Here is a 144,179-nt window from a genome sequence, read left to right on the forward strand (position 1 = left end):
TTAATTCAATCTCGTGAAGCCCCAGGATCACACATTGATTTGAAAAGATGTTATTTACACCCTTTTTTAAACAAAATCTTTATTGTAGCTGCTAAGCTAGCGCACACCCTGTCTGAAGTGGGTGTAAATAGACTTTATACCGGACACTTGCATTATGCCGAACAAGCTGTATGGGGCTGTTTTATGTTTTTTTGGTTGTTTTATTTTCTCTCTTTTTTTTTCATTTTAGGGTGAACTGTTCCTTTAATATGTAATAATGCGTCATGTACTAGGAGTTCATGATATGTTCTGTAATGTAATTAGTAACTATAACTGTTAAATAAATGTAGTGAAATGAAAACATACACAGTGTTCCTTTGAAATATAAAGATATAAAAACTACAGTTAAGTAAATGTACTCTGTTACTCTCCACTACAAGTACTGTCAGGTATTCATTCATTCAGTCTGTTTCTCTTAGTTGTGGACAGACTCGTCTGTAATAAATGAGGATGCTGAAATGTCGCTCGCTTAGCCCCATGATGAACTTGGCCCCGAGTCAATTTTTAAATAGTTTTTTTTTGCGACATTTAATCACTCAATTAATTTGGCACAATGAAGACTTCCCTGTGTATCTCTCACAAACACTCCGACGCTGTTTCATGTCCTGATTTCATTCAAAACCACGAGCAGGCGGCGCGGGTCACCTTGTTGTCGAGAGTGGCCCACATAGGTTATCAGGTTATTTGTCAGTGTTTTGCTCTGATAGGAAATGGTGAACCCTCAATCCTTTCTCTCCTATTTGAATTCCCGATGCTTGTTTTAGCTTTGAAGACAGGCCGGCGGTGTTAAATCCTGCACAGAAAGCACAAGAAAACCCCTTGAAAAAATTCCCACAGGGATATCAAGTGTGGTCCTGGAAACATGGAATATGCTTCAACTGGCTTCCGAGTCAGTCTGCATTTAGATGAAAACACGGCACAGCTGCAAACAATACATCTGAAGTCTTGTTCCGAAAAGAAAAAAAAGAAAAAGAAAGATACGCCGACTCGAACCGTGATTCAACTCCAGTCTTTACTTGTACACGTAGAGATTGGATTGAATTTTATAGCTGGACTCTGCGGTGCTGAAGAAAAAGGAACAGAGGCACATATAGGGCTCTTAATGGGGGAGTATGTTGCATTAATGTGTAGTGAGCTAACCCAGTGGTGAGTATCAGGAGACCTCCTACCTGCATGGAGACAGAGCCAAAAACAGAGCCATGGACTCGAGGGGGGAACGACTCTGAAGCCTGAGATTGATGATAGTTGGGGTGTGCGTGTGCATGAGAGTGTGTGTGGAATCCGGCAAACTTATTAAAAATAGTCTTAGATATCTGTTTATGTGTGTTAGGAGTGTATGTTTACAGTAAATGCGCGTGAATCAGTGATGAGGGTCTCGCAAATGTGTATTCCTACGTGAGTTTATCTGTGTGTGTGTGCGTTATCCGTGGTAGATGCTTGCATGAGCGTACACACACTCAAAAAATCTGTGTATGAATGTGCGCTCCCATTCCCCTGATCCTACACCTTCTTTCTGTTTTTTGTCATTTAATTTCCCCTCGCTCGTTACCTCGGGATCCCCACTGATTCCCCCTGGTTCCTCAGCTGGCCCCTGGCCTCGAGGTTCCCTAACTGAATCCTGTGTTGTTCAGCCTCGGAGCTGTCTAGGGGCCCGCCTGGTGTAACGTAAATAATTCATTGAATTCCTATGCTTTGGCAGAAAGGTGATAATGCCTTTCTGGGTCTGTCTCATTCCCCCAGGGGCGAAGCAGCCCATCGCGGAGAGTATCAAGCGACGGCAGCATGTGAGGGATGTTTGCATAACCTCTTGATAAGCAGATACAACGGTAAACACATGGACATGTGTATGTGTGTTCATACCTGTGCAAGTCTGACACACAGTCTCCACTTCTTCTGCTTTTAGAAATGTGCTGATACAGTGCAGAGAATGTACTGTAGATGTAGGCAAAAAGCATTATCCACAGTATCTACTTTTGTGTACGTGTCCATGACTTTCCTCAGGAGACTACTGGACGATTATGGGTGGAACTTCCGGTGCTCAGCAGTACTAGCGTAGATAACAACGCATCATTATAACTGAGGCACCGGCTGCAATTTCAACGCTTTGAAGCGTTAGCTAAGCGGGCAATAATTACAGTGTTACTAGTATTCACTCGATAAAGACGATAACCTTGATCTTCATGAATGAATGGTGTCAAAACGAGGGTTAGCGTTCAAGGGTTTGCACAACGTATCACGGGGCTAAGACATGTAGTGTTCATTATCTTAGCTTTGCACGTTGGCATGCTAACATTTGCTAATTACCTTTTGAGGTAGTTTACGGAGTGACCTTGTTGTTTGCCGTATTTGAGAGATTGAAGAAAGAGTTTCAATGTTACAAGTTATAAACACAAAGTAAATTTGAGGCTGACGGAAATGTCATTGCAGGTTTATACAGAAGTCTTTCCTGCTGTTAGCGCTACGTTACTAGCTAGCAGAGTACACCACTGATTAAGTATCGAGCTCGTTTAATGTTGTTGGACTCAACATTAATGAAGCAGAACCACATATCAAGTCTTTTTTTATTTCAAAAATACTTGTGTGTGGCCTACATTACCCACAATGTACAGTGACTGTGGATGGTTCAGTCAAAGATTAAGATTTGGGTGCGTGATGCTAGTTGTGACTAATGTAGCCTCGAGCTGTTAGCCTCGGGCAGAGATGAGGAGCAGACTACAGAGGTGTGGTAAACTCACTTCTTTTTAACTCCACAGCCGCAGATGTTTTTCATTTGTGCCAATCCATCTTGTTGATGTAAAGGAATTGAGCTGGATAAGCCAAAATGTTGACCCGCTGGTGGCCCTGCAGGGAAAGTCAGATGATCACTGAGATTCATTCTTGACAAAATTTCACAGCAAGTGATCCAATAGTCCAAAATATTGTAGTTTGGAGCAGTGGTGGACAAACCAACTGAGTGACTGCCTTCTCTAGAGCCAAGCTGCTGCAACTGATAGCATAGATAAAGATAGTATCTCGAACATAATATTCTGCATTTCACGTTTACCAATCAGACATGTTTTCTGGTAGTCTGTCCTGAGCCCAGGTATGTGTGTGTGTCTAACAGATAAACTGTGAATCCCCTCAGTAATAAGCACTTCATAGAATATCATCTAGCTTCTCTGCCTCAGTTTTTGTCAATATGTCCTTTTTGGGGAATCTAGGACCAAGAAGTCAGAGGTTTTTGAATAAGTGGGCCTGTTACTGCAGATGGAACAAAGTCAGTGGGTTTCTCTGGAGCTGAAAGATGCAGATCTCTGTGTAACAATGACAAAATCTGTAACGTCTGCAAAAATTATGCCTGTTTAAAGGCCACGTAAATTCTACAGTGAAAGAAGTCGCCGACTTTGCTGACTTCACATCCTATTTTGATGATTTTGCAACAGAGTTTCACTGTGGAAGAAAATATACTGTATGTCAAAGAAAAAACAAACACATGGCTGTATAGGCAAGACACACAGAGGGATGATGAGAAAATGTGAGAGTAGAAGATACATTTTTGAAAAATGATGAGGGGGATATTTCACATTGAGTACATCCCCTACTTTGGGCATTTAACTGACTGTTTACTAAAAACCTTTTATGTATAGATGTAAAAAAGATAAATCAAAAGAGACACTCAACATTAAAGGGTTTGGAAGGTGTTATATTTCGTTAAGACCTTTAAAAAACAACAACCAGAAGAGCAGAACTGTGGAATAGCTTCAACAGTGCTCAAACACATGAGCAATCGTTAGCGTGTCCGGCTAACTAGTTTTCTACCTAAATGAGCATGACTTCATAGGCCAAGGAGTAAGTCATTAGCTGACTAGCTTACAGTAGATTTAAGAGTATGTTTAACTGCTTAAATGTAAGCTGCAATTGTTAGCATATCTGGCTAACTAGCTTATTGTATCGAGGCCTTGATTTACTACATTGAGCGCTCAAAATGTTATTGTGTGCGCACCAGATATAAGTCATTCCAAGGTAGGAGCAATTGTTAGCATGTTAAGCTAACTAGTTTACTACCTTCATTCCAAGGCAGGAGCAATAGTTAGCATGTCCAGCTAACTGGCTAACAACCTTCTGTAGTAAAAGCTTTATATTGATTTTAACGGTAGGGGTGAAACATTCTGTTTGATTAGCATTTGAGCCAATTGGTTAAACAGGATGTTTGAACAAAATGACAGCATTAGCGCACATTTTCCTTATCATACATACATACATACAAAAACAAGATGCTAACTTTGCCTGCCAACATATAGCTTTAGCCTCCTCGGCCTTATAGCATTATATCATGTATATAGCCACCAAGTGTAGAATTTAAAACTCCTTTTACAGAGACAGCGATTTTTCAATCAACTTATGGATGTTTGAGTAGCTAGCTCGCTAAAGCTGGTGAGCAACAGCTGTCATTTCACCCACAAAAAGCATGGGTCCCTGGTTAGAAACAAGGCGCCTGCTTTAGTCTACCTCTGAAATCAAGGACCAAATGTTTCAAAAACTGTTGAGGATTATGACTAATATATTTAATACCCTTGAGTGGGTGTATCAAGGCCAGTTGGCTTTGATACACCCATCCACGATATGGGTTACTAAAGGTTACATCATAAGACATTGTAGCTTTATGCATTGATACAATAGCATGACACAAGCTGATTTGAAAGAGCAACAAGTCACATCAAAATGAATAAAAAAAAAATTAAATCTGCCACAGGGCTGATGATCAGAGCTGCTCTCTATTCTCGTCTCGGCTTACATGAAAGATTTTCTGCATGTACCCGGCCAACTACATACCGACTGTACATCCTTTGTGGTTACAGAGAAATTAATGTGCACATGCTTACACGGGTACAAACACACACACACACAGGCATCAGTAGCCTCTGATGAATGAATCACAGCATCAAAGACGACAGAAGGTAGAGTCCCACCAAGTTTTTTTTTTCTTTTTTTTGTATTTTAACCTAATCAATGTTTGATCGTGAAGCCGTGTGTGTGTGTGTGTTTTACATCCAGATATGAAGCTCAGCAGGAAGCCTGTGTTAATAGAGCAAGAAAAAACAGATGGGGAGAGGAAGAAAAGAGACGGAAACAAAGATTGGTGTTGATATGAAAGGAACAAGATGCAACTCAACCCAAATACCAGTGATCAATCAGTTTCTAGAGTGCACGCTGGGAAACGTGGCGGTGCGCTCGCTTGTGGCACGTCCTTGCTTCACCAAAGTCCAACAGGCGCAGGGAAGCTAAGTCACTGCTTTCTTCTTTCCCTCCCTCCATCGCTCTCTTCTTCTCTTCTTTGCTCCTGTACACTCGAAGCTCCCTAATCCTCTCTTTGCAAATTTACCCTCCAGTATTTTCATTAGTTATTAAAAGCTGTCAGGCCGAGGCTGGCCTTCACTCCATCATCCCCAGGAGTTCCCACATTTGGTGCAGTCCTGAGGAGAGTGGGCATAACACACACCATCTATTAAGCGCAAAGTATGTGGGGGAATTCTGCAGAATATTCACTCAGTCTCACTCTGTGCCTTTTATAAATTATCATATTACTAAAGAGGCACATTTGCTATGTATGGTTTGTTGCCTGGGAGCTCGTTCTAATAGTCTTCTATAAAGCAGGAGGGGGGCTTTGGACTCTGATGTATGCTGGCCAGAGCCCAGTGTCAGTGGTGGGCCCGGCCATCATTTATCAGGTTTTTTAAGAGATCTCCAGATGGGGAATATTAACAAGGATATTTGGCGGAGCTAAAGTCTATAAGAATCTTAGCGCCGTGCTTTACTGACAGTATACGGAGAGGCAGGGATGACGGGGGTGGGTGGGTGAAGGGTTTTGGGGTGTGGGGGTTAAGTCTGGGATTGGTTATTCAAGATCTTGAGTGGACGAGTGGAGGAAAATATCCACACAATATGCCTCAGTCAATTAGCGTGTGCCATGTTGCCGCGCCGCATTCATACATCATCTGAGAGGGTTTAAATCGAAAAACTGACGTTGCCAAAGTGATGACATTTTCAAGCGGCCGGGAAATGCATTCCCACTCACATTCATTCCCCTCGAATAAATCCTCTGCATTGTCAAGATATAAAGCGACTCCATTAATGCATTATTCTAACATATGCATATTCTTGTCGTGATGTTATTCCTGCTAGCTACTTGCACTGAGTGCTATATAACGCCATACAGACCATTAACAACAACATCAAGATGGAGTTTTACAGCTCAATACTGTATGTGGCATTCAGTGCAATAATGTTAAGCATTTTTATTTCTCTATCAAAAATTGAAAAAAGTTACATTCTAGAGACTTTATAACCAATAATGTTAGCGGGTACTGACAGGCCCCACTTTTTCTTCTTTTCTATGACTGAAATGAGCAAGCTTAATTTACAAGTGAGACTATTTCTCATGCAAAAGGACGGACAATTCTTAAAATTAGATAAGCTCTTGTTATACTGTGCAGAAGCCAGTTTGAGTTTTGTTTAAAGATTATGTGAGGCCACAAAACAAACCTGTTTTAAAATGAGTACATTCAATTTTAGAGATAGTTATTAACCCTCAATAATTTAATCTCTAACTGGTCCACAAAGATGATGATACACAGTCAACAATGTTTAAAGTAGGGATGCATGATATGGATTTTTTTTGAAAAGCTGATAATGATAACCAATAATTACCTGCTTCTCATGGCTGATACCAACTGCGAGCGCACGAGATACAATTCGTTACCACTTTCTGATTAATTCGTTTCCACGTTTTGATAAATTTGATTAAAAAGAATAAAAGCTTTATATTTTATTAAATGTTAAAGTCAAGCTGGAATGAAAAATGCCTTTTTAACCATTTTAGATTACATTCACAGTCACATTGTGCACCGACTAATATTATATGCCAAAGAAATGACAACAAAATAAATGTATGTGTGTTTTAACACCAAAATCGGTCATGATTTCTTCCTGTAACACTCATATAGCTGCATAGCTATCGGCTGCAATCACTAGTCCCTCCCTACCTGACTGTTTTTACAATAAACACGTAAAATATGCCGAAGCACATATCACTCCACCTTCCATTCCAGCTTGACTTTAAAAGCGAAACATACTGGTTGAAAATATTAACAAGCATTTGAGCTAATCACTGGAACAGGATATGATAACTGATATTTCCTTCCTCACCTGTAGTTTAGACATGCTCAGATGTTGGAATATTGTGAGATTATTATAGCAGTTTCTTCACAACATAACAGCACCATGAGAGTAATGTGATACTGAAAATACCCACCAAATACTGGCCTACAGTATATGTGTACACAGAGATTAGAAATGTAAGAGTAATAATAACAGTGAAATACCAGTTAATGCCAGTAGATGCATTCAAGGGCAACAGATAAGACAAAGAAAGACAAGATCCAACAGATGAGCTGAGAGACTAGAGGGATGATTGCTATATAATTGGAGCAAATAAGCGTTTCAGTGCCAGCACCTTGCCCCCTTTTTCATTCTCAAAGAAACATACAATTCAGTGTCATTTCAAAATGGGTGTGCCCTGTTCTGGTGCCGTGCCCGGTGTCATTGAACACGAATGTTTGGCAAGCTGAAGTCTACTCAGACAACAATCGGCCGGGCTCAAATTAAAAAGAGAACACTAGCGAGGCCAAGTGTGAGGCGGCGGTGGCTCCCACAACTGTAGGAACCTGTTCTGGATTTATTGGTTTCAATTTCACACCTCTTCTCTTTTAATGCCCGCTGTTTCGCTCCGCTCCTCCTCTCCTGCGCTCCCCGTGTTCCTCTCGGCTTCTCGGCTCCTCTGCAACCTGCTGCTGAGCTCCTTCCAAACTCCTCTAATTCCTGCTGCTTCTGGACTCATTTTCTCCTCCACCTCTTCTCTGTACAGTTATCCCTGTTCTTTGTAATAATTCTTCTTCTACTACTTTTTTCATCCTGAAGTACCATCTTAAGTTTATCCTGGCTCTTTTCTGTTTGTTATTCTCAGGAGCGACCAGTGTTTTCATGTTTTTGAACCTTTTCCAGCAGGGCACAGAAAGCTGAAGAAACCCTGAACTACAACAGCTTCAGTTGAAGTTAGAGAGCGTATGAAAATTATTAGAGGCGGGGTGGGGGGTTATCTTTTTTTTTACATGAGGGGACGTGGTCTGACTGTGCAGACAGCTTTAGTTAAAGTTAAGGAGTGTATGAAAATGGTTTCGATCGTGAGGGTTTTCTTTTTAATGAAGGGACGTAGTCTTGCTTTTTTGGGACAGCAGGGAGGGTTTTATATTTTTAATTTCCAACTTCCTTTTTGTGAGATGAAAAACAAAATGTCGCTGCTATTCACAATTATGATGATTATTATCCATAATGTATTATTTCGAGGTATATTAGGGAGTGTAACGCAGTTTTTCTTCCAGTCGAAATGAGAATCCAGCAAAAATATTAAAAATGCTAAGGGCTGCCATGCTTTCTGATAAAATTAAATACAATATTCAGCATCCTGATCAAATCATTTTCATACAGTCCCACTGGTGTCAAAAATGTATGTAATGTTAGTGTAATGTTTTATTTCTATGGAGGACTGAACCTGCCAAAATAAAAAAATAAATGAATAAATATATAAATGGCTCAATAATAAATTGATATGCCCCCAAAAATTTAATTGAAAATAAATGCAGGCATGAATTTATAAAGCGTGTCATGAATATATATTTCTGCTTTAATTTGCCTAGTAATTTATTTAATGAGCCATTTATAAATTCATTTTTTATTTCTGATTCCGACACGTTCAGTCCTCCATACTGTTCATCGTTAAACAAAATAAAAACCACTCGCTGCAAATTAAAATTTGCTCACAATCCCAAACTTTCTCATATATTAGCGACTGAATCTGGGTCATCCAAATTAATACAAATGCATCCCATTTTCTCTCCACTTCATTATTTCAATGTCAAACTACCACCTGTTTCAGCCATGTGACTCTACCTTCTGTTTCATTCTAACACGCAGAATTTGTCCACCTTCATTTTTTAGAAACTATGATTAAGAATTTCTGGCTGCGTTTTCTTCCATTGCAATTTTTGCCCTCCCTCTCTCCTCCCAGTCTCCTCTCGTCGCCAGGGTTTGTACTTGCCCTTCCTCCGTGGCGGTGTCTGTCGTCCCACCGCAGAGGCAGAATGACCCGCAGGCTGTGAATTTAAACGAGGCTGAGAGCTGGGCAGGCGCGGGCCGCACCCGGCCATATGGCTCTGTCTCTGATAGAGGGATGAGGGGGGTAGGAAGGAGACACGAGTGGAAGGGGGCAAGGATGAAGGGGTAGGACAGAACAAGGGAGAGGATGAGGAAAGCTTACTTGGCAGAATGAAAGAGAACAAAAGTGGGGTTACAAACTGAGAACAGAGCAACTCAAGTGGCTGGGAAAAAAAAAGAGTAAACGTGACTCTCTCACCTGGAGGAGGGAGGAGGAGGAACACAGAGGTGCACCGCGAGGAGCAAATTACCTGGCATTAATCTGGAGGTAACAGCGAGGAGGATGGAGTGCAGAGGAGGGAAGGAAGGCTGGTCGCAGGTGCCGATGAGGCGCTGGTTCACCTGGCAGAAGAGTGGAGCTTGAAAAACAAGGGGAAGGAGAGTGGGTTGAAAGAAGAAAGAGGAGAGAGAGGGATCGATGCCAGAGATCTTGACCAACACCTGGCATTAATCTGGAGAAGAAGGGAAGAGGGTATACACTGAAAAGAAGTTTAACCTTGACTCGAAAAATTGAGTTAGCTACCCGAATATCTCGTGTCTTTTTAAGTATTCGCACCGCACTATTGAGAAATTGGCTTTTAATTTTATTTTTTGCTTCGTGGAAGTGGAATATTTAGCAGAAATGTGCAAAATTAGATGGGATAGTCCCTTTTGACACTTTTGCCTTGCAGTGTGAATGTATACATGTTAAGTATGTATTGCAAATGTATGTTTGGTGTTACATTTCTATGTTTCATATGCATTTCACTCAGGGTGACCTTGAAAAAGAGAGCCTCCTCTCAATGGCCCTTCCCTTTTTAAATAAAGGTTTCATTCCATTTAACTGACTGAAACTTAACTTTTTAATTGGGGTCGATGAATTGATCCCTAAATGCTAAAAAATCTTGTTTTGAGTATCCATATTAAAGAAAATGGTTACAACCATCATTAATAAATGGTAAATTTATAGTTAATTAAACTTTAGTTAATAGTAATTTTACTGTTAACAATGCAATGCTTTATAAGCATAATCATAAAGTTGCAAATGATATTAATAAACCTTTACAATTGCTTAACAACAATTAATGTTTTTAAAAAAATGTCACTGTTTAATAGTGAAACATCTATTAACTAAAGATTTAACGATAAACTTACCATTAATTAATGATGGTTCTGATGAGGTGTTCACATACGAACAGTGAGTCAATAACTCATTATTACAGAGAATTCAGAAAATAAACATTTGTTATTTATCATTATAAACTGTCACATGTTTAACGATGGATGTGGTCAAGTAATTAACAGAAATAGTTAAAAGAAATGTCTAATGTCTGACATTTCTTCTGTGTATTCTGTTAAAATGGTCGTTGGAACCGCTTGATATCAGATCAAAACCAAATGTTCTTGTAAAGAGCCTACTGTTAATGTCAAAACCATTTTACAACAGTGGGGTAAACAATTTATTCAAACTGTAATAAGTTACATTAACATGCTTTGCAAGGTCTGGCCTTTTAATCAAAAGCAATCTGAGGTTTAGTGTCCTCACTGGCAAGGATAATTGGAATGATGGCCAATAAACTTTTGAATCCGAGGCACTCAACGTTATGCAGCCACACTGGGGAGATTGTCTCTTATTATGAAAACAGCACACGCAGTCTAACCACATTTATTCTTAATAACTTATCACATATTTTTTAAAAACACAATGCAGGAACGCATATGAAATTAGACTCCTTTTGGATGCTACTATATAAATTTGCACATGAATCCCAAAAGAAATCTGAGTGTTCACCAACTTAATTGAAGCAAAATAAGGAAAAACTCTCTGATGAAACTTTATAATTAAACCTTTTAGACCACAAGAGTAAACACTGTACTCACAGTATCCTGTTTTGGAATTAAAAAATATACATTGAATGAACGTCAACCCTTTTTCTGTGTGTCGAGGTGAAAGTGGTTTAGAGACAGAGGGTTCAGATATCAGTGCTATAAGATGAAGGGAATGGGCAGAGAGGAGAAAAGTGGAAAAAGCAATTTTTTAGGAAGAAGAGAGCAGAAACTGAAAGATGAAAAGGTAGACAATACTAGAGAGGAAAGGATACATAGAGTACAGAGGGCCAGATGGGAGGAGGGAGGGAGGGAGGGAGGAGGGGAAGGAGAATATACGAGAGGACAGGAGGGAGGGAGGGCGGGAGACAAGACATACTGGCCTGGTGCGGAGCCGGCTGTGGAGGCTGGGTGTCGGGCTAGTCTCTGAGGGCCCAAGGGTCCAGACGGACAGAGGGAGGGAGAAGAGGAAACAGAGATCAATTCTGTCAGAACTGGGTTCATACCCCCGGGGCCATAGAACTGGGCTGGCCCGGGAGAGAGTCAGAGGAGGAGGAGGAGGAGAGTGGTGGGGTGGGGGGAGAGCAACGGTGCTATTTATATCATTTTATTCTGGACTTAAGGAGATATCACCAGACACAGATATTTGTGCATGTTTGAACATCTGTGCATGTGGAAGGACTGCATACGCATATTTGCACTCATAAATCAGTCAATAAGGGGTTGTTGTCTGTAGAAGGACACACAGACGGAGAGCTTAACATCCTTTTGTCATTGCAGTGGAGAGGTATACATCGGAGAGAGCAATGGAGGCAAGACGGAGACAAAGACGGAGAGAAAGAGTGAGGTAACCCTGCCTTGTCCCCACCACCGGGGGAAATCTCCAACTCCAAGGTTAATTAAGCACTGGAAATGAGATCAAGAAGCTTTCCCTTTCCGACTCATTAACCAATCACAACGCTTCTTCAAAACAGTTCAGCACTCATCTCTGAGTGCAGAATAATTGTCTGTCAATGCAGATCAAAAATCAAATCACGCGATAGATCAGGACTAGCTTCGGCAACAGCCTGAGGCACAAATTACTGTTCAGCATGCTAGAATATGATATGGTATCATTGTGGAAGTACTTGTTATTGTACAGAGTGGTATCTTTGAATCAAGTGGGATTGTTTAACAATGCAGACAACGGTTTTAGTTTCTGATTAAATTAGAGTGCAAGTGAAATCAAGAGCACAAGATGTTGTAAGGATGCATTTCAACAAAGGCGATCAATACCACTTGAAGGTTTTGATAACTGGATAAGAGACTGAAAACTTGTGAGAGCTGAAGTCTCAAGTTGTCTTCTTCGAACATTTTTTGAACACGTTTTCTAATTTAACCATTTGAGAGTCTTTATCTCTCCTTTTTCAGATCAAATTACCAAATACTCTAAAACTGAAAATCAAATCTATGTTCTCATTCTCACCATGTATTGGGGGGGGGGTTTAATCAAGATCAATGCATTATTCCCTGTAAAATGAAGGAAAATGTAGAAAAATGCTGTATTTTGCAATGTTAAAGAAAGTGAGAGAAAAATCCCTTGATCCGTCCCTTTATCTGACGCTGCACCAAAGGTTAATGCGGTCTATTCTGGGTCCTCCATCCAAGTTTCATGGAAATCCGTTCAGTAGTTTTTATGTAATCCTGCTGACAAACCAACCAACAAACCAACTAACTAACCAACAGAACAACTAACCAATTGACCAACCAAAAAATCAACCAAACAACTAACCGACAGAACAACTAACCAACTAATCAACCAAGCACCTAACAAACAGATCAATCAACCAACCAACCAATGGACACATGGAAAACATGCTTGGCGGTGATCATCAGTAACAACTGCAAAGTTCTTGCAAAAAAAACCCCCAACAGTTTCAAGACTCCTCCAGTGCTGAAACCAGCACGCTCCTAAACCTGCATCCCAATGTAGCCACCAGGAAACAAACTAAGATCTTGTCTAGAACTTCCTTATAATTTACCACAGACCCGTAGGGCGCTGCTAAAGTCAAAACCATTAAACATTAAATCTGATAGTAAAGCCCTTCAAGAGTGATTTCCTCACAGTAGTTTGATTCTGTTGTTCTAAAAGAGAGTCCAGTGGCACACTATGTCACCAGGGTAATTTAAGGTCCATGTCTGCAGCTTTTGACCCTGGATCAGTCGTTCTATCACAGTCACACAGCCACAGGGCAGTTTAGCAACATGTTACTGACAAGGTCACTATACAAAATTATGTTATAGAGGAGCAGAGATCAAGACATCATAGCCTGAAGATCACTGAACTGTACCAGCATGTTACACGTACTGAACATGGCTGTAAAAGAAAAACAAAAAAGGTGAGGAGGATCGCTTGGGCATCAGATCTGTGTCATGCTAGTTGTTATGTTGTAAAATGAAAGTGTTGCTGGAGGAGAATCCATTCCTCTTATTTATTCCCTGAAACAGAGTACATCTCTTTTAAATGCAAGCAAAATGTTACCTCTAAACATGTAATTCCAAGCCTTTTTTGTCTACTGTACCTCTACAGTCCGAGAATAATTGAGGTACCCCTTCATTGAGACCAACCATCATTTGATACAGTTGAAATGTTAATGTTTAGGTCTATTCAATCAAGTTTGAAGTCTTACTACTACCACTTACCATTCAGAATGGCAGATGCTACACGTTTCAACCATTTATCCAGCATTTTTGCTATTAAGTGTTTATTCAATACTTTCAAACAAAGGGGAAAAGGGTGCTCAGGGAAGGTGAAAAGGGTAGTGGCAAGGGGCCCTGCATTGATCCGTACCTCTTAAGAAATCAATCAAATCAGTCGAATGAAGTCCAGCCACAAGCTAGTAACCAAAGTTCCTAGTATATCAGCATCCATGCCTTCCCTGAAGAGGAAGCAGGAAGTATCCCTGCATGGCAGGGCCAAGGGAAATGGTGAGAGTACACAGCCAAGGGAAGAGAGGAGTGATGGGTAGATGCCAAAAGTGACTTGGCCTGGGGCTTGTAACTGAGGACACATGGGCACTTGAAGGGCTGGAAGGGGCAGTCAAGGTAGAAGTTAAAAAAGATGAAGAGTTTAGGTGTTGTGAGAGTGGCAAAAAGTTAGCTTTAGAGGTGTTAATGTCAAGGCATTAACAGGAGATTGATAGGCTCATCAAGAAGCGAAGGTAACTTCGAAAACAATGGAGGAAGAAAGGTTATTTAGAAGATGACAATGCCTAGTGATGCTGTAGGTCGAAAACATCCTTCAGTATAAGTACTTGGCTTTCAAAGCTCACTTAACTTTTGGTGCATCCATTGTGTATTAATATTCTATTTAAACCATTTATCCAATACTTTAAGCTAACTATATCAGGCATTTATCCAAAAGCTTCCATTACTTTTAGCTATCTATTTCAACAACTTACCAATACCTTTGGCCATTTCAATGATTTATCCAATACTTTAACTAACTCCTACATCAATCATTCTCCATTACTTTTAGCTAACTAAATAAATATGCACCCATTTTTCCATTAGCTAACAATTGCAACCATTTATCCTTTACTATTTGTGGACTATTTCAACTATTTATTCAATTCTAGTCAACCATTCCATCCATTTTTACATTTCTTTAACGTTACTTTTAGCTAATATTTATTAGAATATATATATTTTTAAAAGTCCTTATATAAAGGGCCATGACCAGTCTGAATTCTGTTGCAGTAGGTGGAGAATATCTCATTGTGGAGCCAAACTGTGCTTGCTTGGCTCCTGCAGTATTTTTGCTCCATCCACAAGCGTCAGTGTTTAGAAGAAAAATCAATTTTTGCATTAATCACAATGTCAGAAATTACAAGGAATGGGTTTTTAACTACTTGGCTGAGAGACACTGAGTTTTTTTTTGAGAATAAACTAATTTTGTTTGCACTGTATAATACTTAGACAGAAGTCCCTGTAGTATTAGAGTGTGACATGCAGAATAAATGGAAGAAGCGAGAATTTCACAATGACTTCTATTGTATAACCTCATTTAACAATGAGGTTTGCCATACATGATTTATAGATTCTAAATGTATGAGAAAAGGGAGATGGGATGTGCTGTGCTCTATATTGTTATTCAGACTAAAAAAGATATGCATGAGTAAAACAAGGATGTGGATTTAAACAAAAAAGAGAAAAAACAGTGAGGTACTGTAAAAGGGCAAAAGATGGACTAGATAAATCCACTGTCGTCTCTCTTACACACCTCTGTGCTGTTGTTCATTTGTCTCAATTAGTGAGCATCCATTCAGGTTGTACAGTCTGTAAATTCATCCCGCCCAGCCTTCTATTCGCTTTACCATTTCTATTTTTCCTCACTCTGCCTCTTTCGTCATTCATTTAGTTTTAATTTTCAAGTTGAGTGGCACAAATGTCTTGTATTGCCTAAACACAATTACTGAGAGAATCACAGCAGTGAAAATAGGCTAAATATGATGATTACTGAATGAAAGTCAAAACATATCCTGCATATTCTGATTTAATTAATAAAGAACTCATCGAGGGGCCAGTATCAGACATCACAGGGCTGCGGCTGAATAAATGTACCTCAGAAGATGGCAGTCTGCCACACTCTGCAGCTAAAATAAGAATCACCTTAATCCTCAAGTATAATAACTGCAGCAATTTTACTTGGTGACATTGATGCAGAAACATATTGACACAGTTCACTACAAATGGACTCGCATGGAAGCAGGGCACCAAGTCCTCACATAAAGTGCAAAAGGGACACAGCCTTTAATGTTCCACTGATATTTGCATTTCATTGTGAATCGTCACTGTAAAAAGTAATGGTACATCTGAGCTGCGTGGTGCACTGAATGACTGCAGCTGTGGTGCAGGGAGTGGCCATTAAACCGAAAAACCAGTTACTCTCCTGAAAAGGTATTAGATCTTAGAGCATTAGATTTTATTCATTTTTACTTTTTTATGAAATTCATCATGCGTTTGCTGGTGATGGTTTTAAATTGGGTGCCCGAGCAATCACAGAAAAATGTTCCGCTGCTCGTTCCCTCTCCTGCTCTTTCTCTCTGTAATGAAAAACAGAAGCAGCGGCAGCTGGGTGGTCAACTGTTGTCCTTCACATCCCAGTGACCAGCTCACACCGATCACCAGGTATTACTTTATCAAGGTTTGACACAAGCACACACACGCAGAAGGAGACACAGTTTTGAACGCCTGTACAATACAACAGCATTATAGATGATTGAAAAATATATACCACTATAATATAACACTACATGCATCAGAGTGGTAGTATTTGCTGCCGTTTCCTTCCCCTGTACGAAAAAAACATGTAATGCCTCCACAACTCTGCTAAACAAGTCTTGACCTCACATCAACATCCAACCCTATAGATCTTTTTCACAGTAGACATTTTGGCCTGTCAAAGCAGGAAAAGTGCAGGTGTAATTGATAACACTGACGATGGCTGTATTCCATTAAGGTGAGCCAGTTCGAGGGTTTGGTATTGAACATGCTGACTCACTAGTTTTTGAAATTCTTGCTTTCTGCAATAAAAAAATGAACCGAGGTTAAAGCTGCTCTTATCGATATTTTTACATTAACAGTGGATTAAAAGAATGTCTAATGTGAAAGGAGAACAGAAAATATCATTTTGCCTAAATTATTATATTTTCCGTCTATTTTTATAACACAAGTTAAAAGTGTCATATATAATGCAAAGTATTTCTATTCTGTTGAGACAATGTTTACAAATCTAATAACTTTAATTAAATTAAATTAATGCAGACTTATACATAAACCTTGTGTGTTTGTTCGGTTATAACATATAAAGTTAAAGTGGAACTTCTTCATAAACATGGTTTCAACTGTTTATTATTCAAGTACTAAACATTAAAGTATAATTTATATTTAATTGAAGTTAGTGTTTTAGGCTCTACAGGGCATTTTAGCATCTTTCAGCTCAATGTTTTGGTTTTACATCCAAACCTTCACCCTCATCATTCCCATCAATGTAATTCCCTGTCGCAGCTGTTTTTACCAAAAGCTAAAAAAAAAGAACAACAACTCTACAGCACCTTCCCAACTGAGTTAGCGACTTACTGGTGAACATGATGAAGCATTTAGCCGCTAAATAGTCACATACTTGTCTAAATAGTTGCTAGAGACTTGAAGGAGACAACTCAAAGCTTAAGCTGAAAAGGAAAGTGGATATTGGAGATATACTCATCAGATAGCAAGAAATGCAACTCCAAATGAAGCTAATGTTGGTCTGTGATTGCTAGATGTGTAAAACAGCAACTGTTTGCCAAAAATTTCACAATGTCAGCCTTACCATGTCAACTTTTTAAAGTAACAATATGTCAGTGTGTTTACAGCTTGTTTCTGCTGCCCCCAAGTGGCCAAAAATATTACACAACGAGGGAAACACTGCAGTTATAGCAAAACGACTATGCTGAAGGTATGGAGGGCATATAAACCTAGGCTGAGGTGGACAAAGGATTGACATAATATGGCAGGTCTTTGATGGGCCGCAAACTAAAATATCTGTTTTCAGATGACGAGCAACATTTATTTGTTATCATTAAAAAATCAACCTCAACCTGTCTTCTCAAATTCAGTCAACTTAAAGTTTTGAGACAGCCCAGACACTAACTTCTTTTAAATTAAACAAATTATTTGATTTTACAGAGTGCAAATTCATCCACCTGCCTAACCTTCACAGTCTTCCTTCCAGGCTGTAAATCAGAAGGTGATCAAATGTCAAATACAAACTTACAGTAATTCTTTTGAATACTGTTTGGAAAACGGGAAGGAAAGATACAAACATCCACATCAATCATCTTCATCAATACACCCATCTCTTCAGCCAGATTGACGATAAAATAAGCTGGCAGAAAGAAACATGGAATGTGTTGAATTCACCCTTGTCATTGAAATAAATCAAGCAGTGGAGCTAATTATAAGGATAAAACACTCACCAACAGTAGCCCTCTTTCTGTCTTTTGTTTCATAAACCACAGGCCAGTTGCAAAATCAACCTTGCTTCATGCTGCCTGATATCTGGGTATAAATGTGGACAGATCTGCAGTCATTTCTCAAAGCTATTTGGAATGATCAATGTGTGACTTTGCCCAGTGTAACTGATTCCAACAGGTGTCACTGCCTTTCATTTTTCTGGCCATGATATAATTGTAAATGAGATAAACATAATTGTCCCTCCAGGCTCACAGTGAAGCTGAATGTCTATTAATGTCCTATGGGGAAAGGAGAGTGTTTATGTATAGGGGCCTGTTCCCCCCCGCAGATTATTCACATTCCTCTCAGCCCATTTCTCCCCTCGACACACCACAAGGCCATTTTTATTGTTTGTGTGTGTGTAAAGTGTGATATTGGTCATTAATATTTCATGCTCTCTGTCTGGGTGACTCCCTCCATGTACACAGAAGGCTTCGTGTGTGTTTGTGGTGTGAAACTGACGTCTTGGTCGCTTGTCACATCATTTGAGTTCCAACCTGACCTTTCACGTCCCCATTGGACGAAGCCCTCCAGGGATTAACCAATCATGGAGCCCCCGCTGAGCGCAGATTAAATCAGCCTCCCTGAGCTGCCAAGTGATCAGAGGCTATCCATCTCACACACAAACACACACGCATGTTGTGATCAAGCTGTTTGAACCGACTGCATGTGTACGTGTGAGCGTGTAAGAACCGAGGAGGACAAAAGAGCCCATAAAGACAACAAGTGACATCCCCTGCAGAACATAATGTCACACTTTACCACTCATTCTTTCCCTGTCGAGATATATTGGCTCTGTCTTCCCATGTGTCCTCTTTCTCAGTCCTTCTGAAAGCTTTTTTTATAATCGCAGTTTTGATTTGTGCTTTTATAAATTGTAACTTGGCAACACCTGAAATTCAGGAAAAAAGGCTCAAAGTATCAGAAAAGAGTTTTAACTCTTGGTTGAGGTCTAAAAGTATGGAGGTCTAATACTGTTAAAACCAAAAATAAATAAATTAATAAGTTAATATGCCATCAAATGCACCACAAATAAAACAAAAAATATATTAAGGCATTAATTAATTTATAAAATGTGACATAAATTGATATTTCAGCTTTAAATTGCAATTATTTACATTCATATTAATTCAAGAATCTATTTACTTTCACTTCCAGTAATTTCCCATTGTATTTATTCACTTATTCATTTTTAAATGTTTTTAGGGTTACCTATTTATTCCTGTATGTATTTCTCTATTGTTTTCCTTTTGCATTTTACCCCTATTAATTCCCACAAACTGATTTATTTCTTTTGATATACATTTATTTTCAATTAATAACACATTTTTGATTATTTATTTTGTGTGCATTTAATGGCATATTATTGAATTATTTGAGTCATTTCTTTCCTTCTTGATTTTGGCAGCCTCCATATAAACATTGATGCACTGATAAAATAATATGACAAAGTGCAATGGGAACAGACTTAAATGATGACATACATGAAGCATGTGAGCCTCAAGCTATTGCTCCACTGAACAGATCAAAATGTAAAAGTATCAGATTTGCGTGGTCTTAATTTAAAACGTGAAACAGACAGAAAATTCATGTTTTCATCATGTTTTCTACATGGTCTCCTCTGTTTGAGATTGAGACTATCATTTTTTTTAATCACATCCTACTGGACCCCTTTCTTCTGCAATAATTAAATGTCACCCAACTGGAGTATTTGCGCCACCAACTGTTCATCTTGATGCACCCAACTCCTAATATTTGCATAACAAAAGTGAATGGAAATGTGCATTTATGTGAATGTTCTGTTGGCAGTTTTCTGGAGATTTGGTTCAAATTGTTTCTGCAGTTGGACAGAAACCTAACTACAGTGATGGTAGAAGCAGAAAACAACTGGAGCTGGGCGTCAACTCATGTTTTGAGCATCGACCAAGATGTGTCTGTAGATTGGATGCTGCTCCCCACTCTGTGAAAGGGCCAATCACTGAATCAGCCAATTGACCAATACAAGCACGACTTCAGCACTCCGCCTGAACTATTGCAATGCTTCATTATTTAAAATGATCTAGACAAAGAATGATATTGTAAATCTTGCATTTAATTGTTTGATATGCTGTGTTTTTGTGGATACAGATTATGGAGAATATGAGTTTGACTTGGCACTAAAGGAAATCAAGACGTCAAACATTAGATATTTCAATTACTAAGTGAGCTTTCAGTAATCAAAACACAAAGCTAAAGTAATACTGTAAAGCTTATAGTATTAAAGCGATACTACTGTAATAGACATTCATGTAATTTTGACAGAAATCAAAAGAAAACAAATAGCATTTCTTTTTCATTTCTCCCTCACAGCTCGAAGATTTTAAGTCGCAATCCTGCTGGGTAATGTTAAAATAAGTAAAATGTCTGCAAACGCATAGTGCTTTGATTCAGTGATCTGTATTTTCTGAACTATTAGATTTAGTGTTTTGCTTTTTGTATATAATGACAACATAGCAGCTTCGCCTTTCTGCAAACTGCTCAGTGGGGGTTCCCAACACGTCATGCACATGAACCATGGAGTGACAATCACCGCACAAACCTGCAGCATTTTGCCGCACCCCCTGACTTTGGTCTGAATGTACTCTAAGAAGATGCATTTATTTGTAAGCCTAACGATACTTGATGAAATCTAACGGGCACACTCTTCCAGGAAATAACAGTAAAGCCATTTAAAAAGAAAAATCGCAAGGGTATTTAACAGCATTGCGTTTGTTGTTAAAAAGGTACACAAGATAAAATTGAGCCTCCGGCAGCCACCTCTCCTCTGGCTCATTTTGTTGCTTTCTCTTCCTCTCCTATCCTCCCAGTTCTAATCCCTGTTATCTATTTGATTGACCAAACCCTTTAATCACATAGCTATCTCGAGGATGGAAATGGCAGTGGCTAGATAATTAGCTGCTAGATAATGGATGCCTTTTTTTCTTTCCAACAGCCATCCTCTCCTCCCTCGTTCGCTGGTCATTCCTGGAACAAGTTTATAGTTAATTGACTATTCATCACGAGCCATCTGATGCTTGCCGAGAGTTGCTTTCGCCAACATTCTCCACTTTTACCTCCCTGCATACAGATACCCGAGCACAAAATGGGAGGGAATGAGCAAGAACACTCACAGTGAGCTTTACACACACACAAACACAAACACTCACAACACACATGCACAATTACATGATTGTGCACATAAGTACAAACCCCGAAAGTGACATGCATGTGCATCAGCATAAACAGTCACATACAGGATGGCTCATCTAGATTCAGGTAAGCATGCCGAATGCAATTTAGTCAGGTTAGAGCTTGATTATGTGGTAAACAATGCAAAATTAACCAAAGACAAGGCAGCGCTACATGGAACGTGTGAGGGTGTTTAACCTTTGACAAACAGACAAAGCACAGATTGTGTGACCTTTGTCTAAGACACCAACTCAGAAAACATACAGTGAAAGTTAATGTGAAGGTTTACTTGCCTTTTGCATATGGGCACCAGTTGAGTTGAACATTATCTTAAAATCAGCTCTGTACTGATTATTTGTAACCTGCTTGTGTTTCTGACCACCTGTATATACTTTATCTTTGATATTTTTAACAATGGACTGCCTGCTGAATTTTCTTTCTGCCTGAAGAAACAAGAAGGAAAAATGTACCATCTACCAAACACTTTTCATAATGAGCATTAGACATATGTCTAAGTTAAATTTCAGTCATTGATCTTCTTTTAGTCATGCTGACCAGCTATCAGTTACCTGCCCTGAAAGGCAGCCTGCTCTTATGTTCTTTTCCACATATTGTTGTAGCCTTCCCCCCCTTATTAGAAAGTTTATTTGAAGTTCTCCTTGCCTACATGAGGTGAATGACTGGTTTTGTGTTTGTTTTGTGTCGGTATATTCATTTTTATATTGGTTTTGTGCTGATATGGTTGGTTTTGTTCTGCTCTTATGTTGGTATGATTGGTTTTATGTTTGTATTTGTGTTGGGTTGTTCCATTTCATGTTGGCTTTGGGCACTTAAGGTTGGTTTTGTTCTGCTTTTATGTTGGCAGGGTAGGTTTTATGTCAGTATGGTCCATTTTGTGTTACTTCTTTGTTGAATGATTGATTTTATTTTCGTTTTTGTGTTGGTATGTTCAGTTTCATGTTGGTTTTATGCTACTTTTGTGTTGATTTTGCGCTCTTGTGATTGTTGTTTTTTTGCTGGTATATTTGGTATCATGGTATATTTGGTATGTTGGTGTGATTGGTTTTTATAGCACTTCTGCGTTGGTGTGGTCAGTTTTATGTTAGTTTGGGGTTGGTTTTGTGCTCTCATGGTTGGTTTTGAGTTGATATGGTTGGTTTTTATTTTGGTTGTTTGAAAAGTGTTTAAATGTATTTAAAAGGTGTTATAAATGTCCGTCTTCATCAAAAGTTTTCCATCTGCTTCTTGTTCAGCTGCAGTCCACCACATACAGCAAAGTATTGGTGGGCCATTACAGAAAAACAAGTACCCAGCATTTTCCACCATCCTGGGGATAAAATTTAACACATTTCGCTGCACATTGGGTCTGTTGGGTCCTTACGCATGCACTTATCACATTTGTGGAGTGATTCTGGAGTCTATATTATGGGCTTGCATTATAAATCAGTCAGAGGAGAGAAAATGAATTATTTAGGGACATACCATAAATTTACTCAGGTAAAGACCCCTAAAATAGTTCTGGTGATGCCACTGGGTTGCAGGAAGTCTTTTTCTAATCAGGGGACCAAAGCATTACCCAGTGATCCTTCATCAGAAACCTGCATTTCCCGCCATCAGGCAAACAGAATGACATTCGCATTTTTCCTCCAATTAAAGTACGAGAGTCCGTGGATAGCTACAGGATAAATTACCTCCTAATCGGGCAGGTGGGCTGCGAGGACTCTGGGCGTCAGAAGGCTTTAGATCATTCCATTTATTACCAAGTTGATTTAATCAGCGCTGCCCGCTGATTTGATGAATTGCTCTAATAAGCCGCTTGGTGAATTGTTCATCTTGGGGGAAAGAACCGGCGTTCAAAACGTCTTTGAAATACTGCCAAAACGGATAAATAAATATATGTAAGTAACAGTGGGTATTCCATGTGAAAGCAACATACGGAAATAAGTGCTGAAAAAGGTGTGATTATAAAAGAGAAAAAAGGTGTGAACATGTGAGAGATTGAAATAAGGAGAGCGGAAAGTGAGAAGTGGACCTCCTCGCAAAAACTTTCTTTTGTTAAGAACTGGAGTTAAAATAATTGGTGATTATCAACTGAAAATGCAAGTGAACAATACTCTGATCCGTCATCTTATTGTAAAGCTATTCAGGTGTGTTCAGACTTCACATACCTCGCTATTTTATTTACATTCATTCAACACTACGCGGCAAAAACAATATATTTTGCATTTGAGAAACACGGTGATTGCATTTTCTATTCTCGAAGTTGAAACTGACAAGAACAAACAGAAAACACAGAACCTACATACAGTGTGTGCACTGGTGTCAATTAAACTTTACTAAGGTTGTGATCAAAAACACACCGGTATGGCAGCTCGTTAACTTCACTCCATCATCCAATTTATTACCACAGAACACAGCAAAGGACAGTATGGCCAAGGTTTCATGCTCCAAATACTCTTTTTTCATGCCTAATTTACACATACAGTTGATTAATGAAACAGTAGTTGTTGTTGTCACATGAGCTCCACAGTGTGTGTGTGTGTGTGTGTGTGTGTGTGATGCTCTGGCACTAAAACAACCCCACACAGTGCAGTGAGAACTCATGCAGAGAGAAAGTAGTGTGGTGTGGTGGAGGTCTGTCCCATCTGCCTTTCACACAGATGTACACACACACACACTCAGACACACACACACACACACACACACACACACACACACAACACACATAAATGAGTCATTTATTCAATAGTAAGCTTTGTTTTGCAGTTAGCTCCTGTATTTATCTAATCCAATATTTCTTTTGAGCCAACTGTTTGACAAGTTGACAAAATTAATTTTCTATTTGATCTATTTTTTTTATAGCAAATATAATTAAAGTCGCAGCCTTTATTTACAGTAATTAATTATGCATGTGCTCTTTCTCTTTGAAAGAATGCATTCTGTCCATGTTTGTTCACATGGGGAGTTTAGATTTGCTATTTGTCCTCGTTAATCAGACTAATGTGACTCTTTGCAGGGTTATTGTTACCTTGGAATAAACTGACATTGTGTGCTTGTGTGTGTATTATTAAGAACCTTTCAACAATGCTGAAAACCTGTGTTTATCTCATCTAATCATAATTAAACGTTGCATTAAAACATGTTAGCCTCCAGTAAAACTAGAATCTTAACCTGTTACAACCAGTTTGATTTTGATTTGATTGGTCATCTGTGTAGTGACGATGCTGCAGCCACTGAAAGCCCCTCTCAAGTTGTTAGGTACTCGTAGGTGGTTGTAACACCTAACCGAAAAAATGCAGCAAAAGTACTCTCTTGAATGCCCCTTTTGTATTTTGGTAGATAAAAACATGACAAAGTGCCCTCTAGGGATCCGATCCAGTGGAGAAAATTACTTTCTATCAGGACTTTCTGCGCACTGGTGCCCCACCGCATACAAATGGTGCCCGTTTTATTTCTTCGCCCCTGTCCCTCAAACGTCCTGAGTCCGCCACTGTTGAGGAGTCACTATAGCCAGATGGACCTTCAAAAAGAAGAGGAAGGATGGAATGATGCAGGACTACAGTCCTGCAAAGCGGAGGCAAGAAGATGAGCAAGTGAGGAAGGGGGCAAGTAAAGGGGGAAGTCTTGTATCAAGTTGAGTGAAAGTTGGAAGCGTATTTCTTCTTCTTGGGACTTGTTTCATCTATTTGGGTTTGAGCAAGTGTAGGGACAAGTGACAAATGTCAGGCAGGGTCGTTTGCGCTCGCTCGCGCTTAGGTTTCCACTGGTTTGGGTTGCCAGGTGCCACAACACACATCCCCCGAGAAACAGAGACACTCCTATTTGATTTGTATCACTATGAAATTGTGAGAAATAACCAATCAAGGGTACAGCGGGAGAAAAGGTTAAAAATAGGGAGAGTACTGCGAAAACCAGGAGCGTTGTCAGATATGGACATGCATGTATTAGGAGGTGATGCTTCCCCTCACCAATACGGTGGCTGCATTGATGCATCGCTCCAATGAAGAGCAGAGGCCAATGCGCTATTTAATATACAGTATGTTCTCCTCTGACTATATCCCACACTGTCTACACTCTCTCTCAGTCCTGTGTTGCATTTGCTAAACAGCCTCAGAGAGAAGTTCCTTGCAGAATTTGAAAAGTTCCCTTCAATACAGTCAGGGTGCCATATTTTCCATTCAGAACAGCAATTTCACCAAAAGATGACATGTTTGCAGCTATGATTTTAATTGGGCTTCTACATTAACTGTCAGCCTCGTTGTGCATAAAAATGCTGGAAAATACGCTGCAGACCGGGCTAGTATTTCACAGCACAATGAACACGATTGCTGCTGGGTTCCTTTGTATTTTCACACTGTGTAATTTTATCACTGTGGAAAAGAAAATGTGTCATCGCTTCAATTGTATTTGACTTTGTTTTAAAATGCTGTGTAGAGATAACTGATGTAAACAGCATGGTGAATGTATATTCTTTTGGTAACGAGATAAGAAACAATGACTGAGTGTATGCACAGGCGCTGCCAACGCGTGATGGAGATAATGTGCTCTGTGTAACAGATTCAGCCTTTGTTCCTCATTAGAGGGAGCACAATCAAAAAAAAACAAAAAAAACATTCATTATCATTGAGTCTCAGTCAGAATGAACATAAAACTGGTTTAAACAGGGAGATGGATTTTGATGCCATCTCGAATGTTGTTTTGATACCATTTTCACAAAGCACAGAATGTCCTGGGGGTAAGGTTTTTTTGTGAGCTATGTTGAAGCCAGTATTGCCTGGGAGGGGGTAAAATGGACCCAGTAGAAGGGGGTCAATTCTTCCTCCAAGGGCGAGAAAGAACAATGCTGTGAAAACTGTGAGTGCCACAGAACAAACTTTAAAGAGATGTGAGAAATGATATTTGCTTTATAGGCTTTGTCTGTTAATACGGATCAAGAATAGGGTGATCAAGGGTGATGTGAACCTTGTGATCAATATTTTATTCATCAACTTCAAAGATCTTGATAATTCATCGGCATCCAGAAATCCATACCAATTAACGTTAGCTAACATTAGCTGAAACTGATTGATCATAGCTATGTTACTGTGATAATTCTTATCATTACATTAAAAAGTGAAGTTATATTTAGTGGTAACTGCTATAAAGATTTTTACTCGTGCTAAGACTGATATACATCCAGCATATATGGATTCCGTCTCCCTTTTGTTTGCTAAACTGAATGTTGGCTAGTGAGTGCAATTTCTAATCACTTACAACAAATGTCCAAAAGTCCTTAGTGAAGTGACTAAAATATTAATTTGATCTTCTCAAAAGCATAGCTGAGGAATTCTAACCATTTGCTTTTAGCTAGTGTTAGCGTCGGTAAAGCATTTTAGTTCCATCTAGTCCTACCCCACTGTTCTGTGATTGACTAGTACTTGTTATCTCCACTCATCCTTCTGAATGCAAGAAAGCCTTTGTAACATTTGTATAACGTTGTGAAAGAAAACTGGGATTTTTTTTTTTTTTTGAGGAAGTCCAACATCCAATTGCAGAGTGTTAGAGTGTTATAGTTTTCCAATCAGCTTCATGGGTGAGATTGTGTTGAGTGCTGAGCTGAAGTCAACAAACAGCATTCTGATGTAGCTGTTCTTATCCTCCAGGTATGTGAAGACTGAGTGGATGGTAGTGGATATGACATCATTCTGTGGATCTGTTGGATTTGAATGAAGACACTGCAGACAGGTACGATGGTGGCTGTCTGGGAATAGTCAGATATATTATCTGGACCAGCAGCTTTATTCATATTTACTCTCAGTGGCATATTTCCTCTCTAAGAAGCCATCTTTGGCAGAGCATACATACATCAGTTTACAATGCACATTTACCAGCCAACAATTCATTTTGTAGTTTGGGTAAGTCATAAAATAAATGTTGATACAGCGTGTAAAATCTAAAAATAAGCAGCCTGTTAACAGCTTTGGTTCTGCCCTTGACTTTATTGGGGTCAGGTGGGCACGGGGTGGTTGCAGCGACAGGATGGATCATGTTTTAAGGGGGACATTGTGATAATGGCGTGCTCTGGTTCAAACCGTGTGTGGGGCTGACAGTGTAGCCAAAAGTCTATAAAAATACATGGCTGATGTGCTGACTGTGACACCATGACCCTGTTGAATAAATAACCACCCCGTGAATGTAAATGTCGGCGTCTGACCTTGTCTCCGAGACGTAAGGAGACAGCAACTTCCTGTTTTAAGTGCATGGAGCCAATGCACTCAATTGATAATGTCACAGATGTTGCTGACCTTTCTAGTCAAACATGCTCGCTCTCACATGTCCACAGGTGGATGTGGAGGCATGCAGTCACATCCCCGCATGGATATGTACAGACATGGAAACAAATACACATGTGGGCGTCTGTCCTGCGGTTTCATTGTCTCTCCCTTTCTTTGTTCAGTGCAGCACGAGGCCTGGTGTCACCTGAACTCTCCCTAGCCTCTGACTGACACTGTACACAGACAGACACACACCTTCGGGTACGTGAACACACTCTCACAGTGTGAAGTGACCTGAGTCACACTGAGAAGGCGGCATCGACATCAGAGTGTTGTGATGGGGGTTCTTGTCAGAGAGCCTGTTCTCACATCTGTCTCTGTTTTGACCTCTCCCTATGCTCTGAACTCTTCCCTGGCCACGCATGCACACACACACACACACACACACACACACACACACACACACACACACACACACACACATAGCTGGCAGCAGAACCCATTAGAAATGACTGGACATGTCAGGAACAGTTCTGGCAGAGTCATAAAGAAATACGACACTGCCCCGCACACAGCCCCATGCACATGAACATACGCACGATTCGTCTTCTTTGGACAATTTCAAGAGCAATTAGTCCGTCCATGCCACCAGGGTTAGGCAGCACATCCGAATGTGCCCCAGAACCAGAGTAGAAACACTGCTAGCTAATGATGTGGAGCTGGCGGTAGGGTCGTCCATGACTTTGGTCAAGACTCGCTTAACATGCTTCCTCTCTCCTTTTATTCAAATGCAGGCTGAAGGTTTGTATTCACACCTAATTGACTCAACTCTTCCCGCTGGCTGTGTCGTGTCCACTGTCATGTGTCATGGACGGTACAAAAAAGTCGAGCCTTTTGTTTCGCTCATTATATGGAAAACAAGCGTAAAACACATTCTTGGAAAAGCTAATAAGGCATACATTGACATAAAATATCTTGTATAAAGTAAAATAAATAAATAAATGAAGCATAAAATGTACCTTCAGAGAATCCTACAGGTTCCAGTTAGTGTGGCCTATTAACGTTAATGGCTGGTAGTCATTGTCGACTTCACTGACAACAGGAACAGGCAAAGTTCAGGTACATCATTATAGCATCAGAGACGTATGACAGCAAACCTGGAAATTAAACTTAGTGGGAAAAAAGACTGCCAATACATCTTTGGGACTTAAGAGGAAACTGTTTTGAAAAAAGAAGCAAGGTCCTGGTTTTAATCAATTAATTTATAGAAGACCATCATGCCTGCTCGGCCTGAGACACCAACTGTATGTCAAAGATTTCACATTTATAACAAATTGGTGAACAGTTAAAATTTTTTGGAGCTCTCAAAGAATCCAAGCATCAACAAGGATTCTGCCTCGACACACTTATTTAACACATGACACCTGGATTTTAGTCAAATCAACAATACCAAATAATTAGACCTTAAATTGGAGGTTAAGCATGAGGGTATTATTACCACATTAATATTGTAAATACTAAAATTCTGTGTTTGAATTTCTTCTCCAAAACTGCATAGTGCCCCTTTAAAATCAGCTATCATGAAGTTAGCATTGCCATTTTAAGATTCTTAGCATGCTGACATTAGTATTGAGCTCCAGGCGAAGCTTTACCTGAGTAGTGCCTCACGGAGCCACTACCATGGCTGTAGACTCTCACTCTTGTTTATCAGACATTGTTTTAAAAAGGGTAAAATGTTGCTTTCCACTGAGTTTCACTCAGGTCAGGAACTGTAGCTGCATCTCCCCCAGCACTCCTCGTTCTGCCCCAGTGCACACTAGTCATTGAAAAATACATGTTTTGATAATATTGACGATAAATAATTAATCTTCAATAAATATTCTAATAGTTATCTAAATTATCTAAAATATTAACCAAACGTTAATTATAAATGTAATGAGGTTATACATATAATTATGTTCTAATATGATTGATGCTCCAGTGGAGAGCAGGCATGAAGGGATTCACGAGGGACCTGAAGCTCAACACTTTCAATTACTTTATGTTTTATACACTTTCCTCAATCCAGCCTGTTTATTTGCAGTCTGGCAAAGGCACCAGACGTTTATTTGGCACCACCTGAGAAATCCCGCCAAGCAAAAAAAACCCCACAATTTTATTAAAAAATTTACATACTAATTGAAGCGACATAAAAGGGTTGACAGACACCTCAGCCCTTAGCGGCGCATTGGAGATTAAGACCTCAGGAAGCGAGCTGTGGAAAAGTCTGCTCTTCCCTCTCCCCGATGTGCGCGCCGCATCCTTCAAGATGAACGGCGAGAGCGGTTACCGCTTGTTGTGTCACATAAGTCACATACCGGCTACACGTGTCAAAAACCTTGGCACATACAGGGCAACATGGCCGCGGTCTGAAATACGAGCTGACGAGGACGGGAGAGATGAAAAGCTCGGAGGGGGAAGAGAAAAGGCTCGGCGCTCAACATGTGGCGAGCTGAAAAATGAAAAAGTGAGTGGCACAACAGCGTGAACCCAGAGGAAGTTATGGGAGCGGCAAGGCAGATCAGTGGCTTTCCCCCCGTGGCAGATTACACAGAATACACACAATGAGAGACAGGAATATGGCAGCCGCTCACTTTTTCTCCCCTAATTATCAGACGCCATATTGGCTCTCTTCAGGAAGAGAGGAGGTAATTTTGTTTCTGAGTCCTTTTGGGAAATTAATTCATTTTACTAAAGTGACTTGGTAATTACAGTGACATCAAGGTTAATTGCCAAATCTGTATTGCTTTGGTGCTGTCAACGTCAAAGAAATCTGTTCTCTAAACACTCACCAGTAGACAACAGACCACACATGCACACACACACGCACGTACTCCCCACTTGGGTTGTGTGTGCTTTTTGTCTGAACAAAAGCCTCCAGTCGTGCACAAGCAAACAACACACATACACAAAAACACACCATTACGAAGGCTTTAAAGATGCTAGTGCTTCATGACGGGAAGGAAACGGTAAACAAAGCAAAAGGTCAAAAGACTGAAAAACACCACAGAGGAAGAGAGAGGGCAACAAATAAGCTCGCCGATACCCATTTTTAGAAATGTACAGGGCCACAAAAGTGATGACCCAAAAAAGGCGTTCACTTTAGTAATGAAGTCTTTTATCAGCTGATGACAATCCGCTCTTCCTCTGATGATCGGCTTTTATCCGCGGCTTACTGTTCGCCGAGGTTGGCCGTGAATTCACACGGAAAAGTTTTCGTAACGGAAAACAAGGCAAAGTCACAGGGGTGAAAAACTTGGTAATCATTATTACAAAACAGAACGCATTCGATCTCCGGGGACCGAATCAACAATAAAAAGACATCGTCCTCATTAACGGATCAGAATAAGGTGCCAGCTGCAGTTGTTATGAAATATGTTTATTGAAAAAGTTGTGTGCGAGTACAGCATGCTCCACAAATATAACTGCTGATTTGCAATCCTCCTTCTTACCCTTTTATCCTTGAATAATTTTAATTCAATTATTTTTGCCTAATGTTGGTGCCCCTGTGCTGCTGCACCCTAATCAACGTACACTTTGATGTCTTCTTTAATGTGCGGGGTTTTTTTGGTTCGTTTCTTCCCCCACGCCGGTCGGACAGTTTCCTCTAGACAATATTGCCCGTTCTGACATCAGTGGATAAATAAGGGATGCAACAAAAGTAAAAACAAAAACATTGCTTTTAAAGTCCATTTCCTCTCTCCTGTGCACCAGAAAAACGCTGCACCGTGACTGGCACTCCCAACGCTTTCATGTCTGGCAAGACATCTGTATAAAAAAGGCAAAAGCATCAAATACAATTAAAGGTAATTCAACAATCCCTGACAACTTCCCAAACAACGTGTCTTGCCATGACATGATTTTTTAGGGACTCTTCAAAGAGCGTATCTCGAGCAGAGCACAAGAGAGGTGCCAAGAAATATCTTAAATGTGCTGAATTGAATGGAAACCCAGTGCATCCAAAATTTTAGATCCCAAAGCCAACATCCATCCGACGTTACCGCCGCACGTGTTTGTGCATATGCCTTTCTCCGTCCTGACAACAGGTGCTGCATCAGCCCGACAGGATGTTCCTGGATGTTTTGGGGATCCCTCAGGCCTCAGTCTCCTGCTGCCTGGTGCAGCTGCCAACAAGCGGACTTACAAAAGAATACATTGACCAACCGAAGACACACAAGAATCTACTGTGTGTATTTGCAAAAAAAAGACAAAGACAGCAGTGCCATGAAAAATACGAGCGAACCAGAAGTAGTTCTAACAGTCCGTTTGTATAAATGTATCAAGGCTTTGTGTGCCACACATACGATTTTACACCAGAAATACTTTTTGTAATAAACAGCGTCTGTGTTAGAACTGCTTTCCACCTCGCATGCTAACAGAGCTGCTCAGAGTCACATCTGGCAGGGATCGGGAGACTTCCCAACTGGATTCAACTTTGATATTTGACACACACAGTCACAACGCATTCATTATTAGTTGCTAAGTTGATAAAGTTTGGTGTGTATCATAATGTGTGTAGTGTTTTAAGGCGCCACTACCAACAGATCTTTAAACGTAATCTTTATTTACATATGGCTACGCCTCCCGACGTCCCCGATGTCAAAATGATTGAATCTGATGTTGATGAAGGTTCAGTCATCCACGTCATGGTTATTTTAAGTGCTGTATCGTAGGCAACTGGACGCGTTTAAGTTTCTTGAAGACGTTTTACCTCCAGCACACGTCCAGCTGCCTACGATGTAGCACTTGGATTTAATCTGATCTTTACCACACTACGAAAAATGAGAATAGGGTGACCTTCAAAAGGTAGGCGACCATATGGACGGCCATCGTGGCAAGAATAATGACAGTTAAAATGGCAATACTCCAAAATTAATTGTCCCAGTTCAACCCACTGTTGCGTAGTGCAAATCTTCACATTCAATAATTTCAATAAAATCCTTTGTTTCATTTTTTTCTACATTCATGGTTATGTCATAAAAATTAAGAGATTATTTATTGGATGCGGAATCAGTACAAAGCCCAAAACAACTTGTTTGCCATTGTTATAGTATTCTGAATTTCCCATTAGCAGTTCCTGTTTGCAGTTTACCCATTGTTGCACATCATCATGGATTACTTTGATACTGAAGAAAAAAGTTAAGTTTAAAGTTATTGTTGTCGCTGTTTTTACAATGAGACACAACGCGCTCGACTCATGTATATAACTTAAACACAGGGGGCTGAATCCCTCTTGTAGTGAATGAGCAAAAAGAAAAATCAAGGACAGCACTCCCATTAAACTGTTTATTGTTTATTCTATTCTCGCCACAGAGACGTTTTGGGCAAGACGCTTTTCTTCAGTGTGCGTTTCTGGCAAATTCAGTTGGTGTGGTAAGAATAGAACAAACAGTTTAATGGGAGTGCTGTCCTTGATTTTTCTTTGTCTTGTCATTGTTTTTCTATGACTTCATCCTGAAGTACGGCACTGAGAATGAACAACTTCATAATGTAACTCAAAATCTAATTACTTTGATTCTATTGTTTACATTTTTTTTTATCTGAATTGTTTTGCCTGTCCTCACCAGAAAAACAACCATATAAGTCGAGCTCGTTACGACCCACGTTGACCTTTTTTGCCAGGCGGCTGTAGTAGTTATCACAGCTGCAGAGGAGCGAGTGAAGAGAAGTTAGATCAAGAGTGGAAAAGGCAGTCAGACAAGCGCAGGGCTTTCAATCAGGAGACGGTTGTTTGTGTCCAGAACCGGTGAGTTCTTCAACTTAGTAAGCGAAGTAATGCCACGTACATAATGTAACGTTAGTTACTCAGGTAACGTAGGTAGGTTTGTAACGGAAGTTGCAGATGTGACATAGTGATTTTAACCCAAACCACGATGATGTTGTCCTAAAAAAGTATTTTTCTCACCCTAACCCTAACAAAACCATGACCGTACAATGAAGGTCCAGTACTTGTGTCATGTTTTTGGGAATGGTGATATATGCAGTTTTGGGAGATGCTGACATCTACATACAACAGTTGTTTAGGTTTGAGGATCGGTTGTTTGTTTTTTTTGTATTTAGCACAACTTCGAGTGCACCACGTTGCATTTAAATCCATATATTACTTTCAGATATGACAAATAAACCTTTGAATCCTTGAATCCTTTTATTGAAAGACCTAATAAAACAGAATATTGATATTGACAACGTACCATCATGATACAGCACAGTATTTCACATTGTCTCATATTAGCCCAGACATAGGGCACATTTACAGCAAATGAATCAAATTTGCAGTAAATCTGTCAAACTTCGGCGCCTTGCTTTAGTGTTTCAACACTTTACATGATTACACCATGTTCCCTTTATTTAAGCAAAGCTGTCCTCTGTGTTCTTATTCACACTTAAGTTATAACATGGAAATATAGGGCACTATTACAGGCAATAAAGATGGTGATGTATTATCTCGTTATCACTAACAGATCCATAATATATACAGTTATCATGTAGATTTATATTGAGCCCTTTAAATAAATGATCGGTTGTTTCTTACAATACTGAACCCAGGAGTTCACAGCGCTTGTGTAACTCTCAGCCAATCAGAAATCAGCTCAAGGCCAGTTGATCCGTGATCAATGATGGGTCTTGATTTGCTCATTAGGCCCAGATGTGAAGTCTAATTAGGCTCACCAGTCTCAATTGGTGTTGTATCGAAACACACACACACACACACACACACACACACACACACACACACACACACACAAACAGCCCAGCCCCCCAGCCACCCCCGGACAACCTGAGCTTCCGGAGTGATCAATGTCTCTGTCATCCAGGGCTGTGTCCAGGGCGCCAGGCAGGGCCGGTGAGCCGCTGCGGCCAGGCTCGGGGCTGACATTAGCGGACGCGGGGTGAGTGATGTCAGCCTGCTGCTCCCGGGGGGCGGCAGAGGCAGGGGATCTGGCTCGGCCCAAAGCAGTGGGCTCGGAGAAAGGTCACTGCTCAGCCTGGTGTGATTAATAAGACAAGAAGCTGAGTGTCCCCAATGCCATTATCAATATCCGTGGCCACCAGCCGCCCAAACTGCATATGCAATAGCAAAAAAAAACCAAAAAAAAAAAACAGAAACGCGGACGCAACGATTCGGATAGTTAAGTCTCAGTGGCGCGCGTTGGTTTTGGTCCCATTTGCTCGTTAATGCAAGAGGTCAGCTATCAATTAGATCATATTTATTCACAACAACAGCTCTGACTCAACCTGATTCTGGTAATGACTCACAGCGAACAAATCCGAGAGGTGAAAGTCTGGGACTAAAATGTCAGCGCAGCCTCGGCGACAAACATGACATTTAAACAGACATCTGTTTCGCTGCTCCGTTTCCCCACCAACCAAAAATATTTACCCTTACCACCGTTATCCCATGTAAATCAGGGGGAAGAAAAAAAGAAAATTCCCACTTGTATCGGAGAGACAGCAAGCCATTAAAGGGGCACTGTGTAGTTTTGGACTAGTAGTTTTTTGGATTAATGAGGTAATTAAACAAACTCAAGAATAGTCATTTTTCCCATAACTGAATAAACAAGCTGTTCTCAGGGGAAAATAAGGTCTCCAGAACACTGTGGCAGGGTCCGCCACTTATAAACAAGTAAAACAGTATGAAATTGTGTTGTCCTTTAAGGTCAGTTTGTTTATTCAGTTTATTAAGTTGTGAAAACAAAGACAGTTTGTGCATTTAGTTTGTTTAGACCTTAGACCTTTAGATCTTTCTCTAAAATTTCTTCCCCAAAACTACATACTGCTCCTTTAAAATAGCTCTGAATCCTTATTTCCATGCAGCGTTGTCGAAACAAACTGATTTGGACATCAAAGCATGCAAAAGAAGTTTATAAAGATGCCAGAACGAGCGTTTGATTTCACTCCCATCCATCCGTTCCTCCTCTCCTCTGATATTAGCTTTTCGTTAAACCCATCAGCACCAACCAACAAGCAAATCTCGCTTCCTTAAATCAATTAGCCTCTGCATGTTGAGTGTAACTAATAGCCCTGCTGAATCCCAGATTAAATATGCTAGATACAAGCCGAGTATGAAGCGGGATAGTTAAGATAATTAAGAGTGATAAATCCTTGAGAGGGGGAGGAGGAGCAGGAGGGGGGAGAATGTGAGAGCCAAGTGTAAGTGAGAAGAGGAAAGACAGCTTGAGAAAAAGGCAGGAGGTCAAGATGGGACGGTTTAATGGGATGAGAGGCCAAAAGAGCAAGAAAAAGAGGAAGAGGGAAATAAAAACGATGTGTGAATGTGAGCTGGAGAGCCAGTGATGGAGCGGGAGTTGTTTTCAGCCTCGCCTCGAGCGGCCCAGATGGCAAGGGCTCGTCTTCGTCTAGCCCTCGGTGCATTTGGCAGCAGCTACTCTTCACTGCTGGCTACTGTACATCTCGTTCCGTCTCTTTCCTCCCCTCACTCTCTCGCGTCGGAAGGCTGCATTAGCGCTGGCTGTGAAAGATTACCCCACATTTTCACACTCCACAAAGTCTTCTGTTTTAACACTCTGACCTCTGTCTCACACTACTCCTGCATCCAGATGTACTGTACAGTACGGCACACTGCGCTGATGTCTCCTTCAGTGCTTTTCTGTTCCACTGTGATGCAAATCAACCCTTTCATTTATAGATACGTTCATGCACTGGAAGTCGCAGAAAGCATCTCTCAAAACGTATGTCTCCAAAGCCTTGAGACAATATGCCGAGTGCTTGAAACACTCAGAAGTGTTTCCTTAAGTGAAGTGAAGTGAATTTTTAACAGCAGGGAAAGTAATATATACTTTCCCGAGCTCTTTCTCTGCATCCCTGTGTTAAATGCTCTGCTCTCTCTTATTATGCCGAATATATGTCATGGAAAAAAGCATTTTTGTATTTCTTTTCTTTTCTGGTAAAATATTCATTCAATCCTGCACTCAGGCGTACACATACATTTATCTGATGACACTTTGTGCATTTGCAAATTCATATTAATTTCCTAATATGAAGTTTCTTGCAGAGAACCATGTAATTTGGCACTAATTATAGGTACAATGGAGACAGTGATCAACTGTTACAACTCCAATCAGTTAATTCCAATTTAATGCTAGCTTAGTGATTCAGTGGAGAGATCAGCTGAACAGGCAAGATAAAAAAAAAGGTGAAATTTGTCTGCAACATACAATTCAGCATCTACAAAGAACGAATATCCAATAAGAAAGTGATGAACTTCTGTGTCGTGCTGGAAGCCGGTTGTTTTGTTTATAATGGCGGACTCCATTTGTAAACTAACATTAGCTACTGGTGTTCCCTGTAGGGGAAGGTCTAATTTTTTCACGCGACGTTACAATCCGCTCACATATAGCTAATGAGAAAGTGATTATTACATGTAAATTGCTACAAATTGTTACACAGAGCCTGTTTAAATTCATAATTGCAAGCTTTTTCTTGAGAAATTTAGAGTAAACAAAGGGGAGTTATTGGGAAAAACTGAAATAATATAAATGATTTATAAAATCAATTGTGATTTGGCTAATCCCTATTATTTTATTTATTCATTTAACCTTTGATTAACCAGGAACATTCACATTGAAATTCAAAATCCTGGCTAAGACAGCAGCATGAATAAGTTTCCCAAAAACGGAACAAACAACAACTTAGATTAAATTTTCACATTAAAAGGAACAAGCAACACAGTTAAAGCAATCAAAACAATGAATTTTATCATCTCGGCCTACTTATCAAATACTCAAGTACATACATACTGCAATTGACCCTTAGCTTGTTAGTTGTAGTAGCTAGCAAAACCCTAACACGGGTCACGTCCTCTACAACTAAGATGGCAGCTAGCTAGCTTCAAAATGGCCGTGGCTCTAAAGACTCTATATCAAAGGTTAAATGTGTTTGTTTGAATGAATCATTAAAAACTTTAACATGTTCAGTTATATAATTGATATAACCCTCCTAGCTTATAAAACATATTTAGCGCGCTCTGTTAGCTTGTCAGTTCCAGTAGTGTAGTGTGGGTCAGAGGGGTGAGTTTGGATATCACTTGGCAAAATCTTGGTTTACATTTCAGATAGCGTGTGGTTGTTGTCATTTTTATTCCATTTCTACTTGGTCCTACACTTCCTCATGCGACAATGTGGGATTTGCAAAATGAGGGAAGTGTAGGTGGAGGCTAACAGTCACACAGCGGGTGGTAGCTACTTGCTAGCTTCGAATTGCTGTGGTGCCACAGCAAATAAGTTAAGCTAGGCCATGTTGGACAATCAGATCCAAAGTTTGTTTCAAAGTCACAATACAAAGGATGAAAATATGCTAACTGGGACTTTAATGGTTGTAGTTATAAAGCAATCAACATGCCTTTTTACAAAATCTCATTTCACAATATGAAATCATCGTTCATCTGAAATGTTAATCTGTTACTGATTATTTGTTTGAAGTATTAAATTGACTTAATGGCCAAGAGTGCCAGAAACAGATTGTATTACAGCTTCACGCACAGTTGGATTCATACACCAGAACCTTATGAGGTCTGTCTTTCCCACCAGGCTAATAAAAACCCTCCCGAGCGCTCCATCACTGTGAGGGACGCTTTATATTTTCCTCTGTCATCCCCGACAGAAGCAGGCCCCTGATTTAGAGCGAGGCACACAACAATGACTTTTATTAGGGAGGTAAATATTAGTGTAGGGAGGGCGAGATGCGTTGAGCGTGTGTAGGCAGTGCTGGGATCATTTGAGGGATGCTGAACTTCAGTCTGTTGTCACTTCCCAGAGTCTAATCAATTGTTCTCATCAATAGCTTTGTTCTGTTGGACTGTGTCCTCGATTTAATGAGATAACAGGGAATAAAGGCATACTCTGACTTTTACAACTTTAAAAACTTTTGTAAGTCAAGTTTTTTGAAGAAACGCCCACACAGGCCCCGTGAGATTAATCTGTGGATATGTTAATGTAGAGGTGGACGGACACACACAGAGTTATTCCCACCGTGGCATTACAATAAAAAAGCATATGCGCGTGAGCCCACTGCACATTTCACATGGAGGTTTTGCAATATGTTGGATGCACTGGCAGCAGCTCGGTGGTGCTTTTGAAGCAGCGCAGCAGGGTATGAGAGGGACTCTGTGGTTAAGCGCTGCATCATATTTTATAAGACATCTCCTCTCCTCTCATGGGTTTCCCTGGCGCGTGCCGTAGCCATCGCTTGTCGGCTGCAGAGCCTTGCAGCAAGACCACAAAGAGACAAGTAAAGCTAGAAAGTGCCACAGCAAACTGGAAATGATGAAAATGGCTCGAGGCCTTTTCAAGTGCTATCTGACATAACGTGTAAACAAGATGCTTTAAAGGGACAATGTGCGGTTTTGAAGAGGAGAGTCAAGTTTTAATATTTACAATATAAATTAGGTAATTATTCAAACTTTTTCCTGAATAAACAAGCTGTTCTCAGAGGAAAATAAGGTCCTCAGAACAGTGTTTGAAGCTAGAAAGGTGGCAGGGTCCGCCACATATAAACAAAGTAAAACAGTATGAAATTGTGTTGTCCTTTAAGGTCCGTTTGTTTATTCAGTCGTGAAAACAAAGAGTTTGTTTATTTATCTTCTGATTAAAATGTCTTCCCCACTGCATAGTGCTCCTTTAAATGAACGGGGTGACAAGGATTGTCATTAATATTTAGTATCTAACCTATATTCATCAGAACTACCACCCATCATCCACGCCGCAACGACTCCATGTCGTGAAGGTGAGGGGTTTTCCAAATGACATCCTCAGGACCGACCCTCCCACTCGTTCTCCACAGCCGCACCAAATAAAGCATCATTTCCCTTTCGTAATGGCTGCCGTGACGGCTTCTAGATTAGCCGAGATAAATATGAAGACCGACGGTTTTTACTACATGGCTCATTGGCGTGGCAGATGACAGTTATTACATGCTGCGGGTTAAGAGGAGGAATCCGTAGAAGTGAGCGCGGAGAGATGGCAAAAGGCAGATGGATGATAATGGCAGAGCAGATGTTTTTTTTTAAAGAATGAAAAATAAACATTTGCTTAATGATTTCTGAACAGATTTTTGAATAAAAGAACAGCGGTAAGGAGGAAGAGGTGCGGGAACATACAATTTGTGTCATCTCCCTTGTTAAGAAATCACAATATTTCTGGATGCTTCCCATGCTGACGTTTCTCTTTTTAAGACGTACATCTAAAAATATACTTTAATAAGTGACGGAGGAACGCTTCTGTGTATACAGAAACGAACCATAATTTGCAGTGACAAGACGTGTGTTTGAGAATTGACTGCAGAACTTTGCTTTACCGACAATGGAGAACAAACAAACACACAGGCTGCAGGGCTTTTTATCATTAAGATCGGGTGAATCACTGGGATACATTTCAATCAGGGGAGGTGACGAGAGTGTGAAGCTATACTGTGGACAGCCACAATCTTTATGCCTGACATGACTAACAGCAGGAGTTTGGTATACGTTTTTTTATTTTGCAAAGCAGCACGAAGCTTAAATTGTAAAGACAGGCTCTTTCATGTTTGTTCTCTCGTAGGAAAGCGACTCTGACCTTGGCATTCTAGATTTGACTGTTATCTCGGAAGTGGCTGCAACTGCGGTGCCCCGATCAGGTGTGTCGCTGCTTTGACAACAGTATCTTCTAAATTTCAATAAAAGATAAATAAATTTTAAAAAATTACACCTCCATGGTGTAATTTATGTTAGTTAATGGGTCCTTGACATGAAAAAAATCGAGAACAACTGAATTAAGCGTCACGTTACCTACCTGTAGCTTCATATTTAGTGTAGGGCCAACTTAGTTTAGCATAAAAGCTTACAGCTGGTGGCAATAACTAGCTAGGCTCTGTCTAATGATAAATATATATACGTATATATAACAATTAAGCTAACTAGCCTATCTCTTGGCTGTACAGCCAGCAGCCGATTAGCTTAATTTAGCATTCAAGGTTAGAGCAAGTGGAAGTAACTCACCTGGCTCTGTCGGAAGGATAATAACTAGATATAATATGCTATTTAGCGAGCTTTAGAGGAGCTAGTGTGCTGTTTTTCTTTAACTTCTGAACAGAGCCAGGCTAGCTGTTTTCCTTTGCTTCCAGTCTTTGAGCTAAATTAAACTACCTAGCCTATCTTCTGGCTGTAGCTTTACACTGTGTATTCAGCATACAGCCAGTAGCTGATTAGCTTAGTTTAGCATAAAAGCTTAGAGCATGTGGATATAACTTGCCAAGCTCTGTTGTAAAAGACAATAACTAGATATGACGTGTTATTTCGCAAACTTTTGAGGAGCTGGTAGGCTGTTATACAACTTCTGAACAGAGCCAGGCTAGCTGTTTCCCTTTGCTTCCAGTCTATAAGCTAAACTGAGCTAACTAGCACATTTCCTGGCAGTAACGTCATATTGTGAATACAGACATGTACAATACAAGTGGTATTGGTTTTGATATTTCCTTGAATATATAATTATCTTAAAGAAAAACAAGAACTCGAGCACTGTGAAATTAGCTAAAAACGCAAATGAGATCATTTAAGCCTACTGTGAAAATCACAAAGACTAAGAGACAACAACTAGGATAGGACAGACACAAGAAGAAACAGCAGCTTGAACTGTATCTGAAGATGTGGACAGGTATAATGGGTATAGTTCTCTGCATAACACAGGGGAGCTTATCAGCTTCCAGGGAGGAGGTGGACACCACATGATGTGTTATTGTGCTCGTTCGGGTTGATGCCAGTTCAGGTGTGCTGTGAGTTTCATGGCCTGTCCACGGGCAGTCTGCTCAAACACTACCTGAAAACAGAAGGCTTCTGCCGGCACCCGTGGTCTTTCTAGCGGTGTGGACAAGACATAAAACATTCTACTGGTGGGAGCTGCTCGGTTTCTAAACCTGTCAGCGATCCCTTCATAGGATCTGATCTTTTGTTGACTGGCAAGCAATATTTATAGTTTCACCCAGAACGCTCTGAGACAACACAAGATGTTACAGCCGCGGTGCGTTTGAGAGTACAGATTCTCTCTACCTGTGAGCTCGCAACTTGTTTGTGTCTAACCTAACAAGATCTGTACACGGCTCCCTGCTCCGTGGCTGTTTTCGCGGATTAGAGCTGACTGCAAATTCTTTGTTGGTGTTCAATTGAAATTCACCTCATTTGCACTAAACTTTATCAGAACAAGTATTAAAAATGTGCTGCTTAAAAAAACTGAAAGCAGACAAACATAAAAAAACACAGAGGAAGAAGAAAAGAAACCCGAACAATATAAAAGTAAGCGTGAGCTGTGAAATCACTGTCTGGTTTTCGCTAAACGAATTTGAGAGTTTATTTATAAAGCGGCCGGGATTTTATAACTTGACCTCGGAGTAAGAACAGCTTCCTCTCAAGTGTACTAATACATTTTTTTTTTTAAAAGAGTGAATCTTTTTATAGCTATTTATCTTGCACCTCTGTGAAGCTTTCCCAACAGCAGTTTTAACAAGCCACCAAGTCAGGTTTCCTCTCTGCTTCCCAGCTTACTCTGAAAAGTAATTGGGGATAATGAGCTGTAATCCATTTAAAGCCTGAGCACACTTGTCCAAAAACATGTAATACACTACTTGCACGGTCCCCTGACAGGTATTGCACGGACCTGTACCTCTGGGCCTGTGCGACAAAGATGCCAAGAAATACGGTGCGACTGTGCCAAAAAAAAATTGAGGATTGTCATTTTTGGAGGATGCTGGGAGTGAAAGTGACTTCAGAATCTTTTAAATGATTTTGAAACATTAAAAGCTTGTGAAATTATGCAGTTTCTCAACATTTCTCCACTTTGTTGCCATGCTGCAGCTCAAATCACTCACACGCCATACGTCGATACACTCGCCGGCTGTATTCTTTGTCACCCCCTGCAAAGTGTTGCAAAGCTGCAAGTCTGTTCACTCAATGCAACAATCAGAAATGACCTTAATGTTGACAACAAGGACACCAGCAATGGATTACTTGTCAATTTGACTGCATAACAGAATCATGGAGTTGGAAGATGAATTACCCTGCAAACCAGGCAAGACAAGTGGTGTGTGTGTTCATTTAAACCCGATTTATGTATTTAACGGCTTACGACGGGGTGTACGTGACAGAGTGCCACCAGGCGCTTAATTCAGATGTATTACAGCTAACGCAGAGCGCTTCTGACTGACAGGCAAAACATAACGCGTGGAAACAATTATTCATGAGCTCTGTAGAGTTCTGCGTTCGGTGACCGCTCAGTTTGATGATAAATGCTTCGTTTTTTAGCTCAAATTAATTTCCTTCCGCGAACGTCTACTCGTGAATGTGTGCAGTGGTGGTAAGCTACCGGCCCTTTTCTTTGACAAGTGCCCTCAGTGCCATTATCATTGTCGTCAACAATGCTGCCGCTGTTACTGATTTAATCATAGGCTGTCAATGTGTCCGCGCCGCTGGAAGCTTTGTGTTCCACGTTGATCGTTAAGTGTTGCGGGCCGTCTGCACAAAAGGAAGGCCACTCTTGATCAATATGTCAACAATGATGACAGGCTCGTCCCTGAGAAACGTCTGCAGTGTTTGGCTTCATTTATACATTTATGCGTGGCAGAAATGATGCTTCAAAAATGTGCTTATCTCTGTATGTGTGTGTATGCTTGATTTTGTGTCATGTGTGCAAGGGCGAGGCCAGAGGTGTGGCACAGGCCTCCCCTGAGATTTGACTGGCCCCTGCTGATGCCACTGCCTACAGCAGACGGTGGCAGGTAGTTGGATTTTTAGTATCGTGGTTAGATCACTGAACCGGCCTACAGGGGAACAGGCCCAGGTACCCTGGACCAGTGTGTCTGTATGACATGTTGTGTTGCAAAACAACCTATAAGAGACAAAATGGCCACAAAAATATCAAAACTGACTACAAAGAGACACAAAATGACCACAAAGAGATCAGAACCAACTACAGAGAAACAAAGCGACCACAAACAGACACAAAAAACTACAAAGAGAAAAAAAATGGTCACAAAGACAAACAAAATGACCACAAAGAGACACAACAAACCAGGAAAGAGACGACCACAAATAAACAAAAACAATACTAAACAAAAACTACAAGGATAAGAATAACCACAAAGAGAGGCAAAATGGCCACAGAGAGATCAAAAACTACCAGAAAGAGATAAAATGGCCACAAAGTGAAGCAAAAAGACCACAAATAGACACAAAAAGACTACAAAGACAAACAAAATGACTACAAAGAGACACAATCACAACAAAGAGATACAAATGCACACAAAGAGATGCTAAATGATCCCAAAAAGACATAAAACCACCACAATGACTCACACAAGAAGAATTAAAAGAATTGGAGAATTGAAAATGCCACAAAGAAATAACAAAAATGACTTCAAAGAGACAAAAACAACCACAATGAGACACAAAACACAAGATGAAAACACCCACAGGTTGAACTGTGCGTCTGTCTCGCCCTCCCATTCAGAGGTCTAGAAAACCCACGCATGTATGTAAATGTGCCTTAATATGTGCAAACACGTCTGGATTTTGTCATGTTTGTGTGTCTGCGTGGCCCTCACTATTTTCCGCATGGCCACTTATCAGTTTAATATGCTCCACTCACCTCTTGAATTCATCCCTCGGCCTGTCACTTCATTCCCGGTGGTTGCGGCACGGAGCCCGTGACACCACGATCCTCGGCTCCACGCCGCCTTGTTATGTGATATCTCTCTTCCTCCTTACGCCTGATCTTCTGGAACCTTCATCAAGCAGAGGGAAAGAAATGCACAAACAAAAACAACATCATTAAACTCTGAAATTCTTTATTCATTTGAGCGTTCAGGCTCCACGCATCACATCTATTTAGAGCAGGCAAATTGATTCAATTTGCCGTGTTTGCATCACGCTTAATTCAGCGGCCTTTCGCTGAGCTGTAAAACACGTGCCGTCTGGGAGATGGTTTTATTTGTACTTTTTTTTTTTTTGTTTTGCACTTTAAATGTGTCTTCCTATGAAATCTCATTTATTAATGTAAATGAACAGACAAAGGCAGTGGGGAAAAAAGCTATAGATTAGGTTGTCAAATAGCTACAGCACTGATTTGTCTGATATTATGATTGTTTAAGCTAAACAGAAGATTTATCGCTCAGAAAATTAACAGCAGTCACACACAAATATGTACAATGAGGAACCACCATTGAAAACCATTTAGCAGCTACAAGACAGTCAACCATACAGCCTGACTACCAATTAGACAGAACCAGAGCGGTGCGAAAACTAATCACGGACGTCTTTTTGTACATTTTGGGTTGCGATATCGTGTTAACTTGTTTCGACATATATGAACGAAGCACTGTTGCTTCCAAATTAATGCAAAAGCAGACATTGTTGGTGTAAAGACCTGATTGATTGGAGTCACTGAATTCTTGACCCGACCTGTTGCACTGTGCAAACCTTTATACCTGGGTCTGGACTGTGGTATTTTCCAAAAATGCCAAATATTTCCAAGTTACAGCTTCAAAAGTGTGAGTTGGGTTTTTTAAACTTGGGTTTTTGGAGAGTACGATGAGGATCAACTGCCACATGTGAATCCATGGTATGTCACATTCATGATCTCATTTGAAAGTAGGTTTATGTCAGATGTGCATTGTGTTGTTTTTCTTTTCCATTTTACGCAACACGTCTCACGTATGAAAAAACTCTCAGTTCAATTCAACTGTGAACTGGATTGCCTGCCACCAAACGCACTTTGCTTTAGCTAGTTGTCACACTTTGATTTATCATCATCTCTTGAGCCCTGCTCGCACTGGAAAGTGGCTAAATTAACACAGCGGCCATTTTTAATCCGACATCACATTGAACTGTGGTACTGTGGCAATAAATAGTAAAGATCCAGGGGGACATCGGCCCATTTTTCAAGGTAAAAACAACACATATGATGAGCCATTAGCTTCTGTTAGACAACAGCTAACATTAGCATTCAACCACTTCCTAGGTAACATTACTGTTTGATAGTGTGACATGTCTTGGACACATTTCTTTAGGACTGGAAGTAACGGTAATGTTGACTAGGAAATGGTTGAATGCTAACGTTAGCTAATGGGTTGTCAAATATGTAGTTTTACCTCAAAAAATGGCCCAATTCACCTCCAGACTTTCATTGTCCAATAACTTTTCAGTTGCTCGACAGGTAAGTGATGAAATTATAACAATTTGTCAGTTCCCAAGCATTCAAGCTTCCCACCCTGAGCACATCATCTGAAGAAAATGGCCGCCGTGTGAATAGGGTCAATGAAATGTAATTGCGTGTAATTGTATATTTGGGTCTAGAAGCTTTGGTGACTCCTTGTAGTGACTCCTTGCAAGGCTAGTCAATAGCTGAAAAGCTGACCCCCAACATGCTAGCCAGCTAGCTAGTTAGTACTAACACACGGTAGTTGCAACAGCACTCCTTTTTCTATTTTCTCCTTAAAGTGTGGTTTATCTTCTCCTGGTGTTTTATTCTCTTTATTAGAAATGAGAAAAAAGCTCTCAAGCTAACAAACTTGCTAACTGACAGGTATCGCGCTGCCACTGACAGCTGTCTGCAAAGCATTCCCTTCCGAAGAAACAAAAGCGGATGGTGCAAATGCCGCTAATGAGAGAGGAAGCTGCCTCCATTTTGAACTCTTCAACCTCTCAAAGGTCAGCGCTGTCAAGGCGGCTTCTTCCTGGTCATGAAAAATCTCTGCACACTTAATCAATTAATCTTTCCATTAAATTTTACAAGCTTTAAGAGTAAACATGCAGGGCAACAGTATATCAATGAACACTAAATTTTTATCTCTTAGAATATCAGAACCCAAATGACCAATTTCCCATAAAGAATCCACCAAAGTATCTAAAGCAAGGCTAAATCAATAGCATGTACAGGTTAATAGCAGTCGTGTTTTTGTAAGCTCGCACATCAACTATTAATTAGCTGGTGATTAGAGTCAGCTGGCAAGAATGATTCACAGCCTGAGGAGGCTATTGTCCTTGTGCTCCGCCAGGATAAATCAGCCAGTATTAAAGAGGGAGATAAAGGTTCTCTCTCAACATGTATCTGTGTGTCCTTTATGGAAGCACAATCACAAAACAATAGAACAAAAGGATGCAGAATTAGCATTTACATCTGCACAAAGGCTATAGAGTACACACCTGCAACTGCAAGCACTTCATTTCTGAAGTTTTCTTTCGAAGACAACTTGGGACAGAATGTTTTTTTTACACAAGGACACGACGAGCGTGGACTTGGCATTGATTTCCACATCATCCAAAGAGACTGAGGCAGGAATAAGTATGTAAGAATAGGGAAAAACAGAGGGTGGAAATCATGTCGGCGGCTGCTTTGATAAATCGACTCAAAGAGCTTTGGATGTGAATAAATGAGAAAAAGAGATGTTTGCTAAATTTCAGAGTCCAATTCTTGTGCAGGTGCCAACGACATGGCCACTACACACCCACCACAAGGCAGCAGGCACGTTTGATTGGTCCCTTTCCGTCCTCTGCGCTCCAATTCTTCCCTCACATATAGTCTAAATGAATCCCCTGCAGCTCAGAGACAAATTCTTCTTTTTTTTGTGTCTGGGATATTGTTTTCCCTCTCTGGCATTCATGTTTCAACAAAGGATAATTGGAATGCACACCTCCGTGTTCAAGATCTGAAAGTGGAGAAAAACTGAGAGGATATTGGATTGCAATTCGAGTGTTTATAGTGTCTGGTTCTTGTGTGTTTGTGTGGTTCGGTGTTGGTTGATTACAAAGGGGTTTGTGCACACCGTCAGAAACGAGGGTAGAAGAATTGATCGTTTTTTAAATTTTATATTGAAATTTCTTTGGAAGTTAAGTCCGTTGACGTATTAATCTTTGAAATGAGTCCTGAAAAAAATAGAAGAAGAAAAAAATGAACTTCAGAGCCTCAGATAGAAAATAAGAAAATAATGCTGTCTTTTAAATCAATCTGCGCTCCCAGAGGGTCTCAAACTCTAAAGCAACGTCTACCCCAAATAAACATCAGCGCAAAGACTGCTCAGACATAAAAGGAGATGAAAAGAGGACATATGTCAAATACAAATCATGTTCTGGCTTTGGAAAGCAGAGTGCAGTGTAAATAGATCAGGGACCCCTCAAAAGCAATTACCGCTCTGATTCCCACGGAGAAAAACAGGTGTCAAAAGATCCAAACCTCAGAGGTCAGATTTCATATTCTCTCTGTTGTTTTGAGACAAGTTCAAAATAGATAAATGCTCATGAGCTCTTTGTTTTGTTTTGTGCCAACACTGAAGTGATGTTAAAATATAAGCAATTTGACTTTGAGTGAAAATACAGTTTCAACACTCTGACATGCTGACTTTTCATCCGAATAAAGCAACACACACACACACATACACACACAGCGCTGCTGCTGTCACGGTGCACAGAATGGGACACAAATACAGTCCAAGGCCAGACAACAACTGAACAAGAAGTGAGCTTTTAATAACAAAAAAGCTGAAAACCAAGAAATGAAGAAAAAAAAAACGGAAAGCTAAACAAAGTTCAAACCAAGAAAGGCAAAGCACAAATCAAAAAGGCAGAGTAAAAAAACAGGAAAAATACAAGGATTAAAAACAAACCATGGCAGAAGGGACACTGACTGGCTGTGTCTCAATTCATCCTTCGAAGGATGCGGCCTTTGCGGCCTCCGAAGGCGAGTCCTTTGGAGAGACCTTCGAAGGCCGCGTCCACCATTGTTAAATGGGACAGTCTTTGGAGCATTTCCTGGTTGCGTCACCAGATATTCCCGCCCCTTACCCTTATGTCATGATTTCTGCCGCCCAGGCCCGCAAAAGTGACGATCTACACCTTCTTCTGTTTCGGGCACGCAAAGGATCTTGGGATATGGGAGGCCACGAAGGATAGTAGCGGTGCATCCTCCAAAAAGAGGGAAAAGAAGGCCGCATTTGTGGGGTGCATTTGAAGGAGACGTTGAATTGGGACAGCCTTTGCGCGGCGTTGTGACGTAATCGGCCATCAAATGCGCCCTTCGAAGGATGCAGCCCCTGAATTGACACACAGCCACTATATACACAAGGGCTGATCAAATAACAGGAAACAGGTGAGCACAGAAAAAGGGCGGGGAAAACATGTCACATGAGGGCGGGACGTCAAAATAAAACAGGAAATAACAGAACCACAAACTCAAAACACGACAGCTGCAATGGGGCCAAACGAGCAAAATATCATCTCACACACATTCAACATAAAATATTTCTCAACAATTAAAGACACTAGAGCTGCCACTGATGATTAATGACGACTAATCTGTGTATTATTTTCTAGATTCATTGATTACTCTGGTCTGTAAAATGTCAGAAAATGTTGAAAATGATGGCCCAAGATGTAAAACTCATGGGAGGTTTTCTCCAGTGATAATCGTGTATCTACGAGGGCTTTTGCTTTTCCTAAAAATCTTAGTTTAAAGCAACATTATGTAATTTTTCCCCTTGAAATACAGTAGCTGTATGGCCAAATAATACAAAAAGAAGGTAAGGAGTGACGCTGCTTGGCTACAGTGAGTGCACGGACATTAATAGAGGGTAAAAACAATAAAGTGTTTGATGAAATGCTGTTTCATTTAGAGCTCCAACAGTTAATGCGTCCGTCCCCGTCCACTCTGTTGTCTGTCCTGACAGTTCTTGTCTCAGCATGCAGGTAAATCCCAGCAGGAAAAATCCATTCTAACCGTGCTGTGTTCATTTGCCGTGCCTCCGCTGCCTCACTTGAGTGACAAGCTAACGTTACAGGTAGTTGCTTCTTTTTTTTTACAGTTAGTTAGCAAACAGACGGTGTGATTTTGAAATGCCCCCCTGCTGGAGTACAAGGCACAGCCTGGTGCGCCTTTGAATTCTATTTTCTCCCCCCCCCCCCTCTGTATTCAACAGTTGTTTGAATTTTTAATAAAAAAAATAGCAGCCCTAATATAACACAAAACTTTTCAGGAAATAAAAACAACACTGTTTTAAGTTTTGGAGGAGGAGGAGAATTGTCTTAATCCAAAATGATTAAAGGGGCACTGAAGAAATTCAAACTCAGAATTTTAATATTAACAATATCAACAAGGTGATAATACAAACTCAGAAATATTTATTTTTTACTTAACTGAATAAACAAGCTGTTCTCAGAGGAAGATAAGGTCCCCAGAACACTGAACACTTGAAGCTAGAAAGGTGGCAGGGTCCGCCAACTATAAACAAAGTAAAACAGTATGAAGTTGTGTTGTCCTTTAAAGTCAGTTTGTTTCTTCAGTCATGAAAACAAAGAGAGTTTGTTTAGGCATAAAAAATCAGTCAAAGAAGATCTTTTTCTACACAGTGCTCCTTTAATTTAAACATTTTGACCTGAATTTTTTAGATTTCCTTTCTTGAAATAAACTTGTGTTTAATCAAATTATCACAATCAGCTAACACATAGCAGAGCATGTACCTAAGGGAAACAGTGGATCAAAAGGGCCCCCTGTCCTCCCTCGTAGGTTTATCCGGCCCTGTCTTTAGAGGGTCTCTTAGCTGTGAATATTGAGCTTTAATTATACATAGTCAATCCACACTTTCCAGATAGAAACTGGTGAGTGTTGTGAGAATGTGCCCTTAAGCAAACCTGTTTGAAGGTACTGTATATCACACACAAGTGATGTGTGGTATCAGTGAGAATCTAATGCACAGCCTGACAGTTTTTTCATTAAACAGATGAGATGCACCTCTGATGGATCTGAGATCGCTGCCTTGGCTATAGGGGCAGCCGTAATGACCAACAAACAGCATGCACTGTTCCAGGCCACAGCTTTTGATTCCCTGTACAAACCCCCGGCGACATTGCGTTCCCCGCGCGCAGGAGTTGCATCAAGGTCGATTCAAATCACCCCCGTCCCCATCAAAGCGACAAGTTCAAACCCGATGCATCCCCGCGCCGGAGAAGACGACAATAAATAGGCTCAGCTGACGAGCGAATATAAAGCTTCTGAGTGGGTGGGAGGGGGTGGAGGGAAAAGAAAATATTTTTTCACCCCTTAATGGAGCCGTCAACAATCACTTTTCAGCAGAGAGATGGAGTCACAAGGCGGATGGCGGTTTTGTGGTCGAAGGCAGAGGGGAAGCATCATTACCATAGAAAACATTACAGCGAACGACGGACATCCAGGCCATCAAAGATGATCATCTCATAAATTCCCTGCACTGTATAATAGGCCTGTCACTCTCGAAGGCTGAAGGGAAAATAATGCCCATGGCTGATTTTTATCTTCCACAGTGCTTCTGCTGATTACCGCTAAATAGGCCTCAGCTTGTTTAGCTAATAGTCGCCGCCGAGGCAAAAACCACAATGTGGCGGGAAGGCGTTTGATGGCCACTGTCCGAATCCATATGTGCCTTTCACTCGCCGATGTCTTACCATTAAGCCAATAATTTGATGAGCAATTAAAAAGCGAGGCCGCTGTAAACAACCACTCAGCCAGCTTGATGTGCGGCACGTCCAAGTGGGGAGAGCCTGCGGTCCTGCAACCGCTGCTTAAATGCCAGCGGTGGGTAATCAGCCATCGGCGGCGACCCCGGATGGGCAATCGCGACGGTGGATGATATGCAAACACACTCGCAGACACGCAACTGTGGCTGTTTGTGCCTTCACAAATCCCCACACAGCTATGTATGCATGCACCGATACACGGAGAGAATAACAATCAGAAGTTAATTTAGAACAGGGCCCGGCTAAATAAAAGACTAATGCCTTAGGTAGCGAACCCTCTCCTTGTTTTAAAGGTCACAAATGATGTCTTTGTCTGTGAAAACACGGAGTCTAGACAATGTTTTGGAGGGAATAATTCCAGCGGGAGGGTTCCATTAGATAGACAGTTTCCCCCCCTCTTGTTAATTACATGATTAAGCTCTGCTAAGGTTAAAGACCCTTTAAAAAGCCCTGCATTCCTAATTGGGACACAAGCGATGCTTCTGTCCGGACTTCATTTCCTCATCATATTCCCCACACAGACACACACACACACACAGACAGATTTAATAGGTTACATCATGTGAAGGCACAAGTCGTTTCACATTTTTAATTTTGCGAGTCAGGAAACACCCTGTTGAGGCACCGCATTTAACACAAATAAGCGTTTGGCTAATGCACTTCCCCAGCAGTGAGTGAAGCGGTGGAACGACTTCAGCAGTGGAACCCCAGTTTGAGCAACCAGTACTTTGAGCAAACAACATGGCCGTAGCACTTAAACATTTATGCAAGGACGTGGGCCTGGTTCAAGGGTGGGTGCTTACCATTATTAGGACAGATTAACAAAAAGATATTCATAAACGTATGATTAATACGTGTAAAGGTATTGGTTATTATGCTCTCATAAGGTTAGTGCTACAAAAGATGTAAGCCTCTGCATCATTAATGCACTACCCCTACTTTAGATCATGTTCAGTATCCTTGAATGATTCTTATGGTAAATAATGTAGCCCTATTAGCATCTCAATTACAACGACCACCGTCTGTTAAAGACCTATGTTTGATTGACATTCATTGTTACTGTCCTTTAAAGTAATAATCTCGAAGATTTTCATGTAGATAAATATCTGTTTAGTCACTATCTATCTGTCTGTCTGTCTCCTTACAGCTGTTAGAGACATGTGTGAGCTCTGCTGAGTGTCAGAGCCACATTGTAAGAACAAATCTGTGTTAATCAGATGTCAGCAGCCGATGGGCGGCAGAGGCCTGTGGTGTGTTTGGCTAAGGGAGCTAACAGCTTACGGCTCGAACACGAGGCCTTAAACAGCACACTGGAGTTTAAAGGTGCACTATGTAGTTTTTGGGGAAGAAATTTAAATCAGAGGAGAAAGATCTTCATCGATAATTTTTTTATGCATAAACAAACGAAATAAACAAACTCTTTGTTTTCATGACTGAATAAACTGAATAAACAAACTGACCTTAAAGGACAACACAGTCTTATACTGTGTTACTTTGTTTATATGTGGCGGACCCTGCCACCTTTCTAGCTTCAAACAGTGTTCTGGTGATCTTATTTTCCTCTGAGAACAGCTTGTTTATTCAGTTATGGAAAACATAAATATTTATAAGTTTGTATTATTACATCATTAATATTGTCATAGTGCACCTTTAATGTGGCAACAAAACAAGTTGACAGTAAATACATACATTAGAGGTAAAAGTACTTTACTTTACTTTACTAAAACACATTTTTTGATTTAAATCCACTTTAGGATGGTTAATTACATTTTTTGCGACGGCGGTGAAGTAGTTAGCCTGGAGCTATTCACAGCAATCCATCACATAGTTGTTCAGATATACTATATATGATAGTTCAGTGGTGGAGTGACAGGCAAATTCAAAACATAAAAGTAAAATTAGTTAAAAATTGCTGAGGAGGTGCTGCGAAATAAGGCAATCCTTCTTGTACTATAAATGTAGTGAATATAAATATTCCACATTCCATCTCTATGTGCACACTTTGACATAAAACAGCTTAAATTAAGAGTGCGTTCATGCCAACGGCACATTTCACACTTTTTGCGAAAGTCTTTTTAACACCCGTCAAACCCTTCATGTAACTTTTGTTAAGAGCTGTCTTTGCTCGCACTGTAGAGCAATCCAGAAATTTCAAACGCAGATGAAATGGCTTGTGGGAGTGGGCGTACAACCGAGAGGTAGCTAGCTATACCGACTCTCCTCGGACTGAACTGTAATGAGCACCATGAAAGGCCCAGGCTGGCTGTGCAGGGTGGAGAGCCTCAGCGGTGAGGGGTAACTTAAGTTCTTCATTAAAACCGAGTAATGAAAGAAAATCATCCGAGTTGTCAGTTAATGAGTAAAAGAACGCAGACTGTAACCCCCCCCGCCGCCGCCAACTCCCCCCTTCTGCTTCTGCTGCTTCACTTGAGTCCTCGACAGAGACAAATAAACTTAGCTTGTGTAAATGGAGCAGAAAGCATTCGGAGGGGGAAGACGGATAGGGCACACACTCGCACAGTTTGGGAATCCACTTTTATCCCTCACTATATAGAAATAGCCCTCCTCTCTATCCTCTCTCTCCCTCTTGCTTTTCCCTCTCTTGGGCGAGCTGAGAGATGGTGATCTTTTCAAAGGTCATTTGAACCATTTGTCTTATCTCAGAGTTTCTTCACTGAGATGGCGAACCACAACAGAGGAACTACGCCTCGGGCTTGGGCTTTGTACATTTCATAACCGGCCAGAAAGAGCCGGAGCAACGCGATTCCTCTTTCGCAATGAAGTCTTTCGTAGTCTGTTATTAAATTATGATGCACTAAATATGGCATCATTGATTTTTTTTTTTCTTTCTCCTCGACAAGCAATCAAGGAAAGGAAGGTTGTAAACAATACTATAAACAGCCTTATAAATAATGCATGCAGACCCCTGATGGTTGACTACACTCATGTAACCACCCTTGTACTTCGACCCGAGTTTGAATCTGGCTGCTGCTTTGCTGCCTCGACTTGCCCTTTTCATTTCTGCTGTTGTGTCTGTAAACACTAACAAGCCACGGAGAACAACCCCGACGCCTGCCCGCTTAATAAAAGTAAGTGAAAAATTATTGCGGACCAGTGCCGCTGCCAGCGTCCTACTGCGAGGACTACTCGGGTATTTACCTGCTATTATGACAAACGAGGGCTTATTATTACCCAGGGTGCACTGGGGAAAGCAGTCATTACAGCAACTTCCTGTTCCTGCCTCAGTTAGCCGGTCGTCCTCAGTGTTATTCACAAAACACCTGTGCTGGACGCCTCAGGCTTTGGCAAAGAAAGATGGGTAAATTAATATTTATAAAGAGGAACAGCTTCCGACTAATTACCAGAGCAGAATGAGCTACATGCAGGAACAATATGGAGGACATAACAAAAAAAAAAATCATAAATATAGAGTAAAAAAATGAAACTGTTTTAATTAATCAGCCTAATGTCTGTGTTACATCATTACATTTTGTTTCAAACTGTCGCCAGGCCTCACAGTGATCATGTAACATTGGAAATTAAATGGAAATAATTACAGTATCAGTTGTACTGACAGCTGCAGGGATGGATTTCATCACGCTCTCACTCTCAAGAACTGTCAGGAGTGATTGCATAAATGGATTACAGGCCCGAACACGCCGACTGCAGCAGAAACACATTAACCCTCCTGATCATTTGCTTACAATTTAAATGGTTGTAATTAGCTGATGTATCAGATCGTAAACTATTTGCTTATATTTATGAATATTGTCATAATATTATCTAGTGTAAACCACCAAGTTCCAGATGTGTCGCTTAACATTTACTTGAAAATCAAGAAGGATTCCTCAGTGCTCTAATGAGATCCTCTAAATACAGACGTACTGCATGAGTATTAAAGAATGACAGATCGATCCGGATCAGGGCTGCAGCTAGTGATTATTTTCAGTATTGATTAATCTATTGATTTTTTTTTTCAATTGATCCTCTAATTGTTTTGTCTATAAAATGTCAGAAAAGAGTAAAAGCAGAAGTTCCCACACTCTGAGGTGACATCTTTAAATCGTTTTGTTTTAAAGGATATTCAATCGCAATGATATTAAATACAGAAAAACAGAATAAACTCACATTTGAAAGACTTGAAATGACAATTTCTGACATTTTTGTGAATAAATTCCAGGAAGTTGTGCAGACGAGGGTTAAAACCAGCGTTGGGTGGGTGACTTATATAATGGAATGTCTTAAATGTTACTAGTTACTATTATTTGAAAGTAATGTGTTTTTATTTCAACATTACTGTCTTGCAGAATAAAGCTTTACACTACTTTTGCGTTACTTTCACCAAAATAACTGCAGATGGATGACAGAAGACGGTGATATTGTTTCACTACGATAGCCTCAGATCAACCTGGTCTCTATTCACTATAAAACGTTTCACTATCATTCAAAATGATCATCATTTTCCTTATGTTTTGAGGTCAGCTGCATTTAGAAAACAACTGAAAAAATCTGTGTCTGAATAGAGTCGATGGCCTTCCAAACTGGGAGCGCTTGCACTCCTCTGGGGGGCTGACCTGGGGGGAAACTAAACAGTATAAGGTGAGGACATTCCCATGTTGTAGGCAGCAACATAAGAAAAAAACATACCCAACAGGGCGGGAAGAATACAAAACATGTCTCCTGTCAGAAGAAGTTATAGACTCCAGTGAACGATGGACTTCACAGGACAATATTCAGAACTTGGATTAATCTGATTCTTGTGATCAGTGGATCCTTATGAACTAAAGGATTATAAATTCTATAGGAATGGACAAATTAACTGAATGACTGATTTGTCGAATCCAAACAATCTTACCATGTATAGCATTTTCTATTGACAAAAAGTTTAAACATTTATATCGCTCCTCTATGAACAAGCTTAAACTGAGTAATTGTAATAACATTACCGCAAATCCTATTAGAAACAGGTCATATTACTCCATTACTGCTTTTAAAGTAATATGTTACTGCAAACTGTGTGTTTTGTTACCCTGATTGCAGCTGTATGAGATTTCCATGGTTCGATAACCATCCCATTTAACACTATTGCACGATTCTAATAGTTATTATCATTATATCATTTACAATGACCCATAACAGAAGGAAAACAGAAGGGTTTTATGGTCGAACATGTGCTTTATCATTTTCCAAAATATTACGTCCTGACAGACATGAAACTTCATGGTATATCACTGCAACCCTAGTCCTGACAAGTTTTAAGACAGGTCTATATAAAAAATACTCTACTTTTATTTTATTTATATCAAAAATCTTCTCTTACTAGTCTTACAAAATGCAGAGTTCATGAATGTGCAGATTTTTTCAGGACATATTTTAGTATACATTCTCTGCAGTTTAGCTTTTCAACACCCAGGAATCACACTTCACTTAATTTCTTCAGAAATTCTCTAGTGACAGAGAAATTATAAAATACGGCTAAAATAAAACGCAACAGCTCCTCTTCCGTTGTCTGTATTCAGCTCGTCTCACTCCACCTTCGTGATAATAATGAATGCATATGCCCTGATTATTATTGAAGAGCACAGCGGGAAGGTGAGAATAGATGCAGAATTCGTGCATGTGTGTGGGAGGCTACAGGAGTGTTAAGAGGCCCGGCCAATCAGATTTTAGGACGGGGTTCACCCGCACCCGCACCCGCCCCTCACTACCGACACTATCTCAGCGAAGCAGGCGATGATGACAAGACGCCTTCAATTAACCTGCTGCACTCTGGCCAATGACATTTAGGCTCAAGCATGACCTGAATCACAAACTAGCTTCCCCTCTGTCCTCAGAAGTGTTTCACTTCTAATTGCAGCCTCGCCAGCAACAAGAGCCCGATAGTGAACGGAGCACCGGCACACAAAGAGCTGCTTTTATCAGATGCATATACTGCCTGTGTGTGTGTGTGTGTGTGTGTGTGTGTGTGTGTGTGTGTGTGTGTATCCTCTCTCCCTACCTCACATGAAGTTACCCACAGTGTTTCTGGCAGACCTTACTGCTCTCACAGCAGCCCCCAAAATTGAAATATTCATCTTTAATAAGATGTTTACAGCTCATGATTTATTTTGATATTCCTGCGCCTGCTGTTGAGAATATTCATGGTTGATGCCATGTTATGGAAACAGAATATTCATACAGCTCTATCTGTTACATCCAGACACATTCCCTTCTGTTTTCTCTCATTGATTTTGGCTGCTAGTGCCACCAAGTGGCCGGATTGTCTTGGTTTACAGTGGATAACAACACTGCAGTCCTCTCTCTCCTTTTCAGCTCATCCGGCTCGGTGTACGTGCCGGACCTGCTCGCCATAAAGGGAACTGGATGGGCCTTTTTTTAAAACGTTCAAGGCAGCCCGGCGGCTGTCGTCCACAATTCATCTATATCATGGGCCGAGGATACACGTGTATGTGTGTCAGTCAGTTCAAAATTACTTTTAGGGCCGGTGATAGATGTGTTCCTGATTGTTGAGTAGCTGCTAGATTGAAGAGCAGTCCACTCGCATCACCAGCGCTCTCCCTCCCGCTCTCTCAGGCCTCCGTCTCCGGGGGACGGAGATGGAGAGCCGGGAAAGAGCAGTGAGTGATATACGAGGCAGTCTGAGAGAGATGAGAAGGACCTGCCATTCCCTGTCAAGAGGGGACGTTGCGAGGCGAGAGGTTACGCACATTGAAATGCCATTTTCTGCAGTTCACTACTCCACTCTCGCCCCTACCTTGGACCCCGGGATGAGAAATGCGCCTTATGAAAAATGGCTCCCATTACAGGCTTGACCCTCGATGATCTTTGCTGTTGACCCCCACATTTTATAAGTGTGACCCAAGTGCAGGGTCTCAACCTTTCAACCCTCCACACACACATTCACGTGCACTCGCATGCAGAAACACTCACACTCACCCATTCCTCCCGCAGGTGCCTTTAGATTAGTAATGACCATCTAGCTAGCTGCCAATAGTACCGCAGTGAGTATCTACTGCGAGCCCGTTTCTAAATCAGTGTAAATGGATCTGCCTCACTCCACTGCAAGAAATTAATCTAGCACTAATCACCAGTATGGACCACTTACCAGGTGCACTACATCAGCTGGAAGTGGATTTCTGCTTATAAATGAATGACATATTACCACTGGTACTGCATGTTTACCAGCGTTAGGTAAAGTTACTGTGAAAAGTAATTAGTAGTATCTAATGAGGTACCTGCTGTGGCATCGTGGCTCGTTCTCCCAAATGTGCTGTTGCTGTTGTAAAAATCCCTCAAGGCTATCGTTGTTTTGAACACAATAGGCCAATTTCACTCATATCAAACACAAATGAATGGATTGGTTTCAGAATGAGGAATTTTTTTAGTTATACTAAAAAGTGATGTTTTTGTTTGACTCCACACACACCTCACATACAAAGTGCACATTCACAGGTTAAAATTGTTGAAAATGAAAGTATACTTCTAGATCAGGTCATAACTTAAACTCTGTACTACTGGGGTGGGACAAGTCTCACCCACTTTTTAAATTATTAACACATACAAGTTAAGGTGGGTCGAACACTGTTGCCAATAAAGCCTTGATTAAAGAGAGTATACTAGGTGGGAAGAAGGAAACATGGCAGGAAAGAGGAAAGTAAAGATGGCAAACATGAATAAAGGGGAGAAAAAGAACAAATTAACTAAATAAAAAAGGGATGAAGGGTATAAAGGCGGGGAGCAGCAATAGCTGTAAGCTTTTGTTTTTTACTATTATCGCTTAATCTTTTAATTGTTACTGCAGTGCCACCATTACATTAGTTGATACAACTAGGCTCCTGATAATTGTGTCAGGCTATGAAAAATATTCAATAAAGAACAGCAAAAGCACTGATCCCCTCGAGTCATTGTTGGTGATTAATTGTGTCACGTTAATTTAGACATTTCATCAGATTTTTGGGTTCTGTGTGTTTTGAATTGAAGTTATTTGCTATTTGAAATGTTAGTAAATATTTTTTTTTTTGCCATAATCCAAATACATTTCCATACTATTAGAATTTTAGGATGAAATTACCAATGGACCCGTAATTTTTCTCAGGCTAGTTTATCCAGATAAAAGCGTCAATGCACCCGTTAAAAGGAACCAGAATACAGGAAATGACATCGTCTCTGTTAAAAATGTTAAAGGGGCGAACCTCCAGACCCTTGTTGGATTGTTCCTACACCCTTGCCAATACATACACTATCTATATGCATTTTACTTTAAACATCATTAACTCTAAAGCTCCTATAGATATTCATCTATAATACCCACTCAAAATACCTTCTTCCTTTTTCACTTTGTAATATTTAACCAGGACAATAATGCTGCAAGACTTGTGTGAGGCATCGGTCATGAAGTTAACTCCACACCAGCTTAAAATACTTTGCTCCCCATTGTGTGGGATGGCAGGACACTAATGTTTTACAACATTTTAATCTAATAATAATTTATAACCAACAATACGCTTTAATAAAATTAAAATCAAAAACCGAAAATATAAAAGAAAGAACAATCATAATCAAATTTAAAACAGTAATTAACAATGGATTGTGGAACTGAAAGTGTTCTCATGGTTATCATTAGTAGAAATGTGATTATCTTGCTCCCGGCACCAACTGTCATCCCGATTTTAATACTACTTTGAGAAGAGTGCCGCTGAGACATCAATACCTCAGTCAATACCTAAATCTAACATCGCTTAAGGTCAAAAATATAATAATAATATTTGTGAACCACTATGCTTGGATAATAATGTTATGATTGCAACCTTGATTGTTTATTTCCTGTAGTAACGTGTGACAATAAGGCATTTGGAGGGTTGGCACAGGATATTGAAACACCTGACTAATATAAAAGCTGAATTATTTTTGGCCTCATTCCAATTTGTCAATCAACTTGGCTGTTTGCACGTTGTTGCTGTTTCACGTTTTGTCCCGACCTCCTGACCATTCTTCTGGTAAAGAGCATGTATCACATACCCGCCCACCTGCCTGCCTGCCTACATGTAGCAGTATACATTGTGTGTGGGATTGTTAACTTTCAACACGAAGAGCAGTCCTGCATGGAGGGAATTGGCATAAGCTCATTATATCATCCGCCTACTTAAAGAAAGCCTTTTTCTGCTTTTCAAATTAAAGAAACACAGTAACAACCGCCTGTGCCATTAGAAATAAAGATATGAAAGATAGTTGCCGTGTTGGGGTCAAAAGAGAACATGAACATAGCTCTGGTGTCATGCTACTGATAATGGTGACTGATTGAGCACACACAATTCTTAGTAGTAGTTATTTTTGATTGGCTTAGTTTTTGGTAGGTAGAAGACTCTTATTTCCAAACGGAAACAGTTGATTTAGCCTGCTGAAATGACTAATGTTGCTTTTAAAATTTCATCAGCAGTAGCTAACAGCTAATTAAGCTATCGTTAGCTGCGTGCTAGCTGTAGAAAACACTGTCTTCAGCTGAAACTGAAACTCTTAAAATGTTGCTATTAATGGACAATTGCTAACAGTTTAGCTAGCCGTTTAGCTAACAGTCAATCAGTGATCATAGCCACAGCAAATGGCATATCATTTAAATTAACTTCGACAAATGGCCTAATGCAAACATGGTGCTACAATGAGAGGGACCTTGTGGTTGGTTCTTGTCCTTTGCTTTGGACATTTAAAGGTATAATTTGTAGAATGTTGTCAGAATTTGAAGGTAGCTCCACAAACATAGGGGGCAGCATATCACCAGAGTAAGAGACAACCGCTGCTCTTTGGTAGCTATCTTTGGCTAAGTAGCTCATGGCAACCAGAGAAGGAGGTGTATAACTTTATTTTTCTGAGGCAGGACGGGCCGGGGCTAGCTGGTTAGAATGCTAACTTCAGTAGGCACCTCTGCAAGAACAGTACTTGGACGTCTTTGACACGATATCAACACTGTTTTTTGTTCACGTTCGTTTGTTCGTTGATGATGGTGATTCTTTTTTTCCTTCCCTTTGTCACAAGACGGAGATCTTAATTCTTAAAAATATACACACGAGTATTTTTCTTACCTCCTCAATCTTTTTATACGTCAGTGACTTCAGACAGCAGCCAGACTTCCTCTTGGTTAGTCCAGTTCTAATCATCATAACCCTCAATATACACATATGAATACATTTCACCTGAATGAGTCCGCCAGCTACTTCAAATGATTGTGTTAAACGATAGCATTTAGCACATTATGATCCCATATGATGTGGGATGAAGACATGCTCTGCAGAGACCGTAAACGGAAAAGGAACTGTTTTACATATTTAACACGTTAGTGATTGTTTAAAAGAGACACGCCATTATTAGTGGAGACGGAGACGGCGCTCAAACTGAGAAATCAAGGATGCAGCGATGTTGTTTCACATTTATGCAAAACAAATCTGATCAGAAGTAACCTCCAGGCAATGATACAAAAGAAAATGTGCTGTGGGAGGAAGGCAAGCAAATATTTGATCAAAGTTAAGAGGAATGTCTGCGTGTTATGCGTTTCATCTACATCCAACTTTGCAGCCTGGCAACAACATCCACCAATCAAATATATTCAAATTTTTATGTACAGTAGCACATTCTGTTCTGCCAGAAATAGATGATAGATGTCAGCATGACTGTAGAAGAGTGTAACACTGCTGAGGAGGCAAAGAAAATGATTTAACAATTTGATTACAGTTGGACTGATGGACACTCCGATGCTCATAAAACAGTTTATTTTCTCAACATTTTATTAGCAAATATTAAACCATATTAAACTGTGGGTAGCTGTTAAAACTTGCTTTTGTGGAAAGATTGCAGCCAGAACACTGATTAAACAGAGTGCACACCTAACTATAGAGCGACTCATATAATCCAACAGTGTTTTAAGACACTTTGATGCCACAAAAGGGTTTTTGAATCACCCAACCCGACTCGGATCTCTCATTAGGTTTTCCAATGGAATAGTTATTAAAATTACCTTTTGCAATTCAAATCTACAATCTTGAACCCTGGAGAGATAATTTCATCATCTCCATATTCATCCGCAGCAGTGTCAACAACACTATTCTCCCCCATGGATGTTATTAAATGCATAAGTTCCCATGCCAATCCGAAGAGAAGTGCTGAGCCACAAACCTGACAAACTCAAAGACAAAAGGTTAAAACCATAATTTCCCTTCATGCTTTTGGACTCAAAGTAGTCAGAACTGGTCTGGGTGACCCCTGTTAGCCTTTCAAATTAACCGTTTGACCTAAACACTAAAAGAGTATGACATGACAAGTAAATCTCTGATGAAAAATACTTTTCATTCTCATGTTCAAAGTGTTTTGAAATCATTTCCCTTTTTTATTACATGAAATCAGTTAAAGGATGGAATTTGTATTTCATTTCATCCCGCTATGGACATTTTTTTGAATGAGCGGCTCACGTGTTTCAAGCAAAAGTAAAGGTCATCAATTTAGAAAGCTCGGTGGGACACATCATTGACTTAATTGCTGGTGGTTTGGTTTTAAAAGAAAATCAGCACAGCACCACTGTGCATTGCTCCAAGGTCTGGTAATAAAAAAAAAATAATTCAAAAGGAACAGGACGAACTCATTTCCTTTAACTATCTTAAAAGCATCCACTATTAGTCTCATCCCCTCAAACACGCAAGATGCTTAGATTAATTTCCAGTATTATTAAGTAATTTGTGCTGCACTCAGGTCAGCTTGTTCTCTGTCTTATCGAGGGCTGACATTAGTTTGGTCTCTTTGTAATTCATAGGCCGGTCAGTGAGGCATTAGCTTGCCGCAGGGACTGGAGTGGAGGCATACAATTAGCCTCCAACCACAAGACAAGCATTGCAACGCAAAGTATCTCCAAACTTGTTTTATTTACATATTTCGTGTTCTTCGTTGGCTGGCTTGCTAACGTAAGCTGCTAGTCAGCCTAGATTGAACAAATTCCTGGATTTGCTAATGTTAAGCTAGCTGCTGATGAGCAGGACATACCCTTACATTATAAACGGGCTGCTTTTTTACAGCACTGCTGCTGGGAAATTTTATTAGCTGTGGCTAGCAAGCAATCAAACTAATGTTAGCTCCATGAGTTGTTTGAAAACGTTGTCTTCAGCTGACTTTAATGTTTTCTTCTTCTTCTTCTTCTTCATTTTAAAACAAGAACGTTGTGCATTTAAATACATACATTAAATACAGAACATGTGGTGTGTGGGTGGTAAGGATTTAAAGGCATCTTTGACAGAACGACATAAACAAATAGTAATGTAAAATCACGTAACAAGTCATTTAACCAAACACTATTTTCTGTAGAGTAACTAATAAACCAAACAATTTCCATGAGTTGTTTGTAATAAGTAATGAAATGTTTTCAGGTAATTTGCACATCACCTCTCCTTTATCATTAAAGAGGAAAAATATACATTGCTAAATCATTAAACCCACTAGAACTGTAAGAATGCACGACAGAAAATAATGATATACCAAAGGCTAGATATTTTCTCTTCTTCGCACACAACTTGATTAAAATGCCCCTCTTTAATCCCCAGCCTCTGGGCTGCTCGACCTGCCACTGACACCCCTCTTGTCTCTTGCTGTTCCCTCGTTATCACAGCCAGCTTGCCTGTCCCAAACGCCCTTCCTCCGTTACCATGTGGTTTTTAATACACCACCTGCCTTCGGATGCCCACCTTGCATCTCATTACAACTTGACAAAAAAAAAAAAAAACACCACCAGCCTCCTCCAGGGTTTTACTCTCTTATGTTGGGGGTTTAGCTGAATCTCTTTTTCCAGAATGACTTAGCTGCTGTAACAGGAAACTAAGCTTGTTAGATCACTGAAACAGCAACAAACAATGGTCACATGTGTGGGTTGGGGTCTACAATATGCATGTGACTACATATCATATGGGAGGTCATATGAGAGGGAGAATAAGTAGCACATGGGACAGATTATAACAGCATTTTGGAGTATAGCTAACCCTCTGTTATAGTTATTTATATTTCACTGTATTTAAAGTTACCCTATAAGGTTTCTGACCACTAGTAGTGCTATTGAGCAATGTTTTGAGCAGCGGGTCCTCGTTTTTTTGTATTGGGCATCACATAGGACACATTCAAGGCTGAAAATGTAGCCTGTTCCTAATATCTCCTTGAGACCAGCGCCTAAAGACCACATTAGCCGCTACTCGCATAACACGTCTGAATCTCCGGCTAGCTCCCGTCTCTGATTCAGATGCATTATTGATGCTTCTCCTTTTTTAACGGTCCGTCGTGAGTGTGATGAAGAGTACTCTTTTAAATGTTGTGCTCACATAAAAAACAAAAAAACAAATGACAGATCGTTCTGTGCAGCGGAGAAAGGTCACTTCACTTCACAGAAAAGCTTCTCTGAAATTTCTATTCCCTAGTCACTGTTGTGTGGCATACATTGGTGATGGAAAGTATCACTCTCCAAAAAACCTTGTATTTATTCATTGCATTCTCACCATTTTCCTTTCGAGGTTCTTTTAAAGGTTTGATCTAAAGCCTCTGCAGATTCTTAGCAGAGTTTGCGGCCAAGGACAGACGAGTCTAACATTAAGACAGCGCACATTATACTGTTGTGCTCTTATATTTCCACTTATTAAGCATTTAGCTTACCCTGCTGATTTTGATAGAAAGTTATCATGTCCCCCAGAAGAAACAGCAAAAAAATAATGGCACTGATGTAGGTACTATGCGTTTTATATATGGTTTAATGCAGGATAACTATACAGCGCACTGCGTTTCGCACAGATGATCACTTCTGTGGCACAACTCGCTTGCTTCTACTGTTGATCCACTGTAACGTGAATGTGGGATCGGGCACAGATTGCGAAATAATGGAGGAAGAGAGAGGAGAAAATAGTGAGGGACAAAAAGAGGAGGCAGTCCTGAGAAGTGTGGAATCACTACAACTTGAAATGAAAAGATGACACAGTAAAGTGTGTCTATTGTTAAACTGAATTAGCTCACCACAACAGCATGCTGCAGCACCTCATCAGAAAACATCCAGCCCACAGAGATTTAGGCAGGTAAAGAACAAATGTTATAATGGATATATGTAATGGCTAGTTAAGAACGTATATCAATACCTGACTAAGTATTGTGCTGCAGTCAAAGCAGTTGAAGCCTGAGCTTCATACGATGTTATTAACCAATTAGTTGTTCATTTAAGAGACCTGTCTTATTTTCTCTTTTGAATATTACTATTATTCTTAAAAAACGCAAAATATCATGAAAATAAATCCCAAAGCGTGCAATATTTCTTATCCTCGATTAATCAATAGCTGCAGCCTTACAGGACACAAATGTATGCCTTGTGAAATCACAAGACAATGTTAACCTTTAAAAACTACACTATGTACTTACCTAACATCACTTACCTACGCTACACAACGTTACTTAAGTTATGTAAAAATATACTTATTTTAAACCCAAACCACGATCTTTTCCTAAACCTAACCAAGTCGTTTTGGTGCCTAAACACCAAACTGGTCTGGTACGACGAAGGTCTGGTCAACCAGTCGAGTAGTGATCGTGTGTAATCAACCCATTTAGTCATTTAGGTTTGAGTATGGGTTCAATACAACACTGATAAGAGCTTTAACGCCATTTGCTGTTATTCTGTTTTATGTTAAGTTCTACCTGCATTGTGAAGAAACTTTGCTATTTCTATATCGAGAAGAGAAAAAACTTTCTCCTCTCCCCTATAGCAGATACAATTTTTCTCCAATTCTAGGTCATTCTCAAAAGGTGGTCAAGAGAGAAATAAAGTCCCTCTCCTCCTACATCATCCATCCCTGGCCTTGAGGTTACATCACGCTGTTCATCTTCCTCCGCTACCTCGCATTTTTCTTCATTTCAGTCACAGACCTGTCCACACCGTGGGGTCAGTACACAGACGCGGAAACTTTTTTCATTAAGCCTCTGAAATTAGCTGCGTGATACTTCTCGCTGTTTCCTGCCGAGTTTATGGCACTTCTCTTCTCCCGTGATGTTAATGCTCATTATGAAATCCGACTTTAAAGGCGTACAAACATGAACTGGAAGTGCTCGCGAGTGGGCCTTTTTAGAGTATCATTCACCAGACCTCCCATTGTCTGAGTGGGATGAGACTCCGAGCCAAGAGACATCAGTCTGACAACACTTCTGACAACTAAATCCAGCATGTGGGGGGGAGGCCTGTAAATCTGAAGTCTAAATTTGGAGATATTTCATACTTTTTTTTTTCAAACTCTCTCCGACTCCTTCCTAATAATCTTTTTCCCTTTGCATTCATTACTGATTCTCCCACAAACAAACGTCTCCACTCTGGCAGATTTGTGACTCTGATCCAGGGGCGTAATCTGTGAAAGGCTTTGTCAACATCACTGGCTGCCTATTCACGTTACTGTTTATCACTGCATTCCAGGAAGACAGTGAGCAGAAGAAGAAGAAGAAGAAGTGGGAGCTGAAGTGGAGTTGAGAGGGAAGGACAAACGTGAACGGTGAATGAAAGAGGGAAGACAGAAAACGAGGAGAGGAGAGGAGAGGAGCGACGGGGGAGAGAGGAGGGAATCACTCAATCGTTTCTGCGGAAGGAAAGAGGTATGAATATTCCAATTTTACCCTGCTCATTAGAGACGGCTGCCTCTTCCTTTGGGGGACAGCACTGCTTGTGTTTGTTTCCAGCCTGATTATTTGCATGATGTATTCCTCAGCTTTATATTCAGTGATGGGAGAAAGATGACGTTCTGGCAGGCTGACAATGAGGCCTAAGGGGCGCCGAGGCAGGCACAGTCAGCTTTATTCAATGCAAAGATCAAAGGCCACGCTTCTTTACCCCAAATTAGTCACCATTTCACAGCCACTAAAGCTCCCTTCCAACAACTCTACTTACTTTGCACAGCGCCTAAACAAGGCTATTTTGAGGGGAGATCACTGTTTTGGGACAAGAGTCTATCACTAATCACGAGTCTGCGCTGCCAACAACCCAAGGAGCCGGTCTGGACTATTCATTTTGGATGACCCAAGACGGTCTCCTCATTTCCCCTCGTCTCTGCAGCTGAACGCTTTGGACGGCATCGCCTATCAGCAGCCAATCATGCACTGGCACCGAAATACTGAATCCTGTCAATCACATCATTAGTGCTGGAGCGGCCAGCGAGTTTCAAATGGACAGTCTGCAACCTGGAGCGAAATCATGCTTCTTGTCGTCTAATAAGGGTCAAGTACTCGGCTGAAATGAGTATCCAGCACAGATGATGTACTTTTACGAGCATCATCGACGTGTCACTATAGAGGACCCTTCAGGACCTCACGGGTACAGGTTGGGTATCCATGTTGGACAGAAATGTAGAAATTATATTCGTGTTCGAATTGGGCTCAATCATGTCACGACATAAAATATATGGAAACATATATTTTGATCTTATGTCTATGTGCTTAGATCATCGCCTTTTCATGTTAATCTGCACTGCATATCTGTAATCAGGGTAAACAGGCAAGCTGTAACCATGGTAACAACTACATGATCGTAAGATTTTAGCTCTAAAAAAGCTTTTTTTTTTTTTTTTTTAGAATGTTACAGACCGGCAAATTCTAAGTATTTGCACGTGTCCACTTGTCTCGCCAAAATCTTTGGTTTGAAAAGGGTTTCAACTGCGTCGAGTTCGGCTCGGGATCGGTGCATTTTCTCTCGGACTAGGTTGGGTTCAGACAAAGAAAATGTCGTCTTCAAAAACATTGATCCTCAACTCAAATCTGTAAATAAATAATAAACATAGCAACTTCTGGTCAACCCATATCAATTGCAGGCTTGAACTAACATATTCGTACTGGCCCCGCCCACTTTACATTTAAACCACGCCCATCCCGAGTATGGACACGGACACAGATCGTGTAAGGCTCAGTTATGCTCAACCTTAGATACAGACACGGACAGAGTGTTCTGTCTGTCCTATGTGTTCATTTTCGTCCATTTTCTGAAAGCTTCCAGATACAGACCAACGGTATGGTGGCGAACGAAAAGTGGAGGCCTGTGCGAGACCGATTTGACTCTGACCGGCGCCCTCTAGTGGTCGTATTGCTTAACATCCATGCGTGAAGGACGCACAAAAGTGATGATACTACTACTAACTGCAGGTTAATAAAGTTATGGTGATGTAAGTGTCCCCTTTACTTAGATACCCAGAAGCAGAGACCATAATGCCAACACAGCTTGTGGTTCACGTCCTCAGTAACAGCCCACATAATGCTGAGCAAATGTGTTGGCTGTGTCCATAACGACACTGCAGTGACGATGGTGGCTGCTGTTTTATTGCAACTATACTGTAAAAGCTGATCAAACTGATCATTTCAAGACAGCAAACTTCAATTAATGTTTGAGAAATTTAATTCCTTCAGTTCTGCCTTTTGGAACACCAGTCTCTCACTTTGTATTGAATCACAGTTAAAAATTAAAGTTATCAGCTCTCACAAGAGATTGGAGAAAAAGACTGTTTTTGAATTATTGCTACATCTTCATTTTGTACTTTAAATGCTACTTAATCTTCAGTTTCCTCTGTGGTTTTACTGCAGATGTGTTTTCATGTCTTTTTCTTTTCATGTGTTCCCTTTGTTATATTTGTTTTGGTGTTATATATATTTGCAGGGGAAAAGATTACATATAAAGAAAGCTAAGAGGGAAAACATTACTCCCATGTAAATGTGACCTGTTTCTCACATAAATAAGTAATACAGCCTATAACTGTCTGTCAGTGACTTATGACAAAATCTAATTAACTGCATAAGAGCTAAAACAAATAATAATAATAATAATAATAATAATTGATTTATTAATTAAAACAGAAACGGATAATTAATTAGCTACTACAGCTACCAGTCTCAGGTTCTAGCTTTTCCAAGTTGAGGATTTTCTACTTTTATTTGTTTCATATCATAAGTCAACTGAATGTCTTTTAGTTTTGGACTCTTAGTCGGTAAATTCAAGACAATTTGAAGGCTTAGTGTACATTATGATGGAAGTATCTGATGGCCACCGCAATGCTAAATCATGTGCCATTAGTTGTAGCAGAAAGTTTCGGGTTGAGACCATTTGTTTGAAACATTTGGTACAAAGTGTAAGCAGTTTTGACCACTCGAGGACTGATTGAAATTGTTTACAATCCACTCTCTGGATGAAATTTGGAGAATTCAGCAAGAAAGGCATTTTCCAGCTATGGGATGGTGAAAACTTACATGGGAATAGCACAATGTGGGTTTGTCTATAAAGGGGAGACTCTTGGGTATCCATAGAACCCCTTTTCATGTTGATACCTAGAGGCGAAAGATTAAGGGGGACCCATTTAAAAATGGCCATACCACTTTTTCCCCTTGCCAAAATGTATCCTTACTTTGGAGAGTTATTTAGCCAGTTTCCTGCTAGCATGACGTGGTTGGTGCCAATCGATGCCTTAGGTCATCTGGTTTCATATGATAACAATATCTTTACTCTAGCTTTAAAAGAGAGTCCGCTACAGCTTGGGCTCAGGGCACAGAGGCCCCCCCGTGTGTCTCTGAAGCTTAAAGCCAGGTCAACATGAACAATACGACAGTATACTCACCCTCCCTTTGCCACAGATGTTGCTGTTGTTTGTGCTTCTTTGTGCTCACATCCAAAGAAAACGTGACACAAACATTTCCAGGAGCCACTTCTGCACCTCCTGGTGCCGCTTCATCAACTCCCCTGGATACCTTTAATGTGCTGGATAATGAAATGCAGCAACGAGCGTGCAACACCTTTAATTCCAAATAAATACAAAATACTCAGTCACGCTGCACATTGCATCATGGTGAAGCAGATTGTGCCTGATTAGGCTTCACACATGAGTGTGATGCCTTCTCGGCATGACGTCCACCTTACCTCGCCTACTCAACTCGCCACCCTTTCCTCCCTCGGCTCGCCTCCCCTCCCTCACTTTGCAGAGAGCCTGCAGTCACATTAGCTCAGAGCGGTGACTTGCAACTGAGACACTCCCCGCTGTGCACCAGCTATCTATAGATTTTAGCAGATACACAAACTTTATCTGTTTGTTTGTCTGTGTTGCTGAGAGGCAGATATGAACTTCTGCACGTATCCCCTTGCTAAATACACACTCGACGTGAAATAAAAAAGAAGTAAATGGTGGTGTGGTTTCATTCGGTCGCCTGATGGCAGTTTATAAGTGACAGGCTATGAATCAGGGGAGACTGAGAAAATAGACATAAAGAAGAGGCAGAGGCTGAGAGGTGAGGGAGTTGTGAAGGTGAGGAAAGTCAATAAAGAGATGAGGCAAGATGGAGAGGGGAAAGAGAAACAGCCAAACTGAGTTCAGGGGAGAGAGAAAGTTTACAAGCTGTGGAGAAGAGGGTGTTAAGATAATGTTTGCAGTCAATGTTTATCGTACTCCAATTATACGGTGAAATCAAGGTCATAATATACATAAGAGTAATTTTCCAACATCTTCCTTCACTAACAACTGTTTAATTCAAGCAAAAATACCTGATAAAATAATCAATTTGGCTGAAAGTCAGTAATTGATAAATCACCACAGCAATAAGCTTGATAACTAGAAAACATGTTTTTTAATTCCCAGGATTCTGAATACACTAAAGTAGAAAGGGTGTAGTTGTAGTAGGGACCCTTGAAGCTGTCCTAACACTGGTGCTAGCAAGTTATCCTGCTAGCATGTTTAGTGCCAGCTAACCACCAATGTTATTACACTGTTATTTTATATAGATCGCTGTGTACCTGACAGTGTTACTTTAAAGGGGCATTATGTCATTTTGGAGAAGAAATTCAAGCTCAGAATTTTAATATTTACAATATTAATGAGGTAATATTACAAACTCAGAAATATTTATTTTGTCAATCACTGAATAAAGAAGCTGTTCTCAGAGGAAAATAAGATCCCCAGAACACGGTTTGAAACTAGAAAGGTGGCAGGGTCCGCCACATATAAACAAAGTAAAACAGGATGTGTGTTGTCCTTTAAGGTCAGTTTGTTTATTCAGTCATGAAAACAAAGAGTTTGTTTATTTAGTTTGTTTAGACATAAAAAAAAAGTCAATGAACATCTTTATCTTTTGATTAAAATTTCTTCCCCAGAATTACATAATGCCCCTTTAAAAGGATGAATGTTAGTAAAAGCGATCAGCAATTCCTGCCCACAGGAGACTGTTTGTTTATTTAGTTTGTTTAGACATAATGGAAATCTTTCTCTTCTGATTAATGTCGTCCCCAAAACTACATAGTGCACCTTTAATGGCAAAATTGGTAAAATGGTTACAAATTAGATTCAATATCTTTTTACAAAAACTACATTGTGTCGGAGTCGTACTCTTGAGCCTCCATCCAGAAAACTTTTCATTAAAGGAAGGGCAAATAATGGTAAAAAAGGCTTTTCTCGATGGAAAGGGTGTTTTTTTAAGCCAGTCGAGAGACGTTTCAACTGGTTTGATTTACCAAGGCTCCACTTGGCGTAGCGCTCTGTATTGATCTGATTGGTTGAAGTTAGCCTGTGTTAGAAGGTGACAGATGGTTTGTCGAATCACCTGCCAAGTTCTTTTATAAAGTGCCTGCTTAACAGCGCCTTTCCAGATCGTTCCGTGTAACGAACCATCTGGCACGTCAGGATAGTCGAGACTGAAATATCTCAATGACTGTTGGGTTGATTGACATGAAATGTGGTACGGACAGTCATGATCCCCAGATCAAATTTCTAATATGCCTGGTATAGCATTTCCATTAGTCTTAGCTGTGATTTAGGTTTAGAGCTAATAAAGAAATGTCAACATGCTAAAACATTTAGATGGTGAGCACGGCAAACATTAGGCCTACACCTGCTTAGCATTAGCATTTAGCTCAAAGTTCACAGAGCCGCTAGCATGGCTGTAGACTTGTAGTCTTGTTTCCTTATGAGAATTTTCTCACCACGGCACATATAAAAGTCTAAATGCCAAGTAACGATGCCTCCACCTGCCTGTCTTTCGCCTCAACACCCTCCAAAGATTAGTTAGCAACGCTCAGGTGTGTGTTCAGGGGCGTGTGTGTGTGTGTGTGCTGGGCTAAAGGGATTGTAGGCATTGATGTACATTAAGCGTATCTGACATGCAGCTGTCAGCGTGACTCTCCATTATCCCACACCGAACACTCCACACACACACACACACACAATCTCTCTCTCACACACACACACACACACACACACACACACACACACACACACACACACACACACACACACACAGGCCTGGTGAACTTACCTGATCAAAGTCACTCATTCATGCCTCGGCCCCTCTCTCACTCTCTCTCTTACACTCTTGGGAATCAGAAGGGGACAAACACCTGCGGCTGTAGACGGCCCCACTAAAACAGGCCATTAGGATGCATTCAGGGACGACAGGGACGGCTTGTGATGCCTCTATAATCACAAAGGCCATGCTTAGATCGACAGATCGCCTGAGATTAATGCAGTCGTGCTGCATTCAAATTTAAAGTTACTGGTTTGATTTTCAATTAAAAACAAAAAATTGAGGAAAATTTGTTGATCTGAACGATGATCTTCATCCACAGCCCAATCACTGTCAGTTTTAAATCATGCTCGAGCTCTAACTAACATTGAAATGCCCATTACTTTCAACCGAGCACACCCGTTTGGCATTTCATTGTCGGGGAGAGGAGATGCTGCTCTAGTCGAGAATGACACGTACAAGACAGCAACGTCTCGATCTGGGGGGCTCCTGTAGAGTTTAACTGAGCAAGGCGGACGACATGCCTAAAGACTCTGAAGAGTTACAGCCATGAAACCACGTAGCTCTCACAGTATCAAATCCAAAATTGAATTTTCTGCTCTGTCGCATGTTGCTTGTTGAGATGGAGACAGGGCGAGCCGGGGAAGGGAAGGGGGGAGCGTTCTTTGAATCTCTTAACCTTTACGGCTTGTTGCCGTATCAAGCCCTGCGGACAAGATCGGACGCTGACACGTTTGTCGAGGGATGACAAATTAGCTGTCCTTCCAGATGCCTGATTGCCTGACCTTTATTCACTAAGTGGTGGTGGTGGTGGTGAGGAGGAGGAGGAAGGGGGTGGGGGGGTGACAGCGGTAAATGGTGCCCGTGTCAATGAGGGGCCTGCAAAGGAAATGCACATTTCACCCTGTCTATTAGCATTCTCAATGAGCATGATGGAAATACAATGCAGAGCTTAACATTTTCTCTACATTTCTAAGTTTTGATCACATAATTTTTGAGGGAAAGGTCACACGGTTTTGTTGTTAATGTACTAAAATATTTGAAACTAAAATCGAATAATCCTCACAGCCCATTACCAGCCTACATTCTGCTGAATTTCAAGGGTCGTCTTTCGAGGACATTTTGAGCAATATCTTGCTGAGAATTTCTTTTTATATTAAACTCTAATTTAGCAGTCTTTAGTTCTCTTTTGAAGTATGTTCTCAAAGAAGTTGCCCAGCAGGTAGCCACTGCAGTTTTAAAAACCAGACCTTTTTGTGGGTGACCATTATGTTCGGGATGCAAAAATCCCTCCTGGCCTGAGGCCTGTTAGAGATTTCAAAGGTGATTTTTGGATGTAGTTCCTAAATACTTTCAAAGGGTTTATTGAACAGAATGTATCAAATGCACAACCAAAAAAGTCTGATGTGGTTGTGATAATATTTATATAAATAAAAAGTCAGATTTACTGATGAAGAGAAGTTTGAGATGTAACGGTTCTGCTACACCCTGTTCAATTTGACAGACAGTAACATAAGGGTGTATGTGAGGGGACGTACAGGAAATTGAATGACCACCAACATGGTGGTGGGAATATTCAAGTCTGATGTGATGTGCTTCACCCTCGTTTGCATCTTTGTAGGGATACTGCAGCAGAATAATGAGCCGAACCCAAATCAAAGCTTTGTGAGAACCGCTTGAGGACAAAATAAGACCGAGGAGTCCTGACAGTCATGGACCTTTATTTGTTTATCTGTTGGGATCCCCGATAGCTGTGCCCTCAAGCACATCAACTCTTCCGAGGGTCACTTGAAGACTGAGAAAACAAAGCATTTTGCACCGTCACAAGAAGCTTTATTGAACGCTGCCAACACTGTAACCGACTGTGACTCGTCGGCGTGACGTTGGCGCCGGCAGTCTCTTTCTTCAAGTTGCTCTCCCACATTCTCCACGTACTTCTGTGCTGTGAGAGCACAGAAGTACGTGACTATCTACTACATTTTCCTTTTTTCAACCTGGTGGGCCAGCTCCTCAAACAAAGTCAATTTAAAGACGGTATATACATCTGTCATTGCTGCTCGTTTTTTAAGGCTCTGTGGAAGCGCCAAACTTTCTCTGAAATGCCATTCCGCAAATACAAACAATATACATACAGGCAAGAATACCATTTTATTAAGCAATGCACCACAACATGTTTAACTATTGAGTACATATTAACCAGATAGTAAAGTCTTTATGCATTATCATTATGTTGCACACTCCGGTACAGTATGAAGCGCCATGCACCTCTCCTTTAGCCTGGTATTAAACAAAACAAAATGGTGCCGTTTCAGATCCGGTATAGCTACAGATGATGGAGTGTGCTGCATGATACACCTGTGTGTAAGTACCGAAGATTTGGAAGTTATAAACATGAGAGGTAAGACATTCAAGTGATGGTACACTCCTTACAGCTAATGGCCGATTACGGATACACAAATGTAAAGTTGAATATACTCAGGGAAGTGCTTTCTAGAAGCTGCGTATGCTTTCTATAAATGCTGCACTGAATTACATGTACCATAAAGATATATGTTTCTTAACCACTGCAAGTGACAACATCACACACACACACACACACACACACACACACACACACACACACACACACACACACACACACACACACACACACACACACACACACACACACACACACACACACACACACACACACACACACACACACACACACACACACACACACACACACACACACACACACACACACACACACACACACACACACACACAAAATGCCAGCTCTTATCTCGATCACGCTGAGCATGCTCACTCATCCAACGTGTCATCTCTCCATCTGATGGCCATGACTGACATGAATGCTCTTCAGGTGTATCTGAGCGTAACGTGAGCTACCAAAACATCTGCTCGCACACATACATCACACACACACACATACATCACACACACACACACACATCACACACATACACACACACACACATCACACACACACACACACAAAAGCTTCAATGCGTTTAGTTTTTGCATATCAAAGTGTATCTCCTTAAGGTTTACATCATTTTTATTCAGCATGGCGCACTAAATGTTCTGATATTTATGACTGTCAAGGAGACACTTTGAAAACAGACAAGTTTTCAGAAGTTAATATTTCAGACTGGCATGTTGATTTGCAGACAAATTTTGTTTTCACATTTGGAAAGATGAAAACTGAACATTTGGTCTCGGGCACAAAATTGGGATATTTTTATACCACCACCAGCAGCTATTGACAGGGATCAGGGAGACCACATAACACGAGAGCATCACATCCGTCAGTAATATATTCATGTATTTATTTTAACGACAGAACGGATATTTCGGCGCTGGCCCGGAGAGAAGATGGACAGCTGCGGCGGAGGTGTTTAGTGGAGGGACGCTGAGGTGTTAGACCACATAATTATTTGGCAGGTTGCTTAAACACAATAAAAAAAACTGCAGCTTATGTAAGTGGTGCATGTTTGTGAGCGGATATGAAATGTGAGGAGGGCACGGTGGAATGTCGCTGAAATGTCAGAGTTAGGAGTCAGCAAAACACCATTTATATATCTGATGCAAGAAAACAACACGTATCATTTTAATGAACTGTTCAGGCAAACAGACAATATAGTCTTGATACCTAGACGTAATGGGTGGCATTATCTTCTTATTAACTCACTTATATTTTATATGTATGTGTAGATAAGGGTAAAGATAAATGTCAAGGTGCTCCTAAAATGTCCCTTTCCATTTTTATTCATTTATTTATTTATTTATTTTTTTGAGGGGCCTATTTTAATTTGGAATGAAAGAGTGAGATATGTGGTATGACTGACAATTATTACCTTAAGGCCATGTACATCTTCCAAAGCAGTTCAAATGTCAATGCATGTCTTGGATTTTATAACATATCGTATCGAGAGGATCTGAGTCTCTGTACGGACAGGACCAGGAGTCAGGGTGGAACAGACCGGGGCGACCCTTAACCTTGACTTTCTCCGTCCTCTCCTTACAGAAGTCTAAATGTTTCACTGCGTGCTGCTACGCTGCATGTTAAGCACTTCCATCCAGAGCAAACTTTACCCAAGTGCATCTTCTCCTACCTAATTGAGTTAGAGGATGCCATCTCCTCTGAGAACAGGACATTAAGCTTCCCTCTCAGGGAATGGCGGAGGAAAGTAAATCACTTTTAATTAGAATAAACCTTAAGATTAGATCTGGCCTTTCCTTCTCAGTCATTTGCATAGCTCCTCTCAATACCGTCCAGGCGGCGGTAACTGATAAGTGGGATTTGGAGACGAGAGAAGAGGTTCTGGGGTTAGAGCCAAAACTGTCTAACAGGTGATTTAGAAATGGCTGAGCGGTGTCCCATTATTTTTATTGTGGGGATGGACTCAAATCATAAATAGTGGAGATATATTTCATACCAGCAAAAATACACGCTTTGATGTATTCAAAAGTGGACCTGGCATAAAATAGTTGGTTAATTTAAGTAATGACACAAACTCAGATTTTTTTTTTTTTTCAGTGACTGAACAAGCTCTTCTCAGAGGAAGATAAGGTCCCCAGAACACTGCTTGAAGCTAGAAAGGTGGCAGAGTCCGCCTCATATAAACAAAGCAAAACAGTATGAAACTGTGTTGTCCTTTATGGTCAGTTGGTTTATTCAGTTTATTCAGTCATCAAAACAAAGAGTTTGTTGATTTAGTTTGTTTACGCATAAAAAAACAATGAAGATCTTTCTCTTTTGATTCAAATTTCTCGCCCAAAACTACATAATGCTCCTTTAATCTTAAAAATGAAAAACAAAGGATTTTATGAACTGGAAACCTTCACGTTTGTACGTTGAATTTTTTTGTGCAACACACACACTCACACTCACACTCACACTCACACTCACACTCACACTCACACTCACACTCACACTCACACTCACACTCGCTCACACTCGCTCACACTCAGCAACAGGCGGATACTGAACACTGCATTATAAACACCTTCATGAACTCTGAACCTCTCTATCACTCTGTCTGCCTCTCCAGTGACTGAGAGAGGACTCAGTGTGTCACTTACACAAACGAACCCCGCCTCCTCCCTTTCCCTTAATTAAATGAAGCCGGCCGAGTTATTCTTAGATGAAAATGTTCCCTCTGTGGCTTTATGTGTTTGATCTTCCAGGAACATCTCAAACAGGTTTAGAGGTTCGGTGTCTGTAAATGACATCTGCAGAAATTTAACAAGCGACATCTGCAGAGATTTAACCAGCGACGTTTCTGTTACGGGACAGACTTTGGCTCTGTAAGTCTGTAGGATTGGGAGGACCGACAGTGGAGCAAAGCAGGGACATGAGGGGAGAGAAGGCTAAGGACGGAAGAAGCAACATGCACAGAGGCGGTGACTGAACCCCACTGAGGGAGATGTGAGGGGACGTGTCCCAATCTCCTCTCATTCAGAGGTGACAGTCCATCTGTCACCACCGTGGAAGTCCGCAGGGGGATCAATGTCTGCTGAGGTGGCCAAACCAAAAGCTATCTGCATCCCCATTAGTATTCCTCCGCGGTGGGGCCCCGGGCCGTCTACTGCATCGGCCTCCTAGCGCAACTGGCAGCACAGGTGCCACGTCGATAGATTGATAAGACAAGCCAGACACGGCCCTGGAAAGCCCGCGACTGGACGAGTGATTTAACCCCCTCTGGGATAAACTTTTAAGATCTCACGCTGGCAGCGGGCGAGCACTTTCATATACACACAGCGCATGCATATGCACAAGGGGACACACACGAGTAGACACACACATATACACACACGTGAGCACACGTATGCGGCCCACACCGAGAGCAGATATGGACATCTTACAAGGATGAATGGCCAGCCCTCGAAGGACGGCAGGACAGCATAATAAAAGCCAGACGAGGCATTAATCCTCCTTGTGGGGTTCGCTGATGTTTGCAGCATTATGGCAGGCCACTAACATTTTTCACGTCTCTGCTGTGTGAGTGGGGGGGGAGGTGGAATTAGAGAGCCACCAGTAAGTGTACTGCTAAATCACAACTATGTGCTTGGCATGTTGTGTCATCATTATAAGGCGGCAGCTCAGAGGTAGTGGGTGTTTCTATGAGAATAACACAGGTAATGTGCATGCAGCCCATTTGTTTAAAGGAATAATACATCTTTTTCATATCTGTCCTTTAAACAGATGCTACAGCCAGGAGCCAGTTAGCTTCAGTTAGAATAAAGACTGGGAACACAGGGAAACAGCTCATATTTAAGAGAAGAGTTCACCATTGTGATGTTGTTTGTCCCCTCCAGATTAAACAAACGAGACATAATGTTTTATTCAGTGAGCTTTGGATGTGCTGGTGGTAGATTCTGTTACCTTTGGACGGAGCAGGGCTAGCTAGATTTCACGTTTCCAGTATTTATTCGAAGCTAACCCAGTCGTTTCCTAGCTCTAGCATCATCATTCATTGACAAATATTTCAACATTCTGGTAAATGCACCCATACACTGACTTGCCAAGAGTTTGCAGTAAAGATTGAAACCACTCAAGTGTGTATATGCTAAATATGAAGCCAGGAGATGGTTGGATAAGCTTAGCTTAGCATAAAGACTTGAAGCAGGGGAGAAACAGTGAACCTGTAAGGAACTCTCACTATTGAACATATCTTGTTTTTTTCAGTGAATTCAAAACCAACTTTTAAATCTAAGAGTAGAAGTAAACTGGAAACAAAACCAGTCATTTGCCAACCGCCAATAAACCTTTAAGGTGCAACATGTAAGATATTTTGTTGAAAAAAGTAACAAAAAATATCCACAGACTTCTGTGTGTTATGTGGAAGAGCTATTTACTGAAGTTAGCATGCTTTCCAGCTTGTCCTGGCCAGTCTTGGTCCAAGAAAAGAAAAGAAAGATGAAGATTAGGGATACTTTATTTTTAATAATGCCATTTTTTAACCAACCTTTTTCTAATAAAACTTCAAAATGTGTAAATAAATTTGTTGGAAAAATGGCAATAATCCTGACCAGAAAGATATTACTAGCCATTTACTCATTTATAACAAACAAACATCCGATGGAGACAAGAAGAGTAACTAAAAACTAACCTTTGTGACTTAAACAGGGCCACGGGGCACAACGATACCTCACTGCAATTTTTTATTTGATTTTCTGGGCCAAGTCTGTCAGGCCGGTTAATAAAAAAAAACAAGTGAGCACTCCATTTTATGAGTGCAGATGACCTTTACAGAGCTCGGGCTGCACTGACGGGATTTCAAGCCACCAATTAGCACTCTGGTTTCTGCTCTGGTGCGATCCCAGGTCTCAGAGAGAGACACGCATCCCATCAACAGCATTAGCATATAAAGCAGAAGGCAGGGCGCATAACGCGTACGACTCGGTCAACAACAAATGGATACAAAAAGGGGCTCATGGAGTAGAGGTCACATTGGATCACACTGTGTGGCAATGCGGTGGCTTCGAGCTATATGTGTGGGAAAAATGTATTTTATGCAGTTTAGCTTTGACATTAAAGGGGCACTCTGTTGTTGTTATGTACTCATATTTACAACATTAATGAGGTTATAATACAAACTCAGAAATATTTATTTTTTCCACAACTGAATAAACAAGCTGTTCTCCGAGGAAAACACTGTTTGAAGCTAGAAAGGTGGCAGGGTCCGCCACATATAAACAAAGTAAAAAAATGAGAGCGTTTGTTTATTTAGGCATTAAAACAACAGAAAAAACAACAGTCTATGAAGATCTTTCTCTCCTGATTAAATATTCATCCCCAAAACTACATATTGCACCTTTAAAGTAAAATAATAATAATATACAAATCGGTGTTTTAAAATGCTGATAACTAAGGACTGTATAAAAAAAGGTCACAAGTAGGTCTTCGAGCCAGATTCTCTCCATCCATGAAAAATGACACCAACAAATGCACACATGCACTTCGAAGATTATGCCCCAGTAAGCACACTAACAATGTGGTCAAGGGCAAGCATAATAATGAATTGATTGTCCTCTGAGAGTGTCATAATGAATGTGAATCAGACTATGCAGTGTGCTTTTAACAATCAATAAGGCTATGAATTGCCACCGCCGTCCAGGTGATTGATTATATTCATTTCTATTTAAGCATAATGCAGGGTGAGATCAATTATGAATATCTTCTATCGTCCCATAAATTAAACAAACATCGAAGCTAAAATCAAGGCATAAAAAACATGGACTCTCCACTGTTTATTGGAGAGCGATAGAGAGAGAGGGGGAGAAAAAAAAAAGTCTATTCTGAAAATTAATTTCCAAAGAGTTGTCAATATTCCTGAAGTGTGGCACATGCAGCGCCCAGCTATGGTGCTGCATTAAGCTTTCATGAAAGTGAAAGTTAATTAGATATGATGACTGAACTCCCGGGATCGTAATTAGCCGAACTGCGTGACTGCTCTCCTGTAATTAAATGTCATTTTCCCTCAGTTCAGTGAGCCTGAAAAAAAAACGAGGCGAAGGAGAGGAAGAAGAGCACCGCGGCAGAAAATGTCAGTTACAACAAATTCACCTATGCCCTGTGGTCTGATCCCGGACGTTTTGCGGGCGAGTCGGGATGCCAAAAAGTGGGTTTAAGCTAGTAGTTCTCACTAAACTAATAAAAATGAGCCTCGGTCTCACACCGAGCTGGTTTCATAGCTCTCTCTGGCATTTGGATTGTGTTTTTGGGGGGTTGGACTGTGGACACACGGAGGTCGCAATTGAGTGAAACACTCAGGGTTAAGGTGAGAATGAAATGTCAGATTGCGTCTACGGTGCCGTCTTGGCAGGTGTCATATGTGGATAACCCCGGGATAAGAGAAAATAGAGAGCAGAGAGGAGAGAGGGAAGGGAGTCGGTCCAACAGAGTGCACGGCGGGTCTCGTTGTCATGTGCTGGAGGAGAGGAGTCAAAGCTGCAGGAACCAAACTATTGACTGACACCAGAGGACACACTGTAAGGACGACCGTGACAACAACAGCAACCACAACCCCTGCTGAAGAGTCCGCTGCCATCGAGTACAATGCCGCACCCTTTCTCACAAGTCTGTTTTTGTAGCCCTATCTTTAGAGGTGAATTATGTCTTTTCAAGATGCTGCAAAGAAAAGTTTCCCCTGATAAGAATGCTAACGTGTCACTTTAAAGAGACACGTTTTGGCATGTTTTTCAATCCTGTGACCTTCTAACCTTTGGAAATCATACGACAAAGTAGAGTATATATCAATCTAGCGCCAGGGTTAGGTAGTAACAGGTTACATTACATCTTAATGATTATAGTTATATTTTTTAGGATTACTTGATTAGATTTTTCAATTACTTCCTAAAAGATAGAAGTTTTAAAATGATGAAACTCATGAAAAGTACAGGGTTCTGCAGACAAGTGCTCCATTTTGTGGCGAACGTACTTATTATTATTATATATTTCAGGACTTTGTCAGCAACACCACCTTTGACATTTGAGTTTCATTCGTTCGGGCATTCATATTTGGTTTATTTTGCTCATTTCAGTGTATAATTCCCAAAACAATTGCGACAAGCAAGACAAACAATACACAAAACAGGAGCAGGAAGAAGAAAAACACATTGCACACTTGCCCCCTTCTTAATTATAACATAAGATACTATAGATACAGATGGCCATGACTTTTTTGTTCACCACTTTTAAGTTAGTTTAATAATACATACTTAGATATGAGTCATCTGTCCCATTATTTCTTTTAGATATGAGAATAAATGTAAGAAAACATATACATTATCTTAAATTGACATATTTGAGCAGCTTTTCTGCTCTTTGTTTTGTTTTTTAACAATGATTTATGGACAATGAAGCTTTAATTCCTTTTTATTTACATTGAAAATGGGAGATGAACATTTGGAGTGATTGCCCCTCTTGTGTTAGAAAACAAGTCCTCCATGTTGTATGTGATTAAAAAAAACAAAAAAAAAACAGCACGAACAAAAACCTGTACAAAAGGAACAGCATCCAACATGTTGTATAAAACACACAGTAGTTTGTGTTAGTACTGTTCTGTTAGGTTAATCTGATTTGACCATGCAAAATGCATTTCATGTGCATTGAAAATGAGAAAAAACAATATTTGTGGGACTCAAATTTGTGTGACTGCATCCATTTTTTTTTGTATAAGGTGCAATAATGTCAACGTTTTATTTTGAAGTGACTTAAAAGTTTTTCAAAAGTATTCAGGTTGGATTACAGTTTTTGTAATACAAGGGATTTTGTAGAAAAAATTGCCATAAAATTTGTTTCCAGAAACTTTCTACATTACGATACATTAAGATTTATTATTTTGCCAAATACTACACAGTAGTTGTTTGAGTTTTCAAATTACTTGATGTTTAACAAAACCTATTAGAACAATGAAGAGGAAAATTGGCCATGGGACTTTTTCAGATCAGTATTTAAACTTCATAGGCATTTGTCAAGCCCTGTAAATTAGAGACATGTTATCTGTGCTTTTGTATGGATAATAATATACTAATCAGACATTCTAAGCTAAATGCATAGCAACATGTATACAAACAATAATGACAAAGCAATTTTGAGGGTGTAGACACAAAGACTGTTTGCAGAAAAATCAGCCAGCTGTACTGCAACAACAATATGATCCCCCTCTGGCTTCCCACCCATGCAAATTATTCAATTGAATGGCGCCCGTCTAGGTTAAGTGCTTCTTCCCCCGCACAGACCTGGCTCTCCAGTCTGGGTGTTATCTTAACTGACTTATTTGAGATCAGTTGGCACAAACTTGTACCTCAAATGAACATTTCAATATAATAATGCAATTTTCTCCTGTATGTCTATTTCTGAATACGTCGGGTATTTCTCTGAGGACGCATTCATGATCGCACGCATGAATGCATGGACGGTGGATGTCATTGATAGGAACACCCACAGGCTACGTTCTGTGTAACAATTACTCATTTTACTGTCTCTATATAGCGCACTCTCTCTGATGAGATATCACTGACACTGGAAGAGACAGTGTGAGCGGGGGAACCTAATTACGTCTGCCCGATGGACAGAAAATGATCACTGTGACTGTAATAAGGCTGTAACGTGTTTGCCTGAAAAAACCACCCGGGGTTCCCCGCAGCGTTTTGAATTAGAAAAACGTCGGGTTAAAACCCCACCTGTGTCTCTGACTCAATCACTAATGTGGAGTCACTTCACTCACCATCCCTGCTATGATCACACTTGTCCAATTATATGCATCAGTCACGGGCATAAGACCCCCAGACATGCTCCAACTCCACTTTAGAGCACTCGTTTCCCTTTGATGAAGTTTTGTCCGCTTAAACAGCTCTTTAGTCAGCTATCGGTCCAACTTGAGGACAAATGGAGACCTCCAATCAGCAAGTCTCTACAAAGTCTATCAGCAGCCTGATGTGGAGTTGTTCAAATAGGTGCAAAACTCAACGTATAAGCACAAGAATTTTACATAATTGAGCACTACCCATTTCACCATGAAATAGTCCAGGATGAATGAAGGTGTAAGTCATTTCCTTTATGATAGATACATTGTAAGAGAGGAGCCATCTCATACAACCTAGGTGAGGTACACATTGTGTTTGTTGGTGGGATCCATCTGGTTCTAGTACTTTAATTTTGTAATTCTTAAGATTTTCAGGAGATCAAGTACAAATTGGTCTGCATTTTTCCCACATATAAAAAAAAAACAAAAAAAAAAAAAAAAAAAATCATGATTAGGGTTTCAGTGAGTACACTGTTACAATTTATGTACATACATTACGCAGATAACTTACGATATGTTATGTACATGACCTAAGTAAACTACGTTACTATGTTAGGTTAACTCACAGCTGACTTTTGGTTTCACATGGGACATTAACAGCGTTCTCCCAGGTAAAATTAGGTTTGGGCGATGTCTAATGAATTGGCATATGATTGTGTCGACAGTAAAAATATTGCGATGGATGATGGCATTGTCGTTGGAGGAGGAACCACTGTAGATCATCTCTCACACAAGCTCCCAGGAAGAGCGCCACACACACTCTATGGGCCACACAACACAGATGATCTGTGTTGTGTGGCCCCTTTTTGGCTTCAAGCGCCACTTTCATAGGAATGAACGGGGCGCCATCTCCAACACCCGATCCAGGTTTCTTAAAATGTCCATGCTCTCACATCCCTGCCAGGCAACATCAGACATACATCCCAATGCTGGGTCTTTGTCTCCACATGTCTGTAACTTAGCTGTGTTCAACCTTAGAAGCATGATACAAAGTTGGCCAGCCAGCTATGCTGAGGAAGAAAAAAAAAAAAACTACCACCAATAAAACCAGGCGTCTTGGGTTTGCCTAACTGAGAATGGAGACGTAACTTACGGTGAATGGGCCCAACCCCAGTGAAAATCATGTTTTTGTTGACAATTCCTTTGACCCAGTCATCCTCATTTGTATGCAGACTTTGTTGCTCTTTATACTACGTCGCCTGACTTCCTCGTACTACGGCCAAGAGTGGTTGCCACCAAACAACAAATGTAAATAGTAAGCTGCTTGTGCGGTCGATCTATGTGGCCGTTTTTCTGATGAGAATGAGCTGATAAGTGAGGCATAAACTGAATCCAATGTTAAGATCTGTACTTTTACGTGACTGAGATAAGCCTCACTGGTTACTGTTCATTTTTAAGATATCATGTCACAGCTGTATGACGTTTTGACTTTTACTGTGAAGCAGTCACAGGAAATGTATTTCTCACTGGGGTTGGAAACCGTTCATCAAAATGTGCCTACGAAACAAGAAAGAGGTAATTTTCAGCATTTTCCTGACAGTGGATCAGTTTTGAATATTGCAGGGGGTAATGAAACAAGAAGGAGCAGCCACAGTGAGCTGGAAGATGAAGAGCTGCTGCACACCTACAGCTCCTCAGCAACTGTACTGAGCCCTGCCCTCTTATATTGGAAAAAGACCAATTATTGATTTCTTTTTCTATTAAAAGAATGTTTGTTTGGCTTCACTGCAGATTTGCATTCGCTCTTCAGTTCTGACAAAGTAGCTGCCAGAGGAGCGTTGGCTGACGTACCAAATGGCGCTCGCAGTTACCCCCTGTGAACGCAGGTGAATTTAATTAAGAGTAGCATTACAAGAATTGAAGAAGATGAAATCAAAAAACCCCAGCAGCCCCCCAGTGAAATGGGGGAGATCCTTTGAGCTACAGTGGAGATATTAAGGATTCATCATCTGAATATTATTCCAGGAGGAGTCTTTTATGGCTGCTTTAAATTGGCTGATTTTATGACTGCAGCAGTCTATGTAATATAATCACATTAAACTCCCTTAAAGGATCCTCCTAAATTCTCCTTATGCTCACCTGATCCCTTATCACCATAGACCTGACGTGAAAAAACAAACCGCTGTGATTTTTTCCGACTAAATCCTTCCCGTCGCCGGGGACAGCGGCGGCGTGCCAACCAGTTTTCACAAACTGTCATCGCAACAACTCAATATAGTCGACACGAAGTCCTACCGTACAACAGTTGTCTGTTTTGACCTTTTCCTCCTCGCCACAGCTTTTCGATGGCAGCATCTGTCCTCCAGCTATACTGCAGCTTTACATCCTGCCTGCCTATCTGACTGCCCGAGGGCACTTAAGGTGTCTACTGCTAATTCCACCTGAGCCCTTAATTACCTCATTAATTTAGGCTGACAGGGTAGGTTAAAACCCCTCTGTGATCCCCAGGCTCCGTACACGGACATTAGCCACTGAACGCGAGGCCGTAACCCCGGTCCCCTTTTTGAGACCCTTAAGTGTTTAACAAGGTTTATAACTAATCCACAACTTTATCTTTATGGATCTTTGCCTGATTTTTTTCCCTTCAAAAAGCAGTTTAATTGGCTTACAGTTGAACTAACATCACGTAAGTGCTTGGCGACGGCGGAGAGTCGTGTGTGAAAGTGGGTTTTAGGCACATTACGCCCAACGTGGCAGCTAAGCCAGGATAGCCCCCCTTATGAAACCATCAGTTGAGGATTTCCACTGTGGCTTTAGCTAAGCCATCTCCCATCCGGATCTATTCTATAAAGACGGTCACTGAAGGAAATACAATGGCTTGAAGCCTCCTGGAGATCCTATCTAGACAGAGGAGTAATAAGGAGAGGGGCTGAGAGGAGGGTTATATTGGTCTAGGCTGGATGGCATAGAGGAGAAAGGAGGGCCATCACACGTGTCCAGCCTTGACTGAAGACGGTATTAAAGAGGGAGGGTGGGGGGGGGCAGAGACAGACAGACAGAGATACAGAACAGACACAGAGGAAGCGATAGTGAAGGAGAGCAGGAGAGGGTGAATGAAGCAATGGTGGAGAGGAAGATTGATGGCTGACGAGCTCCCGCTAGGTGATTTTTTTTTTTTTTTTCCATCTCTCCAGACGAAGCCGGCGTCCAGGAGCCTCCGCTTCTGCCACAGAGGAGAGGAATGGCCAGATGGCGACGGAGGAGAAGACGGCGATAAAATCAGAAGTGTTGAGGAGATAGAAAAAGGAATAGGGAGATGGTTTGCGATAATGGCGAAGATTAAGCAAGAGCGAGGAGATGGTTGAATGGAGAGTTGAAGGGGAAAATTGGGTTTGAAAAAGTATGATAGAAGTATGAATGAAATAAAAAGAATGGGTTTATAATTAAGGTTTGTTTAAAGTAGAATTGTCACTCGCTGCTCCTCTGTTTTCCTTTACACACAGACACTGAAATGCATTGAAATTCATTCATCAACAGCTGGGGCTCTCGGCCACATGTGCAGGAGAGAGCAGCAAACTGGGCTAAATGGCATAACTCCATTTAATATGTAAAGCAGTCATTTGTATGCTTTGTCATATTTGTGGCATTTATGTGTAAATTGATGTCTTGATTAAACTACAAGAAAAGAACAATGAATGTGACAGTTTCATTGTTGAAACTGACATAATATTCAGTCAGAGTATCACTGAATGCACTCAGAAGTTAATCTATTAATTGATCAGTTTTGACATAATTACATAAGCTCTGCTCTGACTGTAAAAAAATGGCCTAGATTTCTGTACTGAAAATGGCTTTGAGATCTGCACATTAACAAGATGCATTAAACACTTATTGAAGAGTTTAAAGTAATGTTTATGAAATCAAACCCCGTTTTTTAAAACTATTTGTTGTCAACGTTTTACCGCAATAACCTTTTAATGTATCTCCTGTATATTCAGTAATTACCTCACTATATAGTTGTGGTCATTAGTCGTGGCGGAGTCCGCCATTCCAATGTTGGATTTAAATTGCCTACCTAAGCCAGTGGGATTCACTGGAAATCAACCATAGTCACACAGCAGCCATTTTCCTCTGACATCAGGCTCAGGGTGGGAAGCTAAACTGCGGTGCTGCTGTCTTCCACATTACAAGCCGTAAAACAAATCGTTGTCATTTCACTGCTTCCAGATTGATCAGCAACTGAAAAGTCAATGGATAGTGAAAATCTGGAGGGATATCAGGCTATTCTTCAAGGTAAAACAGCATATTTGACGACCCATTAGCTTCTGTTAGACAGCTGCTAACGTTAGCATTCAACATAACCTAACATTACTGTTTGATAGTGTTACACGACACGAAAGGAAAGGCATAAATACGTTTCAAAATATCAAACCATATCTTGAACACATTTATTTAAGCCTTGAAGTGAAACACTGGCTGGTATCAAATGGTAATGTTAGCTAGGAAGTGGCTGCATGCTAACACTAGCTAATAACCTCAAAATATGGCGCAATTTCCCTCCAGATTTTCATAAACAATAACTTTTCAGTTGCCACTCAACCGGTAACATTCACATTCACAACATTTATACAACCTGACAACATTTATACGAGGAAAATGGGCGCCTTGTGAATAGAGTCAATGATGCAGCGTAAAATACAATGTAATTTAATCTCATTTATATCAGCCTCGCTGTTCGCTGCACTGCTGAATCGGACACGTGTTTATTTTTGCACATGAAAAAGAAATGCACAAGTTCTCGCACCCAAATACTGTATACATACAGTATATATATATATATATATTAGTACTGTATATGAACACATACATACCTAAACATGCAAGCACACTTCTCCCTCACTGTCTCCTGATGAAATTGTTTCTGCACTGAAAGATGTTTAAGATGCATGAAAGCACACTATAAGTTGAACAACAGCTATAATATAGATACACTATATAGGGTGACTATAAGTGCAACACAACTGAAGTTCGCCACAACTGCAGTGTTTTCCTCACACGTTCCCATGACCCCGGGCTACAAAGGCTGCAGCGTGGATCAGCAAAGTCAATGCACCATAAACCTTCTATGATGTATGATGCCAGGCCTTTATTTTGTTCAGCTCCAGTGTGCTTTTGTACAAAATGAGCGCTATATTTCTCGCACAAAGAACTGGATATGGATTTCATTCTCTCAAGTCATGTCAGATCATTTGACTTTGGTGGAGAGTTCATTGATTTGCAAGAATTGAGATTTGCCACTTGAGTGACTCTGTCGATTCCTTTGATCGTGCATCGTTTAAAATATATCCATTAAAGAGAAAGATGAAACAAAGCATGTCCTTTAATAGGCATGCTAAAGGGGAAAATGTGACCACGTCTTGGCACTACTTGAATAACTCTGCAGATACCAAACTTAAACATTAAAACTTGTAACACATTTAAAGGACACTCTCCTCAGACAAAGCATCAGAAACTTGTTACCAAACACTACATTAGCTACAGTTTTACAATAACTTGTGCAAACATGACCCCAAAACTTTGTTTCAGAAACGCTCTCAACACAGAACACCTCGAGGCGACAGCAAATGCAATAAATGGAAAAAGATGATAAGAGATATGAAAACTTTTCCTATACCAACTTTGCTAAACTAGGCCGAAGCTAACACCGTGCAATAAATCATACCAATTTCCAACAAATAACTTGATAATAGTCAAGGCTACTGTATAAAAGTAGAGCTGAAGCCCTGTATGTCCTTCCCATACCTGCGGGCTCACTTCCCATCCTTTAAAAACATCGAATAAACTATACTCGCAGTTTACAGGTCCATTAAATCAACTGGGATAGTGGCGGAGAGCGAAGGGGAGAGGTATTACATTTGTGTTATTGGTCAAATATCGCCGGCCTGTGAAGGAAAAAAAGGTGATAACCGGCACGGGCCTGGCAAATGGAGAAAGTGGGGGGTGAGGTGGGGGGTGGGTCGATATGTCACAGCTATGTCCTTTCTGATAAGTGAGTTTTCACTTGCCTTGAAACCCCTCCCCACTGTAATAAGAGTTGACACCTATTTGTGACATATGACTGTATCTCTGATTGCCTGGGGCGTGATAGCATCCCGACGCCCCGCTCAGCTGGCGATGGAGGGATAGCGAGAGTGAGCGATGGAGAAATACAGGGGTTTGTGGCTCAAATGTGCCGGTCACTGCTGTACTATATCTGCGGGAGATATGGAGGCTCAATGTCGGAGGTTGGGGGCAGGAAAATTGGAATGTGTGCAGCCTGTGTGCCGTTTGCTTTTAGATGTGTTTGATGGCATGTAGGAGTAGATGGACGGCTGTATCGATGGATGGCAAATTATTGGCTACCTCAGGGAGTTTGTTTATGCAGGGCGGAGCAGAAAAATGCTTCTGCAGGGCAACTCCCACCAACTGCGTGATCCCCAGGTGTTCCCGAGCCAGCTGTGAGGCATTTGCCCTCCATCACAGCTTTGGTCACCCCTGGGGTTCCTTCACAGGTGGTCATGCCCATTACACCTCCACTGGGAGACACACTTAGGACCGCATGACTGAACCACCTCTACTGGGGTCTCACCATATTGTGAGTTTAAAGCGGTACTATGTAGTTTTGGAGAAACTCAGAATTTTAATATTTACAATATTAAAAAGGAGGTAATAAAACAAACTCAGTACTTATTTTCCCATTAACTGAATAAACAACCTGTTCTCAGAGGAAAATAAGGTCCCCAGAACACTGTTTGAAGCTAGAAAAGGTGGCAGGGTCCGCCACATATAAACAAAGTAAAACATAATGAAACTGTGTTGTCCTTTAAGGCCAATTTGTTTTATTTAGTTTATTCAGCCGTGAAAACAAATACAGTTTGTTTATTTAGTCCCAAAACTACATAGTGCACTTTTAAAGTTATAATGTATTTATATTGTATGGTAATATGTAGCTACCTCATTATATAGTTGTTTTTATTAGTCGTGGCGGGGTCCGCCATTGCAATGTTGGATTTACAATGCCTACCTAAACCCGTGAGCTTCACAGGAAATGATGCAGCATCCAATGTAATTTAATCTCAATTATATCAGCCGCACTGTTCACTGTACTGCTGACGCAAACACGTTTGTTTTTGAACGTGTAAAGGAAATACACAGGCTCCTACATAAATACTGTGTACAGTATGTAAACATAAAGCATATGCACATGTACAGAAACATTCACGACTGAATCACCTCTACTGGGTTCTCTCCAGATGGACGAGGAGAGGCAGAGCAGACGTTCTTAGATAGTTAGTTCTTAGAGTTACCATTAGGCCCATAAACCTGGACAGAGCAATGGCATAATGGACATAAAAATTGCTTTTTCTAGATTTTGGGAAAGTGTTGCAAACATAAAGTCTTCATGGTTTAAAGATGCATAATAAGACGAGTAATAATTGAGCTTGTTTGCAGTTTGAGGTGTGCTTTCAACAGTTTTACAGTCTGTTTCCAATAAAGCCTAGTGGTTACACCATATTCACTTTTCTTAATACATCCAAAGCAGTGCTTCAATGCACCTGCGCTTTGTTGAAATATTTAAATAGTCCAGGAAAATAATGTATTTCTGCCAAGTTCTTTTCTTATGGTCAGTCACTCTCTCTTTGCTTCTCAACCTTTTCTTCCCCAGTGCCTCACATTCGTTCACCTTCCTAGGTTTTCAGGAAAAAAGCTTTTAGAGTTGAAAGAATGCAAGGGATGTATTTGTGTGGGTGTATTGCTTCGAGTGCCGTCGAGAGGTTGAAATGCAATCCAGGCAGGTCTTTTTCAGTAAAAACGTCCTTGAGTTTGACGGTATATCAGAATAAACACCGAACGGTTTAAAATAACAGCAGAGGTAAAGTTACCACAGTAACCATCATTTTATGCTCTCTCTCCACAATCATAAGGTAATCAGCGGGAATACATCATGACAGCTCTTTTACCACCTTACTCCTTCACTTTGGATATACATCCCCTACTTGATGGAACAAGCCCGTCTTTTAAAAATGAACCCAATTGCTAGCCATTTTACATTCAGCAGTACGCTATTCGAGTGCACTTGAAATCTGCAGGCTGATCAGGCCGTAAAGACATCATGAAAGAACACCACTGGAGAAGCTGGATGTTCTCCATAAAATCAGGAAACAGGACGAGGGACATGGTGCATCCCTGTCAACACACTGACCTTGAACCATTTGACAAATGCCATGTTCGCAGATCTCATACCAAGATAAATGACAGAACCTATATGTGAGCTTTTTTATTACGCGTCTCAACTCTCAGATGAGCCTTTATTACATTACCATCATGCACCACTGGCTGGTACAGGTTTTTAATAGGGTATAGGATGAGAAGTGTGGCTGGCTGATAACAATGCTTATGCACCACACCCTCAAGTTTACAGTCCATCTAACCCGACCCTTTTGCGCATAGTAAAGTATATATATATAAAAAAAAAAGGTAGTGAAAAGTTACATTTTGAAATGCAGTATTTAAGCCTTCAGGAGAAAACATTTGCCATTTATGTGTAGCTGTGCAGCCAACTCACTGTTCACAGAGCAGAGGTTTGACACTGTGTTTCACAGATCAATGGTCTCTCCTCTGCAGTGTCCCTGGCATGATAAAACACACTCAGCTCACTCTGTATGCTCACGGAGTCTGGGCTACATCTAATGTGCCTGGCCAAGAAGGTCACCAAGGTTAGATAAAAACTAATGTACTGTGCTTGTTTTGTTATCAATAAATTGATAGTTGACAGTTATAGATTGTTAAGCACATGTTACGTTTATGTCACACCTATATGTTCCCATGCAAGATACCAATCTATAAAAAAAAAAAAAAAAAAAAAAAAAAAAAAGGCATGATAAAAGCATTTGTATTGTCTCATGGTACTGCACAGAAGATCTGCAAAACCTAGAAGTACCAACTTTAAAAGAATTTTCGGTATACTGTAATATAAAAAGGTTACAAGCCTGTACGCCCACAGCCTTGTCAATTCATCTCAAGTACCCCTTCATCAACACCATCTGTCATGTTCCAAATGCGTTCATTAGAATTGATTTTTGAACAGGATGTTATTTAACATTATTTATGATATAAGAAATCAGTACAATATTTTTCATACAATTGAACTGTCGATGTTTAGGTCGGTTTGGTCGGGTTTGCATTTCACTACAACACTTAAAGTGGCAGAATCTGCTTGTTTCAACCTTTTATCTATTGATTTCATCTGACTATTGCAACCATGTGTCCATTAGCTACTTTTAGCCATTTCAACAATTTATACATTACTTTTTACTAAATCAACCATTTATCCATTAGTTTAAAAGTATTTCAATCATTTATCATCTTTAGGTAACTATTCCAACCATTTATCCATGACTCTTAACCATGTATCCAGTAGCTACTTTTGGCTAACTATTCCAACCATTTATACTTTACGTTTAACTATTTCAACCATTTATACATGACTTTTAGGTAACCATTTCTAATAGTCGTCAATTACTCTTGCTAGCTTTTTGAGAGGTTCATGCTTAAGTTGTCTATTTCAAGAATTAATCCACTACCTTTCACTTTTTCCACCTTTCCAATATTTCTAGCTCACTATGTGAACTTTTCATTAAAGTGCTTAAGCTATTTCAATGATTACTTTTCCTTTTAGACAACCATTTAGACTTCTCTGCTTGGTAAAGAGGTAGTTGACACACACTCAACTGCAACATGTAGATTTTCCAGGTGTTACAACAGACTCAAATGTGGATAAATGTTTTCAACAAATCACATTTTCATCTTTTTAAATGGAGTTGATCTACAACACAATCTTTTCATGTATACGCTGGCAGCTACACAAAGGGCCCCTGGTTTGAAAATCACTGCCTGCCTTAGTATATTGTTATTGGTAGATTCCAAAAGCAGACTGCATTTTTGTTGGTCTACTCAACTTATGGGGTTTGTAAAGATAAATACAGCGGACAAGATTAAAGTACATGAAACCATTCTGTAGTGGAACATTCAGAACCATTTGTCAGGCAGTAAAACCTTTTTGTGTTTCTATAAAATCTTCATGGATTCTTGCTGGAATATCTCGAGCCAGCCAAGAACCCATTTCGTATAATAACTTTATGTCATTCCTTTTCATTAACTTCAAATTCTGATAAAGCTCTAAAATTTTGAGCTAATAACCTTTGCAGCTAACAGAATAAGACTGAATAATGTGAAGTCGTCAGGCTCAGAAGTCGATGCTGCCTCCTGACCTTACAACCTGTAATGAAACGCATCTTTGGCCTGATGTAAAAAAGCATCGCTCCAATTAAATGTGAGTCTTTTATTTTACTTTGAAGAAGAAGTGGCAAGTAAGTTCAGCTGCAGTTTATTCTTTTTCATAGCAGGAAGGTTGGAAAAAGTCCTGATCCTTTTGGGGCACAGGTGGTTTCAGAGGTGTCAGACGCCGACAATCCTCGGCCCCATTTAGGACTTATTTTACAGTCCTGACCTTTTTCAACACCAGACAGTGTGGTGTATATTTTTGTTGTGTTGTTTGTCTCCCTGAGGGTCTGAAATGTGTTGTGGGTGTGTAATTCTGTCTGTAAGAATGATTTCAAAGTTTCCTTCAAAGAAAAACAAGCCCTGTCACCCAGCTGTGTTAGATGTTTTCAGTTCAAAACCACCGTCTCAATTTAGGTTGCTGAAGTGTGCTTCGGTCCACCTTGAGCTATTGTTAATGGCGAGTTAATGACTGTTTGTGGAGCAGTATGAAACCTCTTTGGCAACTGTTCAAAATCGCAGGTTACTGTAATACGTCTCGAGACTGTTGAAATTGTCACGGCCCTGATCGGGATTCATCAAAGGCTTCTCAATTAGGAGACATCTCCGCTGACACCAGAGAGCTTTTCCATCTAATGAAGTACCTCACATTATTGCCCTGCTAGTAAATTATTCAACTAAACTCCTGACGGGGGGTGGATGGGAAGACAGACTGAGAGAAAGAAAAAAATAAAAAATCAAAATGAAAGAAGTCTCCTCATCATTTTCAATTCATCACCTTTCTTCCATATTGCCCCGCAGATCACAGAGAATATTCAGCTAATCAGATTTATGATTTATCCCATTTAAATTCAGTCGACTTTCTCAAACGCTGAGAGATGGTGGGTGGAGGAAGAGACACGGAGAGAGACAGACGGAGAGAGAAGCAATTTATAATCTACAGAAGAAAGACACCTAGTGTGGGTGACCTCTATTTGAATGAATAAAGATTGGCTCTTTATATGTCCCACTATTGTGCCATTTCTAATGAGCATAAATTATTAACAGTTAGTGTCTCAAACTCAAAAATCGCAGGGCAGCGTTCCCCGATAAGTGTTATTATACTCAAAATGTAGGGATTTTAAAAGCTGTGAGTGTCGCACTAATGCAGAGCTATCTTTCTTATGCTATATTTTACCACTTTACTATAGTGTGTAATCATGCCACTTTCCATTATGTTGCTCAGTTTAGATGTCCTCAGTCATGACTGTATAGCCACCAGCGGGGCCGAATGAAAACATTTGTGATTTCGGTGAAACAATCCTTGAAGCTAATTTAATTAGGAAAATAATTAGCAACAGGGTATGCTCTATTTCAACATGTGCCTCATGTAGAGTCAAGTCTATTAAAATATAACAGTAATAATCATAATAATTACAAGAGAAGTAAAAACATTTATGACAATGAAATAAACTGAGGGCACACCTGCTATTAAATGTACATGGCGGCACTTGACTGCCCATTCAATTCATTTCCAATGATAATTACTTTAAACATAATCATATTGAATTAATCAGCTTGTGCCAGCAATTCAATAAAATATCTGCCCACCCATTTTTTAAAGATCTCACGTACCCATCATAATTGGTTAGCCATGGCAGCGTTGATTTATTTGGTTTAATTAGCTCAATAGTTAGTTGAGTAAAAACTACATTTACTACACTTAATTGCAGATTTTATCATTCATTATTAACAGATGACTCAATCATGTACAACTGCCGGTAAAAAAAAGAATGAGTTATTGAAGCGCTGCTCGCTCACCAAGTTTGAAAAATTATTAGTGTGTTTTAAAAAAAGGTGACCTGCATGCACAAGATACAAAACCTGTTCTTCGAAACCTTGCTCCATAGCGTTACTGGTGGTAAAAAAAAACTCAAATGTCAATTTATGGGAAATAGCTGGAATACCCCTTCAACTACATACTACCATTGATGCAGAGTTTACAGACGTAGCCCTACGTCTATAGCCCTAAAGCAAAAGAGCTCATCCAATGGAGGCTGCAGGAGAGACGAGGGTCCTGCGCACAAAATGCACAAGATCTGCAAAGAGGCAAGATTTCTCCAGCAAATGTGAGAGGGTTTAGAGGTGGAGGTTATGCTGAGCCAAAGCAAATTATGCCATAGCCTCAGCAAATAACGGTATTTCCAAAGTCATGGGCCATTCTGTGCAAAATGAAGTGGATTAAGCTAAGTGGTAACCCAGGTGGGATCCTTCAGTGACAAAGCACATAATTTCACATTGCAAAACTTGCACACATTTAAGTGTAAGAGGAGCCAAAAAAACGGAGCTTGATATTTTATATATAAGATGAAGCAACAAGAAGTAAGAAGGTGACCTGGAGGTGTAATACTTGCCAAAAGCACTCAGCAGAGAAGAACTTTGGCAGTAATGACAGCTGACACCATGTAATTTTGGTAAAATGTATGATTACTACACCAAGAGTGCAGACCAAAACCATGAGGGCAGAGCACATGAAGCAGACAGAACACCTTCAGCTGGTGCTGGTGATGTGAAGAGATTGTGCACAAGCTGACGACTGAAGTCTCTGCAGACGCTGCAGAACATCAAAATCCACTCCAGATTTTCTGTCCCTTGGCCGCAGAAGTCTCACAGGAGTTCGATTCACTTCTGTCACACAGATCACAGGCTCATTTCTCTGACCCCGAGGCTTACACCGGCCCAAAGAAAAACTATCCTAGAAGAACTGTTGACTGTTTTTTTTCTCTCTTGGTTCAGTAATCAACAACTGGAGAGCACAATTCACCGAGCTTTAAAAAGGTAAATCGAACATTTGGGCTGGGTTGCACCAACAAGGATTCATTTTTAAACCCTATTAAATTACCGTTTAACTTGCACCAAAGAAAGAAAGAAAGATTCAATTTAAACATTTCTTTAAACCTCAGTGTGGTTTTTACTCTAAAGTTTTGGTCCACAGAATTAAATTTAGCAGGTTTAGACTCCAATATAAATTTGTTCCACTATCAACTTTGAACATACACTTGTTGAGGTTTAACTTATTAAACGGCTGCTTTTTTTGAGCTAGATTAAGCAAAGTTCCTCAAAGAAAGTTATGGGACAATTGACCACTCCTAAGTCCCGCCCATTTTTGCTCTGTGCCCCAATAACAGCTGACCAAGCACAGTACCCGGATGAACCTCAGCCAACTCTGCGGTTTCCTGTTAAACATACAGTGTATGTGAAATTTCGTTCTGTGTTCACTTGTTGCACACTGAATGACAATAAAGTCTGTCTAAGTCTAAGTATGTGCTGGTTTGTCTATGTTGAAAAGAAAAACAAGAAGATGGTTAAAAGATGTTGCTGGGGGAGCTGTGCCTGTACCTCGATACCCTAACCATGTGAAAGGCATTTTGTTTATTCTGTCCCCTAAACCGAAGACAAATTCTGTCTGGTGTAAAGAGACACCATCACCAAGGACACCTACGTTTGTTTAAAGCTAACATTACGATGTAAAGTCACATTATATTGAGGCCAAGATCTTCACTGACACATCACATTGTGTACAATCACTGTAATGGGTTTGGTTAGGACCCAATTGCAGGACACACCGGGAAGAGTTAGCAATGAGTCTTAATTCCCAAGACCAGCAGGCAGGCAGGAAACACAAGAAATATGCAGCTAGCAGGAAATCCAGCTGAGCGAATAGATACTTCAGAGCAGACCCGGTGACCGGGGAGGGAGTAATACTCAGAGTCTTAGGGGAGATGAAACCCACCGGAGTTATAGCTGGAGCCTCCTGTAGCTCAGCTGAAGCAGAAACAGGCAACCGGGAAACTGGCAGGACACCGAAGATCTTTACCAGGGCAGAAACGAGGAGGTCAAGACAAAGCAGGGACGACCCCTGGAAATCCGTCTGAGGAAAAACGCTGCAAAGTCTGTCATGAAGGCAAAGAACAACCTGGCAATGAGTGAGTGAGCCAGAGGAGCCTTTATACTGGCTGATTGCAGATGAGCTGCAGCTGAGAGTCCAGGTGAGGTGAGTCAGGCAATGAGGGGGGTGTGGCTGGCTGGCAGGTAGGAGCAGAGGTGAGATGAGTGGAAAAGTACTGGAGGTGCAGACTGTGACAATCACAAGTTAGGTTGGCTAATGTTAGCAAAATGCTACCTAATGTATAATGGTTTGCTAATGTTACATCAAGAGGAGTTAGAATGTCAGATCACCAATGTCAGCCAGGTTGGTTGCTGACATATTTATTGTTAGCCACATAAGATCAAGGCTTCTCACATATTCTTTAAAACCGAAATGACTTTACCTCATTTTGCTTGCTTTTTGTACTTTTACAGGTCTGCCTCGCTGTGTCTGCATTTGGGCCCTCACCATATTGCAAACCTCGACACAGAGATTAGTTTTCCACTGTGCAACAGAGCTCTGCTTAATTTTTCATTCTGGATTTACCCATTTTAAACCTAGTTGTGTCAAACTCTAATTAGAACTAATCTAAACCCAGTCTAAAAGACACATTATGTGTTTATGGGTCAGGACAACATATTGCAAACATATGAATAAAACCAAATAGGTAAGCAAAGATGCCACATATACACACATTATTTCAGCGTGATGACGAACATGTCATCTGTGCAGGCACTGGTATAAATACACTGGCAGGGATAGTAATAAACTGGATGAACGCCGGTACGTCTGTCTGCAGCATGTCACTGAGAACATGCCAGACTCCCCGTGCACAATAACGGTTAAAACATCCTAAAGCTATAAAGCCACATTTATGTTCAAGGGAGGAAAAACCAATATGATCAGATCACATCCTGTTTTCCACTCTGCCTGCAGCCAATCTGTGACACAATACTTTATTCTCCAGATAAGACACACATTGCACTCGCAGAAACACAACCTATCATTCATGTGATCCAGCGCTCTCTGTAATGAAATGGACGGGCGGTTAACAGGATGTGTCCATGTAACCGTGACATTTACCCTCGACTCATGTGTTCACTTAACACACACAGGAGCCTTTAAAGATCTTGACAGCACAACGGGTACTTAAGTGATGGTGGTTTGACCCCGGCAGGTTATTTGCGCGAGCCTCTCAGTGATTCAAAATACCCTCTGACCCCTGCTTCCTGTCTATCAAATTGCTTGGTTTGCCTGTCAACGAATGACACAAAAAGTCCATAAAAATAAATAATTTTGTTTTTGATATTAACCCAAAATTTTAGCAATATATGAAGCTTTCAAACAAAGATAAGAAAGAGTACATTTTGAGAGTGACACAACATGACAGCAATGTTTTTCCCAGCTCTAAATTGGATTAGCAGAACGTTTTGTGGAAGGAGGAGCAGGCGTGTGGAAATTATTCCTCACTACCAGGAATCTCCCGGGCGACACAAATCACACTGAGAGGCGTAGCTGCCTTCATCGCCGGCCGCCGCGCCAGGATAACTACACTCACACAGGTTGTCCACGCACAGGAAAGACAGACACAGGCGCTGACGCAGACATACCAGTGAGCATGTACACACTCAAATCACACACAAACAACTACATATCAAACTCGAACGCACACCCACACGCTCGCAAAACGCGGCTGGGCTCCGTCACAATGAAAAGGGTGTGAAATGAGTCCAGGGCGTGTTGCGCTGTGGGAAGGCTTTTAACACATGCCTGGACACCGGCGAGCGGTCACGGCCCCTTACTGTGAGACAGTCAACGCCGCTTGCGAGGCTGGTGGAAAACAATTAGCTGCATCATCTCTCACTCAGAACTGAGTCTCACTGGAGCTTCGGTTCTGCAGACGGAGGCTCTGAGCGCAGCAGGGAGCTAAACTTAGGTTATCCTTTCAAATGCTTTGTCTTCAGCTATTCCGAGACCTGTCATCTACCCTGACTGAATATCTCAGCTCCTGCTCGGTGCCCTGTTTTGTCAGCATTGGGGTTGTAAGTGACTAGATAAATAATAATGGCTTCTATTTTAAAACAACTAGAAGGAATAACACATCAGGTTTCCAAAAATGTTTACTCTTTTTCCCATTGGTATCATTTACACCGAGGACGCTGGGGACATACTTTTTTTTAAAATGGCTGATTTTGTCCTCATCGCTTTTTAAAAGCATAATTTGTTAAAAATGTTGTGGGAGAATAGCTGACTGATGAGCACTGGTGCTTAACGGTAGATGTGATATTGGCTCTGTTAGAATGACAAGGTGATATGGCTGTGGATGTCATGCATATGGATGATTGTCGTCATTATTATGCTACTTTTTTCCCACCATAGCTATGTACTCAACCTCATACTGATCCCCCCATTACATTGCCTAAAATCAAATATGCTGAAGGCCATTTAAAAAATGTCTCTTCACCGGAGTCCTCATGCCCCCTTCTCAACACAAAGTGATGCAACTTGCTTTTTCAAAAGAAAATACATTAATGTATATTTCCATCCACTACTGTTGTATGAATACTTGGAATTGGTGGTGCTAAATCTCCAGCCGGTTGTCATTGTAGAAGAAGAAGATGACGTGACCGACAAAATCTCAGTTGAAAACACTGTAGACCACGTGATTCAAGAAAGGTAACAGTTTCATCAACACCCAACACATATATATACATCTTTTTAGATCACAAGGGTTTAAAAAACAAAACCATATTTGAGTCCTGCTACATCTATTTTTAGAAAAAGGATGATGAATTGAGTCTCACGGCGTGGGGAATGAAGCTGCTCAGCAGTCTTGTGGCACGGCAGCAGATACTAATGTATCGTGTGCCAGATGGCAGCAGGGTGAACATGATGTTGTCATCTATTTTCATTCTTTTCAATTGCAGTTTGAGTGAGTCACATGACTCACATAAGTCATGATTATTACAGATGAAGCCTCTAAAAAATTCCTCCGTGACTGGGCCCTAACCGGTCCGTGACGGGTCCGTGAATGGAATGAAATCCACCGCAATGACATAGTGAACGTGGGGCCGAATCGTAACGCCCCTAAGCACCATGTGTGGAAACCAGTTGCAATGGTTTATCTATCCACCAGGAGGAGCAGTGATGTGTTACTTCAGCGTGAAATCAGCTGTTCGTCCTGTATCATAGGCATACATAATTTGACGCATGTCAGAGTGTGATTCCCACACAGAGCATATTTAATGATCATTAGGCTCAATTCCCCAGTCATGTTACTTTCACTTCCATGCAGTACCGTTGAAAAACAAAAAGCTGAAGCATAATATTGATGATCTCATGATTTGGCAGATAATCTCTAAATATGCTCGGTCCGTGACCATATTTGTATTTGAAGTATTTGTTTGAATATTTAACTGGGTGTGGGTGGTTACTTGACGCATGAACTATTTCGCTCAGGGGACACATCTTCAGCAGAAACGATCGTCATTGTGCTGTATAATTTTTCTGATATTTTTATCAGAAATTCCTCAGGCAGTGGCAAATGATAAAAGAGATGCAATCACTTTATAAAAGTGCGTTTACAAACATCCTCTGCGTATCTTGGGAGGTGACAGAGGCCAAACACATCATTAGCATTACAGTTCATCTCTTTGTTTATGTCTGACTCAGAATATGTCCCTGTACATTCTTATATAATGCATGTTTTGCCTATTCAATATAGTCTTATATGTTGTGTACTGTTTGTTTATATATGATGGATAAGAGTATTTATTTATGCAATATACTGACCATCAAATAATTGATAAATGCTGCTTAAATAGCAGCAGTGTTAGGAGTTCAAAAGTTGCACAGATGGACTAATAAGATGTATAACTCCTTTACCTTTTTTGTGATAACACCATTCAAGATATTGTGCATGTGAGTATTATGTGATGTTGTTCGGCGCCACCTTGGCTAATCATTGCAATTTGTAAAATGCCACAATGAAGCAATGACAGTCATCACCCAGTCCACCCAAGCAAAGTTTTATTAAATCCAATCACCGGCATCCCAGACATTGCGCGTGACATTTGGATGAACAGACCAGGGTCGATCCATAGTCTCTCTCCTGATTTCATTGTGGGGGACAATTACAAACGTGCTCTAATCTCATTTCATGTCTCGGCTTATTGCATGTTTACTAGATTTAACTTCCGCCAGGCGTCCTTGAGGAGTGTTTTCGGCACTTACCTTGGGAATTCGCCAGATATAAAAACGGCAGTATCAACAAGTGTAAATCCACATGGGTTACACAGTGACTGAAAATACCCAACTCGTGTGAAAGCCCAAAACTCACAGCAAAGCAACTTTGAAGTTTAGACAATTCAGAATAACCCTTGTTGTGTGAAGGTTATCTACTCATCTTTGAGTGCATTACTGTTTTCTGTCTGAATGAAGTGTCAAGGTTCAGATGAAACCAGCAAAGGTGAACCTTTAAAAATAAAGTGGATAAAGAGAATATTTCATACAGAGCCACAAAAAAACTGTATCCATCTTAAAGTTTAGGTGTTAGGTTTGAAAGAGTTACAGTTCAAAGAAAGTGGGCTAAGTTTTACCTGCATTTGGTTTTGGCACAATAATGTGAAGCGAGATTATGGAACTTTTGAATAGGAACATGAGACATTTATTTTATTCTTTCACTTACTTGATTTAGTTTAAGTTTAGTTTTAGTTTTAAGCCAGTGGAGGTCACGGAGGAGGGGGGTCACATGGGAGAATTTGGGTAGATTGAAAACAAGGCACGCCGCAGCGTTCTGGATACGCTGCAACAGTTTAGTCGCAGAGGCTGGGAGTCCAGCCAAGAGCGAGTTGCAGTAGTCCAGGTGGGAGATGACCAGCGCTTGGACCAGAAGTTGCGTTTCGTCCTTTGTGAGGAAAGACCGGATCCTGCGGATGTTGTAGAGGGCAAATCTGCAGGATCGACCACAGCAGTGATGTACGAACCATTTGAAATGTTTGTATTTTTTGTTGAACTGCGGAATCTTTATTTTTGGTGAATATAATTTGAATTTGCCTCACCCTAAGCTGCAAGAAGCCACCATGATGGAGTCGTGCTGTTGTTCTTAAATACCAATACAAAAATTCAAATGACAGTTGTCAGGGCATAAAACCAATAATCTGTTGATCTTTACAAATGCTGACGCGATCGTCAAAAAATGGCTGAGCCGTCAGGGCTGAAAGAAATGTTGCAATCGAAAATGTAATTGAATCGTGGCAATCAAATCGAAAGTCAAATCAAATCGTGGTTTTGGAGAATCATGACACCCCTGAAAAAGTGCATCATCATAGCTTTGAATCAACACCTCCGTAAAACTGAATGCATTATAACCTTCATGAATGCAGAGCTGTTATAATACCCTGCATTAGTTTTGGCTGGGTGTAACTAATAAACTGGCAACCGAGAGTATATTATAAATGTACCCACTGTGCAATGACTCTACAAGTATGGATCCTACAAGGAATACCGAACTCCATGTTCATTTCTTCAAGTATTTGGCTGTGACTGCACTTGGGTGTAAAAACTGATGTGCACATGGGGTGAATAAGAACAAGTGAAGCAAAGGTCTTGAGTAGATAATCCAATTGTGATTCACAGCGTTGCTGCTAAAGTGCCTCCAAGCTGGCATGAAACAACTTTTAACTATTTTTCCCTGCCTCTCTCAGCTAAATAACTCCTACGAAGATCGGAAAATAAATGATTGCTCAAAAGCTCGAGCCTAATGGCAAAACTTTCCGGTTTAAGCCTCGGTAGACACTGTGCCTGTTTGTAGTCAACACAGTTAGAGGAACACGGGAAGTTCTTTAAATAATGATTTCACACAGATATCATAAACTGAGGCTGCGTTAGGATTAAATGAGACCAAGAGTACTTTTGTGAAAAATAGCAGCAAACAATCTGGTATTGTCTAAATATATACAAAGAAGCAAATAATGAGTACATTCATCTGGCTGCCATGCATGTACAGTGTGATATTTTGTTTATCCTACAGGGAGAGGAGTTAATGATCTATTCTAACACAGATAGCATCTCTGCCCACACTATTTCTTCACTGATCTTTATTCTCACAGGAAATTAGGTAAAAATACAGACTTCTACTCAATTGCATTTAGTTTATTCATATTTAAAGGTGCAATATGTAATTATTTTAGTAGAAAACTTCAAAAATTAACAAAATTATCAAGAGAAATTGAAAAAAAAAGTTTTGACATTATTTCTTTGTATTGTGTTGCAGAAATATCTACTGAATTTAGCATGCTAACCAGCTAGCCCCGTCCTGTCCCCCTTCCAAAGCTCCTGTGCTAGCAGAGTAAACACCCCTGGTGCTTCATGCTAACAGTGTGGACCACTAGATGCACGGCTCATCAAGCTAACTACCTAACGGCAGTGTGTACAGATTCTTGTAAAGTTACAAAAGTTGTTTTGAGGAGAAATTCGACAGGTGACCAATTTTTACATGTTGCACCTTTAAACTTGTGTCATATGTATTTGTATGTGTGCTATCAGCTTAACACAGTCAAAGTGTTTCCAGTCTTCTTTGTCAACAGAAGATTTTGCCTAAATTACAAAAAAAAAACAGATACTCTGTCTATAGAGAATGTACTTCAATGTTAGGATACTGGTTGAGGCAGCGTCCTCTTATGAATAACCATATTGTAGTTTATTCATAAGACAGCATTATTCCAATAAAATGTTTTTATATTAATTCTAAAGCTCAGAAAGATTTTTCATTCAGGTTCAGAGATAATATTAATGCTTTTTTCTTTCATTTAAAAATACCCTGAAGTCAAATAAATACTTTTTTGAAGCCTCTTTTTCTTATTCTCCATATTAGTGAATAGTTTTAAGGATAAGAAACTTTCAACTTATATTTTAATTTCAAGCAATTAAGAGATTTTGCTCTTGACCTCCTAAAATATACTCCTTACTGCTCCAAGAGCTCAGACTGCTTCAGTCTATTAAACTCCAGACTTAGCAGGGCCTGTCTGACAGTGGAGGGCAGGTGGATTTAAAACCTCTCTATAACCCTGTCAATGTGCAACATCACTGTGTGTGTGTGTGTGTGTGTGTGTGAGTAAGAGAGTGTGTAGGTGTGTGCGTGCACACCAGTTCCCATGTGCCAAGCGTGTGAGTGCATGACTCTTCTCCGGGATTGCAGGGGGAAAAAAGGTGGGGTTGGAGGTTAATCTGAGGTTGGTACAGTTCATCAGATTCCTGAAGTGATGTGTGGCAGCAGCATGAACAGCCAGGTAGAGCCTGGAGAGCTGAAGAAAGAAACTGGAGCATCAACAAACCGGACTAATAGTCGCCATCCACACTTTGCGTGAAGGTAAACAAAAAATATGAGACATTTCTGACAGTTGGAGACATCATTAATGTTGTACCAGCTACTTTGTTTCCATTTAAAAAGCAGAAATAGACACCTGTTAGCTGTGTTTTCTCTGCTACCTCAGCCTTTTGCAAATAAATACACAGCAGGAAAACAACACTAATGATTGGACAGGTATACAAGCCATCAGTAATGACAGTCTCCAATGTGTGGATTATAATAGGCAAGTACAGCACTGTTTATTCATTGTGTGTTTATTTTAGCAATTTCAGCTGGGAGGGATGCGGTTAAAATGGTGTTTATTTTAGGAATAACAGTCTTGAACAAAGAAGAAGAATAAGCATAAAAGAGAGTAAATTGCAAGGTTGTGGACTGATCGATGAATTCAGAGAAAACACTGGTACTTGATACGAATCAAGGAGGTAATTTTGCTTGTCTGAACTTAGCTTTAAGGTCTCGTATTACATGTTATTGATGTGTTGTGTTGTTTAGCTAATGTTACATTGGACAATCAGACATATTTAGCTCATTTGTTTAAGAATAGTTGTAGGTTAATGTTACAGCGAAAAGGGTAAAGCTTCTGGATAAAATAGCATTACTTGCTAACTTATTAATTTTAGTCCGTTTCAGACCTAACAGCCTTAGCTGTACTTTGTGTTCAGTGCTAGTTAGCAAATGTTAGCAGGCGAACACACTAAACTAAAATTGTGAGCAATATAGCTGCTAAACATCAGCATGTTAGCGTTGTCATTGCTAGCATGTTAGCATGTCAACAATAGCATTCAGCTCAAAGCGTGACTGTGCACTCTGTAGCCAAATTATACGAAGGGAGGAAAAGTCGATGATTAAGGCGACATTACAATATCAGCAGTATGCTTTGAGCAGAACACCTCATAGAGCATCAACCTGTGGGTAAAAACGCGGCTCTAACACTGTCAGCTTTGTGTGGCATTTTGTCGAGAGGGCATGCAGTGTTGACAGTGACGGCAGGAAAAGCAAAAAACCCATTCAGATTAAGAATGCTAAGCCTCCAGAGGCACAGCCTCTTCTGCCTCCGTATGAAAAGACCCAGAGTGAGGCCTGGCATACGCTCTGTTGGATTACAGGGGAAAATGCCTTCCATCAGGAAAATGATTACAGCACCTCTTAGCCAATGTGCATGCAAAGAGAAAGCTGAATGAATGAATAATTATGGGCGAAGAGAAGCCAGAAAGAAGGTGAGGCGGAGGAAGAAAAAAGGGAGGAAGGAGGAGATTGAAGGGGTGGTAGGTTTCCAAAACAGGTATTTAGTGTGACATTCATGAATTGTGCCGTATTCATGAACTGTATGCGTATGATGTGATTCTGTCTCAAATAATACTTGGAGTGATCAGAACATTTTCCTTTTCATAGTCACCCAAAATGGCCTTTTAAAATCCGTAAAGAGGGAGGCTCAGCAAGTCTCACAAGAACAACACCTCTGAAAAAAAAGAAAAAACTTTTGAGCACAAAGAGCTCTATGAATGCACTGAAGCCCATTTACAATGAGATCAATGGAGCGTTGAAATAATTCACAAAACGTTTGCGAAATGAATAGTTGAACAAGGCCCGTATTGAATTAAGATTTTTCTTCATTTTAATGTTTTGTTTACTTTTGGGCAGATTTGGTGCAATAAGGCGCTCCACATACAATGCAATTCAGTTTTTCCACAAGGAGCTCAATTTTATTGATTTAATTCTGAGTAAAATGAATAGCTCCTCGCACACAAGGTGCCGCTCACATTATGTTGAACAAGGACTGAATTGGGGACAGTGCGTGAGAGGACTTTGGGCCTCAGGAGGCCAACGTCTACATGACCTTGGACGGCAATATTAAGTTAAACATCGGCTATAAATAGTCAGTGCGGCTAGTGTTGTGAATAAATCAAGACAAGTGACTAATGTTAATAAAGTACTGCTACATCTTATTTTTCAAGATTTATTCAAGCAGCTACAAGGAAGGCACCGCCGCATTTCACTGTGCTGGTGTACAGGAACCTGTGTCCTCACTGTTGGGTGTGATTACGACACACTTAACAGATTTGTAAATGGAAGTCTGTGTAAAACTGTTTTTTATGAGAACACCAGTAACTTACCAAAACTACATTGGTTTTATACAAAATAGGTTTCGTACAACAAATTTTTTATATACAATCATTGATATAGTAAGCCTTTTTTCTACTTTATATAGTCATCCTCACTCCCTTTTGAGAGCTGCAGAGTCACAGCACTTGGCAAATGATGAGACAAGCATGAGTGCACACTCCACCAAGTGTGGCAACATGTCAAATGTGAAGTCAGATTTCAAATTACAGCAAGCTTCTTAAAAAATGATTGGATTAAACGTCTTGTGACTTTTTGGGAGACGGGTTTATGTAATCGCTCCATCTACAAATCTGTGCCGACTAAGAAGAAAACCGTCTTACAGTTTACGTTCGATTGAAAAGGAGGAAGGAAGTGAAATGCAACGACAGTAGTGATGATTTTTGGCTGCAACAATGAGTGCATTTGCTCCAATGCCAAAAACCCCTCCATATTCAATAAACCTCAAACCATTTGACATGCAAAGTGTGATTCAAGGCTGCTGCGCCTGTTTGATAACAGAATATCTGACAAAGTAGATTCAAAATCTGGATGTGCGTGTTGACGTCAGCGAGTAAAGCAAACATAGAACCTATGCCACTGAAGCTGCTGAACACATCACCCTGGACATTTTCCTTGATAAAAAAAAAAATAGTTTGACTTTATAAACATGAAACGCAAACTTCAAGGTGCTTTATACCAACATACCACAGGGCAATCAATGCAACTGGAGCCCCCGCTGGATCTGTATGTTGGTTGCGTGGAGCATAAATGAGTAATTGAGTTAGTGCGAGTGCTTTAGGTCTGTTTCATATATTAAACAAAAAGAGCTTTTTGAACAGTCCACCCTGACCAGCTGGGGGTCGCATACTCAAAAGAGTGTCAGCATCGGAGGCCCCACTCTGCGGGGCAAGAAAACACCACAACATCTTACGCTCTCAACATCAAAATGCAACAAATGAAAGGCCCGAAATTCTCTCTGAGAGTGAATGCCAACACTGACAGACACACAGCATCAGGTGAGGCTGCAGACAAGCTATCTATCACCGGTAAATACAGCCTCACTCTTTCCTCTGTCTACCGAGAATCTTGTTTTTCTTTATTTTAATACTCTCCCGTCCCCGATACACACCTCCTCTACACAAACAATCTGCCTCTCTTCTCACGTTCGCTCCCTCCTACACACATCCCTCCTGTTTTTTCCCTTTTTATATCAATCTCACACTTTCTCTCCCTCTCCCTCCCCTCATCTGTTTCTCTCTCCCCTGCTTGCTCCGGTGTTTTGCCACAGCTCTTACGTTTTCCCCCTGTAGGGCTGTGTGTCTCTTGTAATGAATTGTACTTAATTGCCAACTGGGACCCGCAGCCTTAAATATAATTCTCAGGACACTTAACCCGGGTCACTATGAATGATAAACACACCTTAATAAATGGGCTTGGACTCGGAGCAGAGAAGAAAACCATTTCTCTCTCCGGGCCCCACCACAGCACAGGTAGGCAAACACAGAGGATATACTGTAGATGATCGGGGCAATAATTAGTATTTGAATCACAACATCCGCCTACGTTCTTTGAGGGCAGAAACAAGAATTAATGCCGTCCCGCTGGAAGCTTATACTACACCTGAAAGATTAAATTAAATTAAAACAAATGAAATGACCCTGCTTCCATTATGCGAGCTCTCTTGCCAACTCGAGGTCAATTAACCATTCACTAAACCCCTCATCCAAACAATGATTATTCAGCTGAAGCTTAGAACACTAGGCACAGCACGCCTGTCAGGCTTCAGATAGGCCTTTTTCACAGCAGACATTTTGACTTGTCGTAGCAGGGAAAGCACATGTGTTACTAATATCCTTAGTGGAGCAGCTTAACAGAATGCAGCCCTCATTGATTTCATCATTTATGAGGATTAAGTAATATAAGAGAAATACTCTGTATCCTGTAATATTTTACAGAGGAGCAATAGAAAACATCCTGACTGTAAACATCACAAACTGGCTTGGTTTGTGCACGGCCCGGGACAGGAAGGCTCTACAGCGGGTGGTTAAAACCACCGAGAACATCATTGGTATCCATCTACAGAGCATCAATGACATCCGTGAGAGGAGATGTCTGCACAGAGCCCAAAGGATGCTGAAAGACGACACCCACCCTGTTCACCCTGCTGCCATCTGGCAAAAGATACAGAAGTATCCGCTGCCGTACCACCAGACTACAGAGCAGCTTCTTCCCTCAGCTGTGAGGATCCTCAATTCATCCCCCAAACTCCATTGTATGAATTAGTTTTCATTTTGTTCTGACGTGTAGCATAGTGTGTGTGCTATGCTACTGCTGTGTGCTATGTCTGTCTATTACCACTCCAACGCCAAAAAGTATGCTAGTATTGGAAAACCCACTGTGAAAGTAGTTTACGATGTGGGTTTGTCTGCTTTACCTCAAGGCACTAACTTTAGCATGCCTGGCTAGCTATTTTGCAATCTACAGTACACAATATGTTTTTTCCCAGAATGGCATAGGCATGATGACGCCTTGCTCTGCCTCTAGTTGGCTTACCCTGATATTCTCACCCTAACCCTAACCAGTCTCACTGCTCATGCCTAAGCCTAACCGATCCTAACCAACAAAGATAACTAATAGTACCAGGGTGGGTCATGACTGCGCCAGTGAACATTTCGCCTGCGGTACAGTAGTAACCTAGCATTACTTCCAAAGCCAATAGTTAGCATAGCATTTGCTACCTACATTATTATGTGGGATTATGCGTTACATTAAAAAAAGCCCTGTTCAGTACTGACATACCCACTACATAGAAGACTCTGGGTTATGTTGATGGCTTTGTCCTGCTCTGTATTACATTTTGACAAACTTCGTCTTTTCAACTGTAAAAAGGCAACCTTTAGTGGAAAAATCCTCGCACAAAAGCATGCATTTGTAATGTTTTTGTATAATACGATACGATATTACTAAAGATAAGCACATATCTCCACAAAGGCCCGACAGTCCCCTTTTGCACTCACTCATAGACACCAGCCACCTATGCCTGCATTATTTTCCTGACAAATTTCCCCAAAAATTCCTGGATCCATCCACACCAAAAGTTAATGAGGTCTATTCTGGGCTGACACCCATCATCCAACCAAGTTTTGTGGAAATCCATTCAGTAGTTTTTGTGTAATCCTGCTGACAAACCAACCAACCAACCAACAAACGGACACGGGTGAAAACATAACCTCCTCGGCTGGTAGCTAGCTCTAACCTGCACTACAATAATAATTTTATTTAACTCTTCATTTTTGGCATCAATACACAACCCCAAGTTATCATGTAAATAGCCATCAAATTCATACAAAGGGTCACTAATTAGCGGGCAAGCTAGCTGAAGAGTTTGCTTTTGTCTATCTGTTTGAAATCAAACACCCATTGTTTCATGAATTACCATTAATTTTACAATAAGCAGGACATCTGCCACTATTATCATAAACTGTAGCCTGTATGTTCTGTGCTACAGTGGAAAACATTCTGACCGTAGCAAAGCAGGTTTAGCACAGCAGATATGAACATTCAGAGATTCAGATTCCCATATCTTAGTGTCGGTGCCTGACATTGTTGTAAAAAGAAACTAAAGTCGGAGCTTCAGAGTGTGTATCCTTTTTGTATATCAAACAAAATCCCCCCTCATACAGCTGTGGGGATGTCCGCTCTGTGTCTGTGGCCAGCAGATCGACTATACTGGTTATGACACTCATGCATAATAGAAAGCACACAGGGCCCGCAGGAGCTGAGGAGCATAGAAAAGAGGCACTGGGAGCAGTTAGGGTGTCTGGCCAGTAGGACAACCTCCCACTCTGCTTCCACCTCGCCGCTCTTTTCCGCTCTCCCACCCACTCTCCCTCCATCTCAACCTGACACATGCTGCACATGCAAACCCAGATCAAAGTTAGTGTAGCCCTTATGAATAAAAGAGTACAACCCATCTGTGCTGCCGCAGAAAGGGAGAGGTTCTACAGTGTGTCTGAAAGAAAAAGCAAAGCAAACTACACGGCGGGGTGGTGGTATGGCCACAGTGGCGCCGTGGCCCTCAGCCCTCATGGGCCCAAACCCGCGGGCCCTGTCATTTCTCGTAGCGACCAGCTGCAGAATAAAATGGCGAGTGCAAATTCATGAAAAAGACGAGTCTGATTTAATAATGTGGTAATGATGATGACATTTTAAAAAGACGGCAAGAGAGAGAAATTCTGTGTGTGGGTCATAGCTAATAATGGAAAGATGCCCAAAAATTAGGTGTTAGTGCTTTTTTTGCTTTCCCTCTCTCTACTTTTTTCAACCCTTGAAACCTACCTTGTTAAAGGAAGAACCACCCAAGTCATACAGCTTTTTACCTTAAAGGAAGGCTGAGCAGCTAATACCTTATGCAGTTCTTGTTTCCAAAGCACTGTACCCAGAAGCACAGAAGAGAATGGTTTATGATGGTAAAAAAAACACAAATCACACTCTAGGCAAATTTCCTAAAAAGCATTTCAACATAGCTTGACTTGCCTGATTCAGCCTTGGCAGAGAATTCTCATGGTTGGCACAAACTTGCCTCAGCATCAAAGATGTATTATTATTGTACAGCAACTGCTGTGGACGCAGCGAGCACCGGACCTGAGAAAGTTATGTGAAGGAGTAACTGGAGAGAATGATAGAACTGGTCATATTTTGTGTTTTTCTTGCTGTCTACTAGAGGTGAAATCTCTCGATTACAAGATGCATCGCAATGCGGATGTGGGGGATTCTGCGTTGATCCAGAGACGGAGCATAATCAGGAGATTGCAGCCTATGTTGGACGATAGCGGGACAATAAAGCTATGTCGCAACGTCGCTCATGTGCTATAAATTGTGGCCATTATGCCCATGTCAGATTTTTATGAAGTTGCTGGGAAGCATGGACTGGATGAGATGCACGCTGCATGTAAAATCTGCCTCACAATAATTACCAACCACGTAAGCCGTTTTCACCTGAAGCTAAAGAATACAGTGAGCCAAGCTAATCAGCCAAGAACTGGGGAAGCACTGTCGACTTTGCTGTCAAACTCTGTGTGCAGAGTCATGTTTGTGATGTTTGCTACACTCAATACGTGCCCTGTCTTAGAGCTGCGATGTGAAAAGAATATTTTTTGTAGATTTGTATACACTTCTAATGCTCTACAGAAGTATTTATGTTTTGTTTTTGTAATGTTTATGTACTGAGGTGGGTTACACAGATACTGGTAATGAACCGATGCAGCATTTTATGCTGTAGTCTGATGAATGATAGCACTTTTTAAATGAAAAGAGAATTTTAGATTTTTCTTACTGCTTGTATTAAGCGATGAAATGTAGCTCTGTGCAGCAATATAGAAAATTGAGAATGCCATACATTGAGATGAATCAAGATCCCCATGAAGAATCATACCATTACTGTCTACAAATCAAATAGAAAGTCCAAAAAAACAGCAGTAAATTGAAACAACTAACAGGTATTTGAGCAGCCACAGGCTTTTATATCTTATTCTTCTGCAGCAGAGGGCTCCATTGTGTCCAAAGCCACACTGTTACACCGGCTGACGTATTCCTTACTTACCATTAACATGGGCACTGTGTACTATATACCACATACACCATCCTGCTGCTTCCTCCTACTTGTTAGACCAGTGTTTCCCAAGCTTGTTTTCTTTTTTAAAATGACAAACCATCACAACCCAATTCCAAATAGGCCTTATAATCTTGAGACAAGGGAATTTGTGCATGAATTAACATTCCTGACCATTTTTACTGCCATTTCCGCATCACCTTATATTGTCTTGAACAGCTGAACCAGCCATTTCAAAGAGTTTGATGAATCACGACTTTGTTTTATGTGTTATTGAAAAGAATCAATAAATGCATTGATGCTAAGTTAACAGGCTTATTGTTTTAATTTGTACTCAGTTTTACTCAGTAAAACAATACGCATTTTAAATACTTCTTCCTTGTTTGCCTATTTTGGATGCATTTAAAATCCAATTTTGGATGGATGGATGGATGGATGGTACACAGAGGTTATGGAAGTCAGAAAGTTTGGAGTTTAACAAAGTTATCATCTTGTCATAGAGAATACACACCAAAGTTTTGTTACATTGGTGATATTATGAAACCTATAATAGAAAACTCAATATCAACAAACTCTAATTCTGTCAGGCTCTGTTTCTTCAAATACATCACTGATGCTATTCAACTAGATCTCTACGACAACCCACAAAGAGTATGTGTCACTCAGTGAACTCATAGTGAACTTACAGTGCTAACATGCTTCAGTGAGGCTCAGACATTTTCATTTTGTTCACTGACATTAAGAAGCAGTGAAGTGCTTCAAATGTCATGAGTTACAGGATTGTCACACATGGAAAGAAAGCTCAAACGCAGTGGTTTCGACGTCACTCGGAGCTCTGGAATCAGATATAACATCATGGTGGACGTGTAACATCTTCAAAGTGCCATTTTTTGCTTAGGGTATTTCTAAAAGTAGGATTACCAGTGAGCCAGATAGCTTGATTTAGTTTATTATAACATTTCTTCTGCTTATCAAGCTATTTCTCGAATCCTATGTGCAACTTAAACACATTTAAACAAACCTCTTACAACCATTATTGCAACTACAATCATTTATTTTGTAAATCCATTATACACTTCCACAGATTGCAGCTTAACACCTTTCTACAAGGGTGTGTGACATTCAATATCCTATCCTCTTGGTAACTCTGCAAACTTCATAATCACAGTCTCTAAAAGTAACATACTTACATCTGTACAAACAAAACCATTTGTTCTTGTTTCAATGTTCTACCAAATGGTGCTTCCCCGGATAAACATCATTACCACAGCTTTATTCTCTTAGTCTTACCCCGAGGAAACAACCGAGGCAAGGAAATACTCTCTGATGTGATATGCCCAGCACAGATGCGTTTACAGTGTGTTATTAATCACAGAAAGATCATTTGCTCCTCCGAGCCGCCCAGGAGCTTAATTTCATTTGTTCCCATCGATTTAACGGCCATTTCAGAAACAGGGGGTGGTGTGGGGAGTGGAGGCTCGATACAAGCTATTGATCAGAAACTAAATGACCTTGTGTACACAGTGACCGTGGAAACCGACCAAGAGATGCTGGAGAAGTTACATCAGTCAGAGGTCTTGGCGGGTTTAACGCGGCGGCGTTGAGTTTAAGCGGGTTACAAGCGGTCAAAAAGGTCTGCAGTTTGTACGCACAGATGGACCGATACGAGTTCAGACAACAACACACACACACGAGTGACATATCACATATACACCTGCACAAGCATCAGCTCTCTCCTGCTGAGCGTAATTAATCTCTCTGTTCATATTCACGCTCCGCACAGCTCTACCCCCCAGGAGCACTCTCATGACAACCGATTCCAAGCCGGCGAGTTATTTTCCATGCTTCCACTCCTACTTGGCGCAGTGAGTCAATTATGAACACCTTGCGACCTTTGGCCCACTCGCACATGAACTACTATTCCCAGGTACGCCACCACATCACAGCTAACTAGAGCCTAGGGGGGCCTGCGCTCTCTTGGTGCGCAAACAAACATTGTTTACACGAATTACATGCTATAGGAGATGATTAACTACCCAGCTGAACCCAGGCTCCGCTTTGGCAGCGGTCCCACAACACAATTTATGAGGTTTTGTGCATTTGTGTGTGTGTGTGTGCGCGCGGATGGGGGGAGGATGAATGGTGGGTTAATAGAATAATGAGACTGCAATGCTGTGAAGCCACCAAGCAGCTACAATTAGTAGCACTAAATGAACTGCTCTTTTGTTTGAGGCCCTTTGATTACTTGGGTGGCAGCAGAGGGTGTGATTTCATTCACATTTCTAATCCTAATCTTGTTAAAGCGCACCCCCCCTCTCTCTATACACACACACTCACAGGTAAGTGTGTGTGTACTTGCGTTAAGTAGGTGAATGATGGATATATCTCGTTGCCTGGCTTACCTTATCAGCAGAAGGGCCAGTATGGGTTTCATCAGGAGGTTGATGAAGCCGGAGATACAGGTAAGCCAGGCAGCTTTTGAGGAAGGGAACACACACACAAAACAAGATTGGCTTGTCTTCACAGCAAAATAAATGGTGTTGTTGAGGCTGAGATAGTCAAAGAAGAAAAGGGGAGACTGCTTTTAAGGTGCAGCCCACTTGATAAGGGCTCCAATGTGATTAAAAAAGGTAAAAGGAAAAAGAGAAACGCAGAGCTTAATGCAGTTCTCACTGATGGGAAACTGTCAAGAACTTTCTTGAGTGGTATTATAGTAATCATGTTAGCCTGATCTACAAGATTATATTGTTTGAGACATTTATTTAGTTATGGAAAGACCTTTTTTTCATGATCTGGATATTTAAGCTACAATATGTCCTTGATTTTTGATTTTTCTATTACTACTATTCAGGCTGATATAAATGACTTTGGGTTTTTGTTGAACGAAAAAAGTAATTGGAGGCTTGGAAACTTGAGATGGGCATTTTTTGACACGTAGGCCTGAACACATTATCAAATAGAAACAGTACTCTTAATCACATCAGTTTACTTAACATTGTGTGCTTCAGTGTTGTAGTCAAGACCACGTAAACCAAGACCGAGTCATGACCAAGACCAGACTTTATCGAGACTGAGACAAAACCAGGACTTTGAGGGGTTGAGACCAATTTAAGACCAAGGTGGGGCGAGTGCAATTCAAGACCAAGACCAGAGTGTATCGAGACCGAGACAAGACCAAGACTTTAAGGGGTTGAGAGACTAAGTCAAAACCAAAACCAAGGCAGAAGGAGACCAAGTCAAGACCAAGACCAGAGTGTATCGTGACCGAGACAAGACCAAGACTTTGAGGGGTGACTTTTGTCTTCCAATGCAAACCATCATGAATCCAGAACATATCAAACAATTGTTCAATACAATAAAATCCAGAATCCTCTTTTTCTGAGACAGAGACAAGACAGAGTAAAAATGCGGTCAAGTCTGAGACGAGGCCGAATACTTGTTTTGACATACGGTATTTGCAGAAAATTGTTTAACATATCAAACAGCAACAAATACTGCATCTCATACAGTATGTTTAAACCTACAAACTGTTTCATGTCCGGACACAGAAGTGTAAAGGCAGACTGGGATATTTTACATACATAGACCCATCTAAGACTGGAGCGGTCATGCCGTATAACATCAGGTTCTTCAAAAAGCACATTTGATGTTTTAAGTTTTCGGGAGGAAAAGCAAAGTTCCTCCGGTGTTGCATCGGCTCGATGAGTTTATAGTCTAGAATGGAGTTTATAGTCACAATAATCCCCTGTGCTGCTTCTCCTACGCTTTTTTCACCTATTTACTCTGCATGTACCCCCAAGGACTCAGTATGACTGAAATGAAGTGCTTGTCAGATGGTCTAACAGCATCTGAAACCCACCCACACCTAATCCGATGTTGGAATCGAGAAGGGCTGCATCCAAGAACATTTGGACTTTCAAAAACAGACTGATGATTGGACCCACTTTATGAGACAATTGGCAAGGTCTGCCAAAGTAAGGCTTGGTTTTAAACAAGCTCTTTCTTTCCATTCAGTACACCGACTGCAACATTGTAAACGCCTTTGACGAGAAGCTGCCCCAAAAAAGTGAGCCCGTATCCCTATTTGTAAGAGTCATCGCATCCAGACTATTCAAGGTATCGGTGATTCATCAGAACTGCTCGGCAGATGGTCAAAGAGCTTTAGAAGCCTCCTCCCACCACAGCTTCCCATCTTCTTTTGGGGGTTGTGTCTGACAATTTCTCAAATTTTTCCGAAACCCGTATGCGACAATCACACCCACTTAACACTGGGATTTGCCAGCCAGTTTTAACTTCTCTCTAAAGTTCTCTTCTTTCCTCTGTTACACCGCCTATTTCTATCAGTTATCAGTGTACAATGGAGTACAATGCATTGAATGCATTCCAGGAGAGAATATTTTCAACATAGCGTCGCCTTTCACCCTCTGTGACGGCCTGCTTTTCACTCGACCTTCCACTGTGTCTTTGTTTTCAGACATCGACAGACAACCCGTCGCATGAAACAGTTCTTTTCTAGCATTACCCGACCCTTAGACAACACAATCTTGAAGGCAGATCAGAGAGGAGAGTGATACAGCCAAGAGAAGGCTGTGACGGCAGGCTTTTCGCCTCACCTTCCAGTGTGGTAGTTTGGAACAACTACAAATACTTTTGCCTTCAGTTTTGGTCAGACAGCATGTCTTACAAACTAGTTCTCTGACAGCAAGCTGAACCTTACACAAAGAAGTAAAGCGAGCTAAACAATGATTCATGTAATATCTTAAGAACAAGGTTGCATCCAAAAGTTACTCTGCCCTCTCTGGTGCAGACGTTTGTGTTAAAAACCAGTCCGCATTATTGATTAGATGCTATTGCAGGTTCTTGCAGAAAAACATCCAGCATCTCTCCCTGGATGCAAACAAGAGTCATTCTTCTTGCATCACCTTTCCACCAGCCCTCCTCCTCTTTGCTTTTACAGACAAAAAGGTGACTTTTGAAAACATCTCGAGCTGCCAAGACTAAGAGTTCAAGCTGAAATCCAAGGTGTAGACAGCAAAAATGTAAGGTGACAGCAGTGCTTCATGGGGTGCCCTGTTCTTCTCTGAAGCATGTCCTAAGACAGTGCCTTTGATGCGGACAAATGGTGGCTTATCAAAGAGAGATCGAGGAAAAGCAGGCAGGTGTTGACCACCTGCTCTATTTTTGTGCCAACCGCTGCAGAACTGCCTTTCCAAGAAAAGAAGAAAGAGCACTGGAGGAGCGAAAAAGGACAGAGGAACAGAATTAAAGGGTGTTAAGCAAGAGACATGTCAAAGAGCAAATGAATCAGAAGAAAGAAAAGAATGAGGAAGAAACAGAATAGGCAATTAGGCAGAGGGAATCAAGAGGGGAAAAAAGGCATAAAAAAGGGAGAAATGTACACAAAACTCCAGCAAAGAGAATGGAGTAGGAGGAAAAGAGTGAATGAGTGGGTGAGTGAGCGGGTGAGGGTAAGACAAAGACTGTCGCACTTCAGCTGACACGACGTCTCCTCATCTTGTCACAGGGATAGAGAGGCCTGGCCGGGGGAATTGGGAGGAGTGGAAAACGCTGGATCCCGAGCCCACAGTGCCCATCACTGTCACTCATGTCTGGCAGTACAACGTATTCTGGTGACATGTAGAGATCCCCTGAGTCTGAAATGGGACAAGAGACCCTCTACTTTCTCCCCCTCCCTCCCACACTGCTTCCAGTCCCCTCATCTGTTCTCCTAAACCCTTCTGTTTCGTAATCATCCCAACTCCTTTCCACTTCATTCAGTCTCTCCTCCTAAGAACCAGTCGCCTATTTGCAAAAGCAACATTTTTGGACCAAAATTAATTAAATTCATTGGAATCACCACAATCAATGGATTTGCTTACAGAAATAGATTCCTGCAGTGCTTTCTCGGGACAAACCCTCTTCCTAACCCTAGTACATGCCAATGTGCGCCACTGATCGATCGTCCAACATAAAGGAAGCTATCATTTAAGTGCAAGTTCTTACCAGTCTTAACTTGCTTTCTTCTGCAAGTCGTCACTACATCACCACGCTTCCAGGACCGGCTTTTTCAGGAAGGCACTCGAGTGAATTTCGGCTCGTCACTTTCTAGGTTGAACGAGCACCAGAGCGGTTTTCTTTCGTGCAAGATCGAACATTTTCAACTCATGTGGATGCGTCTTCAGCTGAGTTTTTGGAGCCCTTTTGACTTTGTATTTCCTGTTCTCTTTCTTTGCAGTCTGAACACTTCTCTTAACATTTCTTCTATGGCACTCCAACTGCATCCCAATTGCACCTGATCATTCATGACTCATTCATCTTTAAGAACTGTTTCAACTTGAACTTCCCAATCACGAACCATTTTGAGTTCTCTTTCTGCCTTTTTTCTCTGTTTCTGAAGGCACAGCCACTCTTCAATGGTTTCTCCTCTCTTTCTTATCCTCCCATGCAAATTGGCATGCTCATTTTCCCACTTGCCTTTCTTTCTCCATGCCTTTGTGCCTTCCTTCCTCTGTGCTATTGCTGCATGTTTGTATGCCATGTTAGTGTTTGCAGCGAGATCCATCAAACAGCAGCCACTGACATGTGGAGTGTGATCTCACTAGCTTCTCTTCCTGTGTATGTCTGATCAAATGTGCTTGTAAGCATGCGGTGGCACTCCTGCATCTATGCGCCCCTCGGTTAGAGCAGCTGTGATGTTCATTTGGGTCGACCAGTGGCTCCGGCCTTATTAGAGAACCACTAGATTGAAGGACCAAGACCCGACCCTCGAGAACGGGAAAAGAGGGGGGAAGGCAGGTGGGGTGTGCAGCCAGAGTGAGACCAAAGCGAACAGCCACATTATCACATTTCCTGCCGCTATTTTCCAATTAGCTCGCTATCGATCAGCTCGCGAGCCTCTTGACGCACTGTGCTTTTCTCCGACTGGGCTTGGAGCCACTTTCTGTCCAAGTTCTGTCGAGATTTCACCACACAGCGGAGGTGGACAAGCACGCTTGCCTGGGAAAGCATCCAGGTATGCTGGGACAGCGTATAGTTGAATCTGGCTCCGTTGTGCGCTTCATGTATTACTCCCTGTCTTTATGGTGAAAGGTGGGCAAACATGTTTTTTTGACAGAAAAAGGAAACAGGGGAATGTCACATTGGCATTATAGGAAAATATATATTTAAGGGGGAAAAAAGTCATCTGAAAAGTGTTTTTTCGAAATGGATGACAAGGACTGAGCTCAAACTCGCATCAACCTTGAGTATAAGGACTGGTTCTGTATAAAGGCACTGCCTTTTGCAGGTCCTTCGTGGTATTCACTGAATAGACCCACTTTTACTGACAACTCTTTACTGAAAATATCAGATGCAACATATTTGCTTTCCGTGTTTTGCTTCGGAGGAGCCGTTTCCACTGGCGTGTCGAAGAAAAAAAAAATCACTCTACAAAACTAATAATCTCACAGTCAAACACAATTCCTCCACCAGCTCCAAGTATGTTGTATGTGTAAATGTGCCTGCACTCAGGAGTAACAGGGCAAGAGAGAGAAGTAAGATCAAGGCCCAAGTGATTAAAAAAATGGGATTGTGCTGATGACCCCAACCACACTATGAGGGCAGGGAGTAGAGGGAATGAACTGTGGCTCCTATCTCCGTCTGTGTTTGCTCTTTGCTATGTAAATATCTCTTTCATTGATCACATTCCTGTCTATCTCCATGCATCAACAGATTGTACAGTACCCATCTTTCACAGCTGTCAAGCAACTTTATCTAGCACTGGATTTTAGTGCAGTATAAACTGATTTTTGGCCACCTGGAGGCAGCAGAACAAGCTGTGAACACAACAATGCCATATTATTGTCTTATAATTAGCGAGCATGTGAGCAAACAATTGACTATTTGCATAAAGCACAGGCTTAGAGCAATAGCAATAATTTGGAATTAATTTTTACTGGCCACATGACAAATATGAGTCTTATTTTCAGAGCTGTAGTCTCACCAGTAGTCTGTCAGTTATCTATTTCTTTGCAGGTTGTGTACAGAGAGTTTATGTGCAACTAGAAAAATTGTTGATGGGAGCTCTGAGAGTGAACCAAAAAGTAAATTCGCGGACCCGTAAAACCAAAACAATGAGCTCAAAGATGCTAAAAGTCTCTGAGAGCAGGGATGAACTGCAGAGTCGGGTGACAAATCTGTGTGTGCTTGTCCTTATGAATGACCCCTTTTACATTACAAATGTTAATTGATGTACTGGTAAAGCAACAAAATGTAACTCCCCGGAGAAAGATAGTTGATTGTTGAGTCTCATCCTCAGGTCGTCACAGACTGAGGCTTTGAGTTGGCAGCTCGGGTTACATGGCAATCCAAAGTGTCAGTATTTGACAGCCCAGGGACAACTTGGGGTCAATCAACTATCTTTCCCCAGAGAATCACATTTTGTTGCTTTAATATAACAATATTGACTGTTACACCTCCTAGCTTCATTTTAACAACAGATCAGACTAGATTTAAAGGAAACATATTCTGCTCAGTGGGAGAGAGGAGCTTCTGTTGGTGCAGACCTTGAGGTTTTACACTTTCAAGGTCTTTTACAATGTGCAGTAACCAATAAAAAAACATAAAAGGGCTCCGTTTAGTTACGTTGCACATGTTCGATTTTCAACTGAGATACCAAAATTATCACTACCAGACAGCTATGGATACATTTTGTTCTGTAAGAAAAAACTTTGATACCCAGCCTGAAAGCAGATGCTAATAAAATCATAAATTAATTTGAGACACTTAACAGGCAAATTTTCATTTCAAAGTGGTGAAATAAGACAACAGCAACCATTCAGGTACCTCCATTGTTTTTCAATATAATGAATCAATATTGTCTGCGCTATTACTGTGATGGACAGACAAACAAAGGCATGAATGGCGCCCAATCAATGGTTCCCCTCTACACACACTCATACACACAATTTCATTATGGAGAGGGCATTTATTACAGCACATTAGTAGATTTTCTCCACTTGTTTCAGGGGAGTACGAGGTTTGAAGAGCCAGAGCTTAAATCAACAAATGAATCAGATGCTATCTTGCTGTTTCATGAATCACACCTTTTGTTTGTTTTTTTTGTTTTTTTGTGCAGCAGTGTCACCTACAGCAGCATAAAGCTCATGAGCATGGGAAACAAAAGCTCCTGTCAGTGAGGATCTGGTTGTGTGTCCTGAACGGGCTGCACCCTCTTATCTGAGCTCAGCAAAAGTCCCCATCGATTGGTCCGCTGATTGTGCGTCTGTCAGCCTACCTGTCCAGCCCTCCCTCCGCCCTTCTCCTCCCTCCATCCATCCTCCCTCCCCCTCTCCCCGCTGCCCAAGGCCTCATTGATTAGCCGTGCCCTGGCTCCTGCCCGCTGATCAGTCAGCTTGATGTCTTTTGTGTCTGGGTGAAGTGAATAAACTATTGGGCCAATCGAACGGGAAGCGTGGGGCCAGGAGAGCCGGCGCTTGGCCCTTGAATGCAACACTGAAAGGTGTGAAAGAGGAGGGATGAAACGGAGGGTTAGGGAGGCAAAGGGAAGAGGGTGAGGGTGGCCAATTGGCTCAGTTCTCAACAAGATCAGAGAGACATAACACAGAAGGGTGGAAAATGAAGAAATGGAAGGATAAGAGATGAAGGGATGAAGAGATGGAAAGGCTGTACCTCCCACAGGGCCCAAATTCACAAAGCTCAGCAGGCCTCTCCCACCAAAGGGAGAGCAGAACATTCATCTCCAATCCACACGCTGATGACAAGCTCCTCAGATAAACACTAGAAGCGGCATCCAATCCGTCTTAAGACTGTCAGCGTCCCTGCGCTTCTTCACAACTGTGGACATAGGGAATAATTGCGTCCATGAGGCTGCATAAATTAGCTGGCAGTTGCGGCAAATCCATAGGCAAGTGGATGAGGTCTGCGCACGAGGATCAGCACCTCTTAAATTTCTTAGCAGAGCTTGCAAGTCTCAGATGGGCCAGATTGATGGGAAGAGACCCGGATAAATCATCATTTCCATTTCATCTCAGTCAATAAGCATTTGATAACGGGGGGAGGGAATTTGTTATTATCATAAGTGAGGCTTTTATGATCATATTTTGTAGCAAGGTGAGAGAAAATTGCACTGATGGAGGCGCAGACGGATGATGCGATAGCGGCATAATATGGACATTTGGTGGAGGGAAATATCAAATCGCAATTACTCACATCCAGACAGTTCCAGCAATATATGATGGCAAAAAAGAGCTAATGCAACAGTTGTTTTTGTTTTGATACTCCCCAAAGAGAAAGAAAAAGTATTCCAGTTGAAAAGAGGTTTGAAAATATCTTAGGCACACAGTCCGAGCTATGTTATTAGCTTACTCATTATTTTTGGCCTGCACCGACAGAGGATGCATTTCTATTCACGCTTATAAAAACTGAAGACATAAACAAACATTTACCCTGGTTGGAAGCCCCTGGTTTGCTTGGGGATTGGCGCATTTTCTTTCTGTCCTCCATGTTTTCAGTCAATCGGTCCTTAGATAAAAAGAGCTTAGAAAGATTATCCCCCTGGCTTGCATGCCATTATCATTAATCAGTGTGTTATTGACTGCTCTGTCCTTTCCTGTTTCAAGTTCAGGCCTCCCTTAATCCACAGATTTTGCCCAGAAGACACACACTCGACTCCGGGAGGCTCAGTGCAGCTTGAACCATGCCCACCCTTGCAGGCACCAATCGATTTGCAGTGGGCCCTCTCCCGCCTACCAATCAAAATGCCCAAACATTGAGGCTGGTGATGTAAATTCCCACTTACAGTATCTAGAGACTCATTTTAGAAATCTATTACAGAGGCCAGAGGACTTTCAGCTCGTGATGGCTGATATTTTAAATGTTATACTGAATATGAAAAAACAAACGTGGGTCAGGACTGTTCTTTCAATTAAGCTCTTCATTTAAATATTACACATTACATCTTGTTGATTTAAAAAAAAAATCAATAATGCAAAAAAAGGCACTAAAAATATAACTTGGAGCACAAACACTTCTTAGTTGGAGGGATTCTGGTGGATAATTAGCAGCTCATTTGCATTCCCTCCACATTTGTCTCTTAACTTTGTGCTGCCAGGAGACTTTCTGAGCTCTGCTCATTGCAAGAGGCCCTTGTAAATCAGTTTTTACCAACCAGGGGCTGGTGGACTTGACAAGGGGTATGTGCAAAGACAGTGGAGTAGCTTAGCTAATTTTAAAAAATAGGGACTGAGATTTGATTAAATAATACGTCCACATATTTGTGCTTCGGAAGAAATAAACACATATTTATCTAGCTATAGTAATCTTAAAGATACCAGCTATGAGAGATAAAGTCTAATTCAGTTGTAATACAGCACAAAACTATTTAGAAAGGGACCAGACAAGTCGAAATAGTTAGCTAAAAGTAAAAGCTATAAGTTATGAAGATTTGTTAGCTTAATGTTAATAGAAAATTGGTTGAACTTTTCAGCTAAAGGTTCATGGATAATGTTGAAGTTGTTAGCTAAAAATAATGGATAAATGGTTGAAACTCTCAGCTAAAAGTTAATGGAAAACTATGAAATCGTTAGCTAAATAGGATGGATACATATATGTATTCATTACTTTCAGCTAACAATTTCAAACATGTCATGTTCAAATAGTTAGCTAAAAGTAATGGATAACTGGCTGAAATAGCTAAAAGCTCATGGATTATTGGTTGACATAGTTGGCAAAAGTAATGGATAAGTTATGGCTAAGAAATGGCTACCTGAAAGTAATGGATAAATGGTTAAAACTGTCAGCTAAAAGTTTACAGAAAATTATTTGAAATAGTTTGCTAAAAGTAATGGAAACTGTTTTCAAATTCTTGGCTAAAGAGTAATGGATAACTGGTTGAAATAGCTAAAAGCTAACGGATTATTGGTTAAAATAGTTTCCGAAAGTAATGGATAAATGGTTAAAATATTTAGCATTAAGTCATGGAAAAAAACTGCAAACCAACTTAAATGTTGACAGTTGAATTATATAAAAAAAAAAACGTACCCAGTACTAAATAACATCTGCTTTAAAAAGGTCATAGAGATTTTAGATTAGATTTTTTATATATATATAATAAATTTACAGTGCTTGTAGAAAGATGCAGAATAAAAGTAAATCTTTGACTTCAAAACATTATCATGATTGTGAATTAATAATCAAAAAAGTTAGGCGTTAACTAGCGTTAGCCACATTAACGTTAGTTAGCGAGCGTTGGCAATGTTAGGTAGTGCAACAAACTGGCAAACACTTGAGGGGGCAGACGATTGGAACGATATTAAGGCTCGTCTGCCTGGGAGCTTCTTGCAGTGGTCTATTTTTCAGCGATAATTGTTAAGAATCTAAAATAATGACCTAATGATGCCATACAAAAAAGTCATTCGAGCACCGCTATCTCGTTCTCAGGCAGATGTATAAAATGACAAATCACCATCGACACTAAACAAAGCGCTCCTGAGTGAGACGCTGAACTCGTAGCAGCTCACCCGCTGCGCGCTCCTCTGCAGTTCAACCTTAAAGTGTAAAACACACAGTCACAGGCGTTCCCAGGCGTTCCCCCCGCCATACCATGGGAATTGATGTTGCCAGGCATGTTTGTGCTGGAGTACAAATCATGCTGTCACTTTCAGTGTGCCTGTCAAAGAAGCAAGACATCAACAGAGCCAGACGGGGACGACAGGAAGCACACTGACATAGCATGAGCCGTTGGGGAGGGAAGTAGCCTTGAGCGGTGATTGGAGTGAAGCTTGTGTGAGTTGTGTATTGAAAAGCATGTATGCATGAAACCGTGAGGCTTCGACCGTGTGTGCCTGACCGATTGCGCTTGTGTGTATTCACATCCCAGGGTCGTGTATCCGCCGGTAAATATGAGCTGAGCCTGATCAATAATCTCAAGCGAAGGGATGCTTAAGCTTTTACCACATTAACTCTACACTGTGGAAATCTGTTGCGCCCAGTGTTTGTGTGCTTGCGAGCTTTATGTGCACAAACATGTCCGTGTGAGCACGCGTGCAGGTATGCTTGTTTACAGGCAAGGCATGTTGGCTTAACTGTGTTTGTACGTGTGCCGCTGTTTGCGCTGTTAACATGCGTTGCGTGAGGTGTTGTGCTGTCCAGACTTGCGCTCGCCTCCCGCTGTTGACTGCAGCTGTTTACCGACTTTTGCTTTACTGACACATACAGCCTGGTCAAATAGATAGAGATAATCTATGCAAATGTAACACAGTGTTTTCTCAATCAAAAGCTATTTAGCTGCCTGTGTATCTTCCTGCATGTGTTCATTGAGACAGTTCCCAGAGGGCCTCCAGTGGTGCTGGTTTGTTGATACGAGTCTTATTAAAAACATTACCAAGGAGTTTGTTTAAGCTGTGAGAATGCCAGACAAATTAGTGTTCTTTTAATGTACTCCGAATCTAATATCAGGAGGATGTCAGGCGCTTGTTTGTTCATTTTTCACGTCAACAGAGCACATACCTGCAAAATAAAGGGTTTTTTAGGAGGAGATGAAGTTAAAGCTGCTCTAATCAATCAATAATCACCAGCGTGCAACACAACTCAGCTTTACAGCTCTTTATATTTATTTTTTCTAACCTTTAAGGTGGCTGAGCATACCGCTTTCATACTGTAGCAGCAGCCTGTTAACAGTTTAGTCGAAATGTATCAACAGAATAACAGGAACAGACAGAGTCGATAAATAAACAGAGGAAACTGACAGTGAACAAGGTAGAGGCTCGGGGAAAGAAATCACAGGCACGTAGAGACTGGCTCTCGAAAACGGTCTAATGGTTACAGAGGTATAAATGTTTAGATTTTTAGTGACATTGCAGATTATTCCATGAAACTGCACAGTAACAGCAAAGGCAGATTCATAGCATCTTTCAGCCGATGTTTACTCTCAACTTTGTGTCTCCAGCAGCAGCAGCAGGCAGCTGTTCCCAGTAAAAAAAAATACAAATAAAAAAAACACACTGTACACTTCCTGCCCAGCACAAATCAGCAGCCAGATGAGCGAGGTCAAAAGTTAGCGACAAGTTTGTGAATTTGTAATATAGTGGTGCATTTAGCAGCTAAAGAGCCTGGACATTTCCCTCAGGAGGTATTGGAAACCATTTTCAGTGTGAATATTAGACTTTGTTAGACTACCTGAAACGTGACCACTCACGTCTGCTGGAGGTGCTAGTCAGCAACTGTCTGCTAACACATTCACCATATCAGCTTTAAAAGGTGATATGTCAGTGTTGATCAATTGACGCAGATTTAAAGGACAGCTGGCTGTAACGGTCTCTCGCGTCCATACTTGCCATGATGCGAACCCTGCCTAGTACAAGAGTAAAAGACGGGGAACACAGCGTCGTGGTTTTGGTTAGTTATTTCCTGTTTTATTTTGTAGTTATATCCTCCTGTTGTCACTTTGTACTTCCTGCTCATCTGTGTTCCTGGTGTTCTGTTTCCTGTGTCCTCAGTTTTGTACTTCTCTTTAGTTTTAATTTTCCTTGGACTTTCCTTTACTTGTCTTTTATTACTTCCTTTTTGGATTTTGGACTTTGGATTTCACATTGGACATCAGCTCATTAAAGCTCGCTACCGCAGCTTACAACGACACCACTGTTCTTGGAAACACAACAAACAACTTTTGTACTAAAAGAACAGAAACTTGTCGATTCCTAGAGCCCGACTGATATATCAGTAAGCTATTATTATCTGCCAATATTGGCCTATGACAGATGTATCGGTAGCGGCATATATGTTGCCCAATAGATTAGATTAGAATGCAGAAAAAGATGCTTCAGGTGATTAAAATAAATGACAGACTCACTGCTTTTACACTGGAGTCACATTAGGAAAGCATCACTTCACGGCAGTTTGGATATTCAGCATAGTTACAGTGATCAAAAACTCTTTCAGTGCACATACTGTATGCGAGTTACACACAAAGGCAGTCTTGAACCCGACCGACTACACGTTTTTGAAATTCTACTTCACCATGTGATTTCATCAGTTAAACTCAATGAACTGACAAGTTAAGCTGCTTTTACGCTGAATAATACATTGCTCAATGTCACTGTGGATTTTGGCGCCTTCTACTCAATGGAGCTTTGACCATGATCAGCAATCTTTACCAAGTGTTTAATGCCAAAGTGAAAATGTCTTGTGTAATTCAAGTCTAGCCTGAGTAGTATTTCAACCTTGTCACATTTTTTAACCATCATTTGCGCTTATAGCATTTAGCTGTCGCAGTCATCCTGAGGGATTTTTAGTGGTTTAACTTTGGGTCAATGTCTTGCTCAGGGGCACCTCAACTGATGGATATATTCTGCCTATGAGGGCATCATAATGGCGTCAAATGGGTCTTAAATTGCTTGGACACCCTCCTACATGTCCGTGTCTCCTCGCGGTGGTCTTGTCTTTGCCTAAAATCCCATCAACACCATTCTTTTGTGCACACCAAAAATCATTTGTGCCATCCTACTTTCTATGCACATCCCCTCTCCGCAGCCCAAGGCTGAGCTCTGAGCCAGGAACCTGCCTCCCAACCACACACACACCTCCCCTCCCTCTTTCCTCTCCACCTCTTCTCTCTTCTTCCTCTCCCCTACCTCTCCGTCTCCTTGCCCTCCTCTCTCCCTCTCTCCTCCTCTCCTGCTACAAACTCCAAAGTCTCCTAATTCCTGTCATGCTAATTGGAGCTGACAGACACAGCTAATTATGCGCAGATAATCTGCTGCATCTGACTAATTATAATTCCCATTAGCTGCCGATAATGCTCATTAGATTAACTTTCTCCAGGAGAAATTGGAAATAATAGGCCGGGCTCGACGCTGCATCTTTCTGGTAATCACGGAACGGGGGTGCGTTTGGCAGCGAGGGCCGATGTTTGTTTGGTGTCGAGGAGGCAGGCTGGTTGCTTTCGATGGCCACGGTGGAAATAGATACGCCGTCTGATCCAAATGATGTCTGATATATCTCGACTGCTGTCGCCGAAATTGAGAGAGACAGGGAAGCCGTCGAGAGGGGGAATTACGGCATGTGGGTCTCTGTCAGGTCAGGAATGAAAACATGTGGTCTACAAGGCCCTTGCAAAGAAAGTTTTGGAAGTCTTGCTTCAGGACGAGCTTTTCTTGGCGACGAATTAAGCGAGGACGAGAAGAGTCGGGAGTCGCAGGCCGAACGCACCTCTGGTAAAGGCGCTGCTGATGGCAATCATACACATACCACCACCTATCTGTAATGAGTCATGAAAGTTCATGCAGGAGACCCTCGCTGGCTGCGATCCATTAGCCTTCTCTGCTGCGCCATCACTGCAAACCACCAATCACACGCACTTCCCCGCTGAACAGAGCAAACTATTTATTTGTTGCCCACTCAGTCTACCGCTGTGCAATCTGCTCTCACTTTTGCTGCATGTTACGACAATTCTGTTACTTTGGCTCACTAGCCACCACTGCCAACTGCCACCTGCTTAGATCCGCTTTAATGTACTGCGGAGGGGGATATTATTTGCCCCCCGATAGGTGTGTCTCTGCAGGGAGAACATAAAAGCAGGTCTATTTACCGCTCTAACTATAAATTGTGAGTAAGCTGTCCTGCAGCTGAAGTGCGCTGACTGCATCAAATCTGATGCTGATGATGAGAGTTTTGTCATGCACGTGTGGTCAGAAATGTATGTGTTCATGCATTATACATGTCCTTCTCAAACGAAAACCCTCCCTTCGAGTGAATTGGTGTATTGAGGAAGTGATCAAAGACGAAGCGATAACTTTTCGAATTGATGAAAGAAAAGTGTGTTTACATTCATTTTTAACAAGAGGAAGTCATTCAGTAAGCATCGATGCCTTTTGAGTACATGAAATAGAGAAGTCCTCTGTTATGGTTGCCAAAGCTCGCAGAGCAATTGGACACAGAGAGCAAATGTAATTTATTGATGCAGTGTGGGACCGAGGAGCCCAAAGCCTGGGGAGCACACAGGCCCTAAAACCCACAAATGGGATATTGATCGCTTTGAGGGGGGAGAAGGAAAAAAAGTTATATTTAACCATGAAGTGCCTCACTTAGTCTATCGAGTGGTTAACATTCTCTCCCTCTCTCTCTGAGTCTGCCTCCCCCGTCTCTCCCACAGCCACTTATACGCCCGCTGCATTCAACAGCGCCGTGACATTCAACAGTGTATGTTCTTATGACAACCCATCATATCGCCCATTGGGAGCAAAGCTGACAGCACCTGAAGGTGTTTCAATGAGAAGAATGATCTGAACTATAAAAGATCCCACAGTGGATTGGCTCTGTACTGTAATGTACTGTACTCTGTGATGGGACCAAAAGAAAAGCTTCTTTGCTCCAGTTGTGTGTATTCATCTTTGTATTCAGCCCCTGGGGCCAGCCGTAATCCACTGTGTACTATGTGCGTGTGTGTGTGTGTGTGTGTGTGTGCTGCACACGTGCCTGCTCGCCTCTGCACATCTACACCCCCATTTGCAATGTCCTGAATTTGATCATCTTAACCAGCACATCTCGCAAACAATAAGCACCAGCGACGGTGAGAAATAGAACATCCACTCCAGCTTCAAAACTGGGTATGTTGGCTAATCGCGAGCAGAGGAGCGTCGCTGCACGGTTCTCTGGCATGTGTTTTAAAACGCAAGTCAGAGCTGAAACCATAGCAACAATGCCTTAGCAAAGAGGGAAACAAAAGCATAGTTATTGTGTGCATGAACATTTTCAAGCCCACCTAAACTCGGCTGTCTCCCCGCGCACGTCCAGAAAAATGCCTTTAAGTGGCGGTGTCTCGGAGAAAGGGAAAATAATAGAAGTATGATTACAGGGCCGCTCATTCACTGCTAAAAAATACAAAGAGAGTTTGATTTGATTCTGCATTTCATATACGGGTACCTGCAGGCGTTCCAATTTTCTCTGGTACAAAACCAAAAGCAGATCTTGTGTGTCCTCAGCACACGAGACTCTGAGCTAAAGACACAAAACAAAGTAAACTCAATTCAAGTTATTTACGTCGAGGTTATTTATGTCACGTCAGGAAATGTTTCTGATACTGGCTTGAATTTCCTTTTCTAAAAGCTCTGATAAATCCACTGTTTGCTACCTCCATGGCACCAAACAGCAGACAAGGTTAGCAACAAGGTAGCATAGCGGAGCATTTAGCAGCTAAAGCGGGAGATACTTCCCTCTGGAGTTGGTGGAGACCAAAACAGAGCTCAAAGAAAAGATTTTTGACCGGTAACACGCTTCTCTAGAGCAGTCAGAGGTAAAAAGTGCACGTCGGATGGAGTCAGGGCCGGCTCTAGCCATTTTGGTGCCCTAGACGAGATTAGGAGTTGAAGCCCGCCATCACAATATATGGATAACAGCCATCGGAAACATCATCAACAGTGCATCTGGACAGGTATAGAGTAGATAAGCCTGACTATTACTGTACAAGCAAAAACATGTAGCTGCAGCAGACAGAGAAGGACAGACAACTGCTGCAGCCTGCACCAGTGGTTCAACATAACACATTACTACCTACTTGTGATTATGCATTAGTAAAATAAAAGAGGCTCCAGTATAATTAAATAGTTACACATGCCCAACAATATGGGTAACTGTTTGTCCATATTGGTCAGTGAATTTCAGCACAATGTCAAACAGTGTAGGTAGGAGGAGGAACACTGAACAGCAGCAGCAGTTAGCCAGACAGCAGCAACAGTTAGCCAAATAAGCGAACAGGCCTGATATTCAGATAATTCAAAAACATCCTTAGCAGCTAACATAGCTTCATTATCTAGCATTATTAGCTAGTTTTGCTCTAATTTTAATTTAAGCTAGCTAGTACAAATGAAACATCTTTATACAACACAGTGTTGTTTTTAATGATATAAAAGATGACATACCTGTATAGTGGGGTTTCTTTTCCTCCTCCTCTTTTCTCCATTTTTAAATTGCGCACCTGAAGATTCGACCTTGAAATGTAAAAATAGAAAGTTAAAAGCTGCCTCTTGACCTCTGTCAGTCAGGCCTGCCGCTCTCTCTCCTCTTACCTGATGCAAAGAGTTAGCTTGCTAACGTTACCTCGAGCCCAGGTAGGTTATGCCATCGAGAACCACTGTCACCGGACACACAGAAGAGCACTTTGAGAAGAAGAACGAGGAGCTAAAAGTCGACAAGCTAATGTTAGCTCTGACAAGCAAGTGCTGGACAGCATACCAAAGTTAACTTAATTAACTGGTTAGTTACCTGTTACCTTGAGTGTCAGCTTATCGAAAGGGAAATGTTAGCCGGGTGTGTAATTAGGCAATTGTTTTTAGCATGTCAGCTACTTTGAAATAAGAGAGTAAGAATAACATAGCTAGCAGTAGTACCTGAGTACGTATTAAACAAGATACAATTTGTTAATAAGTGAACTTATATTACGTGATTTTTGAGCTGGACAAAGTCTAGCTGTTTCCCCCTGATTGTAGGCTTCATGCTAAGCTAAGCTAATCGACTTCTGCCTCTAGCGCCATAGTTAACGCACAAAAGTGAGAGTGGTGTCAATCTACTTGTCAAACTCTCTGCAAAAAAATATTTTCTCCAGCAAAAACGTGGCAAAATGAGTTGAGTGATGACTATTAAACAGGAATCCTAAAAAGAAAATGTGGTTTTAGTAGCAGCGCCGTGTCTCTTGTCTGCTTAGCCACCTTTGGTTCAGAGTGCTAGGTAAACATTAGATTAATCAAGGGTGAAATAAGCCACAATTCTCCTTTTCTCAACACATCATGTTTAATAGATAGGGACCATGTTTAATAGAGCAGGCAGCTCATTTTCTGACGTAAGTAGCCACTTAATTAAATGCACCAGCAATATGAATTGTCTTAATACAAGGCCCTCAGAAGTTTATTCTGTTGATTTGTCATTTAATCCTCCCCTGCAGTTTCACCAGCAGCAAGTAAAAAATACACGACTGGGTGAAAAGGCTGTTTAAAAACGAAAACTTCTAACATGCACAAATAGTAATAGACCAATCTGAGTTTTGATGAACAAATACAGTAGTGTGTTAAGAGTTGAGGATGAAAAGAAAAAGAAAAGGAGTTTTTAGATGTTTAAAATAGAGATTTAGAGTCAATCTGCTCATCTTTTGGCCTAAAATGTAAATCAACAGGACTGACTTGTGAAAATCCTGGATCACTCAAGCAGTTTCAGTATAGCTCAGCACGGGCATAAAACATGGGAATGTCTACCTGACATTTGAGAGGCTGAGATACTGTCCCACTCCTTTAAAAAAAAAAAAAAAATCTATTATTTTGTGTTTTGTTTTCAGCAACACTCTTATCCAGACTGATAAGAGCGCGGGAGGAGGTGAGGTTTCAGTGTCTTCGTCAAGGGCAATTTGATGGGACATGTGACACATTTGGCTGCCGCCTGTGAAAACTGCTAAACTCTCCCGTGTGAGTGCGAGAGAGGGAAAGGGGGTAGAGAGTGTGTACGAGGGACAGAAAGGGTAAGATTAGGGAGAAAATTCCATTATTTTTTTGCTTTGTTGATTGTATAAAAAAAAAACACTCAAATAGAGAAACTTGTGTTTAAATTGGGTGGAGGTCTGGTGACTGAGATAACCACTGCACCGAGTTTTGTTTTCATCTTCATCAAACCAGCCAGTAATTTCCTGGGGATGAGGGCGCAGAGCTCCTGAAACAAGGAAATATAAATACATACTGTACGCTTCCTTATTCAGTTGTTCTTTCTTCCAAGCAGTTCTGATCATTCTTGAATCAAGAACACTACATCTCTGAAGCTTTTAACGAAGCTGATCTCACTAGTTTATACTCTTTTGTAGAAATACATCAGCCACAACGTTAAAAGGACGAACAGGTGAAGTGAATAACATTGATAATGTTGTTACAGTGCAACATACTGCTGGGTGACCTTGGGTTCTGGCATTCATGTAGACTCCACTTGAAGAGCACTATCCAGTTATAACCGTCCCAGCAGTACAACGTGACCTGCTTCAATGCAAAAAAACTCCTCAGGAATGGTCCGAGGAACCACAGATCCCAGTCCAATCAAGCATCCAAGGGACCTAGTGGAACAAGTCCCATCTATGGAGGCCTCACCGTGGATTGGACTTGGCTATGACCTGTTGAGGCATGGACACAGGACTTCTGGTGGTATCCTGTGGTGTCTGGCACCGGGGCAGTGGCGGTGAGCCCTGTGGGTTGCAAGGCGGGCCCTCCATGTATCGGACCTCTTTGGCAAGTACACGGATGTTTGATGTGCGTGTCATGTAGCCTCCACGTGAATGCCAGGACCCAAGGTTTCCAGGCAGAACATTTAAGTATATGTGACCAGATATCATACATTGTGAAATCTCTGCTGGTTGGATAGATAGCTAGATAGATAAAAAGGCAATGACATTCGGTCAGAGGTTCAGCAGGCACATTAACGCACCACTTAAGCAGCATTTCCGTTCCCATGTCCCCCAAATTAAGAGCCTTTAACAACTGTGTATCTCATTGTGTCTGCCGTTACAAGCTACACACTAACACTTTAAAGTGCAGCTGTCATTTTTATACGCCCTTATAGAGCAGCACATGAACGCAGCTTTTATGTGCAACACCACGAGCCCTCATCATTGGTCATTGCTGGGGTGGGGTTTGAGCTGGTGGCGGTGCTGGTGGTGACGAGCTAATGAGGATGTTAGCGGGGTCCTTTAGCCACGAGCCGTCCGTTAATCAGACGGGAGGGCCCTGTGTAAAGATGTCAGTTCACGCTTGATACACATCTGATGTTTATTGCCGTCGCCAGCCTGGCTTTCGTATCCTCCGCCGCTGCCCAATTGGCGCGCTGTGCTGATGAGAGGTACAATAACCGCCTTGAGAGGTGCTCAGCGGCTGTAACAACGAGTCTGAGAGAGAGGCACAATAAGAGGATGGGGAGCTAGCCGTGGGAGTGAAGGTCTCCAGCCATCAAAACTAAGTACACCTCTGACTCCTTTGTTATGCAGTAGTACATTTTCAGTCGAACATGCGCGCACAAGGACGCCGGAGCAAACAGAGCAACACTTGAAGCTGCATTTCATCATGAAGTCCATTTCTTTTGGTTTTCTGTCTTTACATCTGCACTCTCGTCATGCCTCAGCTCTTTTTTCTCTCCTTGTATCTGTTTTTTTCCTCACTCTCAAGTGAAATGTGACAATAATTGACCTGCACTGTCGAGTCAGTCTGTCTCCTTTCTCCTGTTTCCTCTCCTGTTTGCCTTCTCTGCAGCTCTAGATCCCAGCCGAGTGCGGCAGGATTTCTATAAGAGGAAACAAGACATGGAAATTTTCAAAAGGGAGCTCAACTGTCTAAAACGAGCTTCCAGCGAGAGAGGAAGGACTATAGCGTCCTATTTGCATGAGCAGACAGAAGGTTAATAACACAGGCCCTGCTGTGACAAAGGAGAAAAAGAACATAGAGTAGGCAGGAGGGATGGAAAGTGCTGATCCTCCACTTCTGACTCCTGAGAATCCATCTAAGACACAAGGGAGGAGCGAGGAAGTAATTAGAGCCCTGGATATATGATGGGTTTCATGTACCAGCACCACCTCCCCTTTCTCTCTGCAGCACCTCATTTCCCAGAATGCATGTAGAGAAGGGACAGCAGCAGCTGCACCAGCGGCTACAACCTGAAAGCGCGCTTGTGTTTTACATCAGTAATTACCAGCCAGGAGTATTTGCGCCCCTGGGGGTATTTCTACAGTGCCACGGGGTATGTGGAAAGAATATGGAGTAGCTCAATTATTTGAAAAAAAATTAATTATAATTTTGATTGAAAAAAATGAATGTATTTGTTTGTCTTGAGGAGGAAAAAAACACAAGATTAGACTACAAATTAGTGTGATGCTGATCTCTGATGTATTTACAATAACCAGCAAACTACCACCTACAATAGGGTAACTACACAGTGCGCAATATTTTTTTCCTCGGATGGCAACAGAATCATCCAATCATAGTAAACCCTTTAAAGCCCACCACAGCTCCACTCTAACCCCAATCATCTTAGGTTTGATTCCAAGACTTGTTCATTGTGGCTGGACGAACAAACTTTCTATAACCACCCAAGGACAAAAAAAACTTTGCGTACAGTACTGTACATTCCTCCCACCTGAGCCAGATGTAAAACATAACACATCACAATGTGTTGTAAGAGCAAGTTATCATGCAGAGAAGTCAGAATAGGTGGCTAAACATAATGAAATGGTTGGAATTGTAAGCTAAAAGTAATTGCTCAATTGTTAGCTTAAAGAATAATGGCTGAACTGCTGACATAGATGGCTGAAAGTCACAGGTAAATGGTTGAAATGGTAAAAAGTATTGGCCAAAAGGTGAAAAAGCTAGCTAAAAGTAATGACAAGTTTAAAAATAGATGGCTAAAAGTATTGGCTAAATCGTTGAAATAGTTAGCTTAAAAAACGGTTAAACTGTTGACATACTCTATATGACTAACAGTAGGCTAACAGATAAATGGTTTGAACAGTTAAAAGTATTGGTTAAACAGTTGAAATAGTTAGCTATAAGTAATTGCTGAATTGTTTGAATAGTTAGCTTAGAAATGGTTAAACTGTTGACACACTGTATATGCCTAAAAGTAATGGCTAAATCATTGAAATAGCTGAAAGAAAAGTGTATAAATGGTTGGATGAAGTTTGCTAAAAAGTAAGCATAGGCTACATGTGAACGGTTAAAACAGTTAGCTAAAAGTATGTAGTGTGTCCAACTTCTGTCATGCCAACTTGTAGTAGTAGCCTATGACTACTATTCTAATCAAAGCAACCCAAACACTGACAATTCAGTTGTGTAAAAAACCCCGAATTAAGTGAATAACATCCGATTAAAGCAACATTATGTAGAAATTGGCATTTTGTGCGATTTGGCGCCCCCCACGGTTTCAGTTTTCACACCACTGTCGTAAATACAAATCCCAGGTCTGTGACACTTCATTTGACGTATCGTAGGTGCTAACTACAAACAAAACTAATTACGTTATAACAATGTTATGTGTTAAAAACTTGTATGTTGAGGTACACATGTATGTAACGCTGTGATCCTACCCTCTCACTGAAGTTACATAGTGCAGAAACAAGTGATGGGGGGCGGAGTGGCTGACACCATGGTGTGGTGAGACACCATTCACCCTGTTACAAGACACTGTACCATCAGCATGATTTTAAAGCTGTTATTTTAAGGGATACTAGAGCTCATCTGATGGGGCTATGCAGCACATCAGACAAATAAGGCTGAGAACCACTGTCTAACGTGATGCAGGGAAAAATAAGGATGAAAGCTGTTTGTGGTGGCTGGAAAACAGGTTGGGTGTGACAGGGAGACAGTTGTGTGTAGGAGGTGGCATCAAATTAAAGTCTCTCCTGTCCCTTCCACTGTTCTTTTAAGTGCGGATGTCAAATTACTTCCTGACAATAAAGCACCTTTGAGCTGAACAAACACACAGGCAGTCAAGTACAGTTGAAAGAGGGTAAAACAAACTAAAAACACGTTATCGGTTTGACGTCTGTTTGTGCAAAGCAGACAGTGACGCAGCTCGCTTTGCAAAAGTTTAGAGAGCTTCTTTTCGGTGTCCTCTCCCTTTTTCTGCATTGTGGCTGAAGAGTGCAGTTCAGAAGTCACCAGAGGGAATTGATTATCAACAGGCAGGGGCTGGATCCTCCCAGCTCTTGGCATAATGAAGCTCTCTATTTCGGGACCATCAGGTGTTTTTTAAGGCTCCTTGTCGCTATTCCTAGCTCTCTCTCTCGCTTCTTCTCTGCATCCTCGGATCATACCAGCCCAGATATGAGTGCACTGGGAATACGGCATGAATACATTTTTAAGTCTAATTCAAAGTTACAAAGTTACAAAGCTCTGCTTTTTTTCTTCATGTCTGGCAACAATGGCTTGCAACTGAATCCGCATTGCGATAGTTTGGCTATGACAGTATTTCAACGCATGATGGAAACAAACAAGGGGGGGGGGGGGGGGGGGGGCTTTGACAATTAAACACACACACACACACACACAGATGCAGGTGCACAAGCAACAAACACACAGAAAAAAAAAAGACACAAACAGTCTATAAATAGCGGAGATCCATGGCAACCTGAGATTTGTTGTTTGTCGTCACATGCTGCTGAGAGCGAGAGAGGAGCGGGGGACTTAAATAACACTGGGAGATTGGTTTGTGTGAGAGGCAAAGTCAAAACAAATTACGCCTTTTCTATCACTTTGGGCCCACCGGTAAAGCATCTGAAATAGCTTTGTGCCTGGGGACATTTTACCGCTGAAAGAATACGGCAGCAATATCCTCCGAGGACCTTAAAAAACAAAGGGATGAGGCAGAGGAGGAGAGGACGGGGAATGAGAGGGTTTAGTTTTACTGCGGATCACAGGTGGCGCCTTGACCACCTAACTAACTCTTTTCACTTTATTCTCCCCCGTCCTTCCTGCCTACGCCTGTCTCTTCCCATCTCGCCACAGTGCACCGCTGTCACTCCGAAGGTCTCCTCTATTGAAAAAACGTGTGATACCATTATACTGATGTGTCGTTATATATATTCTTTAAAAGGGCGGGGGGGGGGGGGGGTCCAAAGTGGTGGACGACATTCAGGCATAATAAATATGGTATTCATGCTCTTGAGAGGCAGCCCTGAAGGTTTTTATCCAATTTCTATCAACTCCAGCCTGTTGATGTAACTTGATTTCCAGGCAAACAAGTCAGAAAAGAAATTTCTGCCTTTCTCCATTTAAACTGACCTTCAGCAGACCTTTTACTTTCCTCTCTCCTTCTAATGCAAATACCCACTTGTAAAAAACAAAAAAAAAGAAAAGCACCAGCTTTGCACTTTCCCCGGCGTTCTGTTTTCCTCCTGCAACACGAGCGCCGTAGCAACATGAGATATATATCAGGCCTCTAATTGATTTTTGTTTTGCAAGATAAAGTAATTCGGTGCAATTGTTGCAGTTTGGCGGCGTATTTGCACTCGCTCCCATATGCTGTTCATTAATTTGCAGCTAGTGGGTGATTTATCAACCTATTACACTTGGGCTTGTGCCCTCGACACACACACACACACACACACTCACACACACACACATGCACGCACACAGTTTGTTCCCCCCCCTGGTATCTTGAGGAGGCATACATGTGGCACTGCTTTGGTGGCTGGTGCTGTAATGGCTGTGCTAAAGGGCTGGGAGCGAGCCAGGCCCTGTCCGGCTACAGATGGATGGACCCACGGGCTGAACACACACACACACACACACACGCTCGTGCCCAGTCTAGCCTGGACTGGCTACTTGGGAGCCACAGCGAGGCTAAGTGGGGCAACCGGGCCAGGACTACATCAAAATGCTAATACCACAAGATTTAAATCACTAGTAATTACTGGATTCTACAGCACACACAAAAAAAACTGCACCTATGTTTGTGTTGCATTAATTAATAAGTCGTGACTGGGCGCATTAATGGATTCATGAATAAGCACTTCAGGATGCAATCTAAAGAACTTAAAGAGCCCTAAAATCTCCAGCTTCTCCAGGCATGCAAAACAAAAATCAATACGGTATAAACAGAGGAGAAAATATTGAGGCCTCCTGATCTTTCCATGAAATAAACAGACTAATAAGATCCATGGAAACATCTTCATGCATAACGATGAAGCAGAGGAATGATTTTTCTTTTTAAACCGCTGAGAGATAATTCGTTGAAACTGGATGATGCAGCTCAATAACTGCGTCTTAATATCACCTAGCTTTCCTTCTGAATATGTTTCATCACCGCTGACATGTGTGGTGTGATATCGTGCTAACTGCTTTGCTAAATCCCATGCTGTTGTTTGTGAGAGGCGCTGATAAGACAGGAAGAAAAATACATTTCTGTTGTTATGATTGCTTTGGAGAGCCGGCTAAATGGATTTTTTTTTTGTTGTTCACGAGAGGCAGTTATAAAATTACAAACTGAACAATAAAACTGTCGCTGGGTGCGAGTTTCACAGGTTTTTTCACATGACATGGGAGGGGGGGGGGACGCAGACACGTTCGTCAGAATGGATGTCGATGCAGACCGCCGACGTTTCGCTCACAATTTTGTTAAATAGCAAGAAGCCAAAAGGAGAGTATCATAAGATGGGGATGGCAAACAGTCCCTGTGTTATTGATTTTAGTCTGAAAGGCCTGAAGTCTCGCCTTTTGAGTTGGCTGATCTTTACCTCTCAGCGTGTAACTACATCAAAACAGGACGGTGCACAGCCACCAGCAGCCACTCTCTGTCAAAGAGAGCGTTTCTAAAGTCTCACAGCAGAGAAAATGTCCACTGAAATGTTCTGTGGGTGGGAGTGAGAACTCCTTGGAATGTTTATGTTTCTTAAGCAAAGAAATACACAGAGGTGACGATGGCGTCTACATATGATTATTTTTAACAATTAATTAAAAAAAAGTCACAACTTCCAACACTTTCACAGCCTGTCTCTCCCTCCTTCTAACTAATTACAAGTGTTGTTTTGACAATTTAACAGCTTTAAGCTGTGCCTTTCCTATTCCTATACGAAATAAATTCATTTATAGAGAACGAGCTCTCTTTCCTTGTGCAGTACAGTGTCTGCCAATTGACACCAAACTACATAGAGGTCAGCCAGTGTTCTGATACCTCTGAAGAAAGAGCATACATGAAGTAGGTTTTTACTTTGGTAGGGTGGGCAGGGTCACTGCGTTCCAATTAATACATTATAAAAAAATATGTTAAACCAGCGATTTTCAATGTCAAGGACGCAACCCCCCTACTGGTCTGTGCAGCCAATGAATGAACAAACTAATATGAACTTAGGTTAAACACTAAACTAAGATCTTGACACCTTATCATGACTGAATGTATTTGTTAAACTGAACTGAATCTGGGCCTGAGATCATCTGACTTCTCTTAATTCAGAGTAAGCGCAGACACATAAAAAGAAGCTCATAAAAATGCAGTCGACAAAAAAAAGTGAAATAGAAGGAACAAAAGAGCAGCAACTAAAAATAGTTCTGAGAATAGAAGCATGTTGTACAGAAACCAGCACATGCACAAGAATAAAGTATCCATTTTACACCAGTACATACATTTAATGCGTACATTTAAACTTGTACCACTGGATATTTCAACAGTTTAACAATTCCAACCATTTACTTAACCATAACATTTTGTAACTTTAGCAAACTATTTAAAGGGGCACTCTGTAGTTTTGAAGAAGAAATTCAAACTCAGAATTTTAATATTTACAATATTAATGAGGTAATAATACAAACTCAGAAATATTCATTTTTTCCATAACTGAATAAACAAGCTGTTCTCAGAGGAAAATAAGATCCCCAGAACACTGTTTGAAGCTAGAAAGGTGGCAGGGTCCGCCACATATAAACAAAGTAAAACAGTATGCGACTCTAGTTCTTTAAGATCAGTTTGTTTATTTTGTTTATTCAGTCATGAAAACAAAGAGAGTTTGTTTATTTAGTTGGTTTTGGCATTTAAAAAAAAAATCAGTCCATGAAGATCTTTCTCTTCTGATTAAAATTTCTTCTCCAAAACTACATACTGCTCCTTTAAACCATGAAATTGACATTCAGCTAATTCATCCATTTAGCTATTACCTTAAGCTAACTATTTCAACTGTTTACTTTTGGCTAACTAACAACCATATATCAACAATTTATCCTTTACATTTAGCTATTTCAACCATTTAGCCGTTAGCCAACATTGAGCTAACTACTTCCATCATTTAAGCATGGCTCAACTGACTATTCCAACGATTTATCCATCACTTTTACTTGACCTTTTCCACTTCTCACACTCTTCACTCCCGACGTGTGGTCCAACATGTAACATGATTCGGGTAAAAGTGGCACTGTATAGGAAAAATCTTAATGGAAAATCACAGGCTGTGATAACGAGTCTCTCATTAACTCATTAAGACAGCTTTCCTTCATGGCTGAGCTGCTGGACGTTGATACAGAATGGAGGGAAGACCTCCCTCTGTGAGACCTCCACACAGAGCCACACAGAACACCATAAATCCATATCAAAGACCTCTAAGCCCAGAGTGCATTTACTCCTTTTTTTGTGCAAAGTACTTGCAGTGGTTTAACCAACCTTAATTAATTTTATGCAAGTACTTCTACTTAATGAGCTATAACATGCAAAACCACTACCTTTTTTTCCCGTCTTAAGGAATCAATATTTCCACTAAAGACTTTTCATTAGCCGACTCTCACAATGGCCTGGCTCTCCTTTTTAAAAGGGGTGCCATGACAGATATTGCAAGTGAAGCCTATGTTAGGCACAAATACAGATTCCCGAGCCGGATAATACTTCCTGTTTCTTGTGGGCATAAGTGACAAGAGCCTCGTTTTCGGCTACTACTGCATTATACAGAGCGGGGTTAAGCCTCCAGGGGAGCCTGCACACACACACCTTCACACACACACACACAGTGAGAGGAGACTCAGGACCGGTATGCAGATGAAATCATAGTCGACATTAATAGGTAAACACACCAAAGTAAATAAACTCCATTAAAAAGCTGACATGTTTAATTTAGCTGAGCTTTTTTTTTTTTTGCCTTATCGGTGTTTTTGTTGAGAGAGAGAGAGGGAGTCGGTGGAGGGACGCGAGGAGAGAGCGGCGAGAGAGCGCTGCAGGTAATTATACTCCATACACTTGTAATCTGGGGGTCAGCCCGAGTCCCTCCCCTTTGTTCTACAATCAATAGCCTGGGAGGAGGTGGCGGGAGCTGGGAAGAGAGACAGAGACGAGGCGAAGGGAAGAGACGGAGCAGAGAAAGTTGGTGGGTCCTTATTTTCAGCGTTAATCATTTAACAGCATGAGTGTGGGCAGGTGGGAGAGTAAAAACACAGTGGAACACAAACACTTAAGTAGTCAGGTGCAACAGGGAAATATCTGGTGGCATTAACAGGCCCCTGCAGGAAAACAGGGAATAGACCCTGCAAATGGATTGGTCGGAGGAGGAGGCACAATAAAAGAGCTGAAGAGGGCTGGAGAGAGAGAAATAATCACTTTGACTTAATCCACAGATCTGTGGGGGAAACAAACAGCAGCGACTTTACCATCTCCATCCAGTGAGATAACTTAGTCAGTTTATTTGACAGGAGAATGGCGTCAGATGCAGTAATAAAAAAAGAGGCAGAGGAGGAAAGAAAGTACATTACTATTCCCCCTCTAACCTGTTAGACAGACCATCTTTTATTTTTTAACAATCTCCTACCTGAGCACTGCATTCTCCTTCAGCTGCACCCGGAGCACCAACCACAGGAGGGACGTTATATGGACACACCCCCTTCTCAAAATAAGGACCTCAGTGAATAATCCTCCACTTAAAGAGTGTACATCAGTCCCACCATGATCTTGCTGGCTCTTCATGTGTCTTTATGACCCGTTTGTGGGGAAATCTGTTGACCTGGCTGGCTAAAAGTGCTCCCTGAATTGAGATGTGTCCCTGCTCCAACACACCTGATCCAAATGATCAGCTCGTCATCAAGCTCTGATAATGACTCACTCATTTGAACCAGGTGTGTTGGGACAAGGAAACAGCTACAACATGCGCGTCAGGGGGGCCACAGTAACAGAATAAAAAACACTGAAGGTAACCTTGGGGCTTCTTAAAATGCTATAAAGCCCTGCCAAGCTCCATAAACCCACTGATACGTTTCAGTGCTACAACTAATTTAGTTCCTCTATTGATTTTTCTGCCAATTATGTTCTCGATCAATTGATTAATTGGTCTATTAAATGTTAGAAAAATGTCACGTCACAATTTCCTTCAGTCCAACGTGAATCAACAATCAGCTCATTGGTTTTGCTGACGTCGAGCACTAGATTGTTCTCCGTGAACTGCTCCGCAAGATTGTTTATTTACTCCTGGTATGAGCTTTCTTCATTGTTTACAATGTGGCTGATGATGGTGATGTAACCCGCATCTTCATAAGAGAGTTTTCTTGATGTCTATGAGTGCAGTCATGGGTGAACAGGAGGGGGCCGAGCACACAGCCCTGGGGGGCTCCGGTGTTGAGCACTAACATAGAGGAGGTGTGACTGCCAGTCCGAATTCTCTGGGGTCTGCTTGTGAGGAAGTTCGAT

At 41.0% G+C, this 144,179-nt stretch overlaps 1 long non-coding RNA gene across 1 annotated transcript; it reads right to left on the reverse strand.

Moving 5' to 3' along the window:
• Positions 1–34,162: 34,162 nt before the first annotated feature.
• LOC141008090 (uncharacterized) lies at positions 34,163–97,947 on the reverse strand. The gene is made up of 3 exons (XR_012180054.1): positions 97,804–97,947; positions 44,258–44,393; positions 34,163–34,615 (listed from the first exon to the last, which is right to left on the reverse strand). It is a non-coding gene; the product is annotated as an uncharacterized lncRNA (long non-coding RNA).
• Positions 97,948–144,179: the final 46,232 nt, after the last annotated feature.

This window comes from Pagrus major, chromosome 14 (assembly GCF_040436345.1).
Source record: "Pagrus major chromosome 14, Pma_NU_1.0".
Classification (NCBI taxonomy): domain Eukaryota; kingdom Metazoa; phylum Chordata; class Actinopteri; order Spariformes; family Sparidae; genus Pagrus; species Pagrus major.